At 47.4% G+C, this 138,997-nt stretch overlaps 12 protein-coding genes and 1 pseudogene across 20 annotated transcripts; 5 read left to right on the top strand and 8 right to left on the bottom strand.

Annotated features, from left to right (window-relative positions):
- Positions 1–27,407: 27,407 nt before the first annotated feature.
- On the top strand, positions 27,408–31,600 carry LOC133884977 (TPR repeat-containing thioredoxin TTL1-like). The gene is made up of 7 exons (XM_062324594.1): positions 27,408–28,504; positions 29,000–29,201; positions 29,291–29,475; positions 29,547–29,880; positions 29,961–30,165; positions 30,484–30,590; positions 30,690–31,600. The coding sequence occupies exons 1-7, from the start codon at positions 27,609–27,611 to the stop codon at positions 30,849–30,851; spliced, it is 2,091 nt and encodes a 696-aa protein (XP_062180578.1). The 5' UTR covers positions 27,408–27,608; the 3' UTR covers positions 30,852–31,600.
- Positions 31,601–32,467: 867 nt separating this feature from the next.
- Positions 32,468–37,693, bottom strand: LOC133884978 (protein PLASTID TRANSCRIPTIONALLY ACTIVE 14). The gene is made up of 12 exons (XM_062324595.1): positions 37,408–37,693; positions 37,088–37,225; positions 36,324–36,449; positions 35,733–35,861; positions 35,532–35,621; positions 35,307–35,457; positions 34,701–34,810; positions 34,202–34,270; positions 33,456–33,561; positions 33,163–33,360; positions 33,031–33,073; positions 32,468–32,871 (listed from the first exon to the last, which is right to left on the bottom strand). The coding sequence occupies exons 1-12, from the start codon at positions 37,654–37,656 to the stop codon at positions 32,793–32,795; spliced, it is 1,488 nt and encodes a 495-aa protein (XP_062180579.1). The 5' UTR covers positions 37,657–37,693; the 3' UTR covers positions 32,468–32,792.
- A 4,911-nt stretch (positions 37,694–42,604) lies between these two features.
- LOC133884992 (probable protein phosphatase 2C 52) lies at positions 42,605–47,999 on the top strand. 3 transcript variants are annotated; one of them, XM_062324605.1, is made up of 9 exons: positions 42,605–42,746; positions 42,855–43,548; positions 45,094–45,221; positions 45,293–45,391; positions 45,471–45,629; positions 46,299–46,385; positions 46,489–46,580; positions 46,728–46,802; positions 47,636–47,999. In XM_062324605.1, the coding sequence occupies exons 2-9, from the start codon at positions 42,878–42,880 to the stop codon at positions 47,795–47,797; spliced, it is 1,473 nt and encodes a 490-aa protein (XP_062180589.1). In that variant the 5' UTR covers positions 42,605–42,746; positions 42,855–42,877; the 3' UTR covers positions 47,798–47,999. The 3 variants fall into 3 exon arrangements, with proteins under 3 accessions (XP_062180589.1, XP_062180590.1, XP_062180591.1); XM_062324606.1 differs by having other exon boundaries at positions 42,636–42,775; XM_062324607.1 differs by lacking the exons at positions 42,605–42,746; positions 46,299–46,385 and having other exon boundaries at positions 42,756–43,548.
- A 1,483-nt stretch (positions 48,000–49,482) lies between these two features.
- LOC133884993 (probable polygalacturonase) lies at positions 49,483–51,887 on the top strand. Its single transcript, XM_062324609.1, has 5 exons — positions 49,483–50,115; positions 50,192–50,312; positions 50,474–50,648; positions 50,882–50,952; positions 51,072–51,887. Exons 1-5 carry the CDS (start codon positions 49,795–49,797, stop codon positions 51,698–51,700), a joined length of 1,317 nt encoding a protein of 438 aa, XP_062180593.1. The 5' UTR covers positions 49,483–49,794; the 3' UTR covers positions 51,701–51,887.
- Positions 51,888–55,472: 3,585 nt separating this feature from the next.
- Positions 55,473–56,917, bottom strand: LOC133885479 (uncharacterized). Its single transcript, XM_062325200.1, has 3 exons — positions 56,304–56,917; positions 55,982–56,212; positions 55,473–55,890 (listed from the first exon to the last, which is right to left on the bottom strand). The coding sequence occupies exons 1-3, from the start codon at positions 56,661–56,663 to the stop codon at positions 55,666–55,668; spliced, it is 816 nt and encodes a 271-aa protein (XP_062181184.1). The 5' UTR covers positions 56,664–56,917; the 3' UTR covers positions 55,473–55,665.
- Positions 56,918–57,775: 858 nt separating this feature from the next.
- On the bottom strand, positions 57,776–60,353 carry LOC133885409 (RNA polymerase sigma factor sigE, chloroplastic/mitochondrial-like). The gene is made up of 6 exons (XM_062325119.1): positions 59,903–60,353; positions 59,522–59,782; positions 59,263–59,409; positions 58,820–59,056; positions 58,459–58,722; positions 57,776–58,356 (listed from the first exon to the last, which is right to left on the bottom strand). Exons 1-6 carry the CDS (start codon positions 60,260–60,262, stop codon positions 58,162–58,164), a joined length of 1,464 nt encoding a protein of 487 aa, XP_062181103.1. The 5' UTR covers positions 60,263–60,353; the 3' UTR covers positions 57,776–58,161.
- Positions 60,354–60,812: 459 nt separating this feature from the next.
- On the bottom strand, positions 60,813–90,194 carry LOC133884196 (pentatricopeptide repeat-containing protein At5g27270-like; annotated as a pseudogene).
- A 12,259-nt stretch (positions 90,195–102,453) lies between these two features.
- Positions 102,454–103,889, top strand: LOC133884195 (probable CCR4-associated factor 1 homolog 10). Its single transcript, XM_062323540.1, has 3 exons — positions 102,454–102,589; positions 102,729–102,956; positions 103,048–103,889. The coding sequence occupies exons 1-3, from the start codon at positions 102,454–102,456 to the stop codon at positions 103,887–103,889; spliced, it is 1,206 nt and encodes a 401-aa protein (XP_062179524.1).
- A 2,565-nt stretch (positions 103,890–106,454) lies between these two features.
- LOC133884193 (F-box protein At5g49610-like) lies at positions 106,455–107,609 on the bottom strand. The gene has a single exon (XM_062323539.1). It carries the CDS (start codon positions 107,607–107,609, stop codon positions 106,455–106,457), a length of 1,155 nt encoding a protein of 384 aa, XP_062179523.1.
- Positions 107,610–115,098: 7,489 nt separating this feature from the next.
- LOC133885126 (probable GABA transporter 2) lies at positions 115,099–120,039 on the bottom strand. Its single transcript, XM_062324776.1, has 7 exons — positions 119,412–120,039; positions 119,079–119,309; positions 118,791–118,888; positions 117,302–117,488; positions 116,110–116,240; positions 115,765–116,001; positions 115,099–115,676 (listed from the first exon to the last, which is right to left on the bottom strand). Exons 1-7 carry the CDS (start codon positions 119,575–119,577, stop codon positions 115,287–115,289), a joined length of 1,440 nt encoding a protein of 479 aa, XP_062180760.1. The 5' UTR covers positions 119,578–120,039; the 3' UTR covers positions 115,099–115,286.
- Positions 120,040–120,597: 558 nt separating this feature from the next.
- LOC133885385 (uncharacterized) lies at positions 120,598–126,828 on the bottom strand. Of its 2 annotated transcripts, none has more exons than XM_062325098.1 (5): positions 126,657–126,828; positions 124,422–126,526; positions 122,887–122,947; positions 122,583–122,806; positions 120,598–121,189 (listed from the first exon to the last, which is right to left on the bottom strand). In XM_062325098.1, the coding sequence occupies exons 2-5, from the start codon at positions 126,470–126,472 to the stop codon at positions 121,135–121,137; spliced, it is 2,391 nt and encodes a 796-aa protein (XP_062181082.1). In that variant the 5' UTR covers positions 126,473–126,526; positions 126,657–126,828; the 3' UTR covers positions 120,598–121,134. The 2 variants fall into 2 exon arrangements, with proteins under 2 accessions (XP_062181082.1, XP_062181080.1); XM_062325096.1 differs by having other exon boundaries at positions 124,422–126,518.
- A 2,411-nt stretch (positions 126,829–129,239) lies between these two features.
- Positions 129,240–132,420, top strand: LOC133884965 (transcription factor FAMA-like). 2 transcript variants are annotated; one of them, XM_062324584.1, is made up of 4 exons: positions 129,240–129,516; positions 129,640–130,269; positions 131,486–131,971; positions 132,070–132,420. In XM_062324584.1, the coding sequence occupies exons 1-4, from the start codon at positions 129,475–129,477 to the stop codon at positions 132,157–132,159; spliced, it is 1,248 nt and encodes a 415-aa protein (XP_062180568.1). In that variant the 5' UTR covers positions 129,240–129,474; the 3' UTR covers positions 132,160–132,420. The 2 variants fall into 2 exon arrangements, with proteins under 2 accessions (XP_062180568.1, XP_062180567.1); XM_062324583.1 differs by having other exon boundaries at positions 129,637–130,269.
- Positions 132,421–132,749: 329 nt separating this feature from the next.
- On the bottom strand, positions 132,750–137,937 carry LOC133884964 (jasmonoyl--L-amino acid synthetase GH3.5). 5 transcript variants are annotated; one of them, XM_062324579.1, is made up of 6 exons: positions 137,623–137,936; positions 135,844–137,326; positions 135,344–135,746; positions 135,148–135,249; positions 134,136–134,953; positions 132,750–133,496 (listed from the first exon to the last, which is right to left on the bottom strand). In XM_062324579.1, exons 3-6 carry the CDS (start codon positions 135,685–135,687, stop codon positions 132,952–132,954), a joined length of 1,809 nt encoding a protein of 602 aa, XP_062180563.1. In that variant the 5' UTR covers positions 135,688–135,746; positions 135,844–137,326; positions 137,623–137,936; the 3' UTR covers positions 132,750–132,951. The 5 variants fall into 5 exon arrangements, with proteins under 5 accessions (XP_062180563.1, XP_062180566.1, XP_062180562.1 ...); XM_062324582.1 differs by having other exon boundaries at positions 135,344–135,650; XM_062324578.1 differs by lacking the exon at positions 135,844–137,326 and having other exon boundaries at positions 135,344–135,650; positions 137,623–137,937.
- Positions 137,938–138,997: the final 1,060 nt, after the last annotated feature.

Genomic DNA, 138,997 nt, shown 5'->3' with positions numbered 1-138,997 from the left:
TTGGGAAATAAGCGGGAACGGAAATAAATGCGATGGCTGGCGGGAGACGATCACCCTAATGCAAGAAAAAGTGGGTACGCCGGGTTTTAGACAGGTTCGGGCCGCACGGAGGCGTAACACCCTACTCCTGTATGAACACTATATTTATCCTTGAAGGGAATTCTTCAAGGAGGTATCTGGTTCTAAGGGGAGAGCTGTTTACAAAGAGCTTGAGGCTCTTATGTTCTAGCTTAACTTGAGCTGGTTCGAGTGTCTGTCGATCTATCTTTGGCCTGGTTCGTCGGAGATTGTTGGTCGTCTGGTGGTCGGGGGCCTTTTTTTCCTTGCTTTTAGTGTTCTCCATCCTTTCCTTTTATAGGCGCGTCGACCCCAACATATCCTGAATGGGAAAGAGGGGACGCGAATGCCAAGGTGCCACGGAGAAAGGCGTAATCATTTCATTTTGGCGAAGTGACAGGGGCGGTGGAGAAATGCGGCGCGCATTCGACCACCAGCCGCTGCGGAAGCCTCGGGGCGCCCTAAAAGGGGCCCACCGGTCAGCCTCAGAGGTGCCCAGTGCGCCCACCCTGTCTTGTTCTTCTGCCAGGGCAGGGTGGCAGGCGGAGTGCTTCGATTCTGGCAACGTTATCCCGAGGCACCTGGATGAAACGGGACGGGACCCGTGCATTTAATGGACCCACGGCCCCCTGCTAGTGCATGGCAGGGTCTGACACTGGGGCGTGGGCAGCTGAGAATGTCAGGATGTCAGGATGTCAGACCGCGCGTGCCTATTAAATGCGGCATTGGGCCTTTGACTGGATGACACCCTGACGACGGGACCCTTCGGGTCGTTGAATGATCTTGCGCGAACCTTCGGGGCACCGAGTCCTCGGGGGCTGCCACGTGCAGCCCCGAACACTCTCTCCCGAGTACTGCGGTGGGACCTTCGGGGCACCGAGTCCTCGGGGGCTGCCACGTGCAGCCCCGAGCACTCTCTCCCGAGCACTTCGGTGGGACCTTCGGGGCACCGAGTCCTCGGGGGATGCCACGTGCAGCCCCGAGCACTCTCTCCCGAGCACTTTGGTGGGGCCTTCGGGGCACCGGGTCCTCGGGGGCTGCCACGTGCAGCCCCGAGCACTCTCTCCCGAGCACTTCGGTCTTAGTATTTGGACCCTGCAGATCATCGGGGAACTAGGGTGCTCGGGAACCAGAGGCGGCGGCCCCGAGCACCTTCTCCCGGGACTTAGCTTTTTCTTACCTCGCAGGGTGGTGACATGTGGTGGATAGCCGGCCTGGCCTCGGGACTTAGGGACCCCTGGTTCTGAATATACCGACAGAGATGGACCTCTAAGGTGACGCCTCCGAGGAGAACGTGACATGCAAAAAATGCCATTGTCGCTCGTTCAGAGTCCTGAACTGGGTTTTCACCCGGAGATTCTCGCAAAGGTGAAGGGAGAGAGGGTCGTCACGACCACACCTGCAGGGAGGAGAACGACGCCCAAGGGTGTCGCTGTTGTCAGCACTGGTCAACCAGCTGAGCTAGGCTTTCGCCTGTGACTCCCTACGCCCCACAATTGAGTAGTCGCCGAGGCTGCCACCCATGCTCATGAACAAATGCAAAACAAGCCTGAGACACCCATTGAGTCAACATCACGCCTCCTTGCTCCTTGTGGGCCAGATCAGGGGAGGGGGAGGGGAGACTGAATCAGTAAGGGGAGGAGCAGAAGCGCCCTAGAGAGATCAGAATGACGACGGGCGCCAAGCAAGCCCGAACAGCAAGCCACCGGAACACCTCAAAGAACCCACGGATCTGGGTCGCCAACATGTAGAACCTGATGTCATGTTGCCCCTCCACGCGCATAGCGCCACCGGGCTGCTGCACCTCCACGCTGCTGGACTGTTGTGCCTTCACTCGCACTGCATCGTGCTACCACTGCGCCACGCCTACACGCGCACAGTGCCACTAGGTCCCCATGCGCACCACGCTGCGCCGCCGGGCCACTGTAAGAGCAATGCCACGCGTCAGCTCGCCATGCGCGCACCACCGCGCCATCGCACCGCCGGCCTGCCACTTCACCATGCGCGTAGTGCCGCCGCACCACACCGCTGGTAGCGAGACAGAGATGCCGACTTCAGCCTGTAGCCGCCACCACCACACCACGGAGCAGCACCAGACCATCAACTCGTGGATTCGGCCAAAACGTGCCTAGATCCTGCCGGAGGTGGGCAGATCCAGCAGTCCATGCCCCGGGTGCACGGATCAAGCCGCCTAAGGCCACGCCGCCCCGCAGTTGATGATAGCCTTCCGACGACAACCGAACAAAAAACAAGAGAGAAGGGAGAGGGAGGAAACCGCTTGGTTTCACTGCAGGCCGCCACCATCACTGCCAGCCGGCAGTGGCGGCGGCGGGCACACCAGTCCAAAAGATGGGGTTGAGGGAAGGTGGGATGGTTTCGCCCCCGAGTCGCTCAAGCAAAACGACACGAGGACCTCTCTGGAAACATGATTTATCAGCGAGGTGTTTCCTTGAATTATTGCATTCGAAGCATGATTTATCGGCTCGTTTACCAGAACATGACCACACGTCATGCGTCTTCGTCCAAGCAATCGAGGAAGGGGGTGCCACCAACCGCTGTCTTGTTCCTCTTGTGCATTTGCTTAGTAGCTCTTGGAGGGAAATCTGAAATTGAAAGAAGAAGGGAAAAAAGAGCACACAGAAATAAGGAAAGAACATGTCACGTCGTATTCCCTTGTGAGGTCTGCGCCATTCTTAGATCTGGGAAAAGCCAGTCTCACAACTTTCAGAGCATCACTTTACACTGCACATGTCAAGAAGAGATGAAGGCCAATGGAGTAGTAGTTGTCACTGCCATGAACAACAAGCCTTTAATTTTTTGTGGTTGGAAGTGATCATGCATATATATCAGTCCATATTTTGCCATAATGCCATGATTGGTTTGTGAGGTACTAGCTGAAAAGTTGCAAGCAGTCGTGCTTCTAGATGCTGCATCACCAGCCCTGCGAGAACAAAGTAAGCCAGGACATGCAGCATGTGAAATTCTATCAAGCTAATGCTTTCCCCCTACAGCACCATGATCTAATTCCATAATGTACAAGCACATTTGATTGTTGTGTTTCAGCTTCTTCTCAATATTCACTTCAATGTTACCCTTCTATCTGCAGTTTTTTTTTTTTGGGTCCACTGCAAGATCATCATAACGGCACAGGTATAGATCCCACAGTAAATAAACTCACACTGGACTAGTGAAGTGCACATGCATGCAAATTAAAATCTCCTGATCAACCAATTGTCTAGCTGATGTTTCATTGGATCCTCTTGCACAGCTCTTGAGACCAAATCTACTGGCAGTAAAAATCAAAGGGTAACTATAGCAACCCTTCTTAGGTCTCATCATTGCATGGTAGATTAATCAATTGATCCTTCATCAAATCTCTCGAGGCAATCATTTGAAGGAACTAGCTGGTAATTTTGCAGGCAGGCAGGCAGGTAGCTTGGGAGCAATACAATGCTAGTGTCATTTGAGGTCGACAGCTGGGAACCATATCCTATATCTATATGGTGGTTGGAGCATCACAGGTCACAAAGTACAAGCAGGTCTTGAGTTGGAAGCAATGTGATGTGGGAGCTGCATTGCAATAAAATTCTGGTTATTTATTTATGGCCTTTAGATCTCTTGTGGTTCACAAAGCTGTGTATCAAGGATGGGGCTTTTTAAAATAATATTATTTTATTAAAAATTGCAAAATAATAGTTAAATTCTCAAATTTGCAAGAATATGTACTTTTCGGCATACGGAGTATCTACTAGGAACCTATCGGCACTCCACGTACTAACATACTATATGGCAGTGGGCCCAGGGGCCTGTCGTCATTCCGCATGCCGACAAGTCCTGTGTTCCGCTGACGATATTTAAAGAAAAATTCATATATTTTTCATATGATCTCAGATGAAGATGATCTTTATATAAAAATTATGCCTCTCGATAAGATCTACAACTTTGTAGTTGGATACTTTTCTATTTAAATCTGTTTAGATACTCAAAAAGTGGCTTTTCAGATATAGAAATTATAGTCACTTTTTAGACATCTAAACGGATCGAAATATAAAAATATTCAAATAAAAAGTTGTAGATCTCATCAAGAGACATAATTTTCATATAAATATCATCTTCATTTAAGATCATATAAAAAGTTATGAATTTTTTAATATGATATACAGGACATATACGTGTCAGTACGTGGAGTGCCGATAGACCCGCGGACCTACGACCACGTAGGATGTCGTCACGTGGAATGCCGATATATTCCTAGTTGGTACTTCACGTGCCGATACGTATCTATTCTTATAATTTTATAAATTTGACTATTATTTTTACAATTTTCCAATAAAATAGTATTATTTTTAAAAAATTCTCAAGCATCTATCTTATGAGAATAAATAAATATTGTGGCATCTCTGGTGGAGATTGATCTGCATTCAGTAGGACAGGTGTGCATTCAGCTACTTTTCTCCACTCCTAAATCTTTATTATAGGGTTCACATAAAATTGTTCCCTAACCATTTATGTTTTAGTTGTTTTCATTCTGGCTTGTTGGTTTTCTGTATGGCTTTGCTACTTTGTTTTTTTTACTGTATGCATCATAGCTACGAAGAGACCGAAAAAAATCTTATATCACATTGATGTAACATTGAGAGTTAAAGCTTCCCCTTTCCATTTTTTTTTAATGTTTTAGCAAGTGTCAAACTCAATCACATGCTGCCTGCTGCTGCTTCTGCAGCCACTATCCATCCAATAAGTCGCTTGCCATGACAGCTTCTATTGGTGTTTTGTATCTTGACAATAGATTTTCCAGGACAAAAATTAGGTCAGACAGCCTGGCAAGTTTTAGTAACTTGCATTGTGTGATCCAGCTCCGATCCTCTTTTGTTTTCATTCGTATCTGAAGTCAATGAATAAACATTGTATTTATGCCTAAACTGCAGCTATATACAACTCCTGAATTTGTATGGGGCATGCAGAACCTGCATAATCTTCAATACAGGCCATCATTTACCTCTCAACTACTGAATTTTCTTTTGTAGTATCAGAAACGGCAAATGATGAAGTTCCATATATAAGACAGCAAAGCTTGAATCTTTTAAACAGAGTTATGCTGATATGTGATCCAAACAGATTATTATTATTATTATTATTATTATTATTATTATTATTATTATTAGAGATCCAAACAGATCTTACAATGTTTGTTTGTTTTTATAAGAAAAAATTATATGCTCCACACGTTTTCTTGCTTTATTTCTCATTGTTACTAGCTACTAGTTTTGTGTCAACAGTGCAAAACGAATCTAAGCAACCATCTATCATCAGTCCTGGTAAAGTGCACAACTGCACAAGATGAGGCTGCATGCAGTTATCTCTTACTGGAGCTGGCAGTCGTCACATGGCATCCTGTGTTCAAATCCAATTGTTAATGGCTGCAAGTCTTGCAAACATGGCTTGACACACAATACTATGTTGCTTGCACTCAATACCGAGTCCATCTGTCGCTAACCAGCTCGTCTCTCATTGGGGCTTTCAAATACTTAAAGAAAGAGAGCAAAATAAAGCTTGGCTGCCCATCTACACATGCACATGTTTCAGTTGATCACCATGAGGGAAGGTGTTGAAACTGAAGATGAACAAGACACCCAAAAAAGATGCCAAGCACAAGGAGCACAGACTAAAGGAAAAGAATGGAAAACAAGAGGTTGTGCAAGCCATACCTCTTGCTATGTTCGATCCCAAGGTGGGGATCACCATGACCTGAGAAGATCACATGTAATTGGGGGCCAAGGCCCTGCCATACTAGACTACAAGGGATTTTCAAGCCCCCCCCCCCTGTCTTCTCAGTCCTCGCTAGAAGGCAAGGTCATTCTAAAGACTACTTCTAAGGAAAACATCAAGATTGAGGGAATTCAACCTCTGTTTCATCAAGGGACGAGGAATCTAATGTTGAATCCACCCATGTTTTTATAGATTAGGACAAGATGGATGTGAACCCTGAGGACAACTTCAGTACCATGGGTAAGGACATTGGGGAGGGCACGAATACCCAGACTGACCTGAATCTGTTTGGAAGGGAGGCCCAAAAAACGGAACAAGTAATGGAGGAACTTGTGGTTCCTGATGGCCACATTCTGGTGCATAGTAGGGAGGAAGCATACTGCTTGGAGGCCAATAAATGGCGAGCACTTCTTAGCCCTAGAGAAAGAGGCAATCTTTATCGCAATAACATCATTGGGAATGATGCATCTGGGAACAACATGGGGCAAACCCCAATATAGTACGACAGAGAGGGGGACAAAGTCAAGGCCTCCATGGAGGAGACTCTGCTTGATAGATGTGACAAGGATACTACTCAGATAGTGTCCTCCGACTCTGAAAAAGAATATCCAAGGTGAACCATCCCGAGAGAGCAAGTCAAAAGGAGAATTAGAGGTGGTAGACAAACTATTGTTGCCACCAGGTTCAGTAAGAGGGTCCCTAGAGATGGGATCCTTATCCAAGAGAAGGCCAGCGACAAATTGAAAGTCAAGAACCTTAAAAAAAATAGGTACTCCCTCTAACAATCCATTTACTGTGCTGAATAATGCTTCTGATATATATCTTGCTGAAGTTATCAATAAGCTTGATGTAGAAGTAGATAATCCAACTAAACTTATTTTAGCTTTTAAGTCAGAAGAAAGGGCTAGGGTAGCCATAGCAGAAGCTAATTACAGGGAGCATTTAGCCAAGTTTGCTGAGAAAGCCTCCAATCATGGTGAGGGAAGAAACTCAGTTGAGCTTATGGAGATCATTGATAACATTGCCAGAGGCTATGAGGCAGTGAAGGACAATAACTTAGAATTAGATAAACATGCTCCTAAGCCTGGAAGATGCAGGAGTGCTCATGAGAACTCTATTTTGGAATGTTAGAGGGTTGGATAAACCATTCAGAAGAAAACAAATTTGAGATTATATTTCTCAAGAAAGATTGGATGGTGTGGGATTACAAGAGGCCATTAAGAATGATTTCACTAGCAAGGAACTAGCTGACATTTCTGGTCACAACCCTTTCACTTGGCAATGGTTGCTTGCAAAGGAGCATTCGGGTGGAATCCTCATGGGTGTGAGGGAGGAAACCACCGAAATGGAGGGCTATCACATTGGTGACTACTCTATCAAGATGATCTTGAGGAACAAAGGCACTAATTTCAGGTGGCACCTAATAACTGTGTATGGTCCTATAGACCACAACTGGTCTGAGCACTTCTTCCAGGAACTAAACTCTTATTGTGAGGATGGACTCCTACCCATTGTTATGGGAGTGACTTCAACCTAATAAGGTCAGCTGCTGATAAAAACAATGGCAATGTGAATTATCATTTGATGGAGATGTTTAATTCCTTCATTGGTAACTGTCAGTTAAGAGAAATTCACAGGTCTAGGGGGGTCAATTTACATGGACTAATAAACAAGAAAACGATGTGATGGTGAACTTTGACATAATTTTGGTCACCATTGAATGGGAGGAAAGATTCTCTCTATGTAGTGCATAGAGTATTACTAGGGTGGGATTTGACCATAGTCTCATCATCTTGGACTCAGGGGAGGCCAAAGTGAAGGGCCAAAATACCTCTTCTTTGAGAAGCAATGGTTGTTTCAACCTGGGATTAAGGAACTGTTCGAGGGGAAATGGGTCTCCTTTAAAGAAAGAAGGCTTGAGAAAATCTATTCCCTAGACCGCTGGCACAAGTGCCTAGTTAAAAGCAGACAATTCTTTGCTAGGTGGAGTAGGCAAACAAGTGGGTCAAATAAAGCTCAAAATCAAGTCCTTATCCAGTACCTGGAGAGCCTGGATGCTAAAGTAGATAAAGAGGGTTTATCTATCGAGGAATGGAAAAACATATACCAAATCGAGCAGGATTTAGAAAAACTTTATCTCATGGAGGAGATTATTGGCAGAGGAGAGGTGAGCTAGACTGAATTCTCTATGGGGATTCTAATACTAAGTTCTTCCACCTTTGTGCTAATGGAAGGAAGAGGAAGAACTAAATAATACAGCTGAAGACTGATTCTGGGGTGGTGAGGGAATAGAAGGATATTATGAAGTATATCATAGAGTTCTATAAACACTTATTTGGTTTCCAACCAGATACAGAGATCCACTTGAAGCTTCTGAGCAAGTTGCTTCTCAGGATAAGGAGTTCTTGGAGCACCCCTTTAAGGGCGAGAACTTATACAGGGCAATCCAGACCATGGAGGTCTACTCTGCTCCTGGTCCTAATAGGTTTAGTGTTTGTTTTTTTTTAGAAATTTTAGCATGTTATCAAGGGTGATATGTATGTCATGTTACAAGACTTCAATGATGTCAATTTGGATATCAAGAGACTTAACTACTGAGTTATAATCTGATTCCAAAAACAAAGGAGGCCAATAGTATTAGACAATATAGACTCATTTGCCTCCTAAATATAGACTACAAAGCCTTCACAAATATGATGACTGATAGGTTGAGCCTTGTGGCCAACAGGGTTATCGATGAATGCGAGTCAGCTTTTATCAAAGGGAGGAACATCTTGGAGGGGGTGGTCATTGTTCATGAGATTATCCATGAGCGAAGACATTTAAAAAATAGGGGCTTCTTCTTAAGATTGACTTTGAAAAAACCTATGATAAAGTTAAATGGGATTTCCTCAAAGAAGTTATGACTAGGAAGGGTTCCGCTAAAAGATGGACAAATTAGGTTATGCAAACTGTTCAGGGAGGACATGTCTGCATTAATGTAAATGGCCAAAGGGGCTCTTATTTTAAAACTTACCAAGGCCTTAGACAGCGGGATCCCTTATCTCCTATTCTCTTTAACCTGGTGATAGAGGTTCTGGGCTCAATGATGAATAAGGCTAGGGATAGAGGTCTGATCTCAGGTCTGATGGAATATCTTATTCCATGGGGGATTACAAATGTCTAATATGCAGATAATACGGTGATTATGATTGATTGCTCGGAGGACAGCATTCTGAATTGGAAGTCATCTTGTACTATTTTGAATGGATGTCTAGACTTAAAATAAACTTCCACAAAAGCGAGACTTTTTTATTTGGGGTTGACCAAGCAACAAAAGAGAAATATGTCAACATGCTCAAGTGCAAATTAGGGGTTATGCTAATCAAATATCTTGGGATCCCAATTGATGATCAGCATATAGGCCTGGTTGCTTTTGATCCCTTGGTACAAAAGCTTTGTAAAAGATTGGATCCTTGGAGAAGGAAAAACATGTCCTCAAAGGGGAGGCTTGTTTTAACTAACACCTGTCTGAGTAGTCTCCCCATGTACATCATGAGTTTTTATCTCCTCCATGTTGAAACCTATAGTAGAATGGACTCTATCATGGCCAAATTTTTCTGGAGAGGTGCCCAAGATACTTTCAAATATCATATAATCAAATGGGAGGCTACATGCAGACCAAGGAGGTCTGAGTATCATCAACACACAGGTGATGAATCAATGCCTAATGGTGAAATGGATTTGGAAAATCTTGAATAATGGAGATGACCTCTGGTACAGACTGTTAAAGGCAAAATACATGAGAGATGGGAATTTCTTTAGCTCTAACAGGAAAAGTTCCTCTCAATTCTAGCAAGGTCTACACAAGGTTAAGCATATTTTTCAGTGAGGGTTGTCTACAAAGTTCACAATGGAAAAAGGATTTGATTTTAGATTGACGCATGGGTTCATACCACCCCCCTTAAAGTCCAATTCCCTAATCTTTACAATATGACCTCGGATGCAATTGCCAAGGTGGCTGATTGCTTTGAGAATGGCACATTCAGGATCAATTTCGGGAGAGCTCTGACCCCCTCAGAGTTAGGGAGTGTTGAAGAGTTGAGGATGTTGATAAACTTCATTCACTTAGATGAGATGGATGATGAAATAGACTGGGCACTGGAGAAGTCCAGAAATTTCAACACAACCAGTGGGAAAATTTGGAAAAGAAAAGTCCCCCAAAAAATTAAGATTTTCCAACAGCAGATGTTAACAATAGATTCCAAACGGCAACCACTTTAAAAAATGAGGTTGGAATGGCAGTGATGCCTGCTGTATCTGTGGCAATAAAGAAAATGTGAACCATATATTCTTCCAATGCGTTCTTGCTACCTTCACATGGAGTGAATTTAGGGAATGCTTTGGTTGGTCTGGACAACCTAAGAACCTTGATGAATTTACTATTGGTTGGCTAAGTCAAAAACTTAATCTATTGGCAAATCTAGGTCTGTTCCTTTTTGCAGGGCTGTGCTTGGCGATATGGCGGGTTTGCAACAAGATGGCGATTGAGAGGATCTTCCCCAACAAGTCGATTGATATACTTCTCAACGGTCTTTCTTACTTGCAGAAGTGGAAAATCTTGCTCAAGGAGGGCGATAAGGAGAAATATGACGCAGCTCTAGTGCAGCTCATGGAGTGGTGCAACAACTTCCAACCTAGTCATACTACCCAATCTGATGTCTAGGAGCTTTAGCTTTTTATGATCTGTAACTCTTCCTTGGAGAAGAATGGAAGGTTGGAGGCCTACCAATGATTTGCAGTGGTTCCCTCACCTGATTCGTTTATACTGCTAGTATCTGTTATGGTGGAGGTGCTGGTTCTCACTTTTGTTTCTATGTTGTTTAGCTACTTTGTGTCTGGCCGAGTCCTGTATAATGGCTGTGTTTAGTTTTCTGGATCTGCTGCTTGTATCTTGTTCCTGGTCTCTAGTTGTACCTAGGTTTTTTGTTTTGTTTTTGTTCTTGGATACTATTGCCTGTATACAAAACCGAGTTAATCTCGTTTCAAAAAGTTGATCAGTCTGATGGACTAAAAACTGCTGGCCAAGCTAGCCATCACTTCAAAGAGAAGACTTAACATGCATGTTTGAGAATATCTACAAACCATGGCTATAATCATCGTTTTTTTAGCATTGTACAGTAGCAGTGTTAATCATGCATGGCATACACACATAGATAGCTTAACATAGTCATATTTAATAATCTCAATCGATCATCTGTGTCTGCATCTGATGAAGAGCAACGAATAAGCTTGGCTTGAGTTGTCTGGATGGCGCATGTGCCAGCCAGCCTTTTCTGCAATATTCCTCTAGATCTCCAAATCTGAAAGAGTGTTGTTTTCCTGTTCAGAGAGGCCCTTTCTTGTCCCAATGCTCCTGGCTTAAGACATTTGCTAGTAGTAGTTCTGTAGAGAGAGCTGGTTGATCAGGAGACGCTCGCCATTACTGTTGCTTGTCTAATGAGCGAGGTCTCAGCAGGCGTGAATAATTAATCTGCTGTATTCTACCAACCGACCAAAGCGAAAGAATTAGCGTGTCCCTCCCCTGACGACAAAACACATGCCTGGAAGGGGCAGCCATATATGCGTGCATGCTGTTGTATATATGCATGCCGGTGATGCCGTACCAATTAACTAGCTGAAGTAGTACATGGATTATTAGCTACTTAATTGGGAGTATTTTACTATGTGCATTGCGTTTTCTTGTGTACCATGGAGTTAATTAGTAGATCAAAGGCAATCTGAATTTTTCACATTTACTCTTCAGTCGCCTGAGAATGGTGCTTCTTACGGTCGACCGATTTGAACGTGTCGGCGAGCTTTCTCGGAGGAGTTTCGGGGCTCAGATGTAGATGCGCTCTTCGGTTTTAGAGGGATGTCCGGCGCAGCAAGGCCATCCCGGCAGTGGTAGCCAACGCGAGAGAGGGCGATGAGGCGGCAGGGATATCACCAGCCATGTGGCGATGGAACAATGGATGGGAAGTATTAGGGTAATGACAGCCCGATGAATCACGTTTAGCGTGGTAGAGGCGGTAGGAGCTGATCCAGTGTAGGGTTGTTAACGAGTCGAGTTTGAGCGAATTTGGCATGATAAGCTCGAGCTGAGTCTGAATTGCTGACTGAATTTAGAAATAAGCTCAAGTTTGATTCGACCGAAGCTCATCTTAGCTCGAGCTCGACTAAGTAGGCTCGTTAATAGATAAAGTTCATAATTTTTTTTCTTCTCCTAATCAAATATATAAATTGTTAATAAATTTCTTTCTCTATTCCTAATCAAACATATAATTTATTAAATTACTAAATAGGATAAGAGGCTTGCGTGCTTCGAGCTCGGCTCATTTAGGCTTGTGAGCTTGAGTCAGACTTGAGTTTGACTCGAATCTTAGACGAATGGATCTCGATTCAAGCTTTTTAACAAGTCGAGTTTAAGTAGTTTGTGAGCCTTGAATTTTTTTTACAGTCCTAATCTGGTGAGAGGTACGTTGCCAGAGTAGGAGGAGGATGGTGAAACCCACGGGGCGAGCGTCGGACGTTCGGATGAAGAAGATCAACGTCTAGAGAAAGGACATGGCCCTGCGATTGTCGGATCCGACTGATTGGAATCATCGACTGTAACACGAGTTTTTTTTTTTTTCCTTCAGGCGAGTGTTCAATAGCATCATGCATATATAATTCTTTTACAGCAACGAGAGAGATTCGTTTTCGGAATCGATCAGTGTTGATGTGTCGAGTTTTGTTCCAATGCAGGAGTGCGTGCTCGATGTAGCTTCTTAATGAGATGATGAAGATGAACGATTCGGAGGATCATGGATCCAGCATAGTCGTAGATTGATGAGCGAGACTAGATAGCGTCTTACTGATCCGGCCTGGGCATGCAGGTAAATCTCGCGTGCCGATCGACCGTGTCGCGCACGGCCAGCGCCGCCGCCGAAACGGATGCGATGCGATGCGAGGGGTTCTGCTCGTGCTCTCCGGCCCTCCCTGTCGCACGCCACCGTCCTGTTGTGATGACTGCTCCATGCATGCATCGGCAGGATTCCGCGCTGTGTGCCCCCACCGTTCTCCAGACCTGGGGCTCTTCTGGATGCTCGTGAACGCTGCTGAGTGCTGAGCTGATCGACAAGTAAATTACGCTCTCCATCTCCCATCCCATCTGTCATCTCGCACAAACACAATTACACAGACGCTTATCTTTCACAACTGGGATTGCGATACGTGTATGACACTTTGGCATGCATCTTGCACCGGTGCACGTACGTACGAGCTCTAGTAGTAGCTGTATACACACATATCCACTAGCCTATAGTACTACGTACGTACTGGTTAACCTGTTGGACCGTAACATGTGCTACTAATTAGGCATACTCTCCGTGAACAGTAGGAACTACACATATATAGCTTCAACTACATAGACGTACGTACGGGTAAACAAATCTATACTATACGGTAGTTCGATTGGGTGCACATCATGATCGCATTGAGCCGAGGTACGGACACGGGGTCCACTGACGATCATATATCGTCGCTGCATGCATGCTAAACTTCAGAATGCAATCTCCAACTATCTCCAGCTGACTGCATAAATGAAAGGTACATTTGTACCCCATTTTTCAAATCTCTACGTACGATCATTCGACGTCGTCTTTGCCATCTTGCTACGACTTATATATCTTCATCTCTACGTGTCCTTGCTGTAGCTCTTGCACTCGACGTAAAATTCGTCCATCTAGTACAGTGCTGTTTGCTCACATGTCGCAGGACTTTTCAACTAGGGTCCAATCCAAATCCAATAATTGGTCAGTGACAGCCGAATACATAACATAGCAATAATGCATGCATGCATGCGCACAATATGACAAGGAAATTAATCTACTGGCCGGCTACTTATAGCTATAGCTACTGTGGTCCGTGTACATGTACTAGTACCAGTTCAGAATTTCTGTGCATCTATCTACTCCAGCGGCTCGGTATTCGGAAGTGGAATTTGAGCACATCTATCTATTCGATCGGGTACTGTCCAATGTAAGATGGATAGTATTTCACGCCTCCTAATCTTCAGCTGCCTAAAATCGATGAGAAGATTTTAGGTGACGTACCATTTGTGCCAGCTAGAAGAGGTTAGGATTTGGGGTTTTCTCCGGTGTTCTTCTCAGGTTTAGAGGAATATCTAGGAAAATAGGCCGGATCGGCGAAGGAGGTGGGCCTAGAGGTGGGGCAGTAAGATAGCGGGGACGCTGCCGGCTGTGAGTGGCGGAGGACGGCTGGTGACCGGTGTCGAGTCAGGGGCGAGCAGAGTCGGGTTAGTGTAGCGGCAGGAGTGCCACCGGAGACGGGTGGAGACGGTTAGGGCAAGGGAGGGGGGGGGTCATGCGCTCTGTGGAGGTTGGTGGGGTGGGTTAGTTTAGAGGAAGAAGAAATAAGATATATCATAGGATGAAAATCAGACGGACTACATTCATCAACTCAGATTTTGCTCAATTTCAGGCATCTGACAAATAGCAACGCTCATAGTATTTTGGTGTATGCATGTGTGTAACATCCCAAAATCCTGAGCAAAAATCGAAAACCAAAATCAAGGAAAATAGAAAAAAAGATAAACTTTTCATCCTTCTATGCCAACCTTTTTTCTCCCTAGCTCGACCTCCTTTCCTCTCATATTGGCCCACCTCCTCACTTCCCTCCCCTCTTACGTGTCAGCCCAACCCAGCCCAGCCGACCGCCCCCTTCTTCCTTCTCGCGAACAGCAGCTCCTCCCTTTCTTTCACTGGCCATCTAGCCCCACACCACCCCGTAGCCGATCTCGCCCTTTGATCGACCTTCTCCGCCATCGAGCTACCCTAGCCCCCAGGCCTCACCCCCACCTCTCCTAGTGTTGTTTCCCCTTCCCCTTGCCCTCAGTCGAGCTCCCCATGAGCTTGACGGTCAGCAGTAATGGTAGCTTGCCGCAAGCATGCCTCTGCCCTTTTCCATAGTCCCCCCCCCCCCAATGGGTTCCCCTCATCCCCCTCTCCCTCCCTGTGCGCTTGTCGTCGTGAATGGCAGCCGAGAGCATGAATCCGGCGATGCTCTGGCGAGCTCACTGCCGTAAACTGAGCGACGCCGCCGCCCCTCTCTGTTTGGCCTCGTACCATCGACGTCCGTCGTCACTCCCTGCTCTCCCTCTGGCACGTGGGCCCAACCGTAACGGCATACCCCCCCTAGGCCAGGCCGGACTACCTCAGCCCACAAGGTAGCCCATTCTCAAAGTCGGCCTGCTTGCACAGTACAACCCAAATGAATAGTGTTAGCATAGTTGTCACGGCCCAGAGTTTCTAAACATGTAATTAAGTGCTAATGAGCATCATTTGTTTTTGTTTTGAGCAGTATAGACTTGCAGTGTGGATTAAACCGAAATTAGTTGAACCAGGTTTAACTGATGCGTTGTGAAGCATCTCCTAAAAATTCTATGGGACATGGGGCTGGTGATAATTTTAGAAATTAGTAGATTCTAGGAGAAGAATATAAATGAATTTTCCCAAATTTTTGGGAAATGTTTAGAAGGCATAAAAATTATCACAAGTTGGAAAAGATAGCATCTTTGAACAATTTTTATTCAAAATTGGCTCAAGCATTCTGGGTCAAACAAGTTCAAATGGGTTCCTTATGAATTTTAGTTTCAAACAAAATTTGTTTTGCAAATTTTCTACTTTGGGAAGGCACTCAAATGGATGGCTAAAGTAGTGGAGATATTTTGCCTGGCGGTTACTGTTCATCGGCCCCACCTGTCATCCCCGTCGCACACTCACAGCTCCGCTCCCCCCTTCTCCCGCTCTCTCAGCGAGCAAGTGGCAGCCGCCATCCTTGACTTCGGTGGCCAAGCCGCAGTTGCCGGCCAAAAGATCAGCGTCGTGGCCTTATCCCCTCCCCTGCCCCCTGCTTTCTCTCTCTCTCTCTCTCTCTCTCTCTCTGCTCCTCCTCTCGCACAGCCGGCGCAGAACACCCGCACATAAGCACTGGCCACCGGCAAGAATCGCCGCGCCACCGACGGCCTCCACTAGGCCCGAACCAGGAGAAGCACAGAGGAGGGTCACCGAAGCTTTTCCCCGGCCGTTTCCCCTCCTTCCCCGGCCGTTTCCCGCACGGATTGGAGCCGCCCGCGCCTTCTTCCCCAACGGCGGCAACCGAGCTCCGCCGTCCTCCGTCGCCCCGCTATTCTACAGCCTCACCGGCCTAACCCGCTGCACGGTGAGCTTCCCCATGCTCCTGTACATCTTATGCGCGCGCCGTCTTCTCTCTGTCCCGTCGCCAGCGCGGTGTTCCGCGGTGGTTGAACCGCCGCCGCCTCCCCACGCATGCCGCCGGTCGTGCCGCCATCGAGCTCGTCGGTCGGGAAGCGCGCCGTTAGGTCTACGTGCTCACGTAGAACGTGTAGGTGTGCTCGGCCGGGCTTATTGCGTCGCCGTTCGCCGTCGGCGCGTCAAAACCGTGCCGCCGCCGTGCTAGTTTTGCCCCTCGCCGCCGCTCGCCGTGCTCCGGCCGTCGCCGGCGTCGACGTGAGCCCCCACCGTGACTGTGTGCTCGCGCTAGTGCCGTTTTCGCCCTCGGCCGAGCCGTTCAGGCTGCCGCTCGCCGCCGGCAGCCACCGCAAGGGCCGCCGACCGTCCGCCAGTTGCGCGCGCGCAGCGGCCGTGGCTAATTTTGACTTCGGTCAAGGGAGCTGGTCCCACTGGTCAGTGGCTTGGGCTAGATCGGTGACCGGTAGAAAAAGGCGTGGGCCCATTTTAATATTTGAGGAAATCAGAAATTGCGAATTTAATATCTGTTGAGTTGATAAATCGGTTGAAATCTTGAAAAATGCATAGGAAATTTTGTAGAACTCCAAAATTCATGAAACCAATTTTGTTGACTTTATTATGACATGATCTACCCAAAAAAAAATACCAGTGGCCATGAAATGTGTGCTGTGAATTATTGAATTAATGAAATATGTCTAGGCTTTGATAATTCATAGTTAAAGTTTGGTATTTCCAAAATTGATTAATCCAATTTTGTTATTCTTGTTTTAATACCCCCTGTTCAGCAAAAATAATTGCCCACATGTTAGATGTTGTTACAATTCTATATAGGGTTAAGCTTGATTAATCCTAAAAGTGTTCAAGCGTTTAACAGTAATCCCATTTAAGAAAAATCTTCGATGCTTTAGAACTCGTGCCCTGACGATTTGCACTGTTATCGCATTCTATGAAGCATCCTTCATTTCATAACATTCATATTCATTACATTGCACGCGTGATTCTTTTAGGGAACTTCGACCCGGCGAACGAGGCGAACGAGGCTGTCCCCGGAGGTTCCTGCAGTGGTGATCGTGACTCGGGTAGCTGTGAGCAGCAGCTAGGGCAGTAAGGCAAGCATCTATCATATTTCACCGTGTCAATTCGGAATCTAATATGTTATCTACGTTTATGTATACATTGCATGTGTCGGGTACCAAGTTGGGTAGAACCTATGCCGATGCATTATCCCATTCCGGTCACGTGTCATGTGTTATTCCTTGAAGCCTAGTGGTGTCGTCGCGGTCTAATTATAGTTCGCTAAGCTTAGTGGTACTTAGGCCTTCCGGTAGAAGTCGATGACGGCGTCCACCGTTGTCGCGAGCCTAGGACTTATTACCTGTTCGCATTTATGGTTATGTTGATGATGTGTCGGTTTGGTGAGTGGTGAGTTGAGACGAAGTGTGGGCGGTGTTAGAGGTGTCATCTGCTCACGAGGAGTCCTCAGGCAGTTTGGGGAGGGAACCCGGACACCGTAGACCGCTTGCACCGGTTAAGCACCGATCGTCGGTGTAGTCGGCTTTAGCACTTACCTTACTCACCACATGCTGATATAATAGTAGGCGAGCCGATTACCTTCGCAGATGTGGTCATGAGGGCCTCGTCATAGACGGTGTGAGTCCGGTTTGAGTCCGGGCTTTTAGCGGTATTAGTTTGCTCGGGGAGTAGTTCTAATACCACCGTGCCGAGCTATGGTTGATCCACATGGTTGGGGCCTGGTTGGGAAAGGTTGTCACAGGTACCCCTTGTGTGCATCTTAGCGGGTGGCACAAGCTGTATGGTCCCTGTGTCGTGTGGGTCCAGAAGTATCCCCCTGCAGGGTGTATAATCAGTTCGAACTGCCGCGCTCTCGGTCATGAGCATCGCTATCGCTTATCTCCACCGAGCGACCATGTTTTGGTCGTAGAGTTTCGATGTGGGTTGTGGCATGGTTGGTTTGGGTGGTTTGGTCGGTATGTGGTCGGTGGTTTGGTGGTAATGGTTCACTTTTGTACACTTGTTGTTTATATATCTGTTCTGATCAGTTGGTTGGCAGGGTTTGAGTCGGTGGTTGGTTAAGTTGGTTGCTTACACCTAGAGTCTAGGTTGCTTACCGCTTAATGACCTTAAACATGTCTTAATCCTTGCTACAGCTTTAAATGCATGATCCTTGGAGTCGAGAATATATATACTCATACTGTGTAAGACTTGCTAGTACCTTCATACTAAGGGGTGTTGCCCTTAAGTTGCTTTCAGGTTCACAGGTTGGCGAGGAAGAGGCAGTTTTCGGCTACTTTTTGCCTGTCGATCCAGGTGGCGAGCAGGAGTAGCACATTCTACTCCGAACTCTGGCGCTTTTGGTATGAAGCCTAAGGGCATACGGCTCCATACTCTTTTGTTGTATAGGTTTACCTTCCGCTGCGTAGTTGTTGTTGATCTTCTTTTGTTGTAAATTGTGGAAGCAGTTGCATGTTTAAGTATTGTAATACAGCTTAATTACTTGCTCTCTATTAAACTGTGTTGTGATATTTGAGTTGGAAGGCATGTGTTCAGATCCTGGGCACAAAACACGTGCCGGGACTACCGGAATGATATTCTGATTAATCGTCGAGGTTGTGATTATGAACAATGATCCTCCTGATGATTAATTAGAATACTATTTCGACGGTTCCTCACAATAGTGACTTTTCCTTTTTCTACCTGAATTAATTTTTGAAAACTCGTTTCTCTTTCATTTCAACTTTGATTTCAATGATTATTTCATCGATATTCATCTAAATTGAAATCCTATTCTTTCCCATCAGTTTCATATTTATTTCAAATTTATTATATTTTGTTTGTATTTACTTGTGTGTTTCGCGTTTTAGAAACGAGAGAGTTTGAAGAGGAGGAGTCGGGAATGCAAGACTTTGAGCATGACCCCCTTCAAAGACTTCAGCGGATGCAAGTTTCAATCTATTTCCCTCGTTGATCATATTAAACCTAGCTTTATCACCACAACCTCTAGCAGTCATTTTCCACTGAATAATTGTATAAGTATTATTTATCGGTATAATTTAAATTGTTGATCTAGTTATGTCCTATTGTAAAATTAATCAGCTTGATTGTTATCATTCCATACATAACCTTGATAACCCTAGAATTACCATCTCGGTAATATCAAATACGCCAAGATGAATCTCTTGACACTAGTATGCTTAGGATTGTGTACTTTACAATCCTTTAGTGTTATCTCATATTTAATCATGGTTAGTTTTGTGAAATGGGTGAAACATGTTGCTTTGGTGTTGTGTGAGTATTGGGATGGGTAGGCTTACTGGATATTGATAACAGCAGTGAACCTGTTAGGGCTGGGACAAATCACGATTCCTGTTGGGAATGCCTTGGGAGTTTAAGTTCTGCTTATGTGGCAGGCTTAGTGTGAAGATATTTGCCTTGGCTTGGTTAAAGACCGAGTTGGTGTGACATCTTATCTAGTCTTCACCATACAACCACTTGATCCTGTATGTGGCAGGACTTAGTATAAACCCCACCAGTTAGTCTATTGGTCGTCCGGAGGCAAGAGTGCAATAGGAGACCATGGAGCAGGTGCAGGCTTGTCGATCCGATTGGAGGCATAGTATATGTCAGGGAACCCTTGGTTAGATCTCGTAGGTGGCTAGTGGGATGATATTTTGGTGGGTAATGACTTACTGCCACGACGGGTGGTTTGTCGCCAAGCTTAACTTATGGATAAAGTGTATCACTCTGTAAAAGTAAAACTATTTGAATAGCCGTGTCCATGGTCACGGATGAACTATGGTTTAGTCGCAACAACTAGCATGGGTTGTATGTGTTTCCTTAGAGTATATGTGGGTAGGGTACACCCGTTTCTGGAAATAGGTCCGACAGTTGCCCTTGGTTGCTGTGGACAGAGTGTCCGGCAACATTCACCACGGCCGAACACCTCCCCCCCCCCCTCCTCATTCAATAGTATGATATGGTGTTTTCACAAAACCTTTCTTATGAAAATGAATCCTCGCATGTGTGAACTTGGCTTTTATGCAAAAGTTAAACTTATTGTCTTACCCTTGCCAATATTGTATGCATGTATTTATACCCTTTGATGTATGGCAAGGGTTGGGACTTGTTGAGTGCTTTTGTACTCACCCTTGCTTATGATTTCAAAGGAGCGGTCTGTTTGGAGGTTGCTAGTACTAGCCTAGGCTTAAAAGGGGGACTGACCTTCAGTACATGAACTATGACGCTTGGGGGTAAATCTTGTAGAAAAGCCTAGCAGTAAAGGTGATTGGAATGTCTTGGTATGATTCGCTCCTCTGCTTATAATAGTTGGAGGCTGAGCATATCGCGTGGGTAAAGCTGTATAACCTCTGCAGAGTGTAAATCTATTCGAATAGCCATATCCATGGTCATAGACATGAGAAAGCAGAACCTTTTTTACTAGACTCTAGTGCGTGTGTCTTGATGAGTAAGTGTGTGGACTAGATATCCGTGTGATGAGGTTGCTGGCTAAATTCGCTAGGATCCATGTGGTATTATAGGTACATCAGATGTGATGGAAGGTACTATGGAGTAAGGTATAGCCCATCCCAGGACCGAAAAAACCCCAGATATAGCTTGTTACCTGGTTTTGAACTATTTAAACTGTTTTAAAGTCAATCATAGATAGTGCAATTGGATACCTGTGTAAACTACTTTACGCTTAAAACTAAACCATGCAGCCCTATCCTTGAATCACTCCTTTATGCATCTATCAAACACCTTGAAGTAGTATAGAGCTTGCTGAGTACCTTTCGTACTCATTCTTGCTGCAATTCAGATGAGGAAGCCGGTCCTGACTTCGCCAGAGGTGAAGGAAAGGATGAAGAATAGTCTTAGAAGTCGCATCCGCACCTTAAGCTGCTTGTGGCTTGGGCTTTTCCTTTTCGCTGTGTTTTGTTGGCCTCTCGGCCAGATTTGTAATATATAGTATGATTTGTAAACTTTTGTAATCTGAACCATAATACTTATGTACAAAGTTTGATTGTGATACTACTACTGTTATATTGTGCGTATCAACTAGTTGATCCGGAGACTAATACAGGAGGTACAGGAGATCCCGGGTTTGGGGTCTTACAACAGGCCAGCCCGTGCTGCTTTCAGCGCCTCACATCGCGTCTTATCGCTGCTTTCAGTGCGGTTGTGACATCTGCAGGGTCTCGTGCTGGTTTTGGTACTGAATAAATGAGCTCGCTGGCTTCAGTTGAGAAGCATCAGCGTGAGAAGAGAAGGGAGCAGCAGCAGAGTAGCAATGCGAGGAGTAGCAGCAGAGGAGCAACGCCCTCAGGTAAGTAATTAGATTACGTAGTTAATTATTACTTATATTAGAGTAATTAGAGTACTTAGATTAGAGTAATTAGAGTACTTAGATTATTTGTTTAGTCCATTCAGAAGTAGATTTGCTTAGTCTCTTTGGAAGTAGATTATTTGCTTAGTTTTATTATAGGAATTTGATTAGTCAGTGCTTTAACCGTGTTAATGGTCTCACATTATAGGTCTATAGAGAATCAAAGTAAATTTATCAATGAGTCACGAAATGCTATGGTTCTCCCATATGATTTGTGAAGTGAATGACCGGATGAAACCAAGAAATAACCCCTTATGTTTGAAATTATAGAAGATCCCCTTTAAGATCAAACAATTACATTGAATTGATCCAAAAATGCAATTTTCCATATTCCTAGTTACATATTTACCTATGGCGACGAAGAATAAAACTATCACTATATTTTTTTATTTTCCTAGTTCTTCTTCCAAGCGCAGGATAACCCCAAGGGGTTGTGAGTTTTTTTCTACCAATAGGGGCTTTCCCTTCACCACCCTCGGAACTTGTAAAATTGTAAAATAAGGATTAGGAATTGGTTTTGGTTGCGCTATATCTATCAAAGAGTATACACTAATGATGGATTTGGTGAATCAAATTCATGGTTTAATAACGAACCGTGTTAACTTATCATAACAATAACTCAATTCTTATCGAAATCCTATAGTAGAATTCGTATAGGATAGAACGTACACAGGTGTACGCTTTATATATGAATGAAACATATTCATTAAGCATACTCCCTTTTTTATTTAATGAGTTGATATTAATTGAATATTCTTTTTTAAGATTTTTGCAAAGGTTTCATTAACGCCTAATCCATATCGAGTAGACCATGCTAATCTTGGTATGGAAGTAATGCACAAATGTAATGCTCACAACTTCCATCTAGACCTAGCTGCTCTTGAAGTTCCATCTCTTAAAGCATAAGGTTTTTCTACTAACATATAGGAATTTTTAAAGGAAGGAAAGCCAGAAATACCCAATACCTTGTTTCAACAGGATATTGGGGTGGCACTGCATCCACGGTTGTATCGCGCCAGCACCTGCCCGTCCCAGCGTTGCATGACGAGGGCCTAGCTAATGCATAGCAGTCTGGCGATTGAGGCTGGTGGGGAGCGCCGGGGGGAGCCGGAGCGTGTCGGAGGGCGGCCGCGAGAAGTCACAGCGTGCTGCGTTATCTTGTGCATGCGTTGTGGTGCCGGAGGGTGGCCGCGAGAAGTTGCGGCATGCTGCATTATCTTGTGCATGCATTTGCAAGTGTGCCCAATAGTGCCCGGTGGCAGCGACGACGGGAGTGACGGCGGGAGTGACATCCGAGCCAGCTCGATTCTGAGCTGGCTCGGATGCTGCTCTCACTGCCACCAATTCTCTTTTTTTATTCTCTGAAAATGGTAATAGTATCGGGTGGTCAACCGGCACTGATAGTAGCACACTATCAGTGCTGAGTAAAGAGTACCAGTTGAAAAACCGGTACTGAAGCCATTTTTCAACCGGCACTGATATGCAGTTCTGTAGTAGTGTCACACTGCTGCAACCACACCCTACTGCCAAAACAGTACATCTGTCGTGAGTCAGACTTTAGACATGAAGTGACCAAAACGACTCAGCTTTAAGCATGAAATGACAACACCTTCCTATCAGCACATCAACTATGTCGTGAGTTACACTTTACACACGAAGTGACCACATGATAGAGCTTTAAGCATGACAGAATAACACCTCTGTCGTGAATCGGGCTTTAGACAAGGAGTGGCCACACGACAGAGCTTTCAGCATAAAATAACAACACCTCTGTCCTGACTTAGGATTTAGACACGAAGTGACCACACGACAGAGCTTCAAGCATGACATGACAACACTTCTATCATGAATCAGACTTTAGACAAGAAATGACCACACGACTCAGCTTTAACCATAAAATGACAACACCTCTGTACGAGCTCAGGCTTTAGACATGATATAACCACACGACAGAGCTTTAATCATAAATTAAATGACAACATCTCTATCCTGACTCAGCCTTCCATGCAGAGGCAATCTTAAATCTTTGCTAAATTTGTGCAGAATGAAATGATCACACCAAGTAACAGCTTTCATAGGGAATCTATGTCAAGCATCAATGCCATAACTTTTTCAGCTTTCACACAGAATCCCATGCTCCAGCCCCTACCTATGTCATGCACTCAGTCCATGCACTAGCCCCCAACCATCATAAATAACCCTACTCTCAACCATGGATAGATTACTTCTTCGTCAGTTCTCTCAACTGCAATGTCTTCCTTAGCTCCACCAAACCCACCAAATAAACACTGGAAGATTTGCATCCCCCAGGAGATCGAACCACCGATGTGCTTCTGTGGCGACCCATGTAGGCTTCATGAGTCCTAGGACATCTCCTACACCTATGGCATACGCTTCTTCATATGTGCAAACTATCAGTATGATAAGACTCGACATGGATCGTATGTGTGCTGTCGGTGACACAGGAACCGAGGGTCCCCGAGTCCCGAGGCCAGAACAGCAGAGTGCCACGTGGCGCCCTCCCTCGGAGGTTATCTCCCCGAGGTCCGAGAAGACCAAGTTCCGGGAGAGGGTGCTCGGGGCCACGAACGGTGGTTCTCGAGTGCCCGAGTTCCCCGATGACCCGAGAAGATCAAGTGCCGGGAAGAGAGTGCTCGGGGCTACGAACAGTGGCCCCCGAACACCCATGTTCCCCGATGATAAGAAAAGCCAAGTTCCGGGAGAGAGTGCCCAGGGCCGCGACCAGTGGCCCCCAAGCACTCGGTTCCTCGAGGACCCAAGTAGCCAGTTCTGGGAGAGAGTGCTCGGGGCCATGAACAGTGGCCCCCGAGCACTCGGTTACCCGAGGACCTGATCAACCAGTTCCGGGAGAGAGTGCTTGGGGCCGTGAACAATGGTTGCTTTCTATTTATGGTTGCTTTCTATTTATGGCGTCTTGGAACTCACGCCATCCTTTCTGGGCACGCTACCGCCCCGGCGAGTATATAGGCGGGGCGGGCTCCCCAGAGAAAGACAAGTTCAGTACGAGTTGAGTTCAGACCAGGCTAAGTTCAAGCTGAAGACAACAGAGGACGAACACCAAAGCATAGATCAGCTGAAGAACAAGGAGCACGAAGCTCTAGACTAGACAAATATTCTTGTAACTCAACAGATAGTCAGAGAGACATTCTCAGAGCATTTATAACATACACACAGGAGTAGGGTGTTACGCTCAGTGCGGCCCGAACCTGTTTAAAAATCTCCTGAGCATTTACTACTTCCTGCATCCGATCGTTCCATTCCACCTGCATCTCATTTACTCCTATTTATTTCACCTACGAAGCGGATTCAGAATCATCCCCCTGGCCGAATCTCAAAGGGGGTCCCTTCGGATCCCCGCTTGAGGAGTTCACCCTCCGACACGTGCCCATCGGTATAGCGACATAGATCACTCATGTAGCACTTTCCATACAATTTCATACACTATCTTATTAATCTCCCATCTTGTTTCATTTGTCCAATCTCCTTCAACTACCAGTGACTTTATGGAATGGTTGGGCATAGAGCAAAATGAGCACCAATAGCGGTGTCGACATGAGCATGTGGTGGAGGATAGAAGCGTACGAACACCGGGAATACGAACAACAGTAGGAAGAACTACGGCTCAAGTGTTAGGAGGAGGAGGAGCGCGTGAGGAAGAAAGTGCAGGAGCGTGCCATGGCTGAAGCTCGTGAAGAAGAGAGGAAAAGGAAGCGGGGGAGGGCCCGTTGCGCTAAGGCAGAGGACATCGATGCTCTGAGGAAGGGTAAATATCCTAGGTGCACTCAGTAGAGAACATCTATTATAACCCGGTCTATTGTCATTCCCTAAGGTACGCTATTAAGTTAGTCTTTAGACGTACCGTACATGCCAACATTTATTGTCATCATCTCTTTATAATTAGGGTCCATTCGTGTAGCGTCGAAAAACCTCATATCCTATGTAATATTTATCAGCGTATGTAACATTTGTATCTATGATAATTATACTTCACAACTACTATTGTTCATAAAAAATTACTCACACAAATTTACAATAAGAGAATAAAGAAATATCGATAAAATTACGTCCAAACAAATTTATAGCAGCAGCACGTCTCTTCCGACATAAAAACAAATATTGATCAGTGCTGTTGTACGACAAGATCGCTAGCCTGTAATCGGCACCCTCGGCACTGTTTAGAGTATTCGGTACCTAAGGTATTGAATACAGGCCATTTTCGATAACTTAGGTGTCAAATACGGTGTATAGTACCGTATTCGGCACCTCAGATGTTGAAAATGGTAGAATCCACCCTTTTTTATGTCTCGCGTACCGAAATCGGGTTTTCAGTGAACGAGGTGCTGAATACAAATACTAAATTTACAAATACACTAACATATTATCTATTTTTATAAATACGGTATCGTATATTATCTATTTTTGGATTTTACCCGCTAACATATATGAAAAGGAGGAGGTGCACGCCTCAATTGACATGTATGCAAAATGTTTGACGTACAACTCCCATACAACCAATATGCGTAGACCAATATCTGATTTATTTACGAGGTGTCGTCCAAATCATTTGAGCCAACAGATATCAAGTTTGATTGAAACGGGAAGACAGGGAAGCAAAATGAATAGTACTATATCGTTCAAGAATTAAGGTGTATTTTGTATTAGTTTAGTCTTCAAAGTTAAAATGATCATTATTTTCTCACAAAATACGTAGCTTATGACTATCAAACCAATAAAGTGTGAAAGAGTCTTGAAATATAAATCTAATTATATACTAAACATACTTATAATTTAACTAATTATTAATCAAAATATATAACATTTGACTTTTCAAAATAAAATGTCTTGTATTTTTTATTGGAGAAGAGATTACCAGACAAACGGACTGCCTGCTAATGTTGGTGTTGGACCAAACCAAAAAGAAGGATGCCAATGAATTGCTGCTTTTCCACACCACAGGACATGGCGCCATGGCACTACTGCCTCCAACTGGCCGGCCGCCATCTCGTGAACTAGAGAATGAGGAAAATACAAATCAATCTATCTTACTATCTCTATTTTCGCTTATTTATCACCAAGAAAAAAAAACTCATTTTCCTTTTTCTGTTTTTATACTACATCTATTTTTTTACTTGTTACCAATAGTACTGTAGTAATTTTAATTTTATGTTTTTTCTATGAAAAATTTATAGATACTTAAAACTTTTGTTATTAAACTCATCTTGAAATGTATTTTATTAGTATCGTATATTTTTAAGTATTCATCAATTTTTTATTAAAAAATAAATACATATATCCAACATTGCTACAGTAAATTATTGGTGATAAGTAAATGAAAATAGATATAGTATAAAAACAGAAAAAAGGAAAATAAGATTTTTTTTTTCCTTTCATTGCTCCAAATCACAAAAAAGAAACCCTCAAAACCCATAAAAAATAAAGGAAATTAATTTCTTACATAGTGAAAATAACTGGAGTATCAATAGGTGAACCTCATGCTACATAAGTAAATCCTATAGAATTCTGTCATACAAAAGATGCTCTCTCCTATGATAACATGTGTCTAATCACTTTCTCTTATCTTCAGACTAGCCATTAGATTACAAAATGGATGACGTGAATAGAGTCTCGTGAAAATCTTTTTAGACAGAATGCTATAGAATTTGTTTTCTCATACTACCCTCGAATCCTCGAGGGTCGACCCTTGCAAAGCTAAAAATAACCAATTTATCCAAAGATATATTTGTTTTTCTAAGGACAACAAAGGATTCAAATTAGTTTTTTTTTTACTTTTTAGCCCTCTTTTTAAGGATTTGTATTAGTTGAACGACCTTATTACTCCCTCCCCCTCTTCTATTCCTTTCCTCCCCCCTCACTTCTTGCTCCTACACCGCTTGTGCTCTCCTCACCGCACGCACATACATACATACACTTCTCTGTCCCTCGTCTTGGAGAGCGAACGCACTCGTGCTGTCCTTGTTGAGCAGCTGTGTACTTGTATGCCTGCTTGGTTGGCGAGGAGAGTGGTGGTGTCGGCAGCTGTGTGCGAGTGGTGGTGGCATTGGTGAGCGATGGCGGAGGCTGACCGGGTACGCCTCCGCGCTGCGGCGCTGACGCTCGATGACACGGGCGTCGGGGACAAGCCAGACAAGAAAACGGACTTGTTCGCGGATCTTGGCTCGCCGGTGTCGCCGCTGCGGCTGCGGCCGGCCACAACGTCGTCATCGTCGTCGTCCGCTGGGTCGGTCAAATCGCCGGCGCTGGGCATTGCGGAGACGGCGGTGGCGGCGGGGAGAGGAGGCCGGGGAAACCACTCGGGTGAGCTCGTAGCGGAGAGCAACCCGCCGCGGCCGCTGGGGCACCGGCGCTCCGGATCTGGGCCGCTCATCTTTTCCGGCGGCAGCAGCAGCGCGGGGAGCGGGGCAGGAGGAGCTTACGGCGGCGGGAGCACCGCGAGCTCTCCGCTGACCAATGCGCTCCCCACCGGCAACATCTGCCCTTCTGGCCGTGTCGCGGGGGCGGCGGCTGCGCCGCACCCGCCACGCACCCGCCCGGTCGTGCTCGGATCCGGCACCGGGCACTATGGCCACGGCAGCATCATGCGGAGCGGTGGAGGTGGCGGAGGCACGGTTCCCGCAAGAAGCAGCATTGACGCCACCCCGTTCCATTGTAACTCCTCGAGGTCTCCGGCGAGCTGCCCGGTGCCTCCTGGCAGCGGTGGTGGTCTTCAGGAGGTGACTCGCGCCGGTAACGACTGGTACAAGAAGGGCCGGTACGGCGAGGCGCTGCGGCACTACGACCGCGCCGTGGCGCTGTGCCCGGACAGCGCCGCGTGCCGCGGCAACCGCGCCGCCGCGCTCATCGGGCTCGGCCGCCTGGCAGAAGCACTCCGCGAGTGTGAGGAGGCCGTCCGCCTCGACCAGGCGAGCGCCCGTGCGCACGGCCGCCTCGCCGGGCTATGCCTCCGGTGAGATTCTTACGCTTTGTCTGTGCTTGCCTGCTGCAGTACTGGAATGAAATCGCATCCACAGATCTCGCCTTCTTGCTTCCGCTTTGCTTGTGTGCAAATCCAATATGATGTTCCTTTTCTATCAGTCCCTTTTGCCTAGTTTATCTGATTGCAGATCAGTACCAGTACTGTAATGGTGTGCCATGGTGACCATTACCATTTCGGTTGTTCTGTTACTTGCTTTGGAAGTAAAAGCTCTGATCTTGCAATTACACGAGAAACATGGGAAAGTTTGTAGTTTTGGTTGGTATGTCGTAGTGAGTTTGTGGACATCACACAATGGGGCCGAAAGGGAGTGCTTACTTGTATTGTGGACAGTATTTTGACCACAGTATGCATAATTGCACATTCATCGTAAAATTGTGGTCCTAATTATTTGATGTTTGCGCGAATATTCAATGTAATATAGTTGTTTCAAGTTACTAAAATGGCACAATGATGAACATATTGCAGGCTTGGGATGGTTGACAAGGCAAGAATGCATTTTACACTGGCTGGGAATGCAAACCAGTCTGATCCTGCTGACTGGCAGAAGCTGCATGAGGTGGAAAGCCATCAAGAGAGATGCATGGATGCAAGGAAAATTGGAGACTGGAGGAGCGCGCTAAGGGAAGCAGATGCGGCCATTGCCAATGGAGCGGACTCTTCTCAATTGGTAGCCCCTCCTTATAATTATGTTTGAAAATATAACCTTTTTTGTGGTGATTCAGTTATCCTCACAAGGGAAGCATATTTCTCCTGCAGCTTCTTGCCTTGAGGTCGGAAGCACTTCTTCGGTTGCACAAATTAGAGGAGGCTGATTCAACTATTACGAGCTTGTTGAAATTGGACAATGCATCACTACCTCCAAGGCCAACCAAACTCTCAGGCATGGCAGCTGAATCTTATGTGCATATTGTCCAAGCCCAGGTCAACATGGCGCTTGGAAGGTACAATTATCAAACCTTGATACTTCTTCTTTTAGTTCTAGCGACACAAGTATTGAAATCGGTTTCTGCAGGTTTGATTCAGCTGTTGCATTGGCTGAGAAGGCTAGGCTTATCGATCCTGGAAACTCAGAGGTTGGAGTTATTCTAAATAACGTGAGGTTAGTTGCAAGGGCTCGAACCCAGGGGAATGACCTTTTTAAGGCAGGCAAGTTTGCTGAGGCGTCTATAGCATATGGTGAAGGGCTTAAACATGAGCCCTCAAACCCAGTACTATACTGCAATCGAGCAGCTTGCTGGTCGAAGTTAGGTCGGTGGGCGAAAGCTGTTGAGGACTGCAATGAGGCCCTAAAAGTCCAACCTAACTACACAAAGGCTCTGTTAAGACGTGCAGCGTCCTATGCAAAGGTAAGAAAATTACATGCATCATCATGTTTCTGATTATTCACCAATTCTGGTATTGACAGCTCTCTTTAACATTTAATTAGCTTGAGCGTTGGGATGATTGTGTGCGGGACTATGAGGTGCTTCGCAAGGATCTTCCTGGTGACACGGAGGTTGCAGAGTCATTGTTCCATGCCCAAGTCGCATTGAAGATGACCCGTGGAGAGGAGGTGTCGAATATGAAGTTTGGAGGGAAGCTTGAGGCAGTTACCAGCTTAGAGCAACTCCGAGATGCTATACATTCGCCTGGTGAATTTCTCCTCTACAATTTTTTTTTCTGTTCTACCCTAGGCCCCTAGCGTGTGATAATATTGTTCACCTCCTTATTGAATTCCTTTTTTTAGTTGGATCTTGTGGGTATCATCTCTAGCCTACCCCAACTTGCTTGGGACAAAGGCTGCTGCTGTTGTTGTTGCATTGAATTCCTTTTTTTAGACCCTCCATATTGAATTTTTGTTGTGCTAATGTTGTGGATAATGTTGTGGATAAAAAAATGTTGTTTCACATGCATAATCTATGTTCAGTTTGGTAGATGGACTGAATGTTGTTTATGTGTCATTTCTTCAGGCGTATCTGTTCTTTACTTCATGGCAACAACGAATAGGCAATGCACACAGATTACCTCATCTGTGGACTCCCTTTGCTCCGAGTGCCCTTCAGTGAATTTCCTAAAGGTATTCCAGCAAACATATCTTACTATCAACTGCTGCAATTGATTGCATTTGGCAAGATTTCCCAAGTTGCTAATCGATCATCTATAATCAAACTGGCAGGTAAACATTGATGAGAGCCCTACGGTAGCGAAGGCAGAGAATGTGCGTGTAGTACCAACCTTCAAGATTTACAAGGATGGTGCAAGAGTGAAGGAGATGATCTGCCCTAGCTTACAAGTCTTGCGCTATTCGGTGAGGCACTATGCTGTCTCCAGCTCTTGAGGTCTTAGCAGTGGCACTCATAGTTCTTAGATGCATGGAGTCCCCTGTTAGTGTTACCTGCCACATTTCACCAACAAATTGTTCCTATATAATATCAGCCTCCACAGCATTTCACCAGCTCGGTATAATTCCCAATTAGGCATGTTGAGCTAAGCTTGGTATACTAAAGAACCTCCTGTGCATTTCCCCCTTCCATGTCTTGCTACTCCTTCCGACCCTTCATTTGGCCAACCTTAAGCAGTCCTTGGATCATTTATGCTCCCCCGTTTGCAACTATTTCTACCCACCATTTGACTAACCTTGAGCGATTCTTTCATCTCACACTCTGCCATCTCATGCATTTGATACATTTTGCTTCACCCCTAGATGAGCAGTCCTCAAGGAAGACTCCTTTTGATGTTGCTTAGATGCATGTTGTCGTTAGGGGAACAGATAAGAGGCTGGATCGTTCTCGTTACATGTACATATACCATATAGCAATACATCAAACCCACTGATAGATTGGTTTTCCATGGAGGAAAGGCGGTATCAGTTTAATTTTGGCAGCGGATGGAGAGTACAGGTCTAGTTGCCATCGTAGAGAGAGGATAGATCAAGAAAGACAATGTAATTGCGTTGCATGGTAGAGAGATAAAAGAGGGAGGTGGCTGCTGTCATTTGCATATATACCTTCTGGTGATCTGTGGTGCTGATACATAGTTCATGCTGACATTGATTCCTATGAATAAAGATAGCCTGGCATTCTTTCACATTTTTTTATCAAGCTGAAATTTTGCTCGATCACCTTCTGACTTCTGGAGATGTTGAGCTTTGTTTGCATACTTGCAAAACCTCCATTTTGGATCTGACAGGTCCATAAATACCACCTTATATATATCCATAGCTTGTGCTGATATTGTTGCGAGTTGTGCTGTTGTTGAGCATGATGCATGTGGCATGAGAGTTGATGGGAGAAAGAAGCAATGGGCCCTGTGCGGTGCTTGACTGCTTGTCTTGTGGCTGGTATACAGTATACTCCTCTGAGCTAGCTGCTCGCTCAATTTGGTTTGTACACTTGTCCATTTTCGTGATCAAGTACTTGTAGTATGATCTAGAAAGTGCTTTGGTTGCGCGCATGTCAGGGCCAGAAAGTAGCCTCGATCTGTCTCTGTTCCCTCGCCGCCACTGTCTCTCCTGCGAAATGGCTCTCGCGTGGCTGTAACAAGAAACGAGTCCAATGATGATCTGCCCTGCCTCTTGCTCAGTTGCTCTTGGTGTACGAGTCAAGTCAAGCTTGGCTTGCTGAGGTTCCTGCAGCCCCTCGTAGAGTTGTTCTCTAATGGTGTTGCTCCGGGTTCACGGGCCGACCACACTTAACCCTGCTGCATGGAAGGTCTTGCGTCCGGCCGACCGGATCCACACCACGCGCAAGGCGCCCGTTGCTTTCAGGCGGACCAAAAAGCAAGCGCGCCGGTGGCAAACTTGTCTTCTCCCGCGGCAGCAGCGGCGGCCATACGTCGTTTAGTTCCATGTAGAGTTGTTCTCTGATTCTAGCGAGGAACCACAAGCGAAACCACCAGAACCAGTCACAGTTAGTTCCGTTTCTCCATCCAACCCTTCTCAGCTTGACAAATGCATTGTTAGGTGAGCATCTCCAGAAATTGATCATGTTGTCGCTCTGTTGCTTTCAGCCTTATGAAATATGACTATGGTAACCAATGACCCAGCTTTACAGTTGAGAATTACAAACTCTTTATATTTCCAGAGCGGCAACCCTTCCTGTTCTTGTTTGCTTTGCGGGATCCTCTATTGTTAACCTACAACTGAAGCCCTTCAAAATGTTCTAGAAAAAGGGGCGGCAACTGCCCTTCAGAACCCTTGTACATCAAACGATCTCAAGTCTACTGGCACAAGAACTGATGGTCAAATTCTAACTGGACAGGATTAGTGGCGCCTATATGACTAGAACAAAATTCTATCCTGGTAGATCTCCAGTGAGTCGATGATTTTCTGCAGGAACAGCTTCCGGTGTAGCCGGTACCTGCACATCGAACAGCAAAAGGTACTCTTTACAAGCTAGTTTTGAATATTTCAACGTTTCATGATCCACATACTAGGCTCAAAAGGAAAACTTCATGGAATAGTGTTATAAATGAATCATTAGTATGATAGTATCATAAGAAATCGGTAGTCCACATACTTGATTGCAATTTCCCGTGTTTTGCTGATATGCACATCGGAATCTGGAACATAGGTTAAAAATCAGTTTCAGCTGAAAGTGTTCCTCAGAGACACAGTCGCTAGCATAGCTGGATAACCATGAAATACTTACCTAAAATCTGCTGATCCTGTTGAATAGTGGTTGAGAAAGAACCCAACATCTGGTGGCATTCATCTTGCAACACCTGAGCAGATTTTCTTTCAACACTCGGTATTGCAGGAACATCACCGTCTGACCATGTTGGCAATGCTCTAGCTGCTGCTACAACTGCTCCATCCACAAAGTCAGTTTCAACCGAGGGCAATGCAGCTGAAAGCGAACACAAACACGATGGTTCGAATCAAATTTATGGATTAAGCAAACACATAATGAGTCATAAAGAAGTACTGAGCAGTGGTTCCTACAATTGTGGTACAGCTCATCATGCAAACCGGCAATACTGAAGACTGATAAGAAGGAATCCATGTGAATCTTTGCAGGGCTCGAGAAATTTATATGCTCCCAAGGATTCTGCAGAATTGGTTTTGCACACACAGGCCATGTAAGATGTCAGTACTTAAAAAAATGGTAGATCAAAAGTTGTACAAAATGGCATTGTAAGTTTTTGAAACAGGGTATTGTATTGTGATGCCTAGGAGAAGCAGCACAGACTAATTCAATGCTAGAGTTGTCTCCTAGAAGCAGGATCCTGTTTTCATAGATAGAAGTCTGACTGACACAATATGACCTGGTTCTCAAACCTTCTTCTGCAGTAGAATTGGCTTCAACAATGTACAACACTTGTAACAAGAGAATGATATTCTAGAAGAACTGCTAGCACCGCACTCAAAGTTCATAGAACTGTATGCCCTAGCACAGTGGACAGCCACCACCATGTTTGATTGGTTTTGCAAGCTTGTGCCATCGCCAAGGAGTCCCCCGTTTTTTCGTTCAAGTTGTGTTTCTGTTTGGCTTTTTTTTTTTTCTTAGCAGCCTGGCCCCTGTAATTAAATTCTCTCCACTAAAATGGCAAGGCAGAACAACTGCCAATTTTCCTCAAAAAAGAAATAAAACTGACACCTTATTGCTGATACCCAACAAATGGTGAAAAATTCCCCTACATGCTTATAATAAAAGAAAACAAGAAATAAATACAAGTGCATGGCCATACCGTTGGTGATGAGAAGCCATATCTTTCCATGAACTTGCTGTTCACCCCACTCATATAATCTATCGTCATCTGTACATGGGCCATGGAGCAACATAAGAAAAACTGCCCCAAAAATTTTCAAAGAACAGCCGTGGCAAGAAAAGTATATTTTAACTGAAACTAATAGAACAAGGTCAAGCGAAGAAGATTTCTACTGCCATGTCTGATAGTGAAACTCACAAGTTCAATCCCAATCCGAGACTGAAGAAAACAGAATGATCTAATCACAATTAGGTAACATGTAAGTATAGAAACAAAGGCTGCTAATGGATATACTAAAAGTTTACCCAAAGATACAATGACTGCCCTTTCAGTGCTGTTTCACTACCGGACTAGTTATCTGTGCCTTATGATAACAAAAAAATGAGGTCTACAGAAAATTTGACTTCACTAGTTACAATGGCATATACCAAGTAATCCTTTACTCGGGAAAAAGAGGAGTCTACATTCTAAACAATACCTCATCTCCTTTCTTGACGGCATGTCCAGCCTTAATCATAACTTCAAGCATGCGATCTTTGAAACGCCAATGCAGGAAGCAATTAGCATCAGGTGAGTGGTTCAACATATCTGGGGAGAAAAAGCACATAATGATTAACCTTGGTATTTCTAATCAGAAGACTAGAATGCGGTAGCAGTCAGAACAATATATTTTGAATTTAAGGTTAATAATTATAATGCCTGACTGGAAGGAATAGAGAACCAAACGCACTGGTGATATGATAGTAGATGTAGTTATGTTTTTTGTCTCAACAGTTCTAGCATGTACAAGCAATGCTGATAACGAGAACAAATATCATCTAGAATTATTTTTTTAACTTTCATACAAATCTAAAACTAAGTCATGCAAGAATGATGTATTCATGTAACAATAAACAAACAGGGATAGAAGCATAGAGAACGACAAGACAAAGAAGAGTAAAATGTCAATGAAGTACATGATTTAACCAGATTCTTGTGATTATCATGTCTCAGACTCATACAGTAACGTTGCGTTGTTGATTTTAGTACCTAATACAGATTGCAAAACTGTTAATAGGAGGGAATCAGAAAAGAAAAGAAATACCCGCATAAGGAGCTAGAACATTTGCATCTTGGATGAAGGCTCCCATTCTCATTTTCAAGTTGACAGAACGAGACTGAACAATACTCAATGCCCAGAGAAATCTCTCGTGGTCAGGGGCAAGACGTTTTAGCTTTAGAGGAATTGCTTTGTCCTGGATATTACCCATCAAGATAGCATTAGAGGAGCCCAAACAAGCGAAGCAGGTAGAATAGTACAGAAGCCTACCCAATGCTTTTGCCAAAAGTCAATAGCTCGCTGCTGGTGTTTTAACATTTGTGAGGCAAGGTCTTGGTCTTCTAGTTCCATTAGATCCTCCTAGCAAGCCAGGCATGCAAATTCATTCAAACTGCAGAATAAGGTATAAGAAGCTTCCATCTCAAAAGAAAGGCGAAGCAGAAGTTTTACTTTTAGTTAGCTTTTGAATACCTTTGGGGCCACCAGCAAACTGGTGCATTCATCAGCACTCGGCAAAAAATCACCATACAACTGCCAAAAGTTGTCTTCTACATCAAATGCATAGAGAAGAAGGCATGCTAATCTTAGATCCCAGTCCGTCTGCAAGAGGAATACAAATTACATTAGCTTGCAGCCTACATCTGTATTGAAGCTTTGACACTCACTGAAGAAAACAGGATTGAAGTTTTAAAAGTGATATCAGTCCTCTCTAATTTGACAGCGAGGATTATGAGTTTATGATTTGATCAGATAGATGGAATGCGCATTCGAATTGCCCTGGAGCCCCAATTACAATTACACAATGCCCAGTGCTATTAAAACTGAAATTTTTTATGAATGCTGAAATTGCATCCATATAATAGCAGCTTCAATACAGTAGAATTAGATGGCTCCAAATTTGTCCCACAACCAAAAGAAATATTTAATGTGAGGATCCACAACTAGTTTACAAACTGATTAGCATGGAGCTGCCATTCACTAACTAACTAAACATACAGAAAAGGCAGTGACAAAATTTAACAGTTTCGTTTCTCTTTGCAACATAACATTTCATCCATCTACCTCAGGATCTGTTGACTCAATGATGTCAAATATAGGATGGCCTAGTGGGATAATGTCAGGGAAGAACATCCAAGGTTTCTTTTGTGTTATAGTCAACATAAGCTCCAACGGGATCTCCATAATCACCTGATAAAGCAAGCAGAATTAGTATATCTTCCAAGAATATCGTTCTTCTTAAGTAATACAACTAAATTTGTTGTTTAAACAGCTTCAGCATGCTCATCAAGTTGTATCAAAAAAAAAATCTGAATAGAACCATGATACTACAGCAATAATATGAAGAATGATGCATGGGACATGCATTTAGGGAACTGAATGTGAGCAAACTTGTAGCTTGTAAGTCATTATTTTTGGCACCACCAGGTATGTAGCATAAGCAGTTGACTTCCACTGGTAATTGTATAGAAAATACTAGTATATCACTACGGAAATCTCGTGTTGGCAACACATTTACCTATTTTCTCGAACACGCGCAGGAGAACTGTGTGTCATTGCATTAAGTAGGAAATTAAAGTTTGTTACAAAATGCTGCTGCTTGTCACTTAAGCAGGAGAACACATGCACCTATGAGAAACAAGTACCAGAATTCAACCACTATGCTGAAACAGTCACTTATTCACATGACATTGTCCAATCCAATCACAAGCTGCATCCATTGCACCAAACACTATCTGATGTGATGAATCATGTCCAATTGCATTGAACTAGTAATTTAAACATCAAATTGATTACTTAGAGGCGTGAAAAGAACTGAAATGTCTCACTCTAGCTCTGCGGAGTGGCTCCACATCCCGGGAAGCATAAACGCCCATCCCGTCCGGCCCTTCCAAGAACTCAATCCCGTACGCCCGCATCATCCGTGCGTATCCTATCCGGTAGAAATCAGGGTCCGCCGGCTCCATCTGCAGAATGCAATGCGCGCACAACCAATCCAAATGTCAATACCGCAGCCGAAATGGACATAAAATGAGCATCACAAAGCCATGAGAAACTCATTTAATCGGCAGCAAAATCACAACTTTCGCAGCACTTGAAAACACCGGGGAACAAAATTAGCCCAAGAGTTGGCAACTGATAAGAGAACCTCGGACGGGAAGGGGTCGTCCTCCTGCGGCGGCTCGAGGAGCCTGAGCGGAGGCGTATCATCCTGCTCCTCAGCGACTTGCTCCGCCGGGGGAGGAGGCGGCGGCGCCTGGAGGCGCGGGCGACCGGCGCAGGGAGGCTGAGAGAGGGGACGGACACCCGTGGCGGTGGCGCGGCGGGACGGGAAGCGGAGGGACGGAGGAGGGAGATGGGAAGGGAAGAAGAGAGCGGAGGCGGTGGGGGTCGCCATGGGAGGGAAGGGAACAGGGAAGAGTAATTCGTGGAGACCGACGTTATCTATTTAGCGGGCGGAACTGGTGGGCAATCGAGTACGCCTTCCCACTTGGAAGGCGTATTCTTGGCCCTCCTCGTAGCAATTCGCTTGCATCGGCTAAGGTAAGATTAAGGGTGGAAACGAGCCGAGAGCCACATGGCCGAGGGGGTAACGGATTGAGATTCTCTGACCTACTGATATAGGTTAATCGTCACTTATATATCAATTTGATCTTATATGTTAGTGACAGTGATGTGAAATCAGATAATTCTAATTCAAAGACAACAAGTCGATCGCTCTCGTCCCCTAAAACTCAAGGATCTCTTTCCTATAATGTATTTTGTAGTTGTGTGGTTTGGTTTTTAAGTTTAGACTGACCTAAAAGAATTAAAGAAGTTTTGGCGGCTGGCGGCTGCTGAGTTTTGGTTGGCCAAAAGCATCCACATTTGTTAGCCTGTTAGGAGGTTACATATTCGATCTGGCCTTTTGACGACGTGGATTGCTGATCTAGTATTCTCGTCGTCTCGTCTCCTTGACTCCTAGTTCTTTGTTGGCTCGTCTCGATGACTAGACGTCTCCTCGCCTCGCGTGGCGTCCCCATCCTGGCGGCTAGTAAAGTGGCCAATCGACGAATCATCTTGGTCTGCTGATGTTATTGGCGAATTTGGTCAGTCAATTTGGTCATAGATCAGCGCCTTCAGCGGCTAGCACCAAATTCGATCTTGACTCTTGATCTGCTCTGCCCGACTGGCGACTCGTTTGATTGTTCAGTTCTTCTTAGTCATCGACATGCAGAGTGCAGGTGCGATGTTCTTCAGATCTTGATGACTTGATTGATGCAACTATGGAAGCAATTAGCTAACCAATTAATGAGATCTCTCATTAGTGATTACTGATTAGTCATTAGTCATTTGTTTTGATTTTCAGACTTCCAGTATTTGTATTTCACGAGGAGGTCAGAGACATCGAGCGATCTGGTGACTCGGTGTTGGTGACTCAGCGGCTATCGACGAGACAACGATTTGGCCTAATCGGTGATACAGTGACTTGCTTAATTGATGATAGTTTTAGTATTTCAACTGCTAATGTTTGTAATTTATATATTGAGTAATCAAGTTGAAATATATTTTAATTTATATGTGGTGAGTGATTGATAATATTGTTATTTTGGTTTGTTGATTTGTGGATTGCACGAGCATATACATATGTTGCAATTATGATCATAGCTAATCAAAGTTACAGAGAGAAATAGAGTTGATGTATTTGTCTTTGAGCCCAGAAAAATTATACACGTCGGATGGTCTGACGTTTAGATGAGGTTCACGCTTGAGCTTTCATACCAGAAGCAGAACTCGTCGGATGATTTGGCGATAGAATGAAGTATACGTCGGAACTTTTCATATAGAGAGGTTGCAAGATGGCATGTCTGATGGATTAAACTCGCTGGATGGTTTAGTGTCCAAGAGGTGTATGTATCGGATCATCTGGCGTTTATGATTTTTCTGAAATGTGCATTGACTGAGAATTTTTATTATGAGCTAATCTATAATAGAGTTGGAGATATGTGTGTGCTTATCTCATGTTGTGCAGGTGATAGATGCAAATTGGTGATTCACAGCGAGATGATCAAGGCCAAGCGAGATGTTTGGTGCCGGACGATCAAGGATGCAGGGCAAAGTCAATAGTGGTCCTAGCTGTGCATATGGAGATCAAGCAAACATAAGAAGGTGGATGGAGACAACGTGTTCATAAAGTTAATCGAAGAGGATATCGGTGCAAGTTACAAGGCGGTCTGAGGTATCAAAAGTAGGAGAGACTTACCGATGATCAAGATTGCAAGATAGAGTATAATGTCAACATCGGATCGCTTGCTTAAGGTGTAAGCAAGTAGCAATGAATCGCGCTTTGAGAAATGTCACACTCGTGTTCTCCTTAAAAAAAATAAGAAGAAGGAGAAGAAGAAGAAAATCCCTCTCTCTCCCAGTGACTTGGCGTAGCTCCCTGTGCCGCGTCGCGCCGCTCATCCCATCGCCACCCTCTACTCTGCGTCGTGCTGCCCGTCCCATCGTCACGCGTTGCAACCAACCTTGCACCCTGCGCCTCGCCTCGCGACTCTCCCTCGAGCCCCGAGCCTCTCCTCGCGCCCTGCTCCGCCGTCGTGCCTTGCTGTCGCCCCTATAAAGAGCAACAATGCATCTTCCTCCTCTCCACACCGCAACACCACCTCCCTCTCCCTCACCTCCACTCCCTCCCTCACTCCTTCTCCGAGCATTGTCGTCGTCGCCATGCCAAAACCCGCCGTTGGTGAGCTCCACCACACTTCCCCTCTCTATCCCTTCCCATCAAAAAACCGTATCTTAGCCCGCCTTCCTTGCCATCGTTGGTCGCCGCTCTTTGCCGTCGCCAGCCATCGCCCTTGCCAGCCAGATTTGCCCTCGCCCGGGCCGGATTCGACCGTCGTTGCCCTTCCTTGCCGCTCGCTAGAGCCGCCGCCACCACCCTCCGCTCGTCGTCCGCCGCCGCCATCGCCTCCTCCCTCTCTCCGTCCGCAAAGGGGTATGTGGCTTCTAATCTTGGCGTCCATCTATGATCGGACAGCCGAGGGCGATTAGGGAGGGTTTAGCGGCCGATAGTGATAAGAAAACAGTGGCGCCGCTGCAGGCATGGTCAGAGCATCGCCGGCGACACACGATCTAGTGCTACGGACTACCAAACATGACAAGAAACGGTGCAATAAAAAAAGATGATGGTGGAGATTCTCACTGAGGGCTTCACGGCGACCGGAGATGGCTCAACAACAGTCAGTGATGGAAAAAAGTGGCGACGGAGGTTGAAGCTCGACGAGAACTCAGCTACGGTGACATGAAGAGGAATCCGAGGGGCGGGGAGGCTTGTTGGGGGCCCTGCAGTACCAGAGAGCTAGTCAGTGGATCTCGAGGCACAACGGGGAAGTCTGGCGATGGCGAATGACAACAATGCTTACCGTAGCTCGGTGGGAGACGGCTTGCGGCGGCGAAACGATGTCGAGGAGTGGCATAGAAGGTTTCCCGTGCTCCTACAATGTCGACGACGTCCTAAAACGCGAAAGGGAGAGCTTGGGCGTGCGGCATGCTCTGTGTGTCGGCAATGACGCTAGTTTGGGCAACGGGTGAGGGAGAATGGGAGGACGGTGGGGTGCCGCGAAGGTCATTTTATATCGCGGAGAGGGAGGGGGGTTGTTGCGGAGTCGTGGGGTGCAGAGACGGAATATGGGCATAGTTTTCGGCAGGCGGTTGCGAGCGCGGTTGCAGCATGACGACGGGAGAGGAATGACATGTGGGACCATGCGTCAGTGAGTGGAAGGGAGGGGGAGCAAGTTGGATTTCCGCACGCGAGGAGATGGGCCAGACTGGCAAGAAAACGAGCTGTCACAGAATGGAACAATGAGAACCTGAAATCTTCCTTGTCGCCTTTGGTCAAGATCTTATACTAATATCTTGAAGTTTTTGAAGCCGTTTGGATTGGTGGACAACCATGGTGGGTGGTGCATTATGGACTGGATACAGAAATGGATCTTTAGGAATTAGGACCATTCCTTGTGTTTGACAACCATAGTGGATTTGAAGCCGTTTGGATTCGTCGATATACCGGTTCATCCCTAGCAATTAGAGCATCTCCAAGAAACTCTTTAAATGGTTCCCTATAGCTAATTATAGGGATTTGATCCAAAATTCATCTCCAACAATATCTCTATCTCACTTCCTATCTTTAGGGAGTCCAAAAATACCTCTCTCTCTCCATTTTTGGGGAACGCATCTGGTTCCCAAAACACTCTCCTGCCCCTGGGCCCACCTCCACCTCGTCGTCCTCCTCCTGTTGCCGCTAGGAAGATGTCGATGTCAGTGTGCTGGCGAAAAGCATGTCGTAACCGACACTGCTCACGTTCCTCAAGTAGCTGGCGTCGTCGCTGGCGCCATACGCGTATGTCTGGTGCATCCGCCATGACGCGCCCACCACTGCGTCGTCCCGGAGCGTGACCTCCTCCTCCGCCGCCTGCTTGTTCCGCAGCGTGCTCGTCGCGGCGCCTCCGCGGGACCACGCCTCGTCGAACGCGATCTCCACGCGCCGCATCAGCCGCTGCGAGGACGTACCGCTGCTGTCGCTGCCCAAGAAGATGTAGAGTGGGAAGCTCTGGTGCAGCTCCTGCGCGTCGGCGTTGGTGCTCACGTCGGTCATTTGGTTGATCGCCTGCGCGCTGCCATGGCTGCTCAACACGTTCGTGTTCGTGAAGGTGAGCCGCTGTGTGAACGGTGAGCGGCGGCACAGCCGAAGATTCGACGCAATCCCAGACGGACTGGTGAATCAGATGGCAGCGCAGATGAACAGTTCAGGAGAGATGGAGCTGACAGTCGGGGTCCACCTGTCGGTGAGATAGAAAAGAGAGCTGTTAGAATATAAGGATTAGAGTATAGAGAGTCTGCTAGAGAGAGTAGTAATATAGGAAATGAAATTTATTAGAAATATTCCTTATATAGAGATATAAAAAGTGAGCTTTAGAGAGTCTCTTAGAGATGCTATTATGAACTGAGGAAAAAAAACTGATTCCGGCCCACATCGGATCTCCCCCACCATGCCACCCCGAGACTCCAAGCAAAATGCTTTTACCGCTACCTCACTTACATCTGGGCCCAACATCATTAGCCCCACACGTCAGTGAATACTTAACAACTTCCCGCCGGTCGCCCAAGTCCCAGGTGTTCACGCCTCCGCAGCCACGTACGCACATCCAAAAGAATAAATTAAAAACGAATTATTATTACTATTATTTAAGAGAAGGGAAGCTCCTCTCCTCTCTTCTCTTCTCCTCTCTTCTCCCCCGCCCCCCGGCTGGCCTGCCTGGCTTCATCTGATCTCACCTCACGCGCGCGCGCACCCACCCACTTGACTCCCCTCCCCGATCACTCCACCCCTCCTCTCCTCCAGCTCACACCCACCCCTTCCTCCCTCTCACACTCAAATCCACAACCCTCTAGATCCACCGCCTCCCGATCCGATCGCCTCCGCTTCCGCCCGATCGGATCCCGCAGGTCAGCCCTCCCCCCATTCATTGCTCGAGGTAGCTCCTGCCGTGTTCGGACTCGAATTTAAAGCAGGTTTGCATCGCATCTGAGCTCCGTGTCTGCTGCCGGTGCTAGGGTTTGGGTCTGCGGCGATTTAGATGGTTTACGATGGCGCCGTGAAGGACCAGGAGAGCTCCTCGGGCCCAGCATCGGCGGCACTATCGGAGGCATCAGGGGCTTCAGCGGCAGCATCGGAGGCGTTGGTGAGCGCGAGACCGGCGAGGCCCGCGCAGGACAGGCGGCTCGGCGTGCGGCACCCCTTGAAGTACCGCCGGTTCCGTGCCGGTGGGAAGATGACGGTGGAGCCCGGGGGCCTGCCGTCCTCTCAGACCGTGGTGCAGGGGGAGGAGGAGGAGGAGGAGTCGAGCGAGGTGGAAGAGGTCGAGGAGGAGGCCTCGTCCGCGGAGATGCAGATGCAGCCTCGTGACGTGGAGGTGTCATCCGCACCGGCACAGGTGGTAGAAGAGATGGCAGAAGTGGTAGAAGAGATGGAGGTGGAGGGAAGCGAAATGGATGTATCACCCGAGGCAGCGGTGGCTGTGGGGGACACGGAGTTGGAGGCGCAGCCCGACGAGGAGGAGGAGGTATCATCGGTGGTGGTAGCAGAAGGGGATAGGAAGCAGGAGGCCTCAGCTGCAGCGTCTGTGCCAGCTGTGGAGGCGCCCAACGAGAAGGATCAGGAGAAGGGGAGGGAGGAGAAGGAGAGGGAAAAACAAAAGGAGAGGGAGAGGGTGGATGAGGTGGGCTACATGAGTGGAGGATGGAAGAGGTAACACTTGCTGCCCAGTGCCCTACTTGTAGCTTACGTCTTGGACGATCGCTTCTACTGGCAGTCTCTTAGGCTTGTTTAATTTAGATCCGCCATGTACCTTGCATTCTGACATGCTCCAATATACCAAGTGAAATAGATGTAGGCAGTTTTCATGTTTGTGAAAGTACTCGCATGGTCATGCTTTGCGTAGCTTTCCGAGAGCCATCTTGTATTCAGGGTAGCTTTTAGTTCGGTAGCTTGGCAGTTATCCTCGTTGAATTTCAGTTTCTATGAGTCACTGCACTATCAAAATTCACCATGACGGTGTAAAAGCTATTTTTATATGTTCCCATGCAGAAGAGAAAATAGCTTTAATTGTAGTATACACTCCGAAAAGTGGTAAACAACAGTTTATTTTAGTTCCGTATTAAAGGCAGCGGCATTGCTCAAAAATGAATCCACTGTGGCCCCTTATAAACAGAATTATCACATTGGCCTCCCTATTTAGGATTGCACATAGTTCCGTAAACCAGGACCTCAATCTTTGACTTTTTTGGAATTTCTCACAAATCCTAGGATGATATTTTTCACAAATTGGCAGTGGGGTCCAGGTACGCACACGACAAAGTTGCATGGTACGCACACATGCCATTATTAGAAAGCAATACACGGCAAAATTGTGTCAAAAAGCGTAACATATTTATGTTGTTCCACTAGCTGGCGGTAGCTTGCTGGGCTTCATAGCAGTGTCACCAGGAAATGTCAAAATGCTTCAGGGCTTTCATACTAGTATTATGCCTGCGGCCTACCACACTATGAATTTGATATTACAATTTTTAATTATTGAGAATGATAAAAGCACAGCCAAAGCTCAAACCACAGATTGATCTAAAATGCTGTATCAACCACTCTTTCGTGATATGGAAATATGAGTAAGTTGCTTGACAAAGTAAACATGATGCTAGTACAGAATCTTGTTTATTGTTGGATCCTTGAGATGTTGATACTCTATCCTTGAGCTTGATTGACATCGATTGCTATGTAATTTTGACATACTACAACATGCTCAAGAAAATTCTGACTTTAAGGAAATCAAATTAAATAAAATTTTATTTGCATGAATATCTTATGCTATATACATGGTAACAAAAAATAAATAGAAATGAGATCTTGTTATTACTTGGAAAATTATTGTTCTCAGATTCCGTAGTAATTATGACTTATGTCATTATCTAAATTCTAATTTTATTACTGTTCAGAAAATGAATTTCTCAACTAGTTTGTAAGACATAAACACTTCTGATATTCAAATTGCTCATAGAATTTTGTTCCCTATGTCAACTAGATCCACAGGGGTTTCTGATTAAATTTCCATTCCTGATTTCAACTGACTTGTATGGCTCCCTTTTCGTTTTGGAGTAGGTAGCCAATTGTAATAATTACTGACTAGGCATTTTCCTATGTTAGAAACTATAATTAATTTCACCTTAGAATATATGCAAAAGTTTTCACATCAATTACATTTTTAACAATATGTCCTGTGTGTGTTTGACTTATTTGCAGTGCTGATGGAAGTCTGAGTTGTGGATATTCAAGTTTTAGAGGAAAAAGGGCAAGCATGGAAGACTTTTATGATATAAAATCATCTAAAATTGACGAGACACAAATAAGTCTATTTGGAATTTTTGATGGTCGGAGATTCTTTCTCGTAGACTTTCTGGTGTCTGTCAGCGCATCCATCTGAAACTTTATATTCTTGCAGGTCATGGCGGTTCACGTGCTGCTGAGTATTTGAAGGAGCACTTATTTGAGAACCTCATGAAACATCAGGAGTTTATGACAGATACAAAATTAGCAATAAGTATGATATTGCGCATAACCAGTCCAATTGTCCATTGATCTTCAAGTAACCCAGCTGTCTGATTAATGGTAACTCGCAGGTGAAACATACAAAAAGACAGATTCAGAGTTCTTGGATGCTGAAAGGAACTCTCATAGAGATGATGGGTCTACTGCATCGACAGCAGTGTTGGTGGGTGACCATCTTTACGTGGCTAATGTTGGAGACTCCCGGGCCGTAATATCAAAGGCAGGCAAAGGTACTTTTATTTGGAAATTATTATGTGGTTGATTGTTTAATATTGAATGCAGTTTCTGCTAGTCTGGCAGCATGCTCAGCCTGCTATTCCATGAATTATATAAGATGTGAATCACTGCTTATTTAGTATCGTTGCTGAATATGTTTACGTTGATCGATGGATAATGATTCCAATATTCTTGTAAGCAGGTTGTGGTGTAAAAAGTCTGATCAATTTTTCGGAAACATGTTGCTCAATATATCACCTTCGATATAAAATTGCAATTGAAATCAAATGACATGCTAGAGGTCTGATGAACTTTGACTCAAAGTTGTTTCTGAAAACAAAATCCAGTGAAGACTTCTATAGTTTTAATCAAATAATCACATTTGATTGTTCTGACCATCTTTCTTTCCTGGGAAAATGGCATCAATGTTAGCTTTCTAGATGAGTTGCCTGTTGGACGTGCATCAAGTTGTAATACACGGCACAAGATGGAGCTATTAGTTTCAATTGATTATGGGAAGAGTTTGTATTGATATCATAGGCAATATTGGTTTTTCTTTATTTTAAGGGCAGTGCTGTTTGTTCTGCTGTTCCAGTATCCAAGCCGGTGATTTAGCCTCTGTCTATAATCCAGATGTATGTACCTGTTGAATTATTTGTAAAATATCGTGTTTACTTCTGTAGCTATCGCACTCTCTGAAGATCACAAGCCAAACAGAAGTGATGAGAGAAAACGAATTGAGGGTGCTGGTGGGGTGGTAATGTGGGCTGGTAAGTCCTGCATTCATCATACCAAGTACACTTGACTTGAGTACATGATTTCATGTTTCAACCTAAGTTCCTTGCAGTGACTATGACAAATGGGCTTTTACAGGAACTTGGAGGGTAGGTGGCGTACTTGCAATGTCTCGGGCATTTGGCAACCGTCTGTTGAAGCAATTTGTTATTGCAGACCCTGAGATTCAGGTAACCTGCACTGCACATATACTATGTTGCTTTCTAGCAAAAAATTGACAATATATAATATTGATGTAATGATGTTTCATGGCTTATATGTGATTTGTTGATTGAAGACATAATCCGTTCATTTGAACACCTTTTTTTTTTGGTCAGGAACAAGAAGTAAATGATGAATTGGAGTTTCTGATTATAGCTAGTGATGGGCTGTGGGATGTGGTTCCAAATGAGGTTAGTTTGTGATCTACATCAGTGGCTTGTTTAGAGGGGCAGATATCCCTTTGTTTTCCCTTCTTCACAAGCATCTGTCTAGTAGAGTAATTATAATATTCTATTGGGTCTTTTGAGCTTAGATGGATATGTGGCGCTTACATTTGGGCATCATGAACAACAAATAGTTTGGAATTGTGTGTGATGCCCTGATAAGCTAAGGTTTTACCATCCATATGCCCTGGTCCACATAACTATTTGATTGATTTGCCATCTCTTTTTTCAATTGAATGATTGAAAACTCTCGTCGTCACCAGCTATTGAGTTTATCCTGGAATTTACCTAGAACTTGATTATCATGAGTCTTAATTTGAGACCTATCATTTATAGGCTGGTTGTCAGCTGCATAAATCTGTTGTACCATGTCAGCATGTTTCCTCATCCTCCAGACTCCAGAGGACACTGCATTTAACTGATAAGGCCCTCTTTTTGTGTAGAGGGAGCTTTCATTATCTTCTTTCTATTCCTTTTTCGTGATTTTTTCGTTTCACTGGATTGTCATCATTTACGGAAATTTGTAGGTATCTAAGTGTGTCACTTAGTATTGCCTAATGTAGTAATTAGTTATTTGCTAGTCACAATTGGCCATGTATATCCAAGGCTTTTAGAATAATGACCTCTCAAGTTATTTCAACTGCTGGCGTCGACATCTTATCTCCATTACCTAGGGAGCTTACATGTAGGAATTTTTTTCTGTCATAATCCTCATTGGGGCTCTTACTAATGGTGCATCAAATCCTATTCAGGATGCATATTGCATGTTCATGTTTGATAGTGTCGTCTTCTTCATGCAGGATGCTGTTTCACTCGTGAAGATGGAGGAGGAACCCGAGGCAGCAGCCCGGAAGCTGACAGAGACTGCGTTCTCCCGCGGGAGTGGCGATAACATCACCTGCATCGTTGTGAAATTCCAGCATGACAAGATGGGCGGTGATTCCCCACCTTCAGGCGACTAGAGTTGATTCAATTTGTTGTTCGTCGTTATACATGTTGTGGGTCCTTACCTTAAGCCGGAATTTCCTGGCTCCATGGTCCTTATAGCGGCGCGGCTGTTACTATAAGAGTTGGTTTATGTTCGTTGATGTCTGTATATCCCCCTAATTTTGGTGCATCCGGTGGTTTACATGTTGCTGTGCTATTTACATAGGTTTATCATCTTATACTGCATTCTGTAGTTGTGGTATGGATACTTTCCTGGCCTGAATGATTGTAAGTAAATCGTGTGAGGTCCAGGTGGAGGGAGGCTTGCCGAGAGGCCTCAGCCCGAGGGATCCGGCTTCACCTGATTGCTACGGGGCTGAGGTTTTGCAGGCATGTGATTGCAGCTGACAGTCCTCCATCCATTGGTTAAAGAACCTACACCTAACCCGTCATGGCGATCTGCAGACCTAGTGCCGAAGGATGTCGGCGAAAGCTAGCATCCTCCTCTCAAGTCTTCACACTGGTGTTGGGTACTATATCGCAGCTCGTGGAAATGGTCATTTGTCAGAGGAAACAGTATGCCTACTGCAGCTGCATGATCCTTACTCCATTGCGTGTTTCTTACAGATATACAGGAAGCATTTACAAAGCCGATCCGTGCACAGGGGAAGGACGAAGGGAGTTCGCTGCTCAAAGCCTCAGAGCCGGGCATGTGCAGCAACAGGGGCTTTGCTGCCAAGACCAAGACGATCTGGCGCTGATCATGCAGCGTCGGAGTGATGCGGGCACTTGATTTACTACCTCTATATTCATCACTACGGATCGACCGACACACACACACACATTATGCATGGCCCTACCTCCTACAGCTTTCACGGAGCTGCTGGTTAAACACAGCCTAGCTAGATCAGATCATCGTTCTGCTCCTCTGCTCGCTCTGGAGAAGTCGTCAAGATGGAGGCAATGGGTAGGGGCCAGCCGGGCCCGGCCAGGGGACATATCAGGAAGAATCAAGGATCTACTTCCTATCAGCATGAGAATCATCCTGGCCGTTAAAGCAGTACCTTGATTTAGCTTCCCAAGATTAAATTGACACCAAGTGAGGCACTGGTACGGGTAATTTAGATCGGCAGCTGAGATGAAATTTTGGTCCATGTCTTCATTGTTCTAGGGCACAAGTTGGTGGGTAGTAATAGAGCAGGTAAGTTGATCGCTTCGCTTAGCAGAGCAGACATTGAACGTCCGTCCGTACGAACATTAGCACGGCAGATTTGGTTTCAGTAATGTTGTTGACACATGAAAGCCATGGATTGGAACAAGACGGCCATTGGACCACCTATAATACCATCGTACCGTTCCTATAAATCTGTATGGTCATTGCATTTAAGAAATGTGGTATTATATACCAGATCAAATCACTTAATTTGGTTCCCGGTTCATCTGTCTGTTTCCTATTCAAGGTTGCCTGCAACATATCGAGTGTAAGAAATAGGAAAAACACAGGCTATAGGCACTGGCCATTATTAGATTACAGAGTACATCCAGATGACTGACATGGTTAGCTACCGAGCATCGTACTTAAAAACATGTTGAAAAACTTCAAGAAAATGTTAAATTATTTCATTTTACCCGTCCAGCATCTTTTTTTTTTTTTTTTTTTTGCCATCGGTAACTTGGCCTACGAGTTTTACTTCTTTTTTCTGAACAGTATTCATGAACTGACGAAAGACTGAAACTGGAAGTGGACACTGATGACTCTAGTCTGAATTCTAGTGGAGTGATGGGACCTACGCCAGCTCACATCGACGGGACTACCGCTCTCCTCTTCCTGCCGCGCCTGCCGTGAAGTGAAGCACAAGAGCCAAACGGCAAGAGACCAAACAAACCAAATCCATGGAGCTGTGAGCCTGTGTCTCGCAAGCAAAACAACAACTGCATTCAGCACAGCCACCTCGATTTCACGCATAAATCCATTCGCAAGACGAGACGCAGCAGCTTTTGCGCCTTGTACTCTCCTGCTCGTCAAGAAGCGATGGCGCCGCCGACGCTGTGTCTCCTCGCGGCGGTGCTTCTGCTGCTGCTCTCGTCGGCCGCGACGCAGGAGACTTGCAGTGGGGTCGCGCCGCGGCGCGGGGCGTGGGTGTCCTTGGCGAGCTTCGGCGCCGTTGGGGACGGGCGGACGCTCAACACGGCGGCGTTCGCGCGCGCGGTGGCGCGCATCGAGCGCCGCCGAGGAGCGCGGGGCGGCACACTGCTGTACGTGCCGCCCGGGGTGTGGCTGACGGGGCCGTTCAACCTCACCTCCCACATGACGCTCTTCCTCGCCCGCGGCGCCGTCATCCGCGCCACCCAGGTACATAGGCCTCCCTCGCCTCTCGATCTCTGTTCATGGCTGACCTTCGGTTGAAGCTTGCGCATTCGTGGAGCAGGACACGTCCAACTGGCCGCTGATCGACCCGTTGCCGCCCTACGGGAGGGGGCGCGAGCTGCCCGGAGGAAGATACATGAGCTTGATCCATGGCAATGGTCTTCAGGATGTCTTCATCACAGGTTCTTGCTCTGCATAGCACAGACTGCACACTGCCAGTCAGCCACTTCTTGTACTTCACTTGCTGGTTTTGCAATGTAAGCTGCCTGTCTCTACGCAGCTCAATACTTGAATGATTCATACCGAAAGCTCGGCAATTTTTGGTTCTGTGTGAATTGCGCAGGTGAGAATGGCACCATCGATGGCCAAGGCAGCGTGTGGTGGGACATGTGGAGGAAGCGCACGCTGCTCTTCACCAGGCCGCACCTGCTGGAGCTCATGTACTCCACCGACGTGATCATCTCCGATGTTGTCTTCAAGGATTCGCCGTTTTGGAACATTCACCCAGTTTACTGCAGGTGAGCACCAAGATCGCGTTGTTACAAAGGGGAGCCACATACTTTCAGTCCAATCGGTTAGCTTGATTTGCCATCTTGCCAGGGCTTCAGCTTTTACCTTGACAAGTTGCAGGCCTTGATATTGTTTCAGAAACAAACATTGAGCAATAAAATAACATGAAAATCGCCACAGTTACACGTTACAAATCACAGATCACTCTCCTTTTAAACGTGCGCAACTCCTGTATGTGCAGCAATGTAGTGATAGCAAACGTGACTGTGTTGGCACCACGTGACTCTCCGAACACCGATGGAATTGATCCAGGTAATGGATGTTCCACTCACTCTGTAAATCTATGCAGAATTTGCGCATGCCTGACATTGAACTTATTTTTCGGAAATAGTCTGACAATGAATTTACATGTGTGTCTATCGACACTACAGATTCAAGCAGCAATGTCTGCATTGAGGACTCCTACATTTCCACAGGAGACGACTTGATTTCCATCAAGAGTGGCTGGGATGAGTATGGCATTGCTTTTGCGCGTCCTAGCTCCGGCATTACCATCCGAAGGATAGCGGGGTCCGGGCCATTTGCTGGCTTTGCAGTTGGAAGTGAGACCTCTGGTGGTGTGGAGAACATACTTGTCGAGCACCTGAATTTCTTCAGCATGGGGGTCGGTATCCATATCAAGACCAACTCAGGGAGGGGAGGATTCATCCGAAACATCACTGTCTCTGAAGTGACCTTGAATGGAGCTCGGTATGGTTTGAGGATTGCAGGTGATGTTGGCGGCCACCCTGATACATCCTACAACCCAAGTATGCTTCCTGTTGTTGATAGCGTGACGATAAAGAATGTCTGGGGTCAGAACATCCGGCAAGCTGGGCTGATAAGGGGCATCAAGAACTCGGCTTTCAGTCACATCTGCTTGTCGAATGTCAAGCTTTATGGCGGCACATCTATCGGGCCATGGAAATGTCGAGCTGTCAGTGGCGCCACACTTGATGTGCAGCCATCACCATGTACAGAGCTGGCTAGTACATCTGAGGCAGGCTTTTGTACAAATTAGTTCTGGTTCTTCAGAGTGAATGTTGTTAATCTCAGTTTCATTTAGGCATAGAATTCCTTCTGAGAAATGGCAATAAGATGTCAGCATTCCTCTTTTATTTGTGGCAGAAATGCTTGCTGATTAACTGGAAGCTGTAACTGAAACTATTAGTTGTGACTTTCCGATAATTCAGTACCTTGTTCACAGAGGTGGTCAGTCCTTTTGTCTCGTGGAAAGCTCTTCTGCAATTCAGCTGTCGGGCCTGTTTGAATGGATTATTACTTCTTGAATCTTCTATTCTCATTGGATAACTATTACACCTGGTATTAAAAGAATAAATCAGATGCATTAAACATGTATACTAAGATCAAGTTTCATACATACGATGATTTTACAAGTTATAATATAACAATATCATTACATAACGATAAGATTCATTATAAAAGAATTTATAGGTTTTAAAAAATACTAAGATAACTTCCAACGGTAGCAGGTCGTACATCCATTCACAGACGTTGTTCAGAGGAGCACTATCCTAAAATATGATCTTCAGGTCGAAAACTTCCTTCGCCTAAACTCAGCTCCATCGGCTGAGATGTCCTCAAAGTCCTCATCTTCTGAGTAACATCAAGAGGTTGGGAGAAGGCAAGCGTAAGTACATGGAGTACTCAGTAAGTGTGAAAAAACATGACATAAAGGCTTAAGACAAGAGAGGCTTGACTCAAGTTTAATGCATCTATGCCATCCTAATTTAAGACTTAAAAATAACTTAGCAATCATATTTATTATATGTGATGACACCAACATTAAAGGAATAGCTCATTGAATTCCATCCGACTATCAGACTCATCAGATATCTCATATCTGGCTACCAACTTATTAGGGTACCACCACCCGACTACCCAAAATCAACCATCCAAGATTCTCACTAATCATGAAGAAATCTAAGCCCGCTCTTAATCGTGAGCACGATTGATTAATCAGTTTTATATTCTGCAGAGTCTGCATACTTTATCTATGAGTCATGATCAACTCTTTTACCGATACCCGTCGGTACCTTACACATTTCCGATGTGTGCGCCGAAAGATCACTACAAGACCTTTACAAGGTGTCTCCAAATCCGTAAACACACACTAAGGTTTCACCGCTAATAGGGACTCCATCCACTGCAGAGACCCCCTCTTGTGCCACTCAACCGTCCACTGGTGCGTACAGAATAAGGAGGACATTCAATTAATTGGCCAGGCTATATCATATAAGCCTTGTGGTTGTGTTGTTATGTCGGGCTATATGTCCATGAACCGATCCTTAGGATCTAAATCAGGTACTTGCACATCATCCAATATGCACACAACAGCTATACCAACTAAATCATCCTGGCTAGATCCCTATGTTCCATATTGCTATAAAAGATTACACAAACCAGTTCATATTACATAGACCATTAATCAAATTAACATTTATCCACCTGACTTGATAGCACAACTAAGTATTTCTTCCCTTGACACCCAACTACAACACCAGCGACAAGGATAATCACAGAAAGTACTAATAAATCCTAAACATGAGATTCATATTGACAAAAGCATGCAATTATAAAGTAAAAGATACATTTTCCTACAATAGGATCAATGCGATTAAGGATACTTTTCTTTAGCAGTGGGTTGCTCAACTATTTAAAGATCTGGTCCTGCAAGCTCACGTACTGCTTGTCTCCTATTGCAATCGCGCACACCGAAAACAAGTAAGCACACACATCTAAGAACAATATACTAAACAGAAGCAAAGCTCCCCATTAGCTGTGCGTAGAAAGCACAACAGCGAGGTGTCGGATTTTGGGGCGGCACCCTATGGGCAGCAAAGGCGAGTGGCGACGGTGGTCTCGCCCACACAAGATGGCAAGAGGGGGAGAGAAGAGAGGGGAGAGATTTTAATAATTCAGTGTTTGTTTTAGATTGCAAAATCCAGATTCTAAATTGTGAGAATCAAAATCTGGATTGTTAGAATCATAAAAATACAAATAAGTCCTAAACCTGAGCGCAAGTGTGAGAGCGAGGAGTTGAGCTCCCAACCCAGACACAGCCAGCGAGCGCACCATCGAGCTACGTGCTCGTTCGCATTGGAGGGAGCTTCGGAAGGAAACATGCGGGTAAGGACGAACATTTGTTACAGATAAGGGAGTTAAAGACATAGTTTTTTATTTTTATATTTTTAATAAAAAAACTGTAAAAATAGAGGTTTGTTTTGAAAAATTGCACCTCTAACTTCCTGTCGTTCGGTGGTTGGGCGACAGGTGCCTATCCCTATTACTCTTCTAACGGTGATAGTTTAAAAAATAAACATGTTGCCTTTCCAATATACAACAAAATACAATATTCTAATTTATTATCTTAATATTTGAGGGGAAAATAAGCAACCACATTTGTTTTCAAAAACACAAAATTATCATATTAATCTGAAGAAAAAAAGATCTAGATCACTTATTATTATGGATATTTAAGAGTCTAGATTAAACCAAAGAGTTCATATCAAATATGATGAATAAATAGTTAAATTCAAAATTCAAAATTATGAAAAAATTAGCAATTCGATTTTCATACCGTTTGAGGAACAAAATATCTAAAAGAGTCTAAATAAAAAAAACAATAATTGAAGATCCATCTCAAATATAGTCTTAGAAAAAAACAAAATTATTATAAAAATCATATATCTAAATAAAGAGTACATGTAAAATACAATTAATCAAATATTATCGAGATAAAATATTATAACAAGACTAGCCATATTATTAACGTTGTCATCTTACTAGTTCTCTCAAAATTCAAAATACTATCGAAATAGTTATAATATTTTTAAAAACAAAATAGTGGTGTAGATGCTACCTTCTCATACAAAAATATGGATCGGCCTGTTTGTTCTCGGCCTGTTTTGGTGTCATGGGTTTTTTTTAAAATAATATTATTTTATTGAAATATTGTAAAAATAATAGTCAAAATTATAAAATTATAAGAATAAATATATGTCGGTACGTGAAGTGCCGATTAGGGATCTATCAGCACTCCACGTTCCAACATCCTAGATCTATCAGCACTCCACGTTACAACATCCTAGTGACAGTGGATCCAGAAGCCTGTTGTTAGTTCGCGTGCTGACAGATCCTATGTCGTGCAGACGATTTTCAAAGAAAAATTTATAATTTTTTCATATGATTTTGGAATGAGATGATATCTTCTATAAAAATTGTGTCTCTAAAGGAGATTTACAACTTTGTAGTTAAACACCTCTCTATTTAAATCCGTTTAGATAAATAAAAAATAATTGTAAATTTCAGATCTAAAAGTCTAAATCAGGAGCTTCTACCACCTTTTAGCACTAAAAAGGTTCAATTGAAAAAGTACCCAACTACAAAATTATATATCTCATCAATTGATATAATTTTTATATAAAGATCATCTCAGCTCTATCCAAGATAATATAAAAATTATATTTTTTTAATATTATCTGCGGAACGTAGACTTATGGACACTTCGTGTGCGACGGGCCTCAGAACCGAATGAGAGGTAGGATGTCGGCCGACAGAATATATTCTTACAATTTTATGATTTTGATTATTATTTTTATAATTTTTCAATAAAGTAATATTATTCCTAGAAAAGTCTGTTATGGGCGACGTCAAAGTTATTTCCCATCTCCCGGCCCACCTACACGCCTGACACATGTCAGCATCTCCTTCATCGTCAACCGCCGTCTCTCCCTCACCTCACCGTCGTCGTCGATTTCAGCAGTTGTGGAGAACCTCCTCTAAATAAGATTTCTTGAACCTGGATGGGCTACAAATTACACAGGTCTACGAGTTCAGCAAAAAGGCCGACACTGCATCCTAACACGGGCCCAAACAATTTATTTGGCACTTGTTTTTGCCCCTCTTGCTTTTTACAGCACGGATTATTTTTTGCTCTGCGACGGGTGGGCTGTGGCGCTCGGCTCACCGGAGCTCGGAGTGCAGCGCCCTCCTCCGGGCGGCCTCCTCCCAGTTGAGCGGAACGCGGCCCTCGCGGTCCCGGCTGAGCCGCTCCTGCGCGCCGCCGCGCAGCTTCTCCAGCCGCAGCGCGTCGCTCTGGTGCATCATGAACACCTTGAGCACGTTGAACAGCGCCCCCGCCAGCCACAGCACGCTCCCCAACAGGCACAGCCACACCCAGCTCCGGCCCTGCATCACCAGCGCATGGTCAGTACTCGCTCGATCAGTCACGCGCAGCCAGTAGTACAGTACAACGGACGCGGATAGAAACGGAGCTTACCACTAGGTCCGGTTCACGGCGCAGGTTCAGGACCGCGGCGACCAGGAAGAGCAGGCTCCCCAGGAGCATGGGCACCTGCACGCTCGACTGCAGCAGCTGCGCCCGGCCGTCGGCGCGCTCGTAGACCTGGCACGAGTTGAGCACCGAGCCCAGCAGCCACAGCAGCGCCGCGGCCAGCAGCATGTTCGCCGCGTGCTTCTCCTTACCGTAGCTGTACCCTGCTCCCTCGCTCTGCGAGTTCCATTCCATAATTGATCAACCGTGCATGTTCGCCAATGACTCGAGAAAATTGGGGGGAATTAACAATCATGGATCCGCGCACCTGGGAGACCAGCAAGAAAACGCCGACGACGCCAAGAACGCACCCCGCGGCGTGCAGCGCTGGCACGAGGAGCTCGACGAGCCCGAGCTGGACATCGTACCTTGCCAGCCCCACACGCCAGTCGACGCCGGCGAGGTGCGCCGCGAGGTCATGCGCGTTCACGGCGGCGACGACCGCCAGCGCCACGGCGGCCACGGCGAGCCCCGCCCTGGCCGCTCCGCCCGCGGACAGCGCCGCGAGGCCCGCCACCAGGAGCAGCGCAGCGAACACGTACAACCCCGCGTTGATGTACTCCCACCGCCGCACCGCTAGCGCCGGCCCGTACATGCGCGCCTCCCTGGCGGTGGCTAGCTTCACCATGGCCGGAGCCGGATCGATCGCTGGGCTGCGAGACGCGAAAGCGAGCTTCTTTCCTCGCGTCAGAAGCAGTTGCGCGATGCGTTAATGCGGCGCGGCTTCAAGGGTTAGTGGAGGTTGGTGTGGGGATGGAGGAGGAGGACCAGTACCCGTGTACGTGGCGCCATGCATGGCGCCGTGAGCTCCGCGCCCTCACGGGAGGTTGGGACTTGCGAGCTTGGAGTTTTTTGCCCGCAGATGGACAATTTTGCAGGAACCTGACGCGCGCGATCCGTTACATGTGGCGTGCCCGAGCGTTCCTGTGTCTGTCTGTCTGTCATTCTAGCTTGGTCGTCATGACTTGTTCAATTGGGACGTGATTAGTTGACCGTACGAACGTATTTCGGTTCGGTTTATGCGCATAATTTTAGGAGATATGTGTTTGGTTGTATGTACGTGTTGTTTAAGTTTTTTTGAGCGCGTGTAATTATAAGTCTGTAATTTGGCGAAGCAGATGCAACCGCTTGTATTCGTTCATATAAGTGGATTCACTTGTCCGTATCATAACATTATTTTCATAACAGCAACAAATCATAATCTCAGTTCTCGTATCCGCTCAAGCGATAAAAGATTTAGTCAACCAAACAGAAACTCAGTTCAGCTTGTTCAGACAGATACAACCAACCAAACACTTTTCTTTTCAATACTCTTATCCTTAACCATTTTTTTTACACAAGAAACTCACCATAAATTCACGAGCATCCGCTAAGTCTGCTTCCCTTCAGCATACGTATAATTCATGCGTGCAACAGGATATACGAGCAACCAATCTTACCCTTGTTGAGTCAGACGAGGATGAGTGACTGGGAAAGGCAACTCTGACATGAACATACATGTTATTTTATCTGTTCATCTTTCACATCTAATATTTATTCATCTATTGATTCTTATATCTTTCTTATGATTTTTTCACCTATCTATTTGTGTTAATAATCTATGTGTGTAAAGGCTAGTGGAATTTCTCCCTCCATGGGTGACTAGGCGTCACTCTGCAGTCGACAGGGTTCAGAAACAAACTGGTTCAGAACTGTTATATTTTCATGGGTGGACAAAATGAGAAATTCTGAAGGTAGAAGTGCAGATAAATGATGATTTTCTATTGCTAACCAAAGCTGCAAACAGGGAACATTTCTTGTACCATGCATGCATGCATGTTAAGAATTACATGCGAGACCTGCAACACAACCTCGCTCAAATAAACTCATCAGGATTCAGGACACACACACACACACCATCTTTGTATATGGACATGTCTATAGCACGAAATGTTTTTTCCTGGGTAGTGCGATCGACTCTGTAGTATCAAGTGCAGAGTTGAGGTAGAAGATATCCACACATATATACAGCAGCAGAGACTGTGTTTTGTGGTACTTGTACTACGACTGTATTGCAGGTAATTGCATTGGTACTTGATGCTACACGTTGGCATGAATAATGGTGCATATGCACACCTGGCATCAGCTCACATGTATCTGCGGAGGTAGTCCACTCGTGTGGGGTGCTTGAGCTTCATCAGGGCCTTGAGCTCGTACTTGCGGACCATTTCCCTCGAGATGTTGAGGTTGCCGGCGATCTCGGTGAGCGTGCGCTTGCCCCGGCGGTCCAGCCCGAACCGCTGCCTGATCACCACGCTCTCCTTGGGCTTCAGAGAGTCCAGCTGCAGTTATTTGCACACAACGCCCACCCATCCATCAGCATTGTTTGTTACATGCATCTCGATGTCGAATTAAGTTACGTTGTTCGGACGGAAAAGACTTACGAGATCGTCGATGGCCAGGCGGAGGAGCGTGTTGTGCTTGCCGGCGTCGACCCCGATGGCGTCGTCGTCGGTGACCTCGTTGATGAGCTCCTCCTGCGTCACGCGGTTCCGCGAGTGCAGGGAGTAGGTCGGCTTCGTCATCCTCAGCACGTCGCGGTACCTCGCCGGTGATATCCCGACCCTCTTCACGACCTCTTCGTCCGTGGGCGTCCTCCCGAGCTCGAACGCCAGCTCCTCCCTCGTCTTGTTAATCTCCTGCCTCTCCTGCATTGTTCGTTGCATTTTATTTACCTTGCCGTTACAACTTTTCCCTCTCTGAAGACTCAAGAGAGTAGTAGAGTCATTGCAAGCTAGGCATTACCGATTCCATGGCGAAGGGGAACCGTGTGAAGTTGGAGAGCGTCATTGCGCGGACGATGGAGTGTCTGATCCAGAAGAGAGCGTAGGTCGATATGCGAAACCCGCGCTTCGGCTCGAACCGGTCGACGGCGGTGATGAGGCCGGTGGCGCCGGCCTGGCAGAGGTCGTCGAACCTCTCGCCGTTGGCTATGTCCGGGTAGTACTTGTTGATTGCGTACAACACCAGCCGGAGATTGTGCTGCAACCAACCAAGCAACACCATCGATCACCACTATGCCCTAGTGCTATCTTGTATCAGAAAGCATTGGATATAGTGTATCTGAATTTTCAGTCTGAGAGGCTAGAACACTACTGTACAGACTACACGGTGTGTTTCATGCTTCGATCCACATCATCGGTACAAGTAGAATATATAGTGGATGAGTGTGCCGTGCCATTGTTTACCTTGATGAGCTTGTTCCTGGCGGCTCGGCCGACGTCGAGGCGGCGGCGCAGCTGCTGCATGGTCATGTTAGTGGCCTCCGCGAGCTCTGCGTCGGTCGGCTCCCTCTGTAGCTCGTCCCGCAAGCTCTCTTGCACCTCAAAGATCGCCTGGAACAATTGTTTTGGACGCTAACTTGTAAGTCCTCTCCCGATGAAATCAACCAGGAATGATCACAATATTCGGGGATACACGTAAAAATTGTGAAAAATTAGCGCTCACCTTCATGGGCTGCATCGTTTTGAAGAGGCGCGCGCTTTGCGCGGAGCTGAGCACCGGCGGGATCTTCATGCGTTTCCAGTCGAGGCTGCCCATGTCCGTAGACACCGAGTGCTCCCTGAGCAGCATCTCCTCGAACTCTCGCACCTCCTCCTTCTTGCCGCCGGCGTCCCCCTCCCTGCTCTTCATCTCCACCCTCTTCCCCAGGTCCATCCTCCTCCCACGCCTCTTCCTCCGGCTCCTCACGATCACCGTGCTCCTTCCCTGCATATGCACACAAAAAGTGATTAATTAATTCAGATGCTGCAAGAATTGACAAGGCAGAGGATTGAACCGCTGATGCCAATTGCAATGGTGTTCAGGTGGAGGAGAAGGAGCGCTCACCACCCTGCCCTTCCTCTTCTTCTTGCCCTTCATGCTCTTGTTGTCCTCGTCGTGCTTCTCTTCGACCACGGCGGGGCTGAGCTTGTAGATGCTCTCCAGCGCGGCCGCCACCTCGCTGTAGTCCGTTCTCTCCGCCTCCGGCGCCGCGGTCCTCGACGCCGTCGTCGTCGGCAGCGGCGGCGGGAGCTTGGCCGTGCTCTGCTTCTCGGGCGACGCGAGCGCCGAGCAGCTAGTGGACGGCGTCCGTCGCAGCGGCCCCTTGAGGGAGAGCACGGTAGGCCCGGATCGACGCGGCCCGGCCGAGCGGCGGCCACACCCGGCGGAGAGCGGCCGGCTGGGCGTCGTCACGGTGGACGTCATGGCAAGCTGCTGCCTCTAGAAGTTTCTTGTGGCGCACAGAGACTCAACAACTCCGCTCAAGTGCTCAACACGGTCGTGTCGTGTGGAAGCGGTGCGATGCAATGGCGTCGACGGAATCTCGAGCCGGATGCGCGCCTCCCCGTCATATAAAGGGCGGGGAGCGACGGCCGCCACGAGCTGCGGTGCAGCATCCGACGGATCAGGCGGCGAGGAGGGCGGATGCGTGGCGCGGAGGGGTGCAGGAAGCGGGCGGGAGATATGCGTGGATGAGGCGAGCGCCACGCGATATTTTCGGCGATCTCACGATGGGAGGGAGGTTGGCGCGTGGAGCCGTCTCGTGCAGGAGAAAGAAATCGACAAGTCTGCGGAACAGCGCTGTAAGTTTGCGCCGGAACATTTTTCTGAAACATTTGCCACGGAAGGGGAGAAATTGAGGTCCATGAGTTGTTGCGCGTAACGTACTTGGGCTCAAGTTTCTGCAGGTTTGAGTTCACAGTCTGCAACTAGAACTTCCCGATGTCAAACCAGGATTTTTAATTTATTTTTATTTTCATTTTCCAATTTTAGCAAAATTAGGCAATTCCATCACTGTCATACAGAGGTCGTCATCAAAGCTGCAAATCATCTTCCCTGATCTTCAAAACTAATGCCTTGGCCTTCCCTAGATGTCCTAGCCTCATATACAACCTGAGCAGGTCATTACAGCAAAACACATCAGGGAGGCCATATTTGGAGAGGGCTCTGAAGGTATCTTGGGCAACAGCTATGTCTTCCTTTGCAACAAGAGTGTAAGTGGGCCAGATCGGGATGGGCTCCGTGGGTTTCAGACTAGGTGGGGACGGGTTCGGATGCAAAATTTGACCCATGAGACCATTAGGCCAGGGCCCTGATTCTAGGTGGGTTTAGGGTCGGGGCAGCTTCTGCACCGACGGGTACCCCACGGCCCCAGACTCAGCCTAGTAGCCCACACTCGGGCAACCCACTGCCGCATCCTCCACCCGCTCCAGGCTGACCTCCTCGCCATGCTCTCCCGCTCCAGGCTAGCCTCCTCCCCGTCGCCCTCGACCAGCCAACCTCTTCCTCTGCCCGCGTGTCGCCGATGCCATCCTTGCCGTCGTCTTCAGATCCGTGTGTCAGAGAGCGCCGCGTAGGCGGTAGGCGAGGCACTGCCAGTGGAGGACCCAACACCGAGGCAAAGACAAAGGAGGTGGCAGCACCCGCGCCGGTGGAGGACGGGGAGGGAGTGATGGCACCAGTGGCGGCGGTGGTGGCAAAGCCGAGAACCTGAGATGAGATGGTGGCGAAGCCAAGAACCTGTGATGAGATGATATCTCAGGGGTCAGGTCGGTTTCCCCGCCGTGGCAGAGGTGGGATGATTTTGCACGCAATTATAATTTCATGTTCGAGTCGGGTTTAACGATTCAGGTTTCAGGTCAGGTGCATTCATGCTCCACCCAACCCCAACTCAAACATTGCCACCCCTACTTTGCAACATAACATAGGAGAAGAGCATTGTCCGAAAAGTGTAATGGTTTCACATTTTTCGCCCTCATAGTTTCTAAAACCTCTAGAGCTTTATCATAATCTTCAACATTCATTTGAACTTGAGCCATTGCCACATAAGTTTGCTAGTTGCTTAGAAGGCCTGCCTTCTCAATTTCCTCAAATGTGTGATGTGCATCCTTGTAAAGCCCAAGCTTACCGTATATTCTAACAAGAATTCCACATATAAGTTCATCGGGAATAATCTTTGTTGGAGAAGAAAAATCTTCCATGAACAAGTGCGATGAGAGCCTCTTCTAGAGAGTAGACTCAATCTTGAAGAAGAACCTATAAGTCAGAAGGACAGAGCAGAGAGAAACGATATTTGTGTATATGTGGAAGTTTGAGTAAATGGGGGAAAACCTCTAGAACCCCCTCTCCTATCCTTTGAGGGCTTATTTATAGAGCAAAAGGGTAGGGAAAATTACTAGCCTGTCACTAAGATATTATATTACAATAATGTGCATAGAGTGATATTTTGGATATTTCACCCCTTTACATACCACATGGTGGCTAAGATACTATGACAACTATAGTAATACCATAGTATTTCATCTAAATATCTCCAGTCGGGGGTGTTCCCCCAACAGTACCCTCTCATCTGTTGGCTCTGAGGTTCCGAGGAGTGAGCGGATGAGTAGAGAACTAGCTTTAGCCCTACCTCAGAGTCAGGATATCCCGAATAGTTTCCCATCCTTCTAAAACCTCTCAGCGATGGCAGCAAGTGACAGTGGCGAGGTTCAATGGAGGTGACCTAGTCTGGAGCCCCGTGACAATGCTCAATAGGTTCAAGGCTGGCCGGTACGTCGCGGTGAAATCGGAGGTGAAGTTGAAGGCGAGTGAAAGGATCTAGTGGCCCTAGAGGGGGGTGAATATGGTACTAATCAAAAACTAAACCAACTAAAGATTTCTAGAACAAAGAGCAACCTTAGCTTAGAAAGTATAAAAGTAGCTAGACGACCTAGTAAGCTTGAATGATAAGCACAAACATGCAAGCATATAGAACATAAGTAAAGTACGGAATTGAAACAAGAGTAGAGAAAGAGGACACCGAGTTTTTCCCGAGGTATCGAAGAGTTGGCACTCTCCACTAATCCTCGTTGGAGCATCCACACAAGGATGTCGCTCTCCCTTGAGTCACCAAGACTTAAGTGCTCACTAGTGATTGCCACTTCTCTATCTCTGAATTGGCGGGCATCAAACCAAGTACACGAGCTTCCTGAGGCTCCCACAAGACCTCCAAGAACTCAACGAGAACACCTCCAATCTCCACGGCCGGCTAGGTGTTGCCAACCACCAAGAGTAAGAAGCTAACCGGTTCACTTGATCCCAATCAAGCCTAAAACAACAGCTAGATGCACACTCACTACTCTTGCAGCACTAATAGAGTTCTTAATCTTCAATTAAGAACTTGCAAATCACTTCAAGTACTCTCCCTTGATTCTAGATGATACTCACTATGTATGAATGCTTCTGAGTTACAAGAGAGACGAATGAAACCAAGGGATGGGGTATATATAGGCTAGAGGTCTAAATCTAGCCGTTGGCCAACCATTCACTTTTTCTGTGAACACCGGATGGTCCGGTGCACACGCCTCTATGAACACCGGATAATCCGGTGAGTTAAATTTTTTAACACGTTGATTTGACAGTTGTCAGTAGCAGTTACAAAATGCTCCGGTGTTCTTCCACATAGCATCACCGGATAGTCCGGTGAGTTATAATCCGGTTGGTTAAATAGTCCGGTGATGACTCCATTAAGTCACCGGACAATCCAGTCAGTTTAACTCTGATTTTCTATAGAAAAATGACTCTTCTATTAAATAGTCCGGTGTATGAGTTCTTCAGATCACCGGACAATCCGGTGCATGCAATTTCAAATTTCTCTGAAAAATGACTCTTCTGTTAAATGCTCTGGTGCAAAATTCCTTCCATCACCGGACAATCCGGTGAGTTCATTTGAAATCTTCACAGAGAAGAAAAATAGTCCGGTGAGTAAAATCCTTCTCTCATTGGACAATCCAGTGAGAGAAACTTCCTGAAACTCGTCCAATTCAATCAACTTTGAGTTTAACTTCTTAACTTCTCACCCATGGATTTCTTTGAGCTACCTAGTGCTAGATTTTCACAAGTGTGCATCCAACTATATCTAGACTCAACTAGGTCAAGCTACAACACTTATCCCCCCTTTATAGTACGGTCAAAAGATAAAAAGGAGATCTATGTCTACTCTAAGTGTCCTTCATCACATTGTGACACTTAGAATTATAAGATCCTTAATCTTGACGCAAAAGTCTTTTGATCAACCAATAGAATTCCATGAGGGACCAAGAAAAACCATTCAATCATTGTGAATTAAAGAATTTGATTTCCTTCAAAACATACGTATTACTCACAATGATACGGTTGTCGTTAATCACTGAAACACTTACCACTTACCTAGGGACCTAGATGCTATAACGAGGTTGTGGGGCGTGACGGAGGTAGAGCCATCCAAAGCCCTCGCCGGCAAGAGCCCGAGGCGGAGTCTATGTTGAGGCTGAGGGGGGCAATCTTCCACTCCCTCAGTGGTGAACGTGGCGAGGCTTGACGGAGGCAGAACCGTCCGGAGCCTGGCGGTGTGGACCGAAGATGGAGTTGATGTCGAGGCTGAGGGGTGCAATCTGCTACCCCCTCAACAGTAAGCGCAGCGAGGCTTGACAGAGGTAGAGCCATCTGGAGCCTAGCGGCATGAGCCGGAGATGGAGTCGACGACATGGCTGAGGGGGCAGTATGCCATCCCCTCAGCGGCGGATGCCAGAAGTGAAGTCGATGTCAAGGCTGAGGTGGGCAGTTCACCACCCCCTCAGCGGTGGACGCGGCAATGCTTGACAGAGGCAGAGCTGTCCAGAGTTTGGCAGCGTGACCCGGAGATGGAGTCGACGACACGGCTGAAGGGGGAAGTATGCCAGCCCCTCAGCGGAGGATGACGGAAGTGGAGTCGATGACGAGGTTGAGAGGGGCTGTCCACCACCCCCTCAACGGTGGATGTCGAAGGTGGAGTCGATGTTGTAACATCCTGAGTTTTAGCATGTAAATTTATTATAAATTTCACTCCAAATTAAAAGTTTTCTAATTATTTAAACCAATATAAAATCGAGTAGTATATATTGAAGTATATGTGCTCGTATGTATATATTCAAACATATTATTTAGGCTAAGCATTCCAAATAGCACCAAGACAATTTCTGAATTAATCCCTGAATTAATTTGGTTCATATGCTTTGGTTTGTGATCTTTATGGTTCTTTGTGTGGAGATTTGAATTTAAATATCTCTCAAATTCAAATATACTCTTAGATTCTATTCAGCTCAAATCCAATTCAAATTAAAATTCTCGTCTTAGGAAGCTCAATATTCCAGTTCAAATCATATTTCAAATATATTTATTTGAAATGATCCAATCCAAAGTTAAATTCAAATTCAAATCTCTCATTTGAATTTAATCCCAAAACCAAAAATTCTTTCCTCTCCTCCTATTCACCCTGGGCTCAATCTCTCTCTCCCTCACTTTTTGGCCCAAGCACAGCCGGCCCAGTCCCCTCTTCCCTCTCTCCCGGCCCAGCTCTCCCGCGCACTCTCCCGCCCCAGCTCTCCCGCGCGCTCTCCAGCCCAGCTCGCCCAAGCCGCACCGGCCCGCTCCCACGCGTTCGCCCGCGCGCCGCTCGTCCGTCCACGTGTCGCACGTCGATTGGCCACCACCGGCCTCCTTCCTCCTCCTTTCCAGCGCGACGTGCTCATCGGTTGTCGTTCGTCCTCTCCGGGATATATCTCGCTCGTCGACCGGCCTTCACTTTTCCCACTCCCTCTGCTCTCTCTCTTCTCTCTTCGCCCATGTCTCTGCGCCGCGTGATTTTCACGCATGAGGCCACGCATGGGCAGCGCAGAGCACCCATACTACGGGAAACGTGGCGAGCTTATCCTGCCACGTCGCTGCCGACGACCCCGTGATGCCCACGAACGCACCATCTCTTTCCAGCTCCCTCTTTAGTCTATAAATAGCGTGCCCGACTCCTTCTCCTCACACTTTTCCCCATTCACCACCACTACCGCACTGCCGCTGCCGCCATTCCTGCTGCTGCGACATCGCCGTTGCCAATCCGCCGTCGACGTGCTACCGAGGAGCACCAGTGAGCCCTCTCTGTCCTTGTATCGCCATCTGTTCGTCGGAAGCCAGACAGGAGCCCGCCCTCGCCAGTAGGCAAATAATGCCACCACCACCTATTCGATGGATCACCAGCCGCCGTCCCACCCGTTGTCGTTCTTGCGCTCGGTGAGCCTCCTTGTCCCCTCGTTCGTTTGTGTGGATAGCGTGTAGTCACCCCAAGCCGCTGATTAGCGTATAGCTGCGTGCCGCCGAGTGTGTTTGTTTTCACCGCCGTGCTTTTGCTCGTCATCGGCATGCTAGTGCTCCATGAGTATGACAGACCTTCGTGCCGTGTTGCCTAGGGTCCTCAGACCCCCTTTCTTTGCAGGATTGGCCCCTCCCTGTGTAGGGGAGGTGCTGCCTAATCCTTCCCACGCCGTTGTCTCCCCTTTGGCCGTCATCTAGTGCTGCCTACGCCGCCGACCACCATCGAGGAATCCCCAGCCGAGTCAACGATATCGTGCTGATGGCCGGCGTCCATTCGTCGTTGATGATCTCTAGCGAGAACCTCCCTCCAGCGAGCTTCCCAACACTGTGCCGCCATGATCCCTCACCAGAGTTCTCTTTTCCCCCTCCTTCGCCATGCGCCCGCGCGCGCGTGTAGCCGAGCCGTCGCTTGTGCGCGCTCGTGGAAAATAGCCTCGGGCCATGGCTCTACCTGGTCGGCCCACCGCCCAGTGGCTGTGCCCCTTGGGCCAGACCAGCTTCCAAGCCCGATAGCCAGCCAGCCCAAGACCGGAGCGGGTCTGCACTGTGCGGCCCCAGCAGTGTGTAGAACAGCCCATCCAGGCCTGGTTTGAGCCCAACTCGGCCCAAACCAGTACTGTTCATATGGATCCCACTGAGTCACTGTTCATGTGGCCCCAAGTTACTGTTCAATGGGTCCCACATGTGGGTCCCACCTATGAATAGTGCTATTTCATAATTTTTCGATTTAATTTTCGATTAAATCTTCCGGGAGCCATAACTTCTTTGTTCCGGCTCCGATTTTTGCGATTCTTTCACTGAAATTTATCTAAAATAAAGATCTACTCACATATCATATTGTGATATCTATTGGGGCTCATTTTTATTTTTATTTGGTGTTATTTGATTCTTCTCTAGTATAGCTGTTATTGATCGTAGTCGCAATTGCAGAGCAACCAGAGTTCTGCGAGTGTTGTGCGGGAAGTATCAGGAGTGAGGAGGATCCCGATTACAACCAAGAACTCGAAGAGAACTTCGGAGAAGGCAAGTCATATCTTCTTGATCATATTAAACCTATGTTTTCAAATAATCTACATGAACAACTTAAAATTGGACTTATTATCGCATGTGCTATGTATTGTACTATTTATGAACTATTTGTAATAGTTAAATCATATAAACACTTGACATGACTGAAATGCTATCATCCAGGACACATATCACCCTTGGATTACATGTTATTATCTATATTAATGACGAACAACGTCTTGATATATAGCATGCTTAGGATTGAATACGTCTCCTCGGAGACGTCGCTTTTTAAACACTTCTCCTCGGAGATAAGACCTATTGTTATCAATAATAACTCATATACCATGAATCCTTGATGGTTATGAATTTTGTGATGGTTATGAAATCCTTGATGTCGTGTGATATATGGTGGGAGATGTGTAAAAATAGGTGAAAACTGCTTTGGCAGGGGCAGGTAGAGTAGTACTCTGAACGAGGATGCTCTTGGGGCTTGAGTTACCTTTATGCTATTCATTGCTAGAAGATACCTGTTATGACCATTTAAGGACCAAATCATTTTGCAGCCATGCTTTAGCAACGCCCATGCAACCATACGTCTTAAATGGGTAGGACTTAACTTCTCCTTCACCTGACTGAGTTGGGCATCATACTAGGAGGTTGGGAGCAGCGAGCAGTCAAGTGGCCATCTGTCCATCTGTTTGGAGGTTGCTAGTACCGTCCTAGGCTTAAAAAGGGGACTGGCCTTCAGTACATGGACTCTAGCACTTGGGGGTAAATCTCGTAGAAAAGCCCGACAGGAAAGGTGATTGGAGTGTCTCGATATGATTCGTTCCGCTGCTAGCAACAGTTGGAGGCTGAACATATCGTGTGGGTAAAACTGCACAATCTCTGCAGAGTGTAAATTTATTCGAATAGCCGTGTCTATAGTCATGGACATGCGAAAGTAGAACCTTTTTTACTAGACTCTGGTGCGTGTGTCTTGATGAGTGAGTGTGTGAACTAGATATCTATGTGAGGAGGTTGTTGGCTGAATCTGCTAGGATCTGTGTGGTACTAGAGGTACACCAAATGTGATAAAAGGTACTACGGAGTGAGGTGTAGCCCCTCCCAGGGCCGAGAAAACCCCAGATAAAGCTTGTTACTTGGTTTTAAACTATTTAAACTGTTTTAAAGTCAATCATAGATAATACAAATGGATATATGCATAAACTACTTTACGCCTAAAACTAAACCGTAAAGCTTTATCCTTGAATCACCCCTTATGCATCTATCAAACATCTTGAAATAGTATAGGGCTTGCTGAGTATCTTCCGTACTCATTCTTACTGTTTTTCAGATGAGGAAGCCGATGTTGACTTCGCCGGAGGTGAAGGCAAGGATGAAGAATAGTCTTAGAAGTTGCCTACTTGGTTGTGGCTTGGGTTTTTGTTTTCTATTGTGTTTTGTTGGACCTAGGAGTTATGGCCCCCGAAATCAGTGCTGCGCAGATAAGTTTGAGTTCAAATAGTTTATCTTGTGGTGCATTTTTGAAAATCAAGATGGTGTTTTCAGAAGTTTCAATGAATAGCAAAATTGTAGATATTTTCAAGTACTATAATTTAGAGTCCAGAAACATCCAATTTAGAGTCCGGACAATGGAGATATGATCCTCAGAATAGAAAACTGTGAAAAATGAAACCGTAACCGACTCGAACTCGAATCTGATTCGTGTTCGCCTTGGACTCCACCTCAACCAGCTGCCCCTAACCCTATAAATAGGAGTTGCACGTCCTCTTATATCCCTATTCTACGCCATTAAGCTCTAGACATCGATGCTACCTTGTCCGTACGCCGCCGTTCGCCGGAGCCGCCACCGCAGCCGCCCGTAATGCACTACCTCGTTGTCATCTCCGCAAATGCTTCTTCCCCGATAATTGCAGCAAGGTGAGGACCTCGGACTAGCCCTTTCCCCTCCTCCTTTACCTTGTGTTGTCGTCCCATGTGATCCCTAGCCAAACCCCTATCCCCTCAAATCCACCATCGCGCCGCCACGGTCATCGCAGTCGCGGACAGAGCTCGGATCACTACACCCTTTAACCAGCACGTACCACTAGATGTCCCACACGCCCTCAGGAAACCGTGTGTCCATTAGATCCCCGACGCCACCGGGATCACGATCGCCGTGCCCGTTGCTCAGTCTAGAGTTCTGCGCGTGCAACGCGGGTTCAGATCATGTTCCTCGGCGAACTAGCACTCCAATCCATGAGTCCTTTGGCTGAGATGTGCCCCTGCTAGTCCTCTACATTCTCCCAAAATTGGTTTATCCAAAGTTGCAACAAAGCCCCCGTTCTCGATGTCGCAATCCCTGCTGCCAGTCCCGTACACGTTTTGCATACATAGAATGTCAGCCGCATTCCCCGTCAATCCAGGAGCCGTTTGGATGCACCGACCATGTCACGATGTGTCCCATCACATCTTCTGTGTGGCCACATGAAGGTTCCCTCACATCTACAGCGATGCCACCAGGAACACGATCCTAACTTCCAACATCGTCGTGTAATCTCGCCAAAGTTCCAACCGATCGATCTCCTTCTCAGGTGGAGCCCTATCCAAACCATCTCTGCAGAATCGTGTTCCAGAAAATATGAATATTTCTATTCAAACTATTTCTTGAATATCATAGCCAATCTCTAAGAACGTACACGTCTTCTTTGTTGTATCTGTGCGTGGTCACCTCCGAACATGTGATCGTTCGTCTCTCTTTTGCCGCTACCTCGGAACTTCTCTGACAAGACCAACCATAAAACCGAGCTTTTCTTCTCACATTGTACGCTCGTGCTCTCCTTGATTTGTTGAAACACCATTATTGCCCAATGTCAACATCAGTGATCATCGTTGCTATCGCCATCTAATTGTGCACTTCACCGCCTTCAGCTCGCCGGTGTGTGTGTCCTTCTGTACCTCAGGTCAAACTGAGCCCTTCATGAGTTCATGGCTGCGATGCGACCCCGTCTGCACCATCTCCGTCAACCCCGGGCCTTTTCCATCACCGACGACATCGAGAGCCCACCGTCGGCCGACTCCTCCATGCCAAACTCCCCTGCTCTACTCTCTGATCTCGCTCTCTTGGTGAAAATCCCAAATAACCCCTACGGAGATCCTTTATTTCTATCTTTACTTTTCTGTTTAGGATGTTTACACGTTAGCGCTTGCCTTCTATAGTTAATTCTGTTCCAGCCCTTATTATTCAAACAGAATCATCTATTCAAATCTTATTTAGCGAATTTCATTCAAATCCAAGCAACACTCTATGAATTCGCCTAAATCTCGTATCCTATCCAACCATAGAGTTTTTTTATGATGTGATGCCTCTGTTTGATGTACTATTCTTAGTTATTTGTGTTTTCTCTTTTGTCGATTGTTCCTGCGAGTAGACGACTACGTTCCAAAGCAATACGAGGATATCGAAGAGCAACAGTTTAGAAATCGATGATCTGCAAAGTCAAGACTTCGAGATATACCGGAACCGAGTTTACGAATATCACTGAGCAGCAGCCAGGCAAGTGTCCTTGAACATCTTGCACCTATTTTAGGACTTCTATATTAATTATTTATCCTTCTTGCATGCTTGTCTAATTTGGAATCTCATGATTAAAGTTTACTAGATTTTGTATGATTATCCTTGTCGCCGTTGATGAGTCATGGGAAATAAAGGTTAGATATGCTAGTTGCTGTCATGGTTGGGGTAAACGGTAATCTTTACTAATGTTTATGTAACAAGAATTGTGTATGGTAATCTTGTAGTAACATAGAATAGAGATCCTAACATGATGGTTGGTATGTGGATGGTGCATGAAGGCGTATGTATTGTGCCGCACGATGGGTAGTGTCTGTTCCTGTGTGGGGTCCTAAGGACCGGCTCTTGAAGCCTGTAACCCAGCTGAACATCGCAACCATGAGGCTTATATAGGTACGGCCTGGTCAATTAATTAGATATCCTCCTTATTCTGTATGCACCAGTGGATGGTTGGGTGGCTGTCGGTGTATTTAGAACCAGGGGTCCCTAAGTCCCGAGGCCAGGCCGGCCATCCACCACATGTCACCACCCTGCAAGGTAGGTAGAAGCTAAGTCCCGGGAGAAGGTGCTCGGGGCCGCCGCTTCTGGTTCCCGAGCACCCTAGTTCCCCGATGATCCACAGAGCCCAAATAGCAAGAAGAAAGTGCTCGGGAGAGAGTGCTCGGGGCTGCACGTGGCAGCCCCCGAGGACTCGGTGCCCCGAAGGTCCCACCGAAGTGCTCGGGAGAGAGTGCTCGGAGCTGCACGTGGCAGCCCCCGAGGACTCGGTGCCCCGAAGGTCCCACCGAAGTGCTCGGGAGAGAGTGCTCGGAGCTGCACGTGGCAGCCCCCGAGGACTCGGTGCCCCGAAGGTCCCACCGAAGTGCTCGGGAGAGAGTGCTCGGGGTTGCACGTGGCAGCCCCCGAGGACTCGGTGCCCCGAAGGTCCCACCGAAGTGCTCGGGAGAGAGTGCTCGGAGCTGCACGTGGCAGCCCCCGAGGACTCGGTGCCCCGAAGGTCCCACCGAAGTGCTCGGGAGAGAGTGCTCGGGGCTGCACGTGGCAGCCCCCGAGGACTCGGTGCCCCGAAGGTCCCACCGAAGTGCTCGAGAGAGAGTGCTCGGGGCTGCACGTGGCAGCCCCCGAGGACTCGGTTCCCCGAAGGTTCGCGCAAGATCATTCAACGACCCGAAGGGTCCCGTCGTCAGGGTGTCATCCGGTCAAAGGCCCAATGCCGCATTTAATAGGCACGCGCGGTCTGACATCCTGACATTCTCAGCTGCCCACGCCCCAGTGTCAGACCCTGCCATGCACTGGCAGGGGGCCGTGGATCCATTAAATGCACGGGTCCCGTCCCGTTTCATCCAGGTGCCTCGGGATAACGTTGCCAGAATCGAAGCGCTCCGCCTGCCACCCTGCCCTGGCAGAAGAGCAAGACAGGGTGGGCGCACTGGGCACCTCTGAGGCTGCCCGGTGGGCCCCTTTTAGGGCGCCCCGAGGCTTCCGCAGCGGCTGGTGGTCGAATGCGCGCCGCATTTCTCCACCGCCCCTGTCACTTCGCCAAGATAAAATGATTACGCCCTTCTCCGTGGCACCTTGGCATTCGCGTCCCCTCTTTCTCATTCAGGATATGTTGAGGTCGGCGCGCCTATAAAAGGAAAGGATGGAGAACACTAAAAGGGGAGAGAAAAAGAGCCCCCGACCACAAGACGACCAAGAGACCAGACAACCAACAATCTCCGGCGAACCAGGCCAAAGATAGATCGACAGACACTCGAACCAGCTCAAGTTAAGCTAGAACAGAAGAGCCTCAAGCTCTTTGTAAACAGTTCTCCCCTTAGAACCAGATATCTCCTTGAAGAATCCCCTTCAAGGATCAATATAGCGCTCATACAGGAGTAGGGTGTTACGCCTCCGTGCGGCCCGAACCTGTCTAAAACCCGGCGTACCCACTTTTCCTTGCATTAGGGTGATCGTCTCCCACCAGCCATCGCATTTATTTCCGTTCCCGATTATTTCCCACACAAGCTTTTCCAGGATCATCCCCCCGGCCGAATCTCTAAAAAGGGGGTCTCTCGGGATCCCTGCGACAGGAGTTCACTCTCCGACAGCTGGCGCGCCAGGTAGGGGGAAATATCCCTGGATTGTTTGTTTTCACTTTTTTCTCCACAGGAAAAGATGGCCGGTGGGCACCGTCTCCAGCGTTCCGACTCCACTTCCAGTAACGGAACGCTGCCCCACGAAGAAAGCCCCGTCGCTGCTGCGTGCTCGCGGCAGCCGCCATCCACGCGTGCGGTTTTTCCCGCCCAAGGGGATCAAGGCGCTGGGCCCATCAGCACCGCCGCCGCTGTCGACGTACTTTCCGACCCCCAGCAGGTGGTCGGGACCCCAGCCGCCAGGTCTGCCTCTGGACCACGTCGGGTTCCGCCTAGGCGCAGGCTCGCTTTCAGTGAGGCCAGCCCAGGGAGCGCGTTGCTTGCGGCACAAGCTCTCCTCAGACACCCGCCCATTCAGGCCACGCCAAACACTCCGGAAGGCCGGTGGATGCAAGATGTCGTCGCTTTGGTTGGCACCGCTCGTCGACAGGTGCAGGCCGGGAGTCCTCGCGCCACTTCTCAGCACGGTGCCGCCAGAGCCGGCTCCTCAGCGGGCAACACCCGCACGGGCCGAGGGGTCTCCAGGAGGAGTGCCGTCCCCCTGGCCATGTCCGGAGCCCGGGACCTTCGTTTGCACCTTGACGAGCGGAGGGGCCACGAAGATGCCCGAGTCACTCTCGAACGTCAGCGGGAAACCCGGCAGGGGGTTGGTGCAGAGGACCAGGCTTCCTCTCTCCCGGCCCATGACCACCGGGGATCCCCGGCTCGCCGCTTCTCGCCACCGAGAACCCCCGCCCGTGCTGCGGAGTACGGCACCGGTTGCCGTGCCTTCACCACCGAGCTCCGCCGGGTGAGGTGGCCTTCCAAGTTCCGCCCCGAGCTGCCGGAGAATTACGACGGGTCCATCGACCCCGTCGAGTTCCTCCAGATCTACACGACGGCCGTCCAAGCGGCCGGAGGCAGCGAAAAGGTGATGGTAAACTATTTTCATGTTGCCTTGAGGGGTTCCGCCCGCTCTTGGCTTATGAACTTACCCCCAGGATCCATCAGCTCCTGGGATGACCTGTGCCACCAATTCGTGGCCAACTTTCAGGGCACGTTCGCACGTCCCGGTTTGGAGTGCGACCTCCACGCCGTCCAACAGCAGGAAGGGGAGACGCTACGGCGATTTATACAGCGTTTCAGCCAGGTTCGCAACACTATTCCGCGAGTGGCCCCCCATGCTGTTATTGTTGCTTTCCGGCAGGGCGTCCGTGACGAGCGGATGCTCGAGAAGCTAGGTACGCACGAGATCGAGACCCCTGCGGAACTTTTCGCACTGGCCGATAAGTGCGCCAAGGCTACGGAGGCCAGGGCGTGGCATGCTCCTCGCCCCGCTCCCGATCAGCCAAGTTCTTCCCGCTTTGATAAGCGGGAAAAGAAAAAGAGAAGGAAGCGCGAGGCAGCTCCCGTCGAGCCAGCCCAAGTCCCCGCTCACAGGGTACCGCAAGAGCCCGATCACCGGCAAGAGCGTCAGCCGGGTGTCGATCGGCGCCCCGTCAAGGCCCCTGCTCGGGCTCCTCCTCGGGCCTCTGTGCCCGCGAGGGCCCCGGCACCGGCTAGGGCGCCAGCTCCAGCAAGAGCTCCGGCCCCTGGCCGAGCTCCTATTCCAGCAAGGGCCCCCGCTCCCGCGGGGCCCGAGCCAGGTAAATGGTGTCCCATACACCTGACCAGATGGCACGACCTCACGGAGTGTCGTACGGTCAAAGGACTCGTGGAGCAGCGCCAGAGGGAGCGCGACGAGTCCCGCGGAGGAGGCGATACCGAGGTCGTCCCCAACAACGCCGAGCTCGGCTTCCAGGAGCCCGAGCATGCGGTCACCTTCGTTGACGGGGGCGCTTACACACCCTGCTCGCGCCGTGGCATCAAGGTCATGCGGCGCGAAGTGTGCTCGGCAACCCCAAGCAAGGAGGCCACAAGACCCCTAAGGTGGTCGGATGCTCCGATAACGTTCAGCATGGCTGATCACCCCGTCAGTACTGCAGCCGTGGGACGGCTACCTCTGGTAGTGTCTCCCACTATCTGCAATGTTAAGGTCGGCAGAGTGCTGATCAACGGTGGTGCCGGCCTCAACCTCCTTTCCAAAGAGGCTTTTGAGAAGCTGCAAGTATCTTCCCGACGCCTAAAGCCGTCCCTCCCCTTCTGTGGAGTAACTCCCGGGCACTCCCTGCCCCTCGGGCAGGTTGAGTTGCCTGTCACATTCGGGAGCCGGGACAACTTCCGCACGGAGTGCGTCCTCTTCGATGTTACGGAGCTCCCTCTCCCCTACAATGCCATCCTCGGGCGCCCGGCGCTTGCCAAGTTTATGATGGCCGTGCATTATGCATACCTTACGGTTAAGATGCCCGGCCCCTCAGGCTCTATCTCCGTGATCGCCGACTCCGGCGGCGCTGTCTCCTGCGCCGAACAATCATACATGGCTCTGGTCTCAGCGCAGGCCGAGGTTGATGGCTCTTCAGGGGGCCCGGGACCCTCTTCATTTAGACCCCGACTCGCCGCCGACACCTCTGTTCCAACGAAGGAGGTCGAGGTGGGCGAAGATGCTACCCAGGTTGTCCGTATCGGCAGCAACCTGGGCAGCAAATAGGAAAGCGCGCTCGTCGCCTTCCTCCGGGCTAGCGTGGACGTGTTTGCCTGGCAACCGTCCGACATGCCCGAGATCCCTAGGGAGGTGATCGAGCATCACTTGGCTGAGCGTCCGGACGCCCGCCCAGTAAAGCAGAAGGTCCGGCGGCAGGCGCCAGAGCGCCAGGAGTTTATCCGCGAGCAGGTTCGCAAGCTCCTCGACGTCGGATTCATCCGAGAAGTCCTCCACCCCGACTGGCTAGCAAACCCAGTCATCGTCCCGAAGGCCAACGGCAAGCTTCGCATGTGCGTGGACTACACCGACCTTAACAAGGCTTGTCCTAAAGATCCCTTCCCCTTACCTCGCATTGATCAAATCGTAGATTCAACTGCGGGATGTGATCTTTTGTGCTTCCTAGATGCAAACTCTGGGTATCACCAGATTCGCATGGCCGTAGGGGACGAGGAAAAAACTGCTTTTACTACCCCGGTGGGGACTTATTGCTACATGTCAATGCCTTTCGGCCTGCGCAACGCTGGATCATCCTTCCAGCGCGCCATTCGTATCACTCTTAACTCGCAGGTTGGCCGCAACGTCGAGGCTTACGTCGACGATCTCGTGGTCAAAACCCGAGATCGCGCCACCCTGCTCAAGGACCTTGCCGAGACTTTCAATAGTCTCCGCTCTACCCGCCTCAAGCTCAACCCGGAGAAATGTGTCTTCGGGGTGCCGGCGGGCAAGCTCCTTGGTTTCTTGGTCTCTGGCCGAGGAATCGAGGTCAATCCGGAGAAGATCCGGGCCATCGAGCAGATGCGACCCCCGGTTCGACTCAAGGAGGTCCAGCGCCTCGCCGGCTGCATGGCCGCCCTCGGGCGCTTCATCTCTAAGCTCGGGGAGCGAGGGCTCCCCCTCTTCAAGCTTTTGAAGAAATCCGGTCGTTTTGACTGGACGTCGGAAGCCGAGCAGGCCTTCCACGACTTAAAAAAGTACCTTACCTCGCCACCCGTTTTGGTGGCTCCCTCCCAAGGTGAGCCCCTACTACTTTATGTTTCGGCCACTCCTCAGGTCGTGAGCATAGTGCTGGTGGTGGAGCGTGACGAATGTTCGGGGCCGGGTGCTGGGTCCCAGCTCCCAGAGGCCCCCGACCGTTCACTTATCCTCGCGGCTCCCCCTGGGCAAGGGGTCGAGCCCGAACACACTGCTCTTCCTAGCCAAGGAATCGAGCCCGAGTGCCCGGCTAGCCCCGACCATACCACCGACCCTGGGGGCTGTGGCAGCCCCCCGGGTGGGGCCACCATCCGGGCCCGCCGGGTACAGCGACCGGTGTACTTCGTCAGCGAGGTCCTCCGGGAGGCCAAGACAAGGTATCCACAGGCGCAGAAGCTACTCTATGTCGTGCTCATCGCCTCCCGGAAGCTGCGCCACTACTTCCAGGCGCACAAGATCTCGGTGGTTACCACTTATCCACTGGGACCCATTCTCCGGAACCGGGAGGGCACCGGGCGCATTGTCAAATGGGCGGTTGAGTTGGCGGAGTTCGACCTACACTTCGTCTGTCGCCAGGCAATCAAAAGCCAGGCACTCTCCGACTTCTTGGCAGAATGGACGCCCGTCCCCTGCGTCATCCCAGAAGAGATCTCTGCCTATCCTGGGCACGACGCGCCCGGGTATTGGGTCATGCACTTCGATGGCTCCCTCTCGCTGAAAGGCGCAGGGGCCGGAGTGGTTCTCACCTCCCCAACAGGTGAAGAGCTCCGGTACGTCGTACAGTTGCAGTTCCGCGCATCCAACAACATGGCGGAGTATGAAGGTCTCATCGCCGGCCTCCGGGCTGCGGTGGGGCTCGGGATTCGTCGCCTCCTGGTCAAAGGGGACTCCCAGCTGGTCGTCAACCAGGTTTCCAAGGAGTACCAGTGCACGGATCCTCAAATGGCAGCGTACGTGGATGCAGTCAGAAAGCTCGAGAGACGCTTCGACGGCCTCGAATTGCGGCATATCCCTCGCCGCGACAATGCTCCGGCCGACGAGCTCTCTCGCCTGGCCTCCTCACGTGCGCGTGCCCCTGCCGGAGTCTTTGAAGAAAGACTCGCACGGCCTTCCGTCCTGCCTGCCGAACATGATGAAGGGGAAACCTCGAACTCAATTCAGGGGACCCCGGCGGTACCCTCAGTGGGAAGCCCCGTCAGGGCGCCGCCGTCCGCCGAGTGCGCTGCGCTCGCCGAATGTCCTTAAGATGCCTCGTGGATGTCTGACATCCGAGGGTACTTGAAAGAAAAGTTCCTACCTGGGGATGAGGCGTCTGCCGAAAGGGTTGCTCGGCAGTCCAAACGCTATGCCATAGTAGTTGGGGATCTCTACCGACGTAGCGCAGGAGGTGTCCTCCTGAAATGCATCTCTCGGGCAGAAGGCGGCGATCTTCTCGCTGAGGTCCACGAGGGCGAGTGCGGTGGACATTCATCGTTCCGCACGCTGGTCGGGAAAGCCTTCTGGCAAGGTTTCTACTGGCCTACAGCTCTCCAGGATGCTTCCGAGCTGGTTCGGCGCTGCAGGGCATGCCAGTTCCATGCAAAGCAGATTCACCAGCCAGCTCAGGCTCTCCATACCATTCCCCTGTCATGGCCTTTCGCGGTCTGGGGTTTGGACATTCTGGGTCCGTTCCCCCGAGCAGTCGGGGGCTATGCATACCTATATGTCGCTATCGATAAATTCACTAAGTGGCCGGAGGCGGTCCCAGTCGTCAAGGTGACCAAAAACACGGCGCTCCAGTTTATCCGCGGCATCACCAGTCGCTTCGGTGTTCCCAATCGAATCATCACCGACAACGGCACCCAGTTCACTAGTGTCTTGTTCGGGGACTATTGCGAAGATCTCGGCATCAAGCTTTGCTTCGCTTCCGTCGCTCATCCCCGGAGTAACGGGCAGGTCGAGCGCGCCAATGCGGAGATACTGAAGGGCCTCAAAACCCGGACCTATACCGTACTCGCTAAGCACGGAAAGGGATGGGTAGACGAGCTGCCAGCCGTGCTATGGGCCAATCGGACTACGCCAAGCCGCGCCACCGGGGAGACTCCGTTCTTCCTCGTCTTCGGCGCCGAAGCAGTCCTCCCCTCCGAGCTCACTCTGGGCTCCCCTCGAGTGCATGCATACTCTGAGGGTGAGCAGGAGCATCAAAGGCGCGACGACGTGGATTACCTAGAAGAGCGCCGACGGCTTGCTGCTGTCCGAGCGGCTCGGTACCAGCAGAGTCTGCGGCGTTATCATCTGCGCCATGTCCGGGCCCGGTCTCTCGAGGTGGGGGACCTAGTTCTCCGACGCATCCAGTCGCGCGAAGGAATGAATAAATTGTCCCCTGTATGGGAAGGTCCCTTCACCGTGATCGCGGTCCCCCGGGCAGGTTCTTTCAGGTTGGCGACGGAAGAAGGACATCCACTCCCGAATCCGTGGAACATTGAGCATCTTCGACGCTTCTACCCGTAGATTGTCGTGTTCACGGTTCAGGTTAGTAAGGCCGGGGGCTTCTCCCTGCCCGAGCAGTATGAAGGCTTCGCCCCGTGGGGTAAGTCGCTGTCGCCCAACCTTGTAAATATTGTACATTAAGTTTTTCAATAAGCAATCGCTATGTCAAAATACTTTTTCTGGATTCCGTATGTTTAATCTGTCTGGTGAGGAGCTCGGTTGTGCGAGAAAAAGTTCGCTCTCTCTTTTTTTTCCCGGCTGACAAAAGAATCCCGATCGGTATGCATACGAGCAGTCGCCGCTGACTTACGTCCGCCATGGTAGGCTGTGATGTTCGGTGTCATGACAGGCTCCCGGGCACTACCGAGTTTCGGGGTGCTCCGGGTAATCCCATCGCTCGAGCTGCTCGAGTAGTCCGGAGCTCGGGCCCCCGGAGCGAGCTGTCGGTGCTCGGTCTGGTCTGTCATACCCGGGCGCCACCAAACCATAGGACCTCTGGGTTATGCCTCTGCCCGCTCTTGTCCGCCGGTTTGGGTGTTCGAGAGGTCTCGGGTCAAAAACGAGAGCAGTCTATAACAAGTACCGCACTGGCAGAGCGCACCAGACAAAGAAATCCTATTTTTTCTCTTAAGTCACAGGCTGGCGATCGCAAGCAGCTCGGCCGCGAGGGCTTTAGTGCCCCGGCCTTTGGTCGGCCCCAAGGGTCCTCGGGTGGTCCTACCACTTAGGCTCGGGTGGTCGAGATCACCCGACCCTAGGGGCCTCGTATGCCTCTGGGCACTCGGGCACTCCGTTGAAAGAATCGAGTCCCCGGGCACCCGAGCTCAGAAGCACATCCCTCCTGGATCGATGAGCTGGAAGGCCGACAGCTGTCCGGTGAGTGGTTATATTCAGACAAGTCTGCTTTAAGTAAATTTATGTCCTCGAGTCACTCTCGGGGGCTCTCGCAGTTTAATCTGTTCGGCGAGGTGGCCTCCTCGCACGCAAAACCCTGCCGCGTGACTATTTTTTCCCAGAACGACAGAACGGTTTGCAGAAAAGAGTAGCGTGCTCGCGATAACGTCTGACCGAAGCCCTTCGTGGTGGTCGTGGTGTTCGGTCCGCTTTTAAGGACCCCGAGCACTACCGAGTCCTCGGGTGCCCTGGGTAATCCTATCGCTCGAGCTACTCGGGTAGTCCGGAGCTCAGGTCTCGGGGGCGGGCTGTCAGTGCTCGGCCTGGCCCGTTTAAAGCCCGGGCACCACCGGACCGCGAGGGCTCTTGGTCACATTCTCGCCCGCACGCGTCTCCCTTCTACTAACTGAGTGGTCGCAAAGTGAAAAAGTGTTCATCAGGCACGGCGTGTTCCGCGCGGGATCAATCCATCTCCCGGACAAGGAAGTCTCTGTCTTTGTTCTTAACTTAGGCAATACGGATTCGTGAGAGCTTGAAGGCCGACTGTGCCAGTAGCAGCGATCAAAGACAACTTCATCCTCGGGGACGGGAAGGTCGGGAACGGCCCGACTGAGTACTCCCCGGGACTTCGAAGTAAAACATCGGAAGAAGCATCGAACACATAGAGAAACTGGAGTTGCGAGCCCAGGGAACAACAGCCATTTAATATTCACAGGATACTCCCAAGGCATTTTCTAAGGGTTCACTCCTACATCTACAAACAAAAGGAAAGAGGCTACAAAAGATCTAGTCGGCGGCAGAAGCGTCGGCTGAATCCTCTGAGTCATCCCCGGGGGCTGGCGGCGACGGCACCTCTCGCCTGAAGCCGGCCGCCACCTCAGCGGCGGTGCTCCGGACCGCTGCCCGGGCGACCTCCCCCTCAGCCTCGACTACTCCCTCCCGTGCCGGCTCCAGTGGGAAGTTCGGGTCCCTGCTTCGGTAGCAGGCCAGGACGTGCTCGGCCACGGCACGTGCCAAGCCACGTCCCTCCCGGGCGGCAAGTTCCTGGACTGCCCAGGGCAGGGTCTCGAGGCGCTCGCAGACCTGCTGCAGCCCCAACACTTGTCGTGCGGGGCCGTCGCCCTTCTTGTCGTCGACAAGCCGTCCAAGACCACCCTTCTCCACGGCCCGTCGCATCCGCCGGAGTATGTCCTCCAGCATATGCTCGAGGTTGACCCGCGAGACAAAGGCAGTCTCGATTTTCTCCTTGGCGGCCCGCAGCTGTGCCTCGAGTCCCTGGTCCCCGGCCGGACCGGGAGCACCGCCAGCCACAGTGGGGACGGCAGCCTGCTTCATCTTGGCCACCATCTCGGACAAGGCGCGTTCGCGCTCGGCCAGTTCCGCCTCGTGCTTCGCATTCTCCTCCGCCCTGGTAGCCGCGGCGGCCGTCGCAGCAGCAGCTTCGCCCTCTCGGCGACTCAGCTCGCCTTCTCGGCAACTCAACTCATTCTCCCGCCGGGCTAACACATCCTCCTGCTGGGCCACCGAGTCCTCCCGGGCACCAAGATCCGACGCCGATAGCTCGTTATCCACTTCCCGGACGGAGACGTCCTCCTCCCAGCGCTTGATTTCTTCTCTGATCTTCTGGAGATCGTCTTCCCAGTGCTGGAGATCGGCGCGCGTCTTCTCGGCCGCATCCTCCCGGCGGGCCAGCTCGGCTTGCCGCTCCTCCGCGGCCTGCTCCCGGGCTGCGACAGCCACCTCCCTCTCCTGCGCCTGCCCCATCCTGGCAAGGGCCTCGACAGCTTGCTGCCTCGACGCCTCGGCCAAGCGGGCGGCGTCTTCCTGTTCCCGCGCGGCCTCTGCCCGCGCGGTCTTCAGAGTTTCTCGTTCCCGCACGGCTTCCGCGCGGATGTCTTCTAGGATTTTCTGCTCCCGCGCGGCTGCCGCCCGGGCCTCCTCCTGGGCGCCCACCAGCTGCGCCTTCTCCAGTGCCAGGCGGGCGCACTCGGCTTCGAGCTCCCCCACCTTGGCCTTCACCACTGCCCCCAGCTGCCCGACTGCTACTTGGACGCCTTTAATGGCGGCCAGGAAGGGATCGGCAGGCCGGCCGGGCACTGGGGGGGCCCAGGCTTCTCCGCAGGATGCCTCCAGGGGGGCCGAGCTCTCCGCCGGGCTTTGCGCCGCCATCCGCCCCGGGCTCTGCCTGACCGGGGTAGGCTCCGCCGGAGCCAAGGTTTCGGACAGCGGCCGCATTCCCGCATCGGCCGCCCTGTCCGCTGGCCCCGGCAGAACGTCCACCTCCACCATTATCCGCCCCGGGCTCTCCGCGCCCGGGGTAGGTTCCGCCGGTGCCCTTCTCTCAGCCGCCGCCTCCGCCTCTCTCCCAGGGGCCGCCACGTCAATTGGCATCTCCGCCGTTCCTATGCCGGCCTCCGCCGTTGCAGCGGGCAGGCTCGGCTCTGGCCCCGGCGCCTGCTCTCTCTCCGTCACAGCAGCGCCTGCAGCCGGCCTACGGGAGACAAGTGAAAGTTGTCAAAACTCAGTTCGGGCCGGAAATGCCCATGGAAAAGAAAGCAAGAAGACTCACCGATACCGCCATTTGGCCGCTGGGAGCCTGATGTCCGGGTCCGGCGCTGTCGGTCCTGACTCCTCCCGCCGCCTCTTCCGTTGGGGGCTCGGCTGAGCCGCTGCGCGGGGTACGGGCGCCGTCGTGCGGGCCACGGGTGCCGCCGTGCGGGTCGCGGGCGCCGATGCGGGCCCCATCCGCACCAGGCGCGGCTCCAGCACCGGAAATGCCGCCGCTGCCGTCGGTGACGGCGGAGAATCCGGCACTAGGATCAAGGCCCGGGGACGCTTTCCCCGATCTCCCGGCGCCAACTCCGCAACAACTTCAGCGGCGCCCTCCTCTCTGGTACGGCGGCTGCCGCTTGCGGCGACCCCTTCACCAGCCTGCGCCGAGCTACAAGCGACCTCATCGCCAAGTAGTTCCTCCAGCCCGGGGAGTTCGGAGGCCTCAGGACTCCGGCTTCTTGGCCGGTCCACGGGCCCCTGGGCATCGAACTCCGGCAGCCCCGCCATAATGGCCACCCGGCTGGGGTTGGCACAGAGCGTCATCTCCGGCCACGGGAGTTCCGCCCAGCTCATATCCTCCGTTCCGGTGATCACCCTTGTCATCCCCCGCAGTTCCGCCGCCCCCAGATCCCAGCTCGCGCCAATCTGGGTCCTGGTGATGTCCTCCGGCCCGGTGTAGAACCAGCTCGGCCGGGCCCGTTCTCGCAGAGGCGCCAACCGACGACGCAGAAAATCCACCACCACCATGACTGAGGTCAGCCCGCCCTCGCGCAGTTCCAGAATGCGCTCCAGCACCGGCTTCAGTCTCGCATCTTCTGGTGGCGGTGCCTCCCACGTTGATCGCCGAGGTTCCGCCGCCTTCTCTGGCAATTCGAGGCGCTCGTGGGGGTCGATGTCGACGAAGAACCAGTCCCGTCGCCATTCCTCCCATTTGCTGCGCATCACCTGGGGAATGTAATGGTCCCCCAGGCCTTCCCGGAGCCGAAGGTTGCAGCACCCCGCGACGTCCGCCGTGGAGTGCCCCCTCTTCTTCCCCACCGGCCGAAGGACGAAGAAGTGGCGAAGCAGCGTCACCGACGGCATCACCCCCACGAACATTTCGCAGAGATGCGCGAAGACCGCCAACGCCACGACGGAATTGGGGCTTAGATGCACCAGTTGAATGCCGTACGTCTCCAGCACTTGCAGAAAGAAGGCGAAGAACGGCGGCACCAACCCCGCTGCCACGAAGGAGGTGAAGAGGACGGTCCGCCCAGGGACGGTCGTCGCCGGCATCAGAGTCGCCGGCCTCACCGCCACAGCACCCTCCTGACCCTCCGGCACCAGCAGCTTCCTAATCTTATCCGCCGCTTCCTCGTTCCTCAGACGAGACTCCGGCAAGATGATGTCCGAAGTTTTGTCCCGTCGTCCTCCTCCAACCCTCGTCATCTCGGCAAAATGGGGGATGTTTTTTTGGTGGTGAAAAGAGAGAGAAGGGAGAATGCTCCGGTCGCCTGGGAGTTTCCTGAGGGCTTCGGAGCACGAAGAAGGCAAGTGCAAGAGAGCGTAAAAAGGGGAACGGACCGATCCGTTCCCCCTTTTATATCTCAAAATTCGAAAACTGCCGCCCGAACGGTTCGCTCGGCGAAGCGTCGCCTCGATCGGCGCAACTATCAGGCGAATCTCCCGCCGATCGCGCGATGTCAGCGATTGCCAGGCGTATTTTCCTCGATCTGCACGGCAACCGCGCGTGCCACCCGTATGGTTATCATACCCTTCGGAAGTTGTGTGGACACGCGTCCACTCATTTTCCCGTTGGAACATACTTGAGGTCTAGGTCCGCAAGGGCCACCCCTCGAAAGCTTGCCACATGGCGTCCGCGCCAGCCTTGGCCTCGGTCGCAGCGAAGGGCCCATTCACAGTCTCCGTCCCATCGACTACCAACGGGCCCGGGGGCTACTGTCGGTGTATTTAGAACCAGGGGTCCCTAAGTCCCGAGGCCAGGCCGGCCATCCACCACATGTCACCACCCTGCAAGGTAGGTAGAAGCTAAGTCCCGGGAGAAGATGCTCGGGGCCGCCGCTTCTGGTTCCCGAGCACCCTAGTTCCCCGATGATCCACAGAGCCCAAATAGCAAGAAGAAAGTGCTCGGGAGAGAGTGCTCGGGGCTGCACGTGGCAGCCCCCGAGGACTCGGTGCCCCGAAGGTCCCACCGAAGTGCTCGGGAGAGAGTGCTCGGAGCTGCACGTGGCAGCCCCCGAGGACTCGGTGCCCCGAAGGTCCCACCGAAGTGCTAGGGAGAGAGTGCTCGGAGCTGCACGTGGCAGCCCCCGAGGACTCGGTGCCCCGAAGGTCCCACCGAAGTGCTCGGGAGAGAGTGCTCGGGGCTGCACGTGGCAGCCCCCGAGGACTCGGTGCCCCGAAGGTCCCACCGAAGTGCTCGGGAGAGAGTGCTCGGAGCTGCACGTGGCAGCCCCCGAGGACTCGGTGCCCCGAAGGTCCCACCGAAGTGCTCGGGAGAGAGTGCTCGGGGCTGCACGTGGCAGCCCCCGAGGACTCGGTGCCCCGAAGGTCCCACCGAAGTGCTCGGAAGAGAGTGCTCGGGGCTGCACGTGGCAGCCCCCGAGGACTCGGTTCCCCGAAGGTTCGCGCAAGATCATTCAATGACCCGAAGGGTCCCGTCGTCAGGGTGTCATCCGGTCAAAGGCCCAATGCCGCATTTAATAGGCACGCGCGGTCTGACATCCTGACATTCTCAGCTGCCCACGCCCCAGTGTCAGACCCTGCCATGCACTGGCAGGGGGCCGTGGGTCCATTAAATGCACGGGTCCCGTCCCGTTTCATCCAGGTGCCTCGGGATAACGTTGCCAGAATCGAAGCGCTCCGCCTGCCACCCTGCCCTGGCAGAAGAACAAGACAGGGTGGGCGCACTGGGCACCTCTGAGGCTGCCCGGTGGGCCCCTTTTAGGGCGCCCCGAGGCTTCCGCAGCGGCTGGTGGTCGAATGCGCGCCACATTTCTCCACCGCCCCTGTCACTTCGCCAAGATGAAATGATTACGCCCTTCTCCGTGGCACCTTGGCATTCGCGTCCCCTCTTTCCCATTCAGGATATGTTGAGGTCGGCGCGCCTATAAAAGGAAAGGATGGAGAACACTAAAAGGGGAGAGAAAAAGAGCCCCCGACCACAAGACGACCAAGAGACCAGACAACCAACAATCTCCGGCGAACCAGGCCAAAGATAGATCGACAGACACTCGAACCAGCTCAAGTTAAGCTAGAACAGAAGAGCCTCAAGCTCTTTGTAAACAGTTCTCCCCTTAGAACCAGATATCTCCTTGAAGAATCCCCTTCAAGGATCAATATAGCGCTCATACAGGAGTAGGGTGTTACGCCTCCGTGCGGCCCGAACCTGTCTAAAACCCGGCGTACCCACTTTTCCTTGCATTAGGGTGATCGTCTCCCACCAGCCATCGCATTTATTTCCGTTCCCGATTATTTCCCACACAAGCTTTTCCAGGATCATCCCCCCGGCCGAATCTCTAAAAAGGGGGTCTCTCGGGATCCCTGCGACAGGAGTTCACTCTCCGACAGTGGCACAAGAGGGGGTCTCTGCGGTGGATGGAATCTCTGTTAGCGGTGAAACCTTAGCGGGTGAATATGGATTTAGAGGTGCTTTGTAAAGGCCTTGTAGTGAGACCCTGACTCTACACCTCGGAAGTGTGAAGCAAAACGGAAATCACGACTTAGTGTGCAAACTCTGCAGAGTATAAAACTGATCGATCAGCCGTGCTTATAGTCAAGAGTGGCTTGGACTTCTTCTTGATTAGTTGGGATCAGGGTTCTGGTATGGATGGTCGGGTAGCCAGGTAATGGGATTATCTGGTGAGTTATGGTAGCCGGATATGGAATATCTAGTGAGTTTGGTAGTTGGATGAAATCCGATAAGGTATTCTTCTTATTTAAGTTGTGTCTTCACACTTAGTAAATAGAATGCTTGATTCTGGTAGTTATATGTTAAGGTTGCTTAGTGCAGTAAACCAGTGTTTAATCCTTTCTTGACTTAAGCCCCATGTTATACTTTCCTACACTTACGAAGTATGATATGTACTCACGCTTGCTATTTTCAATAATAAAGGTTGCTCAGTTAGAGAAGACATCATCAAGATCAAGGAAGTTGAAGGCTATATGAAGACGAAGCGTTCTGGATCGCGTTGCCCCAGTCGATTGCCTGTTGTGTGTCCAGAAGATCCTTAGGAGTACTATTGTGTTCTTTCGCTGCTGTGTTATCAACTCTGTTATTTATTTCAATAAAAAGTTTTTTGTTCGATATAGAACTGTATATCACTGATAATGTCACCGCATGTATGATAAAACTGATCATGATATACATGTGAAATATACTTAGTTATTTTTTTAAAAACCGGATGTGACAGAATTCCTCCAACAACGTTGTGGTGCCAGAGGCCGATGGAGGCTACTGTCGCGTTCACGGATCGGTTGTGTCAGATTTCATGCTCCGCCGGTCTGCATTGCTTTGCCGGCACCACAGTGCCTCTCCCTGACGTGTTGGCCTCACTGTCGCACGCTGCTACACGCTTTGAGCCGCCCGCGCGCATTCGCCCGGATTCCAAGCGAGCTCGCGCGCCCGCTCGTCGACCCGCGTTCATGTCGCCCACTAGCCGTCTTGAGCCGGCCCGCCCGGAGCCGGAAGCCGGAGGGGGCTGATAGTGTCTTATCTGTGTTCCTACACAGCTCAAAGACTATCTTGCCAAGCAGTTTTTAAAGAGCTTCGGAAGGTTGGCGAATGCGGCATGCATGCATTTCCCTCATCACTTCGTCTAGCCAAGCCAGGGGGCAGCCATGGAGAATCGACGCGCCTCCGGCATGTGAGGAGGGTCGGAGCACTGGCCTGGCCTCTGTGGCGTGTACGCTGCTAGCAGTCCGCAAATATCTGCTACCATCGTGACTCGGCTGTGGTATGGCTATTGCACGCTTTCTTGACTAAGGCCATCTCCAGCAGGTTTGGTTTCCACTGCTACACTACCCCACAAAACGCTGTAGTGCTCAATTTTGCTCTCCAGAAGATGCGGTATCTAGTGCTACAGTGTTGAGGAGAGAGAATCGGGTACTCTAAATTCGTTGGAACACTGTAGCAACCGCAATACTGTTTATAGAGGTTGACTGTGGATCCGAAGGAAGGAGAAGAGTAATAGAAGGTAGGAAATATGGTAGCTGTTGGAGATAGGAAAAAATAAAGAGTATTGTAATAGTATAAGGGGATGCTGTAATAGTGTTATAGGGGATGAATTTTTAGAGTATCTGCTGGAAATAGCCTAAGCGGCACACTCCAATAAATACAGTAGCTCTTTCGAGCATAGGCCAGACAAGATATGGGGTGACGGGGCAGCCTTTAATAAATATGGTGGACTTATTAGATCATGTCTTAAGCTCGTATGTCTAGACTGACTTAAGTGTACTCTTTCTTAAAAAAGAGTAGTTGGTAGGCTGCTATCCCGAGATATTTTAACTCTTACTGTATAGTCGAGCCAGTGAGCTACCCACGACTAAAATGAGTAAAAAATGACTACTGCTACTAGCCAGAGCTACAAGAGGGTACAAGTAAATAAATATATCACTACCATCTCATACATCATGAGAACAAATATAGTGGGGGCATGATCTGAACGTAAGGACTTTTAGTCAAGTATTGATGTATCATACCCTGCTATGGACAGTGCATGTGTCAGGTGGGTCTCGTACCTTCTGAATAGCGTCAGCCTTTTGTGGCACTTTTGTATGACGGAATAATTACGATCATATTATTTAAATGAGCGCATCCTTTTTTTACTATTATTTTTCTAACTTGCATGTAGCCCTTTGTGCTAATAAACAAAACATTCTGACATCCCAAAGCTAATAGCGACCAGGTATAGTGAACGCTTACCCAGAGATAAGCATGCAATGATACAAATACTAGTAGGAGTACTTGCTAGTTCGCTTGCTGTTCCTCCTGACCACCAGCTTACACTAATAATAAACAAAGGTATATCCAACTGTTGCACAATAAATAGGAGCACGCTATTACCTTGTGCGTGGAGGTTTGTGTGGATTTTAACTTTGCTTTTGCTCTCACATGGGTCATCCTACGCTCGAGGCTAGAGAGGCATAGGGAGCAACACTCGTACATGCTTTGCCTTCGAACGACCTCGGGAGCGGCTTGCAGCACGCCACAACCGTCGTTCACGCTCGCCTGGGCCAATGCAACCACGGCTTCTTCACCCGCAAGATTCCAATGGGGCCGTGCTCACAGAGTGGAGCTCACAATTGCATCCTCTTTTTCCCGAACGTGTTTTTGGTGCCAAGTCGAAGGGGCCCAAGAGGCCCTAGCGTTCTCTCCAGAGGGTGTGCAAGGGTGTGTCCTGGCTTGCGTTTGCAGGTGTGGCCAGGCACGAGCTGGCACATGCGTATGCACGCAGCTTAGGCCACAGCTTGCTTGCATGGTCAGCGATATGCCACTGTGTGCTGCCTATGGTCGCTGTGCATGCTTTAGACCACGCTTGCTCGCGATGTGTTAACACGTCAGGGCCAGAGACGGCCTGCACATCGGCGCCTTGCTTGCGGTGCTCGGTGTCATTTTTCTTGCTTTTTCCTCCCAACAAGGCTCTTTTGTTCAGATCTTCACGGATGGTGCACTGTTGGAGAAGAAAAAGTCTTCCACGAACAAGTGCAGCGAGAGCCTTTTCTAAAGAGGAGATTCAAGCTTGGAGAAAAACCTATGAGTCGGAAGGAGAGAGCGCAGAGAAACGACATTTGTGTATCTGTGGAAGTTTGAGTAAATGGGGGAAAACCTCTGGAGGCCCCCCTCTCCTGCCCCTTGAGGGCTTATTTATAGAGAGAATAGGTAAATAAAATTACTAGTTTGTCACTAAGATATTATGTTACAATCATGTGCATAGAGATGGTATTTTGAGCATTTTCCCTATTTACATACCATATGATGGTTAAGATACTATGACAGCTATAGTAATATCACAGTAATTCGCCTAAATATCTTCAGACTAGGATGTTCCCTAACAACCTTATTATGCTCCATCTCGGAATATAGTGAAAGTGCTTTTGAGTAGTCTTCATTCTTGTAGTAGAGCGCCAAGAGAGATGAACAGGTTGTAATTGCTGGGGACAATTCCCTGAGCCTTTATATCTTCAAAAGCCTCAATGCTTGTTCCCCTTTTCCATGTTTGGAGCTCAAGCTGATCAAAAGGCTATAAGTCGCCTCCTTCAGAAAAAATCTATACCTTCTCATCTCACCAAATGCATCCATAGCCTCCTCCAAGAGATCTTCCTTGACATAGGAGCAGATAACTATTGTATATGTGAACTGATTTGGCACTACACCGGCTTCCTGCATCTACTTCCACACATGGATAACTTTGCCGTGCAGCTTCTGCTTCTGCAGAGACGAGATCATGTAATTGATGACCTAAATAGGGGGTGGGGGCGCCAGGGGCGGACCTAGCTCTATAGGAGCAGAGGTACGGACCTCCACTCATTTTTATTAGTTTAGTAGATTGTAGATGTTTTTACTGTAGCTAGCAGACCTCCGCTCGATTTTTGAGCTAGGTCCACCCCTGGGGGCCTATGTCGCACTTGCACACCGAGGAGTAGAAGAGCATCATGTCCTTGTGACGCCCCCATCTGGCGTATGTGCACAAGAGGGTTCAACAGGCCACTGCATCAGTCTCACAGCCAGCCTCGAGCATCTCAAGAAATGTCTCTTCAGCAAGCTTGATCTTCCCAACCCGGCCATATAACCTCAGGAGGATGGTGTACGCGACGACACTTGGTTCATAGCACAGCTGCATGGATGAAGAACTCAGGTGGTCAGGGAGCGTAATCAGCTCAAGATTGGAACGGATTTGCCAAGAATCTATTATATTATTATTTAAAGGGAAAAAGGAGCCACCATGTTCGCTCTCATAGTCATAAAATTATCACTTAATCAAAAAAACTCTAGATCGTTTATTATTATGAACATCTAACGATCCAGATTAAACAAAAAAAATCTGTATCAAATACGATTAATAAATAACTAAATTCAGAAATCATAGACTTCATATCAAATACGAATAATAAATACCTAAATACAAAATTAAAATTATGGAAAATTAGTAATTGGATTTCCATACGGTTTGGTAAGCAAAATATTTAAATAAAGAGTCCAAATAACATAATAATAATAATAATTAAAATTGGGCATCCAAACGGATTCAGGATATCTTTTATTTGTTACATTTATGTTACCTTGTTTGAGCTTGTTGGCAGGTCGTTGCCGTGAGAGACTCGTAGAGTCTTGCCTAAGGTGCAAGTAAGTTATATGTGTTTGCCTATTTATTTAGTTGCCAGCATTGGACTGAGTTTCTCTTGAAGATTTGAAGAGCCAACTTTAAAAGTAAATGTTCATGTTGTTCTCATAAGCATATAAGTACGAAGGAAAAAGAGATACCGATTGTTGGATTCGGATATTGATGTTTCTCATCCGAGTGATTGAGAAGGCAAGGAAATAGATAGAATTTAGAGATAGGGCATGAGGGTTGCGCTAATCAAGAGCGTGGTATGGAGACTACGGATGAGGAAAATCAATGGGGTGTTACAGCTATATCTGTTCATGGACAATTTGGTCCGAGGAACCCGATTCGGCCTAGCTAGACATAACCTGGCCCGACGTGTTCAGTGGGTGGACTCAGGCTAAAAAAAAATCAGCCCGAAGCAAATTTCGGGCTGGGCTCAAGCTTCGAAAATTGCATCTTCGGGTAGCCCAGCCCGCCTGACAATGGCTTCACAAAAAACTTTGGAGTCTTTTAACAGGGAGAGCCACGGTACATGTCCAGGCGTCCAACCCACTTGTGCAGCCATATAAAAACTTCGGCTACTAATCCTAACCCTCATTCCTCATTCATATAGATACAATTATACAGCGGCGACGGCGACATGCCACATGACGCACGCTGCTCGACAAGCAGCATGCCACACGAAGTGCGGCCCTGAGGTCCCATGCTTCAAGCTCCGAGGTCCCCTGGGCCCTGACCGCCGTCCTCTCCAAGTTAGCAAGTCCCTTGTGTTCATGCCGGTGCTGTGTGACGCTCAGGCCCCGAGGTCCCTTGCTTCAAGCTCGGAGGTCCCCTGGCCATCGTCCTCTCACCACTGTGTCCGACGATCTCGACCTCTCGCTCGCGCTCCACTGCGTCCGAGACTATTGAAGCTCTAATGTGTCTCCAAGATTGGCATCGTGAGAGGATGCATGAATGTAAATGCAATTATAAGGTTCCTGTTTCATTTAGTTGTTTGATACTAATTTTTACTAGTGTCCGGATATATCTATATGTTTGTAGGATCTGCTAGCACATAAGAAGTTACTAAAAGTACTACTATAAATGGTGAAGATTCATCTGAATCTGAATGTAAACACCAATTACATTACTTGCAATTTATTTCACTTTACCCTTGTACATCACTTACTTCTTTGGTTTCGATTTAACATGTTGCGGGAAGGCTAAATTGTACTTCTGGAGTCTGGACAGAATCTGAAGCACAGGTTGGAAGTTGATGCTGCTGGACAGTCAGGACAGATTCATCATTCATCCATGCCTTGTGATGTGCTGTTGGTTTTAGGCCTAGTGACTTGTATCTTCAGTTCTTTGCTGACGTACTTTGTGTCTCCGAGCACTGATTGTCAGTTATCTAAACTATTTCTAGAGTTTTGTTATGGGTTTTGTTTGCAGCATGTCATGTGCTTGCGTCAATTTTCAGTCTAGGTTTTATTGTCTGTATTTCGGTACTATAGGAGTAAGCTGAATCTCATCCTCAGATAATGGCTTTTGCACCGCAGTCAACACATGGATTTGTTTTATGTGGTACCAGAATATGACATGTAGTGTTCCTTCAAACATGTAGATAAACTGAGTAAGCCAATTTTAGTAATTTGTTATATGTGTTGAATCAGTCTGATGTTTGGTTGCTGATATAATTTTGTTGATTAAGGGCATTTAAAAATGCTAACCATGGCCTGAAAAATGCTGCATATGTCAGGTTTCGGGTCAGGCTTGGGCCTTTTTACGTCGGGGGCTTGAACTTAAAAGGTGTGTTTTGTGTTGGGCTTTGGGCGGGCCCAGGCTCGAGAATTAGAGGTCGGGTTTTTTAAAGCCCGACCCGAGGAATGAACAGGTATAGTTACAGCAAACGCAAACGTGAACTCTTTGGATCTCCCTCTCCGCCCCAAGCGGTTCATCACCCTGCGTCCTAGTCCTAGCTGTTCACCTGCATCTCCCTCTCGGACTAGTCCTTCTTGGATGCCTCCATGGTCGCGAGCATTGACGAGGCGACGGTGAATTCAGCCGTGGCCGCGAGTTCTTGCAGCGACGGCGACTAAGCAAAGCAAGCAACAGGACACGATTAGTTGACTACTTTGAGATTGAACTGAGAAGGTTCCTTGTTTGCTCTCCTCCTCCATCATTTGGTTCCAGCTATTCATGTCGACTGAGTCTGCACAAAGATTTGTACTAGCTTCGTCTTTCTCATCTTTCTCTGAGATTGATACTAGTTGGAGCATATCGAAACAAATGCCAAGAAAAAGAATAACTAGTATATTTCCGGCTCAACGATTGGCTTCAGTGAGTTGACTTTAGTTGCTACCTGCTTTGATATCCATTCTAGTAACCTGGCAGAAATATCGATGTGCTCAATCATGTGGTGCGTGGGCACATCTTGCTTAGTCAGCAAGTATGCATCGTGTAACGGTGAAATCTCACAACTTTTTTTTAAAAAAAAAAGTCATACAGGTATATGTGATGGTGAGCCAGCTCTCAAGTGTCACCGTGTCAAATTCATGTTGAAGGCTTGATATTTTGACAGTCGTGTCGTGCTGACATGCACTCCGCTGTTGAATTCGTTATCTGAAAACGACTTATCGGTTTTCGGAAGTGTGAAGTTGCAGTTTTGGCGGATTACACTAGGCCTTGAAATCTACTGACACTCTGAAACAGGAACTGAAACTATGTCACGTTTATGTTTCGGAGACACCCCACCATTCATCTCGGTATTCCATCGGCTCAAAACCTGCAGATAATGTACTCGATCCTCGCACCGAACGGTCCCCTGAAGCTGTACCATTTCATCATCGTCGTCGCCGTGGTGCTGGCCGTCCTCTCGCAGCTGCCGTCGTTCCACTCGCTGCGGTACATCAACCTCGGTTCGCTGATCCTCAGCTTCGGCTACACCATCCTTGTCTCGGCTACTTGCATTCGCGCAGGTACATTTTCAGTCCCTGGTCACTCCACCGTGGAAGAAGAGGCCATCTTTAGAAAAGCTGACTTTTATAGCATGAGTGAACAATTAGATCCCTGAGGAAACATTTGGGCAGGTACATGTGGGACTGTAGCATCTGAATCAGATACCAGATTCCTAGTTCTTGCATTGGCACCTGACTTTGGAATTAGGCGGTAAATAAGTAGTTCACCGTCCTGTTCGATACTTTTAAACAGAATCTCTATTACACAATATACTTCATAATTATTAGGATCATGTTCTTCCAGAGTGTCAAGTGCTGTTCTCGAAAAAACAGTGTGCCAAGTGCATAAAACGTCATGTTGCATAGGAAGAGGACTGGATTTTGCTTGTGAATTGCAACAGACTAACAGAGGTGCCATGCTCCACAGGTGCGTCGAGTAATGCTCCAGGGAAGGATAACTCGTTGAGCTCGTCCAAGTCAGAGAAGACCTTCAGTGCGCTCCTCTCCATCCTCTCCTCTGAAACCTGACGGCTGCTGTCATGCTGTGACGTACTGAATGCTGACCACGCTGACACCTGCGAATTTTTTTAGTCTATTTAATACTAATATTTTAATAAAAGCACGTGAGATCTAAATTTTCGGGAACTAGCCTTTTTTGTCACGCCAAGAACTTTGGCGTGACTCACTACTTAGTCACGCCAAGCAACCTGGCGTGACCGAGGTGCCACGCTGGCGCTCGTTCGGTCCCGTGCCACGCGGCGTGCCGACGTGACAGACATGTGTCGTGCCAGAGGGGCTGGCGCGACTCTAGTCGCGCCACTCGGTTTGGCGTGACATAGCGCCATACAGGGGGCAGCCTAGCCCTTCTCTCCCCACCGAACCTTCTTCCTCCTCACTCGAGCGCGAGCAACAGAGACTCCAAACACCCCGCCGGCGCCCCCTCCCTCCAATCCCAGCCGATTGCGGGTCCGATTTGAAGAGGATTTAAGGGGGAAGTGTCCTAGGAAGGTAGCTCCTCTAATCCCTCCAAGTATTTTTGGTTATTTCGGTTTGCATTGCTAGTTCTTGGGTAGTTAAAGTTTAGACTTTGATTTTGTTGATCTATGAAATTTGTACGTTTCGGTTTAGATCGGAGGTCATATATCGTGCTATGTATGTATAGTAACTCATATGTATCGTGTGAAATTTGTTGCATTCAATTGTTTGAGTGTAGGAAATTGAAATACATATAGCTATACTTAATGTATATAAACAATGCATGTTTTTGTGTGTATACAAGTGGTTTTGCATTGTAGAGATTAATTTTAGACATATTAAAACGTATAATGTGTAGGTTTTGTATTCGTGCAGTTTTCCGGTATGACTTCGAATTTATGGCGTAAGCAAAAGTGGACACATATCGGTAAGAAGTATCCCGATATCAGTTGCAAAGATGCCCCTGTTCCCCCCGCCCTCCCCGTCCCGACTTGTGACTGTGGTAAGCCAGTCGTGGTTCTTCAGTCGCTACACGAATATACTACTGGTCGTGCTTACTACCTGTGCATGGACTATCGTGTGAGTGTATTTTTGTTATGGATTAGGGTAGAAGCATATGTCATTACTTTTGCTGACGTGATATTTTAATAATTTGCAGGAGTGGGAGATGTGCTACTTCTTCCAATGGATTGATGGGCCCGAGATGTATGACCAGAAGATTCTGAAGGTGAAACGGTTTAGTCAGTATTCGAAGCTATATGACAAGTTTATTCGTTGGTTTCCTCCTCCACCAAATCCGTCAAAATTGACGGATAAAGAGAAGTGGCAATTGAGGAGTACACGTGTTGCGGATCCTCCGTTGTGCAACTGCGAAAAGCGCAGCGTACTTTGTGAACCTTCTGGAGGGTCCCCTTACTTCTGCTGCGAAGGGATGACAAGGGTAAGAATTGGGCATGGTTGTTTGTTTACAATTTGAATGAGGAAGAGTTATATGTCATGTAACATATATCATGAATTGTAATGCAGCGCCATGGTGTTACTTGTGGTTTTCGGGATCCATTGTACGGTCCTGATGGTCAATGGATAGATGAGTAAAAAGATCAAGTGAAGGGGGAAAGGGTGATAGAACCATATCCTCCAAGAAAGTGCCCTTGTGGTGTGAATGCACAACACGGGATAGTGCCATCCGAACTTGGTGTGGGGTACTACTGCGGGTATGTGGTTGGCAAGGATATGGTTAGGTTTATGCGTATTATCCATATTTTCTGTTTCGCTATCGTATTGTTAATTGTTGTGCATATGTATTTTTTTAATAGAAAACGCGGAGATGTTTATGGGAGGAGTACTCGATAAAGGTGTGGTTGATCATGAGATTGCATGGCGGAGTAAGCGTCATCCAAATGTGCTATCAAGCTATTTGGAGCATCGTAAGAAGGAAACTCGTGATTACTACCGTGCTTTGTACCCTCAACTGAAAAGGACCACCATGGAGGGTCAAGATGTTGCGACTACGACGGTGCAAATAGAGACAATGAAGGCGCTAGTTGCTAATTTATCCGTGGTTATCCCGGACGATGATGACGACGAGGTGCTCTATGATGGGCCTGACGATTAGTATTAGGGGCATATGGGTAGATGAATTAATTGTACTATGTGAACTATTTGTGAATGTGATGTGTAATCATTGTCGATGAGCAATGAATATTTGGTATTTCGACCAAATTGGAATATGCCAACAAATTTGCTCCTCTTGGGGTCATATGTTTTAATGGATTTTGTAGCATTATTATTACATAATGTTATCATAATATTGCGATAATGTAGCATAAAATTTGTAGAGTAAATCAACAACCAAGGAAACAATACACATGAGGAGTATCCTAGTTAACTACCAATTGAGTTTGATTTAAGAGTCCGAAACAAGTAGCTGTTGTTCTTAGCTGTTGTTCTTCTCTCTCCCTCTCTGGGTGACTGTTAGTCATTCCAAAGACCTTGGCATGACTAGCAGTGTTGTCACGCCAAAGACCCTGGCATGACTAAAGTTTTAGTCGCGCCAGGCCTTCGCAATTTCCAGCACCCACCCGAGATCATGGTGGGGGGGAATGGGGTCGGCGTGACCTAGTTGATGTGTCACGCCAAGGCTCCTAGCATGACTAACAGTTTAGTCATGCCAAGACTTTGCAATTTGCAGCACACGACCAGGGCCTAGGTGGGGGGGGGGGAGTTGGCCGGCGTGACTCAGACTTGTGTCACGCCGAAGTTCTTGGCGTGACTAGGTACTGTGTCACGCCAGCCATCCTGGCATGACTAAGTGTTTAGTCACGCCAGCGGACATGGCGTGACTAACTGGATAGAGCAGTTTTGCAAAACTAGTAACCTTTGTGTACAAACCAGGGCACAAATACAAGACTGTGTCTAGCAGGATTTGCAAAAATATGAACAGGGTCTGCTAATATATCTTCTTCCTCTATCTCCCTTCATTATCAAATGCGAACTTGTAAATTCGGAGCTTAACATTATGCAATGTGGCAATGTCGGAATAGTACATATTAGGCATACAAAAGCAACACACGCAACTCGCCGAGCGTAAACTATCATCGTTCACAACCCTGGTGTGTATGGCTTCTTCTTCCTCCTTTCGCGGCTCGGATTGGACGGAAGGACATTGCCACTCGCAATGTCAGTCCTGTCTCGGCGACGCCGCAGCGGCTGTGAATGCTGTGTCGCTGGAGGGGCGCCTACGAGCTGTGAGGTCCCCATCACATCCGCGTCGTACGATGGGTCGCCCCCGTCCAAGCTGTGTTCCTCGCTCTCGGAGGTTTCCTCTCGTGGGGTCTTGCCTCGTGCAGCCGTGACAACGGAAGTAGAGGCGGCTCCTGACCTACTGCGTGACGGTGTCCGCGCAACACTAGTACTGCGCGTGCAGGTCCGGGTACCGTAGTGCACCGGCGTCTGCTGGGTCGAAACAGTTGTGTGACCGGCAGATGGCTCCAAAGAAGGACCACCGTGTGCAAGCTCCACATCCGAGGTCGTCATGCAGCTCATCTTGTACACAAGGCGGCGACAGCTCCTACGAACCCTCTGCAAATAAGTAGGTGAAATTTTCAGAGTGTTTAAACAAGTAGGTGAAACTTTGCACAATTGAATATTTGTCAACTATTACCTCTACAAAAGCGTCACTTTGCTTCCTCCTGTCAATCCTGCAAGATGGCAAAATCAGAAACAAATGTAACCTCACATAAACGATACCTGGAACCATGCAACAAGTATTTGTACTCACTTGTGCAAAGCCACGGATATGGGGGTTGTGTCTGAAGGCGTACGTTGTAACCTCCCAAACTGTCTCATCACAGTGTTCGGACAGTGCATTTCAACAATATAGAAGCAAATAAGCGGCAAAACGGACCGCCAATACTCACTGTACCGTGTGCACAATGGGCTAAGACCCATGGCAAAGATCTCATTCCGGTCATATGGCTCCCACGTCACCTGAAAATGAACGACAATGTCAATTGACATATGCAAGTGTGTGAAAGAAATAATATATAACCAATTGCACTCATGTGGCTTTGCATGATGCAGTCTAGCTCGTTGGTGTAGAAGAGGTACCGCATGCCTGTGTTTCCAGTCACAGCCCGGACGTTCCTCCAAAGGAAAGCAACGGTCGGCAGCGAGTCCTCATCCTCGAACTGCCAAACCTACAGTTCAAACGCATCATATCACATTTGAAAATAATGACTAACAATATGAATTTAAGCAGAAATAAAAATACGTACCCGGGGAGAGAATTGGTCGGGTCTACCAACCAGCAGCCGCTCCCACATCCACAAGTACGGATAAATCTTACCTCGTCGTCGTCGACCATCAGGTGTGCTCGGTGCTCCCTGTCGTAAAACGTCTCAAGGAGTGGGTAGTCGAGGTGCGCCATCGCCCTGCAATGTAAGTAGTGAGAGAGTCATTAGATAATGAAAAAATATATATAATGGACGGCACATATAAAAATTTAAACATAGAACAAATAAACGATAGTGAATAGTTCACCTCTTGCAAACTGCGATTTACTTCCCCCTACCAGAATTTCCCTTTTTCCTAAGATTTGGCTTATTCTTCGGGCCCTCCTTGTGTTGTTCCATCCTGTGCCCGAACCGGTGGCATATAGAGCAACGAATTTTAATAGGCGCCTCATCAAAGTCGCCAGCTCCATACATGTCTTCACCGTAACCTTTACTGCTATCATTCATCTCATTCTGGAAACGTTTTCTCTTCCTCATCCCTGCCTTTTGTTTCAGTAGACCACAATCGGGCACATATTCGTCGCCATTGTAATCAGGCCATTGTGAAGCATCAAGTAAAGGCTCTAAAGTGGACTCCCAAGTCTTTAGAGCCATCCTTTTAGAGTACACTAGGGTCAAGTAGTCGAGACATGTGTGATCCACTCTTCTCATCCGGCATGCTGTGATAACATGAGAGCATGGGATATGCAGCAATTGCGGGGTCCTACATGTGCACTGAGCTGTAGTTAAGTCTACTCTATAGATTCTACCACCGGAGCCCTCACCCCCCACACAGGTCCAAAAAGCGGATCTCACGCTGTAAACATAGCTCCTTGGATCAAAGAGCTGAGCCTCCTGCGTAGCAGATATTTCCCCCTGCTTCGTGAGGTGCTTAGCGATAGCATTTCCCCACACCTCACCAGTATCAATACCTGAACGTGCTTTCTTCCACCGATCGACAAAATAGTAGTTGCATTTGTGAAAGGTGTACTCAATGATGGCAGAAATCGGCATTGCACGGATGCCTTTGAGGACGTTGTTGAATACCTCCGAGATATTTGTGGTCATAGTTCCATACCTACAGCCACCTGCATCATACGCTAGCGCCCATTTGGACTTATTAGCCATTTCGCTCTTCAACCACTCTGTCGCAGGATCGTTCAATATCTTCTCCAATTCTACGAGCTTCTTGTCGAACTGTCTCTCCTCTTTAACTTTGCAAAGTATCTTCAGTTTGTTAAGTACCTCCTTGCTCTTCTGTCTTCTCCAAATGTTCGCAGCAAAATGATGCATGCACCACCGGTGCACGAGAGGAGGGTAACCTTCCATTTGTTCCCTTGCTGCATTAAGGAGACCCTGGTGTTGATCCGATATCATACAGACTTGATGCCCCGCGCTAATTACGTGACGGTGAACCAGGAACAAAAACCAAGACCAACTATTGTTCCTCTCTCCCTCTGTCAGCGCAAATGCTAGGGGGATCAACTGATCCTCTGCATCGATGCCAACAGCAATCATTAGTGCACCCTTGTACTTTCCTGTCAAGAAAGTGGCGTCGACACTAACCACGGGCCGACAATGCTTGAAGGCCTCCACGCATTGAGGAAAGCACCAAAACACACGCTGTATGACCGGCTTAATGACACCGCCATCGCTGCCCATAATGCCACCAGTTGAAATGAACCACTTCGTCCCGGGGTTGAAATGTGAAATTGCATCCAAGATCCTAGGGACCCTCGCGTATGCCTCATTCTAATCTCCCCATAGTAATACCATGGTATGTTGCTTCGCTCTCCATGCCTTGCCGTACAACACGCGGTAATTTGTAAACCCAACTATAGACTCAATTAGAGAGGCCACAGTCGTGTCTAGGTCCGCCCAAATGATTGGGACGATGCGCCGACCAAGGTACCTCACCGTGCACTGGGAGTGCACTTGTTCTGGCCTCGCAGACCTGTAAGTGTGAGGTTGTTTCACATTTGTGACATTCCATCGTCTGCCATCATCTGGGATACGACGGACCCATACACCCCATCCACAACCTTTCTGGCATTTTAAAGTGTATCTCTCATTCGCATAAGAATGAACCACGTCGTACGGCCTGTGGTGCCGAACTGAGTAGTCCATAAACCAGAACTTCACTTCATCAAGACAATCAAATAACATCCCCTTCTTAATCAACTACTTCTCACTGTCTCGTTCCTCCTCCGTCGATATTAAGCCATTATCACAAAGAGCATTCTTGGTTAATGAAATGTTCTCGTAGCCCGGCACCTCGGCCACATCCACATGTACCGCCTTGTGTGTCCTTATCTCCTGCTCTGTGTAAATTCCTTCCCACCAAGCTACCTCCTCATCCTCTCCCGCTTCTCCTCCCACCTCAACACCCCCGTGTCGTTGCTTAACACCAAACACATGTTCCACTTCTTCGGCCTCATCATCTTCAACTTCATCCTCACTGTCCGAGGAAAATACTGTTGTTTCCTCGACATTTCCCTGAGCCTCCTCATCCTCAAAATAATCATCATCGAAGTCATTACATACAACAGCCTGATCAAAGTTATTGGAACCACCGGCATGTACCTCCTTAATAGATACACGAGTTACCTATGTAACTGTAACATCCGCGACTTCAGCGGCACCGGCAACCTCTGCAACAATACATGGAGTTTCCTGGGTCAAATGCTCAACAGGCTCCACTTCTTGGCTACTACTGTCCGGCACATCCTGAACCGATGATATCGAGCTTCCTCCGACACCGACATCAACTACCAACTCCGCGCAACAAACTTGAGAACCATTCACATATTCCTCGTACAGCTTCCAATCAATTTCTGACGCCAACTCCATAACAACATAGTGAGTCCTACCACCCCTGCCGGTATCAAACCTTCCCCGTACGGTTACATTACTTACATCCGCATCAACATTCAAAACTGCCCTAACCCGAGCAACAATTTCGTCGAAATAAGGAGGGTTCCTAAATTTCAACACTTTCTCCCTCATCTTATCGAACTCCCCATTTGTACTAATCGTGCCACCATAAAACATACGAACAACCCGTTCCATTTACACAAACCATCCAAACATTACACGTGTACACAAATATCATCGCTATAACACATAAAAGCCCTACACATTATATGTTTCAATATGACTAAAATTAATCTCTACAATGCAAAACCATTTGTATATGCACAAAAACATGCATTGCTCATATACATTAAGTATAGTTATATGTATTTCAATTTCCTACATTCAAATAATTGCATGCAACAAATTTCACACGATACATATGCGTTACTATACATACATAGCACGATATATGACCTCCGATCTAGACCGAAACGTACAAATTTCATATATCAACAAAATCAAAGTCTAAACCCTAACTACCCAAGAACTAGCAATGCAAACCGAAATAACCAAAAATACATTAAGGGATTAGAGGAGGTACCTTCCTAGGACTCTTTCCCCTCAAATTCCCTTCGAATTGGGCCCGAAATCGATGGAGAATAGAGTGGAGGAGGGCGTCGGCGGCGTTGGAGACGCTCCTGCTCGCGGCTGGCTGAGGAAGAAAGAGCTCGGTGCAGGAGAGATGGTGGCGCGACTGGAGTCGCACATGTCTGCCACGTCGACACGTCACGTGGCACGGGGCCGGGCGAGCGCCAGCGTGGCACCTCGGTCACGCCAGTCTGCTTGGCGTGAGTAAGTAGTGAGTCACGTCAAAGCTCTTGGCGTGATAAAAGAGGCTAGTTACTGAAAATTTAGATCCCCAAGTGCTTTTATTAAAATATTAGTATTAAATAGGTTAAAAAAAATTTCGCCGCCGGCAAAGAGACACAATGTTGCATGGGCCAGGAATCGCTGACCGCCCAATTCACCAAGTAGGATAAAACTAACTTCAGAACAATTTAGGCCCATTGCCTACAAACTCCTGGCCTCTCGCCTGTTTCTTAAATTGCCCGCTGTATATATAACATCGTCTTCCTCGACGCGTCGTCCTCCTCCACTTCACCCTGCGCAGAGCTCTTCCATTCCGGGTTCGGGTCAGATCTTGTAGAATAGGAAGAGTATTCGGTGTTGGTGGGCGCATATGGACAAGGGGAAGCGGCCTGCCGAAGACGACTCCTCTGGACGGTCGCTGCGATCGGAGAGCATCAGGATGACGGTGGAGACACACGACGGCTACGGAACCTCCCATGCCACCGCCTCGGACTTGCTTCGCCGAGGTGAAGAATGCTAGCTCCGGGCTTCACGTTCTTGAATCTTGCGTCCCGTTCTTGGATTTCCTATGCTTTTCTTGCCGTTCTTGAATTCCTTGCTGTTCTTGAATCTTGCATCCCGTTATGGTGCTTGGCGTTCTTGTAGGGATCGCGAAGGGCGCAGAGGGCGTGCGGGAGGTGACGGCGCCGCAAACACAGTTGATGCCCGGCGAGGTTCTTGATCTTGACGAGAGGCGCTTGCTCGTCAGCCGCTACGCAATGCCCGCTCAGATGAATGAGTGGCAGATGCTGCATCTTGGCAGAGCCTCCCCATTCTTCCAGGACATGGCGTTGTCTTCTTTTCCGCCGGCGGTGCAGTTGAGTCCAACAACAGGTGATTTTACGGTTGAATGCCTGTTTTTGGTCATCGTTTTGTGAGTGGCTGAGTGCTACACTAGTACTGTACTCTAACACCGGTGTTGCAGGGAATCCTGTTCTCACCTCGTCTTCCGGCGGCTTTCTTGTGTTTGATGTCTGGGCTGAGACGGTTTACGAAGCGTTTGAGGATATCAGAAAACTGCTGCAGAGAGGCGAAGGTGACGAGTTTATGGTGGGCGTCGACTCTGAATTTGCTATACCCGACGGTGTGGTGCATTCAGGCAGGGAGCCGCCCACAGCCGACTTGCACTACGAGCAGCTCTGCTCAATGGTCAATGGCGGCGACCTCGTTCAGGTGGGTATCACGATTACTGACCCGATGTTCAAGGTTCTAGGAGCATGGCAATTCAATTTGAGCTTCCACACTTCATGGCGCGCCCCATGGCACGCTGGCGTTGCCTTCCTACGGGACGAAGCCAAGCTTAAGCTGGAGGAGCACGCAAGCCACGGAATACCAGTAGCTCTCTTCATCCATTTGCTTGCGGGCTCAGGAATGATCAACAACAGCAGCTTGACATGGGTAAGCTACATGGGCTACCCGGATTTTGGGTTTCTGGTCCGCCTGTTGACGGGGCCGCATGCTTTGCCTGCGAGCCGTCTCGAGTTCCTGATGCTATTCTGGCAACTCTTCCCCCGCTCGTACGATGTGCGTGTGTTCTCGAAGCTGGGGAGGTGTGGCAGGGAAGTGATCGCCGGCGGCCTGGCAACCGTGTGCCAGACGCTGGGTGTCCAGCGTGCCGGGAAGGCCCATCACGCATGGTCTGACGCATTGTCAGCCCTGCAGTGCCTGGAGAAGATGGCAAGCGGAGACACCGACTTCGCCAGACGAATGACTAGGTACTCCGGTGTCCTATATGGAGTGGTAGTCGATGCCCGTCGGCATGAGTGACTTGTGGATAGGTAAATTCAGTTGATTGTTTTTGCTTCTTCCGGTGGATCGATTCGACGGTGGTTTGGCCCATGATTTGCAGATTTTTCTAGTATTAATGTGGGCGGAGCGAGGGATTAGCATGAGGAGGGCCAAGCATACAAGTGTACAAGAGTTTATTTCCCCTTGTTTTTATGGTGGGGAAAAGGGTAGAGCAGGGTCAGGTTAGGGCATTTGTTCTCCTGTGTGTTCGAGGATTAGAGCATTTGTTCATGGACAAAGTTACTGGTAGCCGCAATTATTGCGTAGATACTGTTTTCTTGTGATGGCCAGTGGTTGTATATATCCTGAAGCATAGCTTGGAGTGGATGTTTCTGAATTTTGAGATCTTTCTGTTGCTGCTCATTTTGCCACCATCGATAGTTTTTACTGCACCTGATCTCATGTTATCTCGGCTGTTACTGAATAGTGTTATATGGTTGAGCACTACTAGTAATTAATATTAGCGCACCACTTCATTTTAAGTAGGATCGCAGATACCAAACTACACCAGCTAATCTTTGCAAAGCAGTACGGTTTACTTTTTTAAACCAACATGCTATCGGTTCGACAACTAATCGTCAGATCATATCAATTAACCCTCATAGCTATTAGCGAGCAATTGTGGTTACTTTACGATGATTACTCCATGGCGAGTCGCTCTCGTAAAGTAGCCGATGCATTTGCTTTTAAGAGTTAACCTGCAAGAACCGTGCTTCTGATGCAACTGGCGCTATACTAGACATTAAAGTAGTGAGTGTTCTTCATGGTGTAATGGAGTTCAGGGGAAGCAGTAGGATCACTTCATTTTTCAAAACTACCACTGTTACTTCTTATTCGTAGTATAATATGTAAATAGTATAAAATGTGAAAAAAGTCAAGGCCTGTGCAAATTCTTAGAATCTGTATATACACGAACCTAACTGATATGGTCTTTCTCCCTCTTCTTTCACCAACTCCTAGCCTCTGTTCCAATGAACAACTTTTTAACCAGCACATAGATTGCCACCTTTTGAATGTATGCAGCATAATAACAAACAGCAAAATAACTGCTAATTCATTTATTGTTCTTTGATATATATTACTTCATTGCTGCTTCACATGTGACTCGTTCAAATTTCAATACTTATCCTACTCATTCTAAACAAATCAATGTTGCTTCACAGGTGTAAACAAGTCAGCCAATACTAATACCACTCCTTCAATTCAATGAGTGCAGGTGTAAGCACCCTTTTTTGGCTAATTCAGTTGACGCAGGGAGCATGCTCTCCCAATGATGTGTGATGCGAGTCACATCTTTGCATTGAAGCAGCAATGTAACTGAACACTTACAAGTCACTGCTCCGCCTGCTAAATGCGTTCGCTGCACAGTCTGCCAATGGATTTTCTACAGTTTTGTAGCATTTTGCTTCTTATCAATGTAAATAGATTTCTATGACATGAACCACTTGTAGTGTGTAATGAGATTTGTATGAGATTCTTGTTCAGATTGCATCTGTGTTTTATTCTATAAGTTTATGATAATGTATTAAGCTGAAATTCTGAAAACAATTGAATGCATGTTCAAGCTAATTTGTTCTGTTTGCACACTAGTGAGAAAATGTGAGTTGAATGCGATTGCAGAAACAGACTGTAATCTTAATTATGTTTTTCAATAACCATTGTAATTGAATTCTTATTGTGCTGTGACAAAAGGATGCCAGGCAGCCGCTGGAGAAATTAAGAGTGAAGAAATACTGAAGGCTTGACCAATACCGATCTTTTGTTTCGAAAATAAATCTGCCGATTAGATTTGTAAATCTAGTAATGCAAGATTGACACATTGATCATCCAGATAATACATGGGCACAATCTGGATATAATTCTGGGTACATTGTGGTGAATTAATGGTACAAGGATCCTCTGTCAAGTGTCTGCTTTCGTGGTTGTTTCGCCTGTCGCTGGAACTGGGAATGGTTGGTTGCTGAAATGCTGCTGCTCGGTACACAATTTGCACATAGAATGTTCGTTTTCAGGGAGCACAGCAGCTATTTTTGTATACCTCCTGCTCATTCCTGCTACTATCATGTGTGCATCAATAAGACAGAAAATCCCCACAAGATGTACATGGAGTCTCAGTTAATCAAACATCTTGTTCATAACGTGATGTCATAAATATGAAAATGAGTTGAAACATGTCTCTGGAAAGTATTCAGAAATATTGATAATGTCTTGGGGCATAAAAATCGTGGTCCTAAACTAACTTGTTACATGGTACTGCAATTCATTTTGATTTCAACATAAAAAAAAAATAGCAACATTCTGCCAAAACAGATAGCAAGCAATACATTGATTTGTTTGCTGCTGCTATGCCATTCTTACATCATCAGTATATGAGTTTTCCCCTCATGTCACCAACTACTACTTTAATTCGTGTGCATAAGTCTAAACGACTTATATTTGGAATCAAACTAGTGCCATAGAAGGGAAAAAAAAACAGCCCTCTTGTGTATAAACATCCTCAGAGAATAATCCTGATCCAAGGAGCAGCTGCTGCGTCCTGTTCAATCAATCGGGGAAGTTAATGGACTCAAGGTCGGGACACCGAGGGGACTCGAAGAAGGCATGCGAGACGAGGCTCTCACTGAAAACCAGGAACAAGGGAGCAGAGCGGCAGTACATTTCCTTGCGCACTCCCTTCTCTTTGAGATCGCACAATCTGACCACAGGACAATATGGGTCTCCAAAAAGGATGGCGCCGCCTCCAGCAGAGATAGCCATGCTCACAAATGAGTCACGGATGCGTCTCGGTGGAGACACCTCTACCCGAAGGCGCAATGTCCAGCTCTCCGCCTCGTAGTCTTGCAAAACCCAGATGTCCAGCCGCGTGGGGCTCGGCATAGTCGCGGCACTAAGCGCCCCGTCTATCTCTACAAGGGCCGCTATTGTTACTCCAGGCGGCCGTGACATCAGCTGGAACGTCTCGGAAACCGTGTGGAATGCCAGGATCTTGCCGGTGCTGGTGGCTTGGGGGTGCGAACAGAACCAATGGAGGATCCCACCATGAGACGTGGGCCTCTCGTACCCCATTATCGTGGGGAGGACCGCAGGAAAAGAAGCACGCCCCAGAAGCCGAGGCAGGGTGCCGCCAGCCGAGAGGATGTAGTAGTCGTGCTTCATGTACCAGATATAAACTGTCCCCATGGCTTCATCTTCATCTTTTGCTACGCCATGGCATAGAAGGCGGTACTCGCCGGACGAGCTGTGGAAGTAAAAGCCGCATGGAAAGGCGGTGAAACACGGCTCTGGAGTCAACACCGGCAGGTTGGTCCACTGCCTGGTGATCGGGTTGCAGATGATGTAGAGGCCCGGACGTTGCCGCAGTACGAGCAGGCCGTCGAGGGAATACAACAGGGAGCACCAGGTCGCACTTCCGTCATTGGCTCGCTTGGTTGGGTCACAGAGGAAGCGACGCCGTCCCGTGTCGTCCTCCAGAGACAGAGGGATGCTGCTCACCGTAAGAGATTCGGTGATGACGATCATCTCGCGCGGGCGGCGTGCGGCGTGGGCGGCGAGGAAGGCGCGGTCGGTGGTGATGCGGCGCCAGCTCTTGCAGACGGCGCGGCAGCGGAGCACGGACTCCGACGGGAGGCGGACAAGGATCTGGACGAGGACGTCCTCGCACAGACCGTCGTGGCTGCTTTCACCTGCCGCGGTCTCCATCTCTTCTTCTCCTTGACTTGCGCAGCTGTGCGCCGCCGCCGCCGCCCTGCTGGCTGCAAAGAACTTTGATCCGATCTCACGCAACGATCCCCGTATATATATGGATTGCGTTGACAGAATCACTCTCGGAGACGGAGAGCGGGAGAGGGTCAACCGATCCGATTCCGATTACTCGGCTGGTTCACGCCCGGGCGTGTCTTCTCCTTGACTTTTTTCCATGGATTGGTCGATGTGCACAAGCTCTTGTGGTGCGGGGGCACATCTTGATTACTTAACATTTTGACATTACATGCTACGGAGTAATACGCATCGTGTAACAGTGAAATCTCGCAACTTTTTTTTAAAAGGCATACAGGTATATGTATGTGATGGTGAGCCAGCTTTCAAGTATACTTATGCAAGATCATCTTTAAAAAATTGACCTTTAGCAATTATTATGACATGAATGAAGCATTAGATTCCTGAAACATTTGGGCATATAATGTACTTGTTGCCCTGCAACCTACCAGATCCCTAGATCTTGTATTGGCACCTGAATTTGTAATTAGGCAGTAAATAAGTAGTTCACCGTCCTGTTCGATACTTTTAAACCAGAATTACCATTAGACAATATGCTTCATAATTATTAGGATCATGTTCTTCCAGAGTGTCAAGTGCTGTTCTCGAAAATACAGGGTGCCAAGTGCATAAAACGTCATGTTGCACAGGAAGAGTACTGGATTTTGCTTGTGAACTGCAACAGACTAACAGAGATGCCATGCTCCACAGGTGCGTCGAGTAATGCTCCAGGGAAGGATTACTCGTTGAGCTCGTCCAAGTCAGAGAACACCTTCAATGCGTTCCTCTCCATCTAAATCCTCGCCTCTGTTTTCGGCAACGGCATTCAGCCTGAAATCCAAGTGCCAATTTGACTCTGCCCAATAACAAAGTTCAGAACTTTCAGATACTTCTTTGTAGTTCTGAAACCTGACGGCTGCCGTCATGCTGTGACGTACTGAATGCAGATCACGCTGGCACCACCGGCGGCCGGGAAGATGATGAAGGCGCTGGTGCTGTGCTACTCTGTGGTGTTCTTCACGTTCTACTTCCCAGCCATCACCGGGCGTTCGGCAACCAGGTGCAGTACAACGTCCTGCAGAGCCTCACGTAACACCGTGGGATCACAATAAATCTGGAATGTCACTCAAACCAACTTACAAGGTTATCAAAATTTAAATGAAAATTTTGGCAACACCTCCTCTATAAAATGAGATATAACTAATCAAACATTATATAGAAAATTAATCAAATATCATCACACTGATAACAATGCGCATCCTAGCAATTGAGCAACAAACATCAATCATGAAAAAGTACCAATACAACATAAACATCTAAAGTTCGCTAAAAAAAAATATCACAACAGATAAACCAAAAGATGAAGGTGTTTGTGTAAATGACATGCAGCTATCCATCCCGCATGCTCGCCGTCAACTTAAGGCGCACCTGCAAAAATAGCAAGAGTGAGATTCGAAAATCTCAATAAGCAAATTATTTTAACAAGCTATTTAGCTACAATTGATTAAATATTTGTCTTTAACAAAGATAATAACTGAATAGGCTAACAATATCTGAAAAACATGATTAAGCTTAACAATACAACAACGATCACATGCTATCATCGGCTAGTTGTGTTTCACCATAACAATAACAAACCAAAGTAATATTAAAGACTTCCTTACAACATAAAAACGGCATCAAAGCGATTAAAGCAAAAGCGTCCCATCGAGCTTTATCTCTTTTTTTTAAAAAAAATTATCCAACGATCTAAACTCATGGGCTGGCCCCAAGTGCCCAAACACAACATTAGATAGCAAAATAAAATTATCTCGACGAGATATATGAATCTGCGGTATCTGATCGTCCATCCGAGCAACGATTCAAAATGTTAAAACTTGTACAGCTCGCGGATCCCGCAGTCACAATTGAAATTCACATTTTCTAGGTATTACACCTCGTGCCGGACAAGGGCCCGTCCCTCGCCCTGACGTGGCTACTTGGCGTCGTTGTTGTCCTTGTCCTCCTCCACCTCCTTGCTGTCGCCCTGGTCAAGCCCTCTCTTGTCACTACTCAATGGAAGGGAACAGAGCATGTAGTGATCAAGATGAAACTCTGCCTGTGGCATGCGCACGCAGGTGGCGTACGAGATCATGGAGAAGAACTCAGCTGGCGTGGCGCGCGAGCGGTTCTGGAGGCGGAACCAAGTCCCCAGGGTGGCGCTGCGGAATGGCATATGTGGCGGAGTGGAGGGATGTAGAGGTGATCGTCCGTTTGCCAGTGGCGACAGCGGCCATCCACCTCGGTGATGTCGGTAGCGGCTTCTGGCCATGGTGCACCATGCCACCACTATATTCGCCTTTGTAAGGTGTCGATCATGGGACAAAGATCGGACGACTTTAAATACCCTAGGTGTGGACGATAAATGAAATATTGACCACCTCGGTAGGTAATTTAGATCACGACCACCCCCTGGTCGTCGTGAACTGTGGCCAACGCCGTCCCATCAAAGAGCCAGGAGGCAACAAAGAAGCTAGGAAGATGAGCGCTATCTGCCCTCGGTGGTGAGTCTGTTTCAGCTCCTCTGTTTAGCTACGACATGCAATTCATCTTCAGCATGGATACAATACAACCTCAACCTCGCATTCGAACCTAAATCTATTTTGAGAGTCCAATGGGTGAGGGGAGAAGAAACATACCTGCTGAGAGGACGAGGAGGCTTTGGACATCTGATGTTATGCCCACGTACGAAGAGGTGCCATGTTGCCGAGGGGCACATTGCCGGTGAGCACCTCTGACGTCTGCTCTTGCTACAGAACGAAGGTGAAGATGTTTTTGTTGGGGTCTAGAACTGGCTTCCACTGTTGTGGTTGCGGCGGCGGGGCCTCAACGACGCCCGCGATGATGATGATGCCACCCTCCTCCCGCTCCTCTTGTGATTGCACTGGCGGAGACGGTAGGATTTCTGCGCCACCCGCGATAAAGTTGCTATCCTCTTCGAGCGTCCATGGAGTCTGCGAGAATTCAAGAATAGGGCAACATGGAAAGAATTCAAGAACATGGGAGGGGGAGGGTGTCAAATCCCTAATCTTTTTCCCCTTCTCTCTCTTCTTCCTCTCTCTTCCATCTCCCCCATCCCCTCCCCGTGACCCATCTGCCACCGCCGCCTGCCGCACCGCGCCTCCAGTCCCGTCGCTGCGCGCCGCGCCGGCAGACCTCGCGCCCCGCATTGCCTCGCACCCCACGCCACCTCGCGCTCCGAGCCACCTCGCCCCGATCGCCCGCCCGGTCGCTGGCCTATATAAAGGGTGAGCAGTGTCACCCCTCCCCCACCTCACACCCACTCTCTCTCTCTCTCTCCGAGCACCCCGCCGCCTCTCTCCGAGCGCCCTCGCCGTCGGTGAGCTCCCCCGGCCCCCTTTCTCTCTCTCCCTCTCCCTCCTTTCCCTCCCCTTGGGCGTACCTGGGCCTCTGTCGCCGCTCCCATCGCCCTCCCGTCGCCGGGCCCCTTCTTCTCTCTCTCCCTCTCGTTCTCTCCACTGCCCGAGCCGATCAGCTCCTCTCCTCTCTCTGCTCTCTCTCTTTTATCTCCCTCTCTCTCTGCAACTGACAGGTGGGCCCCATTTTAGCCGAGCCGAGCCGCCCGCCGAGCCCACCGACAACTGAGCCAAGCCTGAGCCGTGAAACCGAGCCGAGCCGAGAGCCTGAGCCTCAGCCGAGCCCAATCCCGAGCCGACTCAGCAGAATATTCCGGGAATATTCTCTCATTTTCTTTTTTCTGTATTTCTCTCCCGGCAAAACTTCCGAAGCCCGTTTCTCCTCCGTCCTAACTCCGTTTTCAACGATTCTTCCATCGATATTCATCTAAATTCGAGATCTACACAATCATGTTAATTGCATAATTTTTGTAAATTGTTTAGTCCTTATTTTAATCGTTTGATTGATTGTGTGTGCCTTTGTCGTTGTTGCGATTATTAGAGAAAGGAACATTCGAGGAAGACCCCGAGGACCCGGAGTTTGAAGAAGGAGCAGACGAGGCTTCAACAAAGGCAAGTCCTACAACCGTTGATCATGTTGATCCTATATTTTTAAATACAACCCGTAGAGCTATTGTTTCAAACAATAGGAGTATGCATGATTAGATTAATAGTTGTGATTTTAAAGAAATGCTATAATAGTTATGACCCAGCTTGTTTATCCTATGCCTTGTCATTGTTACCTTTATTCCGTTAAAACCCTAGAAGGTTTCCAACATCAACTATAATGATTGCTTGGATGAATGCTCGTTTACTAGTATGCTTAGGGTTGCTTTGCTCAAAAGAAAGAATTAGATTATTTACATATGTTAATCATGTTTTTCAAAAATGTGAAGTGATGTGTGCTTGGTGCGTGTGCGAGTAAAACTTGTGTTCTTGGGAAAACTCTAGAGTAGTGTTGAGGAGGGTGAGTAAGATACCCCACAAAGGTGGGAACTACCTTGGAGCAAGGTTCGCCTTTGTGGTGTTCTTGCTGGAAGATTCTTGCCTCGGTCGTATAAGGACCGGTTTGCTGTGACATCTCACCTAGTATCCACTCGTACAACCACATGGTCTGTATGGGCAGGACTTGACCTAACCCCTCTGACTTACTGCGGTACCCACCCGGAGGCCGGTAGTGGCAATGGGGACCAGGAGAAGACTTGGTTGGTGCGTAGCCCAAGGTCCGGCTGGTGATATTGTTGAGGCTATGTCAAAGCCTTGGGATTGCTAAGTGGTCCTTCCCGTGAATCTTCTAAGACCCATGGTATCTTAGTGCCCCATGGGTGGATATTGTGACTTTGTTGTGAGGTCGTTGCGTCTCGTTATGACAACTTCACCAGTTGCTAAGGTGAGAGCATGTGCATATTTTGTGGGTAAAATGTACAACCTTTGCAGAGTGTTAAATCTATCCGGATAGCTGAGTCCTCGATCAAAGACATGCTATGGTTTGGTCACAATGATTAGCTTTTCGGCGTGAGTATCTCCTTGTTTGTGAGTGGGCTGTGTGCCCGTGTTTTCGAAAAGAAGGGTTTTAGCTTTGTGCCCTAAGCCTCCTGGACTGTGTGTCTGCTGGCAAAAGACTTGTGGGAACTGGCGGGACGGATGTATCTCCCTCAGGGCCGTCAACCCCCATAAGCTCATCTTACGTGTTCTCTTCGGAAGTGTTTTTATTAAAATTAGTCTTTGCAAAATAAACCTTGCACCAACAAAACTAGCTTTCCACAAAACCGAAAAGACTCTACAGCCTTATCCTTGATCTACCCATAAACATCTAAGTTTCCCCCTCGAGGTAGAACTCGCTGAGTACTTTATGTACTCACACTTGCTAATTGTAGATCTAGATGATCCAGAGGCCGACTTCGTCAAAAGAGAAGATGAAGATTAGAGAAGTCGGTTTCGTCTGCACTCAAGCTGCCTGTAGGGCTTGGGTCGCTTTTATGTGTTTCCGCTGTGCTACGAGGGTTTGTTAATTTATGCCTTCGGGCCTCTGTTGTAATGAACTCTGTGTTGTACTCTATTATCGTATTTAATCGATGTATGCCTGTAATGTCTACTTCTGTTAGAATTTGTGCGTAACAGCTACTGATTAAGGACTGATATGAGCTAAACGAGATGATCCTAAAGGAAGGAACCGACAGAGGGAAATCAATAATTCAGGGATTCGGGAAGAGCCTTTCTTCGGCACCAACCTTGAGCAAGCAGCACCAGAGAGTCCGAGGCGGCAGATCCTCCCTCACCGTCAGCCGTCCTCTTCCGTAGTGGCTACCTAGAACCGGCGGCGGCGACTGGCACCTTGTCCATCTTGTCTCTGCAAACACCAGACGCCAATAGCAAATGAGGAAAAAAATTGATAGCCCTCTATCGGCTTCACCTTCGGACAGTGGCCGACCTAACAAGCTTGCACGCTCTGATTAGCAGTAGCCCCTTTCTAATCAACTAAAACCTTTTCTTCACAACTTTTGCGGCGATGTGGATCGTGTGCCAGCCCAGGTTTTTCTTCTTTTTCATTTCTTTTTTTTTTTGTTTTGATTGCATTTCCTTCTTTCTATTTCCTCATTTTCTTTTTGTATTTGTTTTTCTTATTTGAATGTATTTAATTCGTGAGTTGCTATTACGAAAACATGTTCACCTATTCATATCCCTTTCAGCTTTTAAATGGTTTCTTTCTTTCTTTTATTTGTTTGCTTATGGACTAGTCGAACAACGGCAGTGATCTAATGGAACATAAATTATATACTAGTGGAACAATATTGATGGATTAGTGGACCATCGCAAAAGGACCGGTAGAACATCAAATGCGTTCTAATGGAACATCGACTCTACACTGGTGGAACACCACAATTGGACAAATGTAACCAACCACTGTATAAATTAGTGGAACAATGCCCAGAGCTACGTGGAACATGCATTATTTTTTTTACGAAGGAATGTATTTTAGTGAATGGGAGGGAGGTGCCCCAGCCAAATAGCCCTATCACAAAATTCTAGTGGGCTTCTTATATGGGCATGAATTAGCCATTGTGGGCCAATACTTGGGCTGGGAGGAAAGAGGTGGGCTACATCTATTTTCCTACATCCATGGTTTTATATTGGATGTAGACTGCATGAGTATGGCAATTGTTCTGATCATGTTTTTTCTGTCCGCGTGGGTTTTTCTCCGTCCAATAAGAAGTACATTGGTACATGTTAACCATCTCATAAGTCGTCTCATGCGATGTAACGTAGAATTTTAGTAATGTGAAGGGGGAGAGAGAGGTGAGAGAAAGATGTTGTTTGGTGAAGTAACAATCTCGTAAACTAAAATTTAGAATTATGACACTACTATTGTATCATTGTATAAGTTATTATTGGCATGCAACTCATAATATTTATTTATTCTATGTATGAGTTATAGAATTACTATGAGATAGCTAAAAAGACAATCCTTGTTTGTTAAATTATCTTAAGATTATATATCAATATATAAGATCGTCTATAACGATCTTATAAGCTAAAATTTAGAACTATGAGACTACTACCGTATCATCGTACAAGTTGTTATTGGCATGCAACTCATAATATTTATTCATTCTATGTATAATTTACGGGGTTATAGAATTACTATGAGATAGCTAAAAAGACAACTCTTATTTAAATTATCTTAAGATTATATGTCAATATATAAGACTGCCTATAAAATAGCATCAATGTACTTGCGCTTAGGTTTTACATTGCTCGGTGGACATTGCCTACAAGCGATCAGTGTTTCTATGCTTCACAGACTCTTAAATTCGAAATTGATTAAACAGGCCTCAAAGTGCCAAAAACTACCGCCGCTTGCCTCTCAATAATGGCTTTTGGCCGAACTTTGATCTCAAAGATCAAACTTTCAAGTTGAATTTGTAATTTTAATTTATAATTTTTTTGAATTTCACGTAATTGTAATGGGGAACTGGAATTTTGAAAAATGTTTGCGCAAGAAAATGTTATATAATAATTATCTTTAACGAAAGTAATAAAATGATCATGACCACACTAGATCAAACACATGTAAGTGTTTCTATGCTTCTTTGGCTTTTTTGGCTTTAATTTGATTAATTAACCAGGCCTCCAAAAACAACCGCCGCTTGCCTCTCAACTCTGATCAGTCCACCACGGTGTCACTGAAGAGCTTGAACTTGCCGGCGTCGAGCACGAGCTTCCTCACCGACGAGACCGCTCCGATGACCCCGACGCCGGTGAAGACCACCATGATGGCCACGTTGGCCAGGTACACGGGCGATCGCCTCGGCGGCGCCAGCGCCATGTTGTACATGACGACGGGGAGCACGAAGTCGAGCGGGATGAACCCCACAGCGCCCACCACGCCCACGATGTCGCCGAAGAAGGGCAGCATCGCCGCCACAAACGCGCATGCCGCCACGTATGCCGTCCGCAGCGCCACCCTGGGGATTAGGTTCCGCCTCGAGAACCGCCCGCGCGCGGCGTCAGCTGAGTTCTTCTCCATGATCTCGTACGCCACCTGCGAGTACACCTGCGTGCGCATGCCACAGGCAGAGTTTCATCTTGAGCACTGCATGCTCCGGTCCCTTCCATTGAGTAGTGACAAGCGAGGGCTTTACCAGGGCGATGGCGAGGAGCTGGAGAAGGACGAGGACGACGACGAGGCCAAGCAGCCACGTCGGGGCGAGGGACGGGCCCTTATCCGGCATGAGGCTCTGCAGGACGTTGGACTGCACCTGGTTGCCGAACACCCAGTAGCCGGTGATGGCTGGGAAGTAGAACGTGAAGAACACCACCGAGTAGCACAGCACCAGCGCCTTCATCATCTTCCCGGCCGCCGGCGGTGCCAGCGTGGCCTGCATTCAGTACGTCACAGCATGACGGCAGCTGTCAGGTTTCAGAACTACGACAAGGAAGTATCTGAAAGTTCTGAACTTTGTTATTGGGCAGAGTCAAATTGGCACTTGGATTTCAGGCAGAATGCCGTTGCCGAAAACAGTGGCGAGGATTGAGATGGAGAGGAACGCATTGAAGGTCTTCTCCGACTTGGACGAGCTCAACGAGTAATCCTTCCCTGGAGCATTACTCGACGCACCTGTGGAGCGTGGCACATCTGTTAATCTGTTGCAATTCACAAGCAAAATCCAGTCCTCTTCCTATGCAACATGCCAACATGACGTTTTATGCACTTGGCACACTGTTTTTTCGAGAACAGCACTTGACACTCTGGAATAACGTGATCCTAACAATTTTGAAGTATATTGTCTAATGGTAATTCTGGTTTGAAAGTATCTAACAGGACAGTGAACTACTTGCTAGTGTTTGGTTGGTTGAACGAAGTTGAATGGGATGATATCGTCCTGGATGTATGAGATGTTCTTAGATGAGGTGTTACAAGTAGGTTGTTTGGTTAGATGTATGAGATGGTACAAGAATATGTTTGATTGGATGTATTGGATGTTACGAGAATATGTTTAGTTGTTTAAAAGCTATGTATTATATCCATGTATAATTTAATTATTTTATAAAAATAATAGTTTTTATATTTGTTATTATCAACAAACTATGATAATTAGTACTAATCATTGCTAATTTCAGTTAATCATAACTTAAGTTGTCGATAATCATCACTAAATACCCATAATAATAATTAGTTATGGTTAACAATATCTAGTTGTAACTAATGTTTAACTAAAAATCTTTAATAACCACTGATAGTCACTAATCATCACTAACTGCAAGTGATTAGCGGAGTTAACAGAACTTGTACGGGTTGTTCGGCTAATTTTCCTAAATTGGATAGTACTAGATATTGAGGGAATATTCTCAAAATCTATATCACTCTATTCTGAATGAGATGATATAATTCAGACAACCAACACACAGAGACATAAGCATATCTAAAATCATCCTGTATATATACCGTCTCATTCAAGAAACCAAACACTCCTTTATTTACTGCCTAATTCCAAAGTCAGGTGCCAATGCAAGATCTAGGAATCTGGTATCTGATTCCGATGCTACAGTCCCACATGTACCTGCCCAAATGTTTCAGGGATCTAATTGTTCACTCTTGCTTTAACAACTGCTAAAAGTCAGCTTTTCTAAAGATGGTCTCTTCTTCCACGGTGGAGTGACCAGGGACTGAAAATGTACCTGCGCGAATGCAGGCAGCCGAGACAAGGATGGTGTAGCCGAAGCTGAGGATCAGCGAACCAAGGTTGATGTACCGCAGCGAATGGAACGACGGCAGCTGCGAGAGGACGGCCAGCACCATGGCGACGACGATGATGAATTGGTACAGCTTCAGGGGACCGTCCGGTGCGAAGCTCGAGTACATTATCTGCAGGTGTAGAGCCGGTGAAATACTGAGATGAATGGTGTCTCCGAAACATAAACGTGACATGGTTTCAGTTCCTGTTTCAGAGTGTCAGTAGATTGCAAGTCCTAGTCTAGTCCGCCAAAACTGCAACTTCGTACTGTCGAAAACTAATAAGGGTCCGTTTGGTTCAAGGGGTGGGATGAGATGGGATGAGGCGATCCCTGTTTTTGTGATGTTTGATTCAGAGGCAGCAGGGATTGGGATGATCCCTCCTAAGAAATATTCTCTCAATATGCTGGATGAAGATATCCCTCAAAATTGGTGGGATGAAGCTATTCATCTTTGCTAATCATGCACATTAGTAAAATAATTAATGATATTAGTATGCTGGTATTACTTATTAGTACATATTACTATGAGATTAGAATTTGTAAGGGTTAATGTACTAATTATTGGTAATTAATGAGGTAATTAGAGTATGATTATGGTTAATTAGTATATTTTATTGTTAATTAGTAATGATTATGACAAGAGTAACATTAATATATGTTGGTGCATTTTGATTAGTGTATTATTAATAATTATTATTTAAAATTAAAAAGTATAATTAGTTGATGATTCTTATCCCCATCCGTCCTCGTCCCTCCAACCAAACAAAAAAGAAACTCATCCTATTCAACCAACCAAACAAAAAAGAGGATCATCCCATCCTAAAAACAGGAACATCCTATCCCATCCCACTTTATCTCCTAACCAAACGGACCCTAAGTCGTTTTCAGATAGCGCATTCAACAGCGGCGTGCAAGTCAGCACGATACGCCTGTAAAAATATCAAGCCTTCAACATGAATTTGACACGGTGACACTTGAAAGCTGGCTCACCATCAGATATACGTGTATGACTTTTTTTTTATAAAAAAAGTTGTGAGATTTCACCGTTACACGATGCATACTAACAGGTAATGTCAAATTGCTGACTAAGCAAGATGTGCCCATGCACCACATGATTGGGCACATCGATCTTTCTGCCGGGTTACAAGAATGGTTATCAAAGCAGGCAGCAACTAAAGTCAACTCACTGAAGCCAATCGTTGAGCCGGAAATATACTAGTTATTCTTTTTCTCGGCATTGGTTTCGATATGTTCCAACTAGTATCAATCTCAGAGAAAAATGAGAAAGATGAAGCTAGTACAAATCTTTGTGCAGACTCAATCGACATGAATAGCTGGAACCAAATGATGGAGGAGGAGAGCAAACAAGGAACCTTTTCAGTTCAATCTCAAAGTAGTCAACCAATGGATGCATGGAAAGAAAGCCAAGTACCTGTAGGCAGTCGGCGGCAATCAAGATGCTCCCGGTGGTAATCCCGGCGTTGATCGCGGTCTGCACGGTGACCACCAAGTAGAACACCCATCCAGATCCTAGGAAAACAAATCCACAAGTTAATCGCACCGTTAATCGGTCAACTGATTACGGTCTCCGAACGTGATCGAACTGTGCAGCTCAACACAGGAGGAATGTGCCACCCAAGAGACGGGGAGAAAAAAAAATCCAAAAGCGCATTGATTCGCGGAGAGGCGTGCGGTGGCCGACGGCGTGGTCAGCGCGTACCGAGGACGTCGGCGGCGAGCTCGCGGAAGCGGATGTGCCGGCGGCCGCGGGCCTCGCAGTGGTCGAGCACCCTGGACACGAGGAAGTAGGCGTAGAAGGTGACGGCGAAGACGGCCGTGAGCGCTGCGAGGCCGAGCCCCCAGCCCATCCCGCGGAGCGCGTACGGCAGCGTCAGCACCGTCGGCCCCACGATCGCCGTCGTCAGGTGGAACCCCGCGTGCCACCACGTCCCTGCACGAGGCAGCACGCGCGCACGCGTGGTCATCAGCCAACTGCAAGTCAGCAAGCTATACGTGACATGGAGTCATGGATCGAGGATACGAAGGCACGTACCTTTCGACTCGAGCACGAAGGCGGCGCCGGCGTCGGCTGGTGACTTCCCGGTGCGGTGTTGGGCGCCGGCGCCCGCAGCATCGACGTCGAAGACCGCGGAGGACGGCGTGGCGGCGTGCCCCGTCAGGAGCGAGAGCGGGAGCGGGGCGTCTCCGGTGTCTGTCATGGCGCACGTGTCCTGTTGCTTGCTTTGCTTAGTCGCCGTCGTTGCAAGAACTCGCGGCCACGGCCGAATTCACCGTCGCCTCGTCAATGCTCGCGACCATGGAGGCATCCGAGAGGGAGATGTTGGTGAACAGCTAGGACTAGGACACAGAAGGTGCCTCTTAAGGCTAGAATCTTCCTTGTACCTACGCTACTATATGGCTGTGTGCAGTTTCTGCATCTCTAGAGGCATAAGTCATGTGCTTGCTTGTGTTTGGGAAAATTGCACGGCACAGCTTCCGTCTGGGAAAATCTCACGTATTAGCCAAGCCAAGCTATATGCAAACCTGGCGAGCAGATAGAGCTTGTCAGGCATAGCAACGACGACAGTTCAAGAGTGAACAACTGAAGACTGATTTGAGCATTGCCAGGGAGAACAAGGTAATCAGTTGGAAGAAAAACACACACACCGGAAGCCGGGGCGAAGAAGGATCCAAATAATTGGTTGCGTATTAACAAAAAAAAAGGGCAAAACGACTCAGTACGGTTCAGCATTTCTGTTTTTCCTTGAAACTCAGTTCACCAATTCGTTATTACAATTAACAAAAAAAAAATGTTGCGTATGCTTCGCAACAATTAGGTTCCAGGTCAACCCAGAAAGACGTCTAGCAACAGCTTGACAGCGTGCCTGTAACGCACATTTGAATGCCATAAGCTGAATGATAAGATCCCTCGGCTGCTTTTGACTTCTCTTACGATAGCAACTTGCCAGCAATAAAATATACTAACTGAAACTGATTACACCACAGAAATTGTTTGTACCCAGTTCCAAACTGACGATGTGCCAGACAGAGAAAGCATGCATGTTGATCTATAGAATAAGCAAACTGATACAGAACTGCAGTTGGAATACCATATGTGATATGTCCAGCCTTGCTCCAAATTGCCAAAGCTACGATTCTTTATGAATGGCTACTGCAGGTTACTTCTCCAAAAAGGGATGACTTTCAGCAATAAGGAGCATGCAAAAAACCTCAAATGGATGAAATATTAGGTGAGCCAAAAAGCCATCAGACATTCATTCACATTAGCCACTTAGCGGGAGGTGGTCTAAGAGTTAAATATTTACATATAGGTACACTATATTGCAGAAGAATTGCACCACTATATCACAAACCCATAATGATTACATGCGCCAAATGCTATCTACGTTCTGGCAAATTGTACCAACAACACAAGCAAACAAAATGTACAGAAATAGGAAGAATTCAATTCTCGCAGAACAAAGACACATGAGGAATCAGAGGCTGGAGCTGCCGCCATGAGAATATCTCTAAAGAATATTTCAAGTAAAGGAATGGAATCTGTAGGGTGATGTTGAATGAGTATGAGTTGTGATATCGGAAAGTCACATTGTTTCAACTTCTGCAGTTCTATTGTAACAACGAGCGATCAGGCTTCACAAAATGATGGTAAAGGCTTCTTCCATTGTCACCAGATTAACAAACTTCAACTCCCATTGCCAGCTTTTAGGTGAAGAACATTAGCAAAGCAGAGAAACATCATCATATCCAGAGAGCTAACTTGTCTCTTCAGGGGTGTGCATGCCAAAGCCACGTTTCATTTTCTCAATTCTGATAATTAAAAATTGTAAATGATTAGTATCTAGAAAAAAAGAACCAGCATGTTAAGGAATCTGATCGAGACACGATTGCCAATAAAATATTTTCAATTTTTAAGTACATGGTAGCACGACTTAACAGAGAAGAATTGACTATTAAAAGCAATAAGAACTATTAACAGGAAGTTTGCAAAAGTTTCATCTGAGGAACAAAATGATGAACTTATAGCCATTTAAATCTTTTCAACTTAACAATCCTTCCGTGTTTAAAATGGAACAGAATATTTAGGAGAACTACTACAAGTTTAGAATACTCGAAGGCAAGAGTGATGCACAGTTGCAGATTCTGTTTCGTAATAAGCCATAAGCACACTAATTTTGACCTATTGGGCGACTCAACTTAAATGACACATCAGGGAAACGAAGCTGGTGGTTATGGCATCTTATATTTACTAATTGAAGGCTCCTTTTAGTGCCTAAGAAAATCCTAAAAATTCTCATAAAAAAGCAAAACATCCAACCGTCGAATTAATTGATTGACTAACTAACCATAGATCAACAAACAGACAAAACAACATAGAAGATTGAAAAACAAATCATAGAGTACAGTCTCAAGAATATTTCTTGCATTGACTTTCTTTCCCTTTTTTGTTGTAGATATCAATTGTCCAACAAGGTTACGTTAGCAAACTCCAACTTAGTTACATTAGCAATCAACATACTTTTCCAAATCAATTATAATCAAATATTACAAACTTAAAACAACAGAACGCAAACATATTACGGATTATCACACAAAAATAATATCAAAGAATTTATAATGTATTTCCAAAAAATAATATGAGATACGGTGATGACATTAAAAATAATAATAATTTCAAAAAATCAAGAAACAAATAAAAATCAATTTGCATAACACATAAAATGAAAATTATAAATTAGATCTATTCACAAATAATAAACATGATTCCAATATTATGAACAAAAATTACATTTATATTTTACATTCTATTATTTAAATATAAATAGTTGATGTATCTTAGCCGTAAGCTAAATTTCTAGCCTGTGCAGTCGCATGGTTGATGCGCTAGTTAGATGAATTTAAGAAGTAAACGTGGCAATGTTCTGACGTTTTCTATGCTAAAAGTCTACACAGCCTCATTGGTTACTCAAATGACTAATACCTTCGTAGTGCTAGAAATTGTGGTATAAATAAATACTGGAAACCGGATACTATTTGGGAACAATTTTTCTGAAGGCTTTGTCTAAATGAACGGAAAAGGTTTCATTTTTATGCAGAAAATAAGTCACATACAGAGCTAACTATTTCCTGAAGTGATGCATCTGTTAATTATCCTATAAGAAAGTAGAAAAGGGGGCTATGCACATAATGTCAAGCAACTTACGTGGGAGCAAGCTTTCCAAGACCACGTAACTTTTTGCCAGTTGTATCATCGATCACATTTCCTGATATCTCAACAGAATATGACTTTCCAGATATGCGTGGGAGCCCTCTTCCTACAAGCAAATCGAAATCTTTCTGGTGGAGTTCTCTGCCATTGACAAAAACTCCAGTATTCCCACCAGCACAATCCTTGGGCATTGGATAGTTGAATTCTTTTATAAATGACTGCAAGAAAAGAAGGTTCTGTAATGTCATGAAAACAAATAGTGCTAGGGCAAATAATATTTGCAAAAAGTTCAACTTACAGGGATGATGCCGCTACACTCTCGCCCAAAGACACCCCAAAATCCAGCACGGTAGTCGTACCTACATTTCATAAAAGGACATGTTACATTGCTTTAACGAAATTTACAATGCACGTGAATTAAAGTTACTGTAAACCAGTATTTCTCTGCTGAAATGGTGAAGATCCACCAGAATTGATATTTAAAAAAAAACAAATTAACTACATGATATGCCCATCATTCTAATTTACGATCCGTTTTTATGCTCCCTTCAGTCAATAATAAGTGTCATTTTGCACACTGATGGTCTCCAAAACATAATATTTGCCACCAGTTTCTACTGCAATAGGCCTGTTTATAATATTGGGAAAGTTTCGTGGCAAATCTACTCATACCATTCATATAGTCGTCTGGATTTTTACAAAGAAACTGTTGGTCAACATTAAAATAGTCTGACTGCACACATTCTAGGACAAACTTATTTGTTGTCTGGAGGGAGTGATATCCTTGTCGAAGTAAGACTTCAACTCAAGTGAAAATGGCGTGAACTAGCATCATTTTTTTTTGGGTGGGGGGGGGGGGGGGAGAGATAATGCAGGTAGAAGTCAATTCGACAGCAAAGGAGCATGCTTTAAAACATAAGAAGCTTAGCGGATCACTAGAACAGTATGGTTCAGTTCTTTAGGCGTTGTGTAAACCATTGCATAAAATGTCTTATGTAAACTACCATTACTCCATGAATCATGTGGACTAACAATTTAAGTTATAGGCTGTTAAATACAGACCAATGAACTATGGAACAGAACACATGAAGAGGGGAGAAACTCAACAGTACTTCCTGATTAACCATTACATATAACAATGGCAATGAAATTACAGCATAATTAGAACCTTCTTGACAAAAAAATGTCATAATTGCCAGCAAGTAGCACTAATTTTCTATTTTACAGAGGCGCCAAGAAAAGGTAATACCTTGATTTCTAGGTGAACATATATTGAAAATGAAAAGTTGACTGACATGGAGTCGCATGAATTTTTGTGTGGTTTGAGCTAATATGATTTAACAGAAGCAATCAGCAATGAAAAGTTGAAAACAAGGATTGTTCAGTAGAACCTTCCTGGTTTCTCAAATAGTGAAAAAAATATATATTCCAGTGATCACCTCAAGCTGAGGTGACCAATTGGCTGACAAAAGCTAAGTCTTCTTTTTTTGTTGGCACTCTGAGAAAAGCCAATCATTTACATAGCTAGCATTAAATGCCAACATTATAGTGTGATCAGAAGGGGGTTGTCCTAGTAATGCTCTTGAACCAAGTCAGCATCATGGGTTTCTACTGATAAATTTGGGATCAAGTGAAGGATAATATTAGTTATGTATGTTGTGCCTATTCATTGTGTCATAGTTTACATAAAGTTTCAATGCTGTTAGCAAAAATGTGGATGATGCTGAAGTAAATATGAATAGGGCAAGCAGTGTATGACTGTATGCAGCATAAGCTAAACAAATACAGCTATGCGTAACATAATCTGAAATGCTATGAGATCAAATAACTTACCAATATGAACCAGGGCCAACAGGACCAGCTTTCTTCTCTGCCTTCCGGAGAGCACGTTCAGAGATTGGATGACCATTGATCGAAACCTTAGTGTTGTCTACAGACTGACTGAATAAAGAAAGGTCCTTGAAACCTTTCTTCAGAAAACCAGAAAGGAAGGATGAATCCCCATTCTTACCAGTCGAAGACTGTATCTCACCTACCTCAGCCTCAGATGAAAAACGAGAACTAGAATTTGTGCGCTCATTGACTGATGAACCATTCCTGGCTAGTGTGTTGGCATTTTTACTATTTGAGTGCAGCAATTTGACACAATCATCTTTCATGTTCTCTTGTTCACACCTCTTAGTTACGCTCCCAACTCCAAGAGTATTGTTATTATTATCCTTTTTGTTGTATACGTCGTATCCCTTATTAGCACCTTGAACTCGAAAGCTACTATTATGTTCATACCTTGTGCTCACACCTTCATGTTCAAGGCTGCTGGTAACATCACTATTGATCTTCTGTTTGTATTTGTTACCCACGATTCCATTTCCAGGATTGTCAACATTACCTTCCCTACTGTTTTGATCATATGTTTGATTACTGCATTCATCTCCAAGCCCGTCCTTACGGCCTTCTTTACTCTTATGTATGCATTTCATACCAATCCTTTCATCTCTAGCATTGGATTCATAACCTGCTTTGCTATTTATGCCAAATTCCTTGCTTCTGATTTGATCTCCACCACTATAATTTTTCCGTTGACTGGAGGATGGATCAATTTTTTTGTCCTCTAAAATTGGTCCGTGTGGACTGACTGTACATTGTGCTGAAGCTTCAACTGGACTGTCTGTATCTCCTTGACACAGTATATCCTTTGGGTTATCTGAAAATCTAGACCTGCCAACAGACACTGAATTTAACTGAATGCTCCTGTTTGACCCACGCTCACTGTCTGTCCTACCATAACTCGCAGTAGAAGATGGCGATATACTGTCAGAAAAATCCTTCTTCTGTCGATGGCTGTCGTGTGCTTGCAGCTTGTAGAAATTAAAATTGTCATCATCCTGATGTTGATACCACTGAAAACTTTTGGGATCCCGGCGACTGGAACTTCTGACACTTTTTGATACAGGGAAGGATGATGGCGGGATCAACGGATGGACTTTCACTTCCTTAGGCTTGAAAGTAATAATCTCTGAACAGGAACCACACTGAACCTCATTCTTCTTCCGAGTTGTGCATTTCCCAGGAGGCAGCTGCAGAAGCTGGCAACAAGAGCTGCACACAACAAAAGGTGAAGCACCCTTCATCGGTCGACAAAAACTCTCTGCCTTCTTCCTGAAATACTCCACCCTCCTCTTCGACATCGAAAGGTGCGAGTACAACGATGAAGCCAGAGATCTTCGGTCATACTCCGATGAGATGGAGTGCGACCTATCGAACCGGAAGGATCCCTGCTGCCCTGCAAAGTACCTGGCCATTGGAATGTGCTCCTCTGGTGCCACCGCCCGCTGGCCCTGAAGGCACTGCCTGCACTGGCAAGTGCTGAGATGTCGAGTCCCCTGAACAAAACCAGAGTTCTCCCACTGCCACTCAGGGTACTGCCGGAACCGCCCACTCGGCTCCCTCGCATACCTCTCGTCACACACTGAGCGCTGCAGTTTGTCATACGGACTTGGCGGCAAGCTAGTCCCGTACCTGCTGCCTGTGTAGCGCGATCGGTAGTACTCCGGCCCACGGCCTGTGGGCGGCGGCGGTTCAGCGTGCGAGGGGCGCAGCGAGACAGCGCGGCGGTTCACGCGGTGCGGCGGTTCAGCGTGCGAGGGGCGCAGCGAGACAGCGCGGCGGTTCACACGGTTGCGCTCCGGAGGCTGACCCATGAGCTCGCAGGAGCGGGTGATCTGGTCCCGTATCTCGTCGAGCTTCCGGAGCAGCTCCACGGGGTCCTGCTTGAGAGCGCCCCAATCCAGCGCGCCACTCCGATCGCTGCATTGCTCGTAATCGGCTGGCTCAGGAACCCTAGCCCTCCTCCTGTACTTCATCTCCTTCGGCTCGCTCGCCATGGCGCCTCCCAAGGCCGGATCCCCCCTCTTCGCCTATTCGAAATGTCTGCAGAACTGCGAATCAGTTGCGTGAAATCGTAGAGGCCCAGGGGAGGAACGGAAGAGATCGAGGTGGAAGAGGGGTGCAAGGTACTTGGTTTTCAGGGAGAGGAGGAGATTGTGGCGGCGGCGGCGGAGCGGTTACCTCGAGGTGGAGAACCCGGGGCGGCGGCGGCGTCCGGGCAGAAGGTATGGCGCGGGAGTGCAGCACCGCCTCCAGTTCACCGCTAGGGTTCCGCGTGGCGGCTCGTCGGGTTCGCCATCGGCGAGGCGAGAGCGGCGCCGCAGTGTGGCGCGGTGCTCGAGTGACGCGGCGAGGAAGGCGGGGAGAGTAGGGGGCCAAGTGGAAGAGAGATTTAAGTACTCGTTTGGCTGTCAGGGACTAGAGTGTAATTTCTGTACTTCTCCGGGGGCTGCCCGCGATAGAGTTTGGCGGAACCGCGGGGGGCCTGGGTGTGACCTGGCTGCTCCACTGACGTGCGGGGCCCGCGTGGAGGAGGTGGACAGCTGGTGTGATCTGGATTGATTAAAAAGCGCGTTGCGACGAGTTACTCTAGTCTAAACTGTGATTAGTAAATTGGCCAATTGGGTACAGGAACAAACGTTCTAAAGATAATTATTTTTAGGATTCTAGGTTGGCAAATGCCGAATGGCAATAAAAAAAGTATCTTGAAATCTAAGTGAAATTGCACACTTTAGAGTGAGCTGGTCGGTGCATGGTAGCTAAAGCATCCTAGCATAAGATGAAGAAAAACATCTAAATCGAAGCAAATAAAATGCCATTGGAAGGAGAAATGAATTCCTTTTTTAAAATAAAAAGATATTTTCAACGACGCATTACTCTTTCTCTCCTCGGAAAAATGGCGCCGTTGGATTCGTTTGAAAATCATGCACTCAGTCACACCACAGAAAAAGAGGGGGGTTGAGAGCAAATGTGCATTATTGGATGTGAATGAATGGACATGTGCGATGTCTCGGAAGGATAGTGTAGCGAGCCCTCGTGGACCTCATTTTTGAAGTTGCTGTACGTATTCTTGCTTCAATAATACCACTACACTCGGTCTCTATGATCAGCGAGCAGAAATCATGCATCCTAATTTGTCAACGACGACATATGTATATAGCAGACGAAGGAATATATGGCGCTAAACATGCATGGTCCGCTCGATTCCACTTGCATTGTTTAATGGGAATGCATGTTAGAAATGAGCGTATCTGCGGGCTGCCTGTCGTCGCCTTCGTCAGTAGAAGTCGTTTTAGTCGTCAGAACAAGAGCTGAGCTGAGCTGAGAGAGAATTGCATGCATGTCGACAGATGGATATATTCAGGTCAGGTCATGTCATGCCTGGCGAGAACCAGCGAGGCGACGCACCTAACTCGCAGAAAAGGGCACAAGGAAACAAACGCGAAGCTGACCGAAATGTCAGCAGACGAGCAGCACCTAACATGCACAGACAGCCCGGAAAAGAGATACGTAATACTATAGAGAGATTCGCCCTGCTGTCTGACACTGCGAAGTCGCACTTCACTTGCTTCTTTGTCCAACTAATACTACACCGACGTACTGTGATACGACTGAAGTGGCGAACGGCATGACGCTAAATGCTTCTGTTCAGATCTGTTTACACTAAGATCGATGGTTTTGCATCTTGTTTTACAGAGCAAATGATGAGCAATTCATTTGGCTGTTGAGACCTCAGAGGAGGAGGGATGAGTTTCCTTTCTTTTGCCATGAGCTGTGGCTCCGTGGGAGGGAAAGAGGAGGTGACTTTTTTTTCCCTTCTAAGTGTGCATACTTCCTCTCTAACAGTAAAAATTACATTGATGTAACATAAAAATTACAAACCACTGATTACAGATGAATCATGTAGGAAAGCATAATTACAACTCAGTCCATGAGATGTCATAATCTTCTATTTCATCTCCGATCTAACCAACCAAACATGACATCGCCTCGTCGGAGTTGGACAGAGTAACACACCGAGGATAAAACTAGAAACCGTTCTCTCCGATAGCAAGGAAGCATCAGTTTTTGCATCATAAGGGTGTCACAAACAAGCCTTCGCATTGCTGAAGGGCTTTGTGAAACGGCTATCGATCGTTACTTTACCAGACAAGTAGCATATTGACACCTTCAACTTCGCCATCAATACTAAAAACAACATCGACAAACACACCGCTGAAAGAGCATGACCAAAAGGAGAAATGAAACCGACGACCCGTCCTCCCCGCGTTGAAAGGGTGGAGCCGTTGAATGTGACTGGTATGATGTGGCCTCTCAACGCTTGGATTCCGGAGATGGACCTCGTGGGCCAGTATCTGTAATATGGACCCGCTAAGTAAGATGGGCCCCGTGAGCGTGGGGGCCCATAAGAGCCGAACCTTCTTCTTCCTGTATGTTACGTGAACGTATCAGGAATTTTATTGGGCCGTTCCGATCTTATAGTCACGAGGCCCAGTCCACTAGCCGCACGGTGGAGCCGGCCGGATCGTCTCGCCGGAGGAGAATTATCACGGGCGGTGACCTATAAACCTCCACCCATGCATCTCATGTGGGAAAAAGGAGAAAGCAAAAGAGAGCGATCCGTGATCCATCTAGGCATGACGCGTCGACGGAGAGCGAGCGAGGAACGACGACCGGTCCAGCGAGCGGGGAGGGAGAGAAAGAAAAAAAGCAGAGGCGGGGAGCGCCGCGCATGTGAAGAACATAACTCACCGGCCGGAGCTCTGGATGTGTCAAAGCGCGCGGCGGGCGGTCGAATTCATCAGCCTCCTCGTCGTCTCCACGCGCTCACCTCCATCCCCTTGCTAGCTTCCTCATTAATGCATGCGCATGCGCACAGCGAGCGAGAGGCTCCTCCTAACGCAAACACAAAAGCTAGCTGGCTAGCTAGCCTAGCGTCCTCTTCATCCTCCTCTCCTTCTTGCTGCTCCCTGTACGGTGTGTGATCGAGCCTGCATGCATGCATGCATGTGTCCGCCGTGATCTGATCATGGACAAAGAGGTACATGTGCATGGAACGAAGCATATCCGCGAGGTTCCATGCATGCATGCATGTTCACTTCGGGATGCTGTTCTCTATCTGCTAAAGATTTCTTGTTTGTAATATAATGATCGTTCACAGCAGGGGAAGAGTCACAGTCACCTGGACAGCTTTGCGCCGCTCGACGGCGCGCCGGAGGAGCAGCCCGGCGGTGGCGCCGAGATGGTCGACTACATGCTGGGCCATGCGCCGCCGCCAAACGGGCCGCAGAGCCAGGTGTCCTTAGACAAGCTCAGCTTCTCCGACGTCCTGCAGTTCGCCGACTTCGGCCCCAGGCTCGCGCTCAACCAGCCCGCCGCGTCCGACGGCCGCGAGGACGTCGACGACTGCGATGACGACGACGACGACGACAGCTACTTCTTCAGGTTCCAGTCCCTGCCGTCCCTCCCTACCGCTCCTCCCCGCGGCGACGGCCAGAATCACCCGGAACAGGAGGGCAGCAAGACGGCCGACGAGGGGGGCGCGCACGACGTCGGCGGCGGCGTCTCCGAGAGCACGACGCTGGTGCAGCAGGCCGACGGCGGCGGGCGCTCTGAGAAGGGCGGGGACCAGGGGAAGAGCGGGCGGCGGAAGCGGCCGCGGACGGTGAAGACGACCGAGGAGGTGGAGAGCCAGCGGATGACTCACATCGCCGTGGAGCGCAACCGGCGGCGACAGATGAACGAGTACCTCAGGATCCTCAGGTCCCTCATGCCAGGATCCTACGTCCAGAGGGTACGTACTTATGCTGACCTCACTCGCTTTCACAATATTAATTGCAGCTAGCGGAAAATGAGCTAGGGATTTATATATCTCACTAGCTAAGTATAGGTGTCAACCAAGACACAAATAATGGATAAGATAACATCAAGTACAAATTTAATATATAAATATGTGAATATGATATAGGAGCATCGCTGGACGAATAAGTCATGAGTAATATCGTAGTTTGATTCTAGATGTGATTAAAAAATAAAATGAGATATATACTAATTTTCTTTCTGATTTATTCATTTATTATTGTTAATAAAATATGTCATATATCCGTAGCTGTTAGAAAGACGATAAAATGAGGGAGAATGATAAAAATGAGTAAATTGTTTAATTTTAGTGGGGTTTATTGGATGGGAGTAGAGTAAGGAAAGAGCTGATACTGGAATCACTTGTATTTTATATAGTAAAGACTTGCACATTTACACACATAATCTGGACGGCTAGGGTCCTTCACCATGCAAATAAAATTTATTCGGATGTAGTTTGCTTCAACATTGATCTGTTCTTTGAAACACTTTTTCAAAGGAACTAGTATACATTACTCAGCATTTCTTCGTTTGAGATTTTATTTGAATTACTCTCCTCGTCCATGCGATCCTCATGGATCCTCTGTCGAGCTTTCAAGGTCAGGGTTCACGAAACTAGGGTTCATTCATTAGGTAGGGATGGCAACAATAGAAGAAAGTGAGGTGGTGGCAGGCTGCCCTAACCAAGTGAGGGTGTGAGTGGAGTTAAGGCTGGGTGACAATTAGGGGTAGGAACAAGTCATGAGCTAAGCCTCGGGTTGAGCCACTTAAGTTTAGGCTATATCTTAAAATAATCTATTATTTATACAATAAAATTCAATATAAATTTATATCTAAGCCCCAAACTGTTATAGGCCTGATGACAATATACAGTGGCACAGTAACACTAATAGCTAATATATAGGGCCGGGTTACTAAGAGGAACTGCGACGAACAGTTAAACGCGCGCGGTAGGGGTATTGGATGGCGTATCGAATTACCGGCATGAAAAAATGAAATACGTGAGAAGTGAAAAGACGGTGATTTGTGGGGAATTAGTTGATTTTCCTTGTAAGAAAATGTAAGTTGAGCAAGGAGTAGATTCATCATCATATAAATTTCCCTACTTGAATTGATATAACTGAAGTGACTGACATGTACGGCGGCTGCAGGGAGACCAAGCATCCATCATAGGAGGCGCCATCGAGTTCATCAGGGAGTTAGAGCAATTGATCCAGTGCCTCGAGTCGCAGAAGCGGCGCCGCCTGTACGGCGGCTCTGGCGACGCGCCGGCGCCACGCCCAGTGGTGGACTCTGCCGGAGCCGGCGTGCCAACGTCCACTCAGCAGCAGGCGCCACCGCCGTTCTTTCCACCAAGCCTCCCATTTCCGGCGCCGTCGGCCGGCGCCGCAGCCAAGGTCCTGGACCTCGACGCGGGCGGCGGAGGGCTCCGGGAGGAGGTGGCCGAGAACAAGTCGTGCCTGGCGGACATCGAGGTGAGGGCGCTGGGCGCGGACGCCATGATCAAGATCCTGTCCCGCCGCCGGCCCGGGCAGCTGATCAAGACCATCGCGGCACTCGAGGACATGCAGATGTCCATCCTGCACACCAACATCACCACCATCGAGCAGACCGTCCTCTACTCCTTCAACGTCAAGGTATGTCACGTGTGTACATCGCGATCCATACATAGAATACGTAGTGTGTGTTGAAATGTTGATTCATGCGGATTAATTATATTGCTGCGATATGACAGATCGTCGGCGAGGCAAGATACTCGGCAGAGGACATCGCTGGAGCCGTCCACCAGATCCTCAGCTTCATCGACGTCAACTACACCCTGTGATCCGAGCGGTCTCTTTGCCAAGAAAGGGGGTTCCGGTTAATGGCGGCGACTTGTTTACTACTTAAGATGCTATTTGGCCACGTTCTATATGTGCGTAACCATATTATATTATATAAACTGTTCTTGTTCATTTCTATGTATGTAAACTGATTGGAGCAACTAAAACATTAACACTAGTATTATATTCAGCGACAATATGTATGACTGATGTGTGCTGCAATTATTAGCTGATTTAACAAGATGATGCTTTATACTGTCACATGTCCCCTGGATCTTTTTAAATTTTTTATCTACCCTAATCAGTGCATGCCTTTTCGTAGTTCCATGGGAGACCAACAATAAGATTGTGATGATGTTCATATGGTTCCCAGCTAGGGCCCACAAAGTGCAGCTGAAGAGTTAAATAACAGAGCCGAGCCATTTTTAAGTTATGCATAAAATCTGCAGGACTACATCAAATAACTGAAATAAGATGTTCAGATAAGAGTCAGGAACACCATAACCAGCTGGGGCAGAAATATTTTGGCAAGCTGTGTGTACTGGGCTCTGGAGTGTGCATATGCATTTGCTATGCACAACATCAGAACACAGGCAGCAACATCTTAACTTTTCTGATACCTCTCACTACAAATACATATAGCAATTTACAATGATTATTCGACAGCACCAGCACTAAAACAAAGTACTATGAAAAGAGACTAAAACAGACTGTTTTCTTTATCTGGATACTGAACCAGAACAAGGGAAAAAAGAAAGATAATTACATGGAACTACTAGCAGCATTCTTTTCTATCAGAGCCCATAGGCGGTACTGAAGTAACTACAGGTGGTGTTCGTGCTCAGTATCTGCAAGACCTTGCTGTTTGACGGGTTCACGAATCTAGGCGCCTTGAACTGACTCACAGCGCCACCAAGGCTCAGGAAATGATCTAGGATCTCTTTGAAAGTTCCTTTTCTGAGAATCCGTAGCTCAAGGGGGCCAATGGTCTTGATCTTCCTTGAACCCACATAACCCGCATCAGCGAAGGCTAGGTCCAAGCAATTGGCGCAGCTGCCTAAGACCTCGTCGCTGCCATCAGAGCTCAGCTCCCAGAAGATGACATAGCGACCTGGATCGCTTGACTTCTCCACAAAGCTCGTGAAATCCACAATCTCGAGTTTCTCACCTTCCAAGAGCTTGGCTGCCTCCTCAACAGCCAGCTGGAGGTCTTTCTCAGTGTTCTTGTCAATGTTGATGCTCAGGACTAGGCTTCTGCGGCAGATGAAACGGAGCTCAGGTGTTGAGTTGTGGAAGCTAGCTATCTTCACAATATCTCCAAGCCTGTAGCGGTATAGACCTACAGCAACGCAGCCGAAAAGGGATTGCTATAGTATTCGGATATACTGACTGATATATTTCTCCACCAACTTAACAATAAACTTTTCTATTGAAGTCTAAGGTTTACAATCTCCCCATCTAAGTGCCCCTGAAATTGCTTGTGACAGATATGTTAGGAGAACTAATAGCTGAGATAATAAAGCATCGAGATGTGTTTGGTGACTCTACTAACAACAAAGATTTGGCAATTGACAACTTTGGCTACCTAATATGATTTGAAGCAAACTGTAATGAGTAGGCTGCACGATTGGACCACAAATGTAAGCAACAATTACTCCTCCATGTGCTTAATGCATAACCTTGATGTATACACCACAAATGTGTCTTATGGTTCTGTTCAAAAACGTGCTCAAGCTTGGATGGACATGGCTAAGCAGTAATCATTTTCATCGAAAATTATAAATAATGCAAACCATCAGGCATCAGGTTATCATATACTTCTGAAATATTATAAGGTAATATATCTGAATCAGATGACAGCAGCAGAAGTAGAAGATATGATGACAATTGAATGTCGTCATTTGCTAAGTATATGTAACCCAGCACGAATCTTAAGTTTCAGAATTCAGAATATTTTGGTAAGAGAGAAGGAATGTACCTCCAAAGGTAGTTATTACAATTTCATAGATTTTGCCAACCTCGACTTCAGTCAGGCCAACTGGCTCCGATTCTATGTAATGAATGGAGGCATTGTTCTCTATCTCCTCCCCTTTCGGTTTCTCCAAAGGAATGAACTCGAAATAACCAGTCTGTGGGAGAACAGCATACGTCACCTGTTCAGGTGGCGCTGTGGGGTCTATGTTAGCACCAACCCATCCTTCAGAGGCACCGTAGTCAGCACTTATCAGTGGTAAGTGCCCAGCATAATGTCTTAATTTCTGTAGATATGGCTCCATGGATCCTGTCATAATGCCGTAGACATACTTTGCATTTGGCCAGAGTGCTGGGATAACGCCATACCAATTGCTCAAGCCCATACATTTCTTGTAGATCGAGTCAGCAAGCTCAGGGTTGGGCTTCAGCATTTTCGAAACAGCTTCACGAATTGATGGCACCGTAACTTTCTTTGAGAGAACACCATCTCTTATGTCAGCACAAATATCTTCCCACACCTCCTCGAATGTTTGAAATGCATGTACTAAACTGTGAGCAAATGTTGAGAACACATGATGGACCTCGTCCAAGCATATTAACCCACAGAGCAAATGACAATACAAGGATTGATGGAAGTCAGGGCCCAAGATAACTTCATCAGGACTGCAGCACTGAGACTGGATACCCTTCATTCCTTCCTTATAGCGTGGGCTCCGGTACAAGTTTGTTGTTGCAGTTGTAGCAAGGATGCCACCTTTTGTTACCACTTGCTTGCTACCATAAATAAACTGCAAGGCTTTTCCTTTGCCAATAGGGTATTCACTGCTCAAAAAAATTGTTTTAAAATTGAAGGACTTAGTAAGAAATCCACAAACCAAACCAAAATTTTAATCACATTCACATCTCAGAAATTTATAAACAAAATTAATTTGTGTTCCATTTGGTCAAACAAAAAGTCAGCGCATTCAGAAGTGGTAGCATTACTTGAGAAAATATAACATATTGAAGCTTCTTACCGGTTCCTAAATGCGTAAGAAGTCCGGAATGTTTGAAGTGTGGTCTCAAGCAATTCATCATTAAATGGCAAGAACTTGGGCTTTCCCTGTGTTGTACCAGAACTGGATCCAAAGATAGAAGAAACCAGGTTACAAGGATCTATCTTCATAGACCAATAAACACAATAAGAGAACACATTTTTCAAGGAATGAGTACCTGAGGGAGAGGGAGGTGACGGGCTTGCCAGTGAGCACTGGGGAGTTATCACCATCAACAATCCTTTGGATATATGGCTCAATATCACTGTGCACGCACAACGGGATGCAGGATTTGTAGCTCTCTACATCAGTCCTCCCTCTGAGGCCAAAGTTCTTCAGATATTCAGCATCAGCATTCAGATCGAGGATCTTTTTCAGTGTATCCTGCTGCACGCGTCCAGCATCACGTGTTAACGCCTCAAACTCGTTGATAGTGTCTTCACAGCTACAGATCGGCATTTGCACGGGCAGAATCATGGTATCACCTGGTTTGTAAGAGGAATCATCGCAGCAAATCTCCATAAAGAAAGATTGCAAAATTTTGGGCAAATTGTGGGCTTAAAGCTGAAGGAATTGCTGTGCTGCAAATTTAAATGAAATACTAGGAAGTTAAACAAGAGAACGTGTGGCAAAAGATTATGCTACTTGTAACCACTAACTGAGATGTAAACCAAGAACCTGAAATGCAGTTGGGTCATCACCAGAATGGTAACAGATTATTGAGGACGAAGAACTCTATTGCCGACAGAAGAGCTGTTCAAAACACACTAATCTTCCAATGAACCGCATAGCATTGCAAGCCCGGATGACAAAGGGGAAAAGGGGGAGAAAGGAAAAAAAAGAAAGCAAAAGTTGTATACTGTACACCTACTAAAGCAATGACCATGAAAAACAAGGCAACTTTACAGACCACCTGTACAAACATTGACAGAGAAATGTTAGTTAGCCTTTACTTTCCGACAACGTTTACTAATTCAATACGTCAGAATCTCAAGAAAGTAAGGCATTATTGCTCGATTATTTTACTAGAGATTCCACTAGCACAAGAACTACAACATGAGACAAGCCTATAAAAGCTAGATACATACTGCCAGGAAAACTAGTGGTCTTGCTACGGTGATTCCTGATGCCAGTTTGACGATACAAACGATAACGATAAAGCGGTAATCTTAAAGAAACAAACATTAACATAGCAACAAATGCAGATGATCAGTGGCAATTTGTAAGCCTACGGTTCACCGTAACAGAAAATCGTTTCAACCAACCAACCTTTCGGTGCCCAGGTTAGCAATACAACCTACCACTGACAACTCAACGGAAGCCTTTACACATCAGTCATATAAATAAATAAATACTCCAAGTGGTTGGAAATATCTGGTTGGAAATGTAGATTGTTTTAATCTATTCAACTATTTTTAAATATAAATTATTTTTGAACTTATATATATATTTTTTTCTCTTTTGACCTTATTTAATAAATGATACAACACTCACGAATCAATGAGTTATATTTTTAAATACAGAATAAATAAAAGATAATAAGATTATTTGATCTATTTTCTTAATATTTATGTATAAGTCTAAAATAATGTACGATCGGAGGAAGTATATAAATATATATATATATATAGTGAAATACTTGACCAATCTTACGGATGATTTCCAAAAAAAAAAAAATACAGACTGATGGTTGATTTTGCTGAACTATTTAATAGGGTCCCTAAGACCCTAACACCACAGAAAACATGCTGATGTCATGTGAATGGGCAAGAAATGCCCAGAAAGGCACAGGCATGGGGGAGACTTCCCGGGCGGACTGAACAGGAATCCACCATGGAGGGAGGGGAAGGGGGAGTAATTGCCGCACGGCACACTCGACCTAGTACTAGCTAAAAAGAGGAAGCAAATCCACACAGCTGACTGTGCAAACATTGCCGAAAGAAGGATAAAAATGTGTGCTTCGACTACTCAGATGCGAACAATCTGATGGGAAAGCTGCTGTGCCAAATGCTTTGCACACTGCACCCAAACCCAAAATTCTTGGAGGTTAAAAACGACTGCCCTCTGGACCAAAGCGAAAGAGGAAAAGGAGAATATATGCTCTGAATTTGTTCTGGCAATCTTCTTTGAGAGGTATGGGCGAATCAGAGCACGAGTAAACCTGCGACAGTAAACACATAGCCCTTTTAATAGCTCGCCGACCCAGAGATTCTTGGAGGATTTTACCGCCGAAGGAATCGGAAACCATGCGGATAAACATCTAGAAGGACAGGCATGGTGGTTCAGCTATAAAAACCACCAAAAATTTCAAACTCTACGGACTGGAGTATCAGTCCCGGAAAGAAAGATTTGAATTTGAGATTGGTCACAGGTCACAGCAAAAGAGAGGCGCGAGCAGAAGAAAACAAACTCCTGGAACAATCCAACTAACCATCCAGGCAAGCAAGGGCTCCTTACCAAGAAAAGAAGAAATCAATTCGAATCCGGATGGATCTGCACTGGCGCCACCAGTAGAGGGACGAGGGGCCGGCGTCTCTGAGGCGTGTTCACCGGTCCCGTCAGGCGAGGAGGCTTTGCTCGGCGATTGCGGGAGCCTGGAGGAGGTTGCGAGTGTGACGGCCCGGCCACCGGCGAGCTTCTGGGGAAGACAAGGCGGCATGAGGATTTCGGGAGCTTGGCTCATGGGATTGAGGAGAAGGCAGCAGCAGCGGGGGAGGATTATAAAGAGGGAGGAGGAAGAGAGCAGAAGAGGTGCAGTTGCGAGCCGTCCGAAATGTAGGGGTCCAAGTGAAAAATAGGACAATTGACCGGGCTACCCCTGTCTGCCTACCATCCAGGCATGTGTGTTCATCCCTATCGATGCGTCCGAATTGTCATTGTCACCAGTGTCTTGTCTCTTCCGCCTGAATGACTGACTGGTGGGCCTACTTACCCACTCGTCGATACCATGCATGGGTTGGATGGTATCGGGATCCCTGAGCCACGTTACTTCAAATTGAATTTATGCTATACTGTAAACAGTAAAATTATTGAATTACTATAGTATTTGGAGTTATAGATTCTCCTCTTGAAGATTATTTGGTGATCTCAGCATGTCTACAGTGAACTAATTGCACCCACTTCTGCTTCTTCTTCTTCTTTTGCGAAGGCTGGAGCTCTCAGATCACCAGCAGGGATACAAACTTCAGGTACAAAAAAGAGAAAATTCGTCACTTGGTTAATACCTTTTCCCTTTGAAAACAACCACCTTTCCATGTTCTTAGCATTACTTTTGGTTCCAAAATAACATTCTTATGATATTAAAAATATAAAATATATTTGGCTCATGGAGTACATATAGTTTGGAACTCTGGATGATTCCAAGATATCTCATGTTGCCTCCTTTTTTTGACAAACTACTTGGGTGGCGATGATTTTGACATACTGCACGAGTTATTTCACCTTCATTACATTTTATTTGTCTTGAAAAGCTAGTATTGCCATTTTAGTAGACATCATGTCACATCTCTAGACACCATGCATGCCACAATCTCTTGGTGAAAAAATATCGACCATTTCAACAAAAAAAATCTTGGTTTGCCCTTTTTCACGTAATTAACCATCTTAGTAACATTACTATAGAATCCATTTAGTGAGACACTCTTGTACAGACGGATCTATGAAGCCGTATATATGAAGTATGTCACAGACGGCTCCAAACTAGAACCGTCTGAGAAAATAACAATAAGCAATTACAATAAAGTGGAACACTACAATACAGACAGGTTAAAAACTACAATCGTTTGTATTGTTCCTTATTTACAGACGATTTCAAATTAGAACCGTTTGTATA

Source organism: Phragmites australis, chromosome 11, assembly GCF_958298935.1.
Source record: "Phragmites australis chromosome 11, lpPhrAust1.1, whole genome shotgun sequence".
NCBI lineage: Eukaryota > Viridiplantae > Streptophyta > Magnoliopsida > Poales > Poaceae > Phragmites > Phragmites australis.
Note: the sequence above shows the minus strand (reverse complement) of the source record. Positions and strands in the feature narration are given on the sequence as shown.

Bases quoted from the DNA above. Each gene is read 5' to 3' on its own strand.
- LOC133884993 (XM_062324609.1), top strand. From the start codon at position 49,795: ATGGCGCCGCCGACGCTGTGTCTCCTCGCGGCGGTGCTTCTGCTGCTG. The intron at 50,313-50,473 runs GTTCTTGCTCTG...TGAATTGCGCAG, and splicing joins TCAGGATGTCTTCATCACAG to GTGAGAATGGCACCATCGAT. The intron at 50,649-50,881 runs GTGAGCACCAAG...CTGTATGTGCAG, and splicing joins ATTCACCCAGTTTACTGCAG to CAATGTAGTGATAGCAAACG.
- LOC133885479 (XM_062325200.1), bottom strand. From the start codon at position 56,663: ATGGTGAAGCTAGCCACCGCCAGGGAGGCGCGCATGTACGGGCCGGCG. The intron at 56,213-56,303 runs GTGCGCGGATCC...TGGAACTCGCAG, and splicing joins TTTTCTTGCTGGTCTCCCAG to AGCGAGGGAGCAGGGTACAG. The intron at 55,891-55,981 runs GTAAGCTCCGTT...CTGGTGATGCAG, and splicing joins GCCGTGAACCGGACCTAGTG to GGCCGGAGCTGGGTGTGGCT.
- LOC133884195 (XM_062323540.1), top strand. From the start codon at position 102,454: ATGGACAAGGGGAAGCGGCCTGCCGAAGACGACTCCTCTGGACGGTCG. The intron at 102,590-102,728 runs GTGAAGAATGCT...GCGTTCTTGTAG, and splicing joins CTCGGACTTGCTTCGCCGAG to GGATCGCGAAGGGCGCAGAG. The intron at 102,957-103,047 runs GTGATTTTACGG...CCGGTGTTGCAG, and splicing joins GCAGTTGAGTCCAACAACAG to GGAATCCTGTTCTCACCTCG.
- LOC133885126 (XM_062324776.1), bottom strand. From the start codon at position 119,577: ATGACAGACACCGGAGACGCCCCGCTCCCGCTCTCGCTCCTGACGGGG. The intron at 119,310-119,411 runs GTACGTGCCTTC...TGCCTCGTGCAG, and splicing joins CTTCGTGCTCGAGTCGAAAG to GGACGTGGTGGCACGCGGGG. The intron at 117,489-118,790 runs GTACTTGGCTTT...CTACACCTGCAG, and splicing joins TTGCCGCCGACTGCCTACAG to ATAATGTACTCGAGCTTCGC.
- LOC133884965 (XM_062324583.1), top strand. From the start codon at position 129,475: ATGCATGCATGTGTCCGCCGTGATCTGATCATGGACAAAGAG. The intron at 130,270-131,485 runs GTACGTACTTAT...CGGCGGCTGCAG, and splicing joins CAGGATCCTACGTCCAGAGG to GGAGACCAAGCATCCATCAT. The intron at 131,972-132,069 runs GTATGTCACGTG...GCGATATGACAG, and splicing joins TCTACTCCTTCAACGTCAAG to ATCGTCGGCGAGGCAAGATA.
- LOC133885385 (XM_062325098.1), bottom strand. From the start codon at position 126,472: ATGGCGAGCGAGCCGAAGGAGATGAAGTACAGGAGGAGGGCTAGGGTT. The intron at 122,807-122,886 runs GTAAGTTGAACT...CTTTTCTTGCAG, and splicing joins AGTGTAGCGGCATCATCCCT to TCATTTATAAAAGAATTCAA. The intron at 121,190-122,582 runs GTAAGTTGCTTG...TTTAATTATCAG, and splicing joins CTTGGAAAGCTTGCTCCCAC to AATTGAGAAAATGAAACGTG.
- LOC133885409 (XM_062325119.1), bottom strand. From the start codon at position 60,262: ATGACGTCCACCGTGACGACGCCCAGCCGGCCGCTCTCCGCCGGGTGT. The intron at 59,783-59,902 runs GTGAGCGCTCCT...GTGCATATGCAG, and splicing joins AGAAGAGGAAGGGCAGGGTG to GGAAGGAGCACGGTGATCGT. The intron at 59,057-59,262 runs GTAAACAATGGC...GGTTGGTTGCAG, and splicing joins CCAGGAACAAGCTCATCAAG to CACAATCTCCGGCTGGTGTT.
- LOC133884977 (XM_062324594.1), top strand. From the start codon at position 27,609: ATGGCGGAGGCTGACCGGGTACGCCTCCGCGCTGCGGCGCTGACGCTC. The intron at 29,476-29,546 runs GTACAATTATCA...CGGTTTCTGCAG, and splicing joins GTCAACATGGCGCTTGGAAG to GTTTGATTCAGCTGTTGCAT. The intron at 30,166-30,483 runs GTGAATTTCTCC...TCATTTCTTCAG, and splicing joins AGATGCTATACATTCGCCTG to GCGTATCTGTTCTTTACTTC.
- LOC133884992 (XM_062324605.1), top strand. From the start codon at position 42,878: ATGGTTTACGATGGCGCCGTGAAGGACCAGGAGAGCTCCTCGGGCCCA. The intron at 45,392-45,470 runs GTATGATATTGC...GGTAACTCGCAG, and splicing joins AGATACAAAATTAGCAATAA to GTGAAACATACAAAAAGACA. The intron at 45,630-46,298 runs GTACTTTTATTT...TTACTTCTGTAG, and splicing joins AATATCAAAGGCAGGCAAAG to CTATCGCACTCTCTGAAGAT.
- LOC133884964 (XM_062324578.1), bottom strand. From the start codon at position 137,848: ATGAGCCAAGCTCCCGAAATCCTCATGCCGCCTTGTCTTCCCCAGAAG. The intron at 135,651-137,622 runs GTAAGGAGCCCT...CTTACAAACCAG, and splicing joins ATTGATTTCTTCTTTTCTTG to GTGATACCATGATTCTGCCC. The intron at 135,250-135,343 runs GTACTCATTCCT...CTTTGGATCCAG, and splicing joins GTCACCTCCCTCTCCCTCAG to TTCTGGTACAACACAGGGAA.
- LOC133884193 (XM_062323539.1), bottom strand. From the start codon at position 107,609: ATGGAGACCGCGGCAGGTGAAAGCAGCCACGACGGTCTGTGCGAGGAC.
- LOC133884978 (XM_062324595.1), bottom strand. From the start codon at position 37,656: ATGGCGACCCCCACCGCCTCCGCTCTCTTCTTCCCTTCCCATCTCCCT. The intron at 37,226-37,407 runs GTTCTCTTATCA...TGCATTCTGCAG, and splicing joins ACGACCCCTTCCCGTCCGAG to ATGGAGCCGGCGGACCCTGA. The intron at 35,622-35,732 runs GTATTCAAAAGC...CTGGCTTGCTAG, and splicing joins GTTTGCTGGTGGCCCCAAAG to GAGGATCTAATGGAACTAGA.